Genomic DNA, 140,265 nt, shown 5'->3' with positions numbered 1-140,265 from the left:
CAACTCTGAAGCAATGGCTATGTTATGACTAAGTATTTGTGTTCAGCAAAGTTTGCATACATTCTTTGAAAATATGTTTGCCAAATGTTTTTAGCAGTAATTCTTCTAATGGCATGTTTACATGCATTGGTTTTCCAGCATTGGAAATACTTTGTGGACCTGAAAAAATATGCCCCAAAGTATCTTGTAAACATCAATTGAAAACATTCAGCAACTTGTGGTTTGAGAGCTCAACCAGATAGGAAAAGGATAGTCAAATATATCGAAAAGGCTTGTGCTCGGCTTCCTGAGAAGAGGGGATCTCAACAGTGGCTGAGTGCTTAGTTTTCTTTAGGGATTTGAGCATTTATTTGGTTTACATGGCAAGATTAGCCTAAAAATTAGCCTTGGTGCCTAATTATAAATTGGAGTTGGTCTAGTGGACCAGTAAAGTGAGTAGAACACCAGGTCTATGGCCAGAGTGACTTGATTTGGGACCTCAGTTTTGCAGTAACTACAAAATAAATTGTGAAAATGAAAACATCTTTAAAAGACAGGTGTCAAAGTGGAATTTTCTGTGCTTTCCTTTACTTCTCCCTTTAGTGAAGGCTGGTGAGTTATATAGAAAATGATACTTGGAAGACTCTTTCATACATTTCTTATTTAGATACCCCAGTCTTTTGCTCTGCACTCTCTCACACATGTAAAAGAAGCCATTAACCTTTGCATTCACACTTCCAGTGCTTTCATTACATTCATTACTAATGATTGCACTTTCTGGACATGTTGGTGTTTGTATCTCTATTCTTTAATGTTTTATTACTTCTGTTTTGTGCTTCCCATATGTTTCCGAGGAGAATTCCCTTCTTTCTTTTACTTGTCTTGTTTCTGCTTGCTCTTTCTCTGTATGCCAATTAATAATGAAGGCTATGCCTGTGCTTCCCCTCCCTATGGCACAATGTGGTTTTCTCTAGCTCTCACTTTTTGTGAAAAGTAGGCCATCTACTGTTGTTTTCTAGTATGGATTGCAGATCGCCCAGCAAATGGCCGTGCTATGTGTACGGCTGCAAAGGTGGACTTCACAAGTACCTATTCTCCTCCTTTTAGACACTTGCAGGTATGTTGTGATGCAAAAAGTCTCCATAGCAAACTGAAATCTTATTTCTTTTTTTCCTTCCTTTGAATAGTAACCAATATAATTGGTTCATGTTCATCTGCCATAAACTTAGTAAGCTAAATAGTGTTCAGTGTTCAGGTTTGTTCATCCAAAACTTTTCCCCAAATTAATGTTTTTCATAGTTATATATCAAGCACCTTTCCCCTTTTTCATCCCCACTGAAGTTAGAGGGCAAGAGATGACCAGCTATTGAATTAGGCAATATTAGTGACAGTTTTTGTCAGTTTAGCACATCTTTGTTGTGGGGTGGGTTTTTTTTGGTTTGATTTTTTTTCAGTGTGGTTTTGAACAGAAAAGTGACTTTAAAAATTTTAGTACGTGTTCTCCATATGTCTTCTGAGTCATATCTGGATAGTAAACTTATGAAAGCTCCAGTGCTGTCAGCACTGTAAAACACAAAGAGCCATGAAAGGGGAGCTGGCCCATCATCTGCCTGTTCTATCACCAGGTCAGCAGTTGGGTTCTGATTCCTCAGCTATTTTTGGAGATGGTAGAGAAACTGAGCATTGAGAGTGCTTAACTTCTTATCAGAGTTCAACTTGCTGTGGGGGCAATTGTTTGGACTTCATTTTGATGGGGATATTATTGCTAGACTAGAATCAGATGCAGCCAAAGACAGCTTTTGTGGTCTGTACTTTTAGGTCAGAGTTGGATATTACTTTCCTTCTTGTGGAAACTGGCTCAGGGACTTGTCATGCAACATTATTTTTTGAAAAATTTCCTTTACTTAGTCACGTATTAGTCTTAACTCTGCAATAACATAAATACTACTTGGTTCATTAAGAATAAAGCATGACTATAATAATTTTATTGGGCTCAGTTTATTTTTTATTCCCTTGCAATCCCATACTATTTCTCAGTGCCTTGCCTCTATTTTCACATAGAACTAGCATTAAATTTTTTATTAGTTTTAGGTAAATAGCAATTTTCAGGGATGTCCCCTTTTCTCAATTAGAAATATAAGCAATTACAGTTCCTCTGGGTAGTGATATTTTTTAATATACCTACTTTACATAAGCAAAATTACAGAACAATTTTATCTTCTTGAGTATGTGACTCTTCAAATTGGTCACCAACAGAGAAGCAGTTTCGCACTCTGCAAAAGAAAAGGAAAAACAAAGTAGATAAAGACATTTTAGTAGCTCTGAGAATGAACAAATGAGGATGATCCTTAGTGCTTTGTGGGTAGAAATATAAAACAAATAGAGACAACTCATTTTCTTTAACAAGACAATTAGGGAACCAGCTAAATTGCTTGGGGGTGCATATGAATAAGTAAAGCATCTATCTTTACTGATCTATCACTTGTCAGATGTTGTTTCAAATTGATGATGAGGGCAATATCTGCTTATGCCCCCTCTTAGCCCAAATATAACTGGAGAGCAGGACACAATTCTTAGGGTGAGGCACTGGAAGCCAATAATGACAACACATCAGCTAAGTGCCATTTTGGAGCTCTGACTAATGACATCTTGACAGACATGTAGGAGCTATCCTATTACACCAGAAGGGGCATTAAAATTAACCTCAAATGCCCCAAATTTCAGTGTGGTAAGCTAACACACAGACACAAATTCTCTCTTCTGAGGAGCCAGTGCCTTCTAGAGGTCAAGAATGAAGTTGAAGGCATTTACTCTGTATTTGAAGAAATCTTAGTCTGAAGGAGTTTGGACAGAACTGAGAAACATTTTTAATGTTTCCAATATAAACAATGGAGTAGTCAGCAACAATGTCTAAATGATCCATCTCTAATTTTCAGACTTATTCAAATGAATGTTATAGGCTTATCACAGGAGCTGCTTCTTCAGGCTACTTTAAACACAGACAAAAATCCCATACCAGTTCATACTGTCCAAATTAAACACATTTGACTGAATCAAATATGTATTAAACCTATTTTCACACTACCAGAGGTTGCTTGGGTGGCAAATCATGTGATTTTTCTAACCTCAGCTACTCTTGGCTTTCCAAGTAATAGAGACAATGTTGCTGTTTCTGTCAAATGTCCAGTTTCAGGTACTCATGATAATAACAGATTTCAGCATTTTTGTAGAAAAGTACTCACATGATTTTGCTGTGACAGGTTTTTTTTTTTGCTCCTCACTAAATTCTCATCTAAATGTTTCAGAAACAGCTGGACTATCAATATGGTCTGTACAAACTCTATCTTCTGTAAATAGATAGGTAGGTAGATACATAGCTTCTTCTAGCATTGGTCACTGAGATGGCAAGTGCTTCTCTGTGAAGTCTGCTTTATTTAGATGACATAACAGGAGCCGATCTGTACATAACTGTGCCAAGGGAGGATCATCTTGTCTACACATTTTTTCCAGTCTCTGCCTTTGCTTGAGGATATTGAGGGCTGGTGATAATGTGGTAGAAATTATATCTTGCCAAAAAAGCTTTGAAACCTTGCCCTCTAAACCATGGTCTTTTTTTCTTTTTTTCCTGTAATAGTTCCTCTGGAATTCCCCAGTCAGAAAACATACTCTAAACCTTCACAGTGACTTTTTAGTTGAACTTGACAATCACACAGTTCATAAGTATTTTGGCTAATATTCTAGCCCAGCAGGCTATTTCTCTCCCTCTAGTACATGAAGATTGATATCCACTCTTCTAGTATTCCTCAGACAAAGCTGGTATTATCAGAAAATCACTTTTTTATTTTTTTTTACTACCTTACTAAAGTGTCAGAATTCAGAGATTCTCAGGCTTTTTTTTACATGCTGTAGGCTACTCTAGAAATAGTAAAGTTTTTCAGCAGTTTCTGAAAGCCTCAGGGCCATCCTGTCTTCTATTTTCAGTTTCCTTTCCAGGTTTTAGGGATTACCCTAAACCTACAAAAAATATGCTTTTTTGATTGTAGCTAGCAAATCACTAGTGCTTGAAAAGACAGAAGGTATTTACTCTCCTCTGTAAGGTACTGGTCCGGAAAATGTGGTTTTGTTGGGTTTGACTTTCCCAAAGAGCAACGGCTTGTAGATTTCCCTGATTCTGTGCTTTCTTCCACAGGATAACTATATTGAGATTTTTGTCTCTGTTACTAGATGACAAGTTGGGATCTCCATTGTTATCTAATCAGGAAAAGGCCTGGCTTTGGATTAATTTACCCCAATACTCTATTAACAGTAAGTTTGTGTAAGGGACAAGTCATAAAATGTTCATATGGTTTCATACAAGAAAGAAAGAAAGAAAGAAAGAAAGAAAGAAAGAAAGAAAGAAAGAAAGAAAGAAAGAAAGAAAGAAAGAAAGAAAGAAAGAAAGAAAGAAAGAAGGAAAGAAAGAAAGAAAGAAAGAAAGAAAGAAAGAAAGAAAGAAAGAAAGAAAGAAAGAAAGAAAGAAAGAAAGAAAGAAAGAAAGAAAGAAAGAAAAAGAAAGAAAGAAAGAAAGAAAAGAAAGAAAGAAAGAAAGAAAGAAAGAAAGAAAGAAAGAAAGAAAGAAAGAAAGAAAGAAAGAAAGAAAGAAAGAAAGAAAGAAAGAAAGAAAGAAAGAAAGAAAGAAAGAAAGAAAGAAAGAAAGAAAGAAAGAAAGAAAGAAAGAAAGAAAGAAAGAAAGAAAAGAAAGAAAGAAAGAAAGAAAGAAAGAAAGAAAGAAAGAAAAAGAAAGAAAGAAAGAAAAAGAGGACTGTTTTACGTGGAAAGGACCAATACCAAGAATACTCTTTGTTTTACAAGAAACATTTTCAGGTGATTTGGTACACAATTTTTTTAATGGGTATTGGAAGGGCCCTGTCATTCTGTATTCCTTTCCTTTCTGATACAGATGAGCTAACTGCTGAGAATGACCTCAGGGTTAGTGTAGGCAACAATGAAACTCACAAAAGATTCATTTGTAGAATTAGTGTCTTCCACTGGCCTCATATCACAGAAGAACAGCACAAAGCACACCAGCTACTTCCTTTTCTTGAGGAAAATGCTTTCCACTTGCAGTGATCTCCTTGGTAAGAAATGAGATATGATGCTCTGCATCACTGCTACAAGGGAATTGCCTCATTAGCTTTTCATCCTTCTTTCAAGAGACCCACATTCTTTAGATGCTCCCTTTACGCTTCTGTATCAGCTGCACTGGTATGACACTACAGCTTGCCAGACTGCAGATCTCTACCTGTCCTGTCCACTGGCTCCCAAACAACAACTGTATGTTGTCTCCTCTGTAAACTGCCCCTTCACTTCCACCTGTCCTGCTGAGCTACTGAGGGCAACACTGGTTTATTTTAGCTTGGATTAGCAATGAAGATAATTGTATACTAGCTGACAATAGAAATACAAAGCCTGTTTTAAAGCCTGTATGCTTACCATGAAGTAGGAAATCTACTTTCCAGGATTCATCACACTTAGCAACACAATGGAGCCTGAGAAGAATGGCTCTGCATGCTCCTCCTGGGTGCCTCTTGTTCAGCACACAACTGAAAAATGAGCATTCATTATCATTTCCTACATTTTGCATTTCTAGCACATCTGTGATCAAGATCATTCTTTAATACTGCACATTATTTTGATCGCATGTTTGCTATGCTTTTCTATGTTATTGCAGTAGGTGGAAATACGTCTGTAATGTCTGTCTCAAACAGTATGTTAAATGGCCAACTTCATATTTCTTAGGGTCATCTCAGTGGTGTTCTCTAGAGTTTCAGTGGCATGTTAGTAGAAAGCCATCCACTAATGCTTTTCAGAAATAACTGATAAGTTACTCTAAAATTTAGGGGTGGTCCCGTGGTGTAAAGGAGAGCACTCTGGACTCTGAATCCCAAGAACCTGAGTTCGAGTCTCAGTGGGACCGTCCCCTGGCAGTTCAATACCTCCCTGCCATCCCATCCCATCCCATCAGATCTCAGATGCTCAGTAGGGTCAGCCCCAGTTAGTACCAGGTGCTGTGACAGTCCCAAGGACTTCACTGTCACTGTCCAAGCTCACTCGGCCGTGGCAGATGGACCTCAGGACTCAAACGGTGGGGCCAGTTCTGTGCACTCTGTGCCTCACCTAAAAAATCCACTGCACAGGCTGGAAGGGCACACCCACGTGGGGAGAGCCCTGCCCAAACCTTTGTTTGTGAAGTCTGGCCATACATACATACTCTAAAATTTAATTATTTTCATAGAATTACATCTTAGCAAACACTTTACAGTATCTCTTTGGCTGTATTACCATCTCATAAAGCTTTATTTAGACTTAAAGTTGTAGTTACATTTCTTGAGGCTTTCAAGGCTTTCATATTTTTTATTTTTTTTCCTCCTTCATCAGGGAAGCTGTGATTGGCAAACTAATATTTCCTTATACCTTACTGCAAACTGAGGGATCTCTCTCCTACCTTTAACTGTCCATGTTAAAACTTGGGAGTTGCCTTTGAGAATTCCTTCTATTCTGGCTATTCTGTAATTTCATCAGCATTTTTGTGCTTCAGAGTACTAAGGGCAGACTTAGGTTTTCATCTTTATCAAAGTTAAAGTTGTTTATCTTGAAATAACACTGGAAAGCAAGTGAGTGAAAACAGCGTGAAATGCTACAAATATTTTTTTTTTCAGCCTGACCCATATTAATTTATCTTTAACTATTCATTTGGGATAAAATTGATATGAATGACACATTTCAATTTTTTTTACTTTATCATTTTAACTGAAAATATAATTTTACAACTATACAGCTTTTAATACAGACAAATCTCACCAGGAATATAAAAATAATATCATTTACATTCATTTAAACACCCTAGTTATATAGACTTCTTGATGTACTGAGTTAGTAAAACCTACAATCCAAAGTATGTGGAGAAGTTGCTAGGTAATTATTAGAGATAATACAGGGCTGACCTGAATGTTTATTGAATAGTTGCTTCATTCCTGCCTGTACTGAGGTCTGGGCACACGAACTACAATTTTGGCAAGCTCTCTTGGACTGGAAAAGATGGTGGATAAGAGTAAGTAAGAAATTAGGGAGAGGAGGTGAAAGAGTCAAGTGATGCAAGAAACCAGTTCTTGGATACTAATAGAAAAAGATGTGTACAAATATAAGTTAAGTCAACTTAGACAGAATTCAGACTTACTCAGATGCAACCCTGAATTTAGTTCCTTAACAGGCTCATTGCAGTCATATTCCTTCTTCTATTCATAGCAGAGTCAAAAGGATTTTTTTCTTCATCTAAATGAGAATAGGACAAAGCTCAGAGCATAACAGATGAAGATCAGCCCTAAATGTGATGACTTCAAGAGCAATGGCCAGCAGCAATCCACACAGGTACAACTTCCTCAGGTGCTCAAGTGTAATCCTGGAGTTGCTGAACTCACTTGTCAGAGCTTAAGTGAAGAGGCCAGGATGCTGCAGTTGATGTGCTGCATGACCCAAAGCATATCATCCAGCTTCAGCAGGTCCAGCTTAAGAACTTTTACAAGAGATAATATTTCCATTCTTTAGAGGCCTTTTCAAAAGTTAATCGATTATAATTCATGAGAGTCACTGAAATGATCATGATATAAATCAAATGGAAAATTACTGAAGAAAAAACCCCCAACTCTCTGAGACATATCCTTTTAGAACAGTTTTTTTCTGCTCCCCTTCCTTCTTTTTTTTCACACAGTGGAAGCCAACAGGGGCAAAGACAGACATATTAATTTTTCTGATCTCTACAGATTTTTATTACACAGTAATTAAGCAATTTTCTAAAAGAGAAGCACTATTTATGCCCTTTTTTAAAGTCTTCCACATCTCTATCCTGAGAAAGTTCAGCTTGGGTTGTTATATGAGATATTTAGGCCTATTTCTTCCTGGAACACAATGCAACGTTAAGGATAATGGTATCACTGTCACCCATACAAGTGAGACCTGAATAAATAAGGTGAAACAACTTCTTTAATCTGAATTATTTTGAAGTTGTTTTTTTTCTTTAAAGCTTAATCCGGGCAAATGCTTAAACTATCTGTGAGAAAAACTTCCTTGTTGGCTTTTAATATTCTTATCTTTCTGTTGAGGCTTGAGAGATCTCAAAACACGTGGAGCACCTTTAACAAGGGAACATCTGATATATAAAAGCAGCAAAGAAAACAAAGCTAGCAAAAATTTGCATGACACTAATGTTCTTTTAAAACATCAGAGACAAACATACCATCCCATATTTGTTTCCCATTTTTACAAAGCAGACTGTACAGCAATGCTCAGAGCCTCCGTTGCAAATGATAATGGCAATATTAATGTGGGTCCTTATCTGGGACCTGCTGAAGTCAGTTAAAGGCCTTCCTCTGATTGCAGGGGATATTAGATGAGGCCCTTTCAGAACGTGTTTCGGTCAACCCTTGTCCAACCGTTATTTCATAAAGGAGAAATAGGGTTTATCTCCTTTCTGCACTCTGGGCTTCTATCAGTAGAGTGACATCCAAGTGAGTGATCCAAGCACGAGAAAAGTCCAGGCTGTCCCAGGAGTGAAGTGAGGAGGGTGTGGCAGTTTTTAAAGAGCATCCACACACTGACACATGAGAGAGAAAGGGAGAGTGAGACAAAATAAATCATAAAGCAAGACTGGAAGGCAAAGACATAGAGATGTATAAAAGCAGTCCTTCAGTTTTTCTAAACCAAAAATAGTCCAGTCATGTTAAGACATGAACAGGTGGGAAAGTACAGCTTTGCAGCTTTAAAATAGTATATTGTTTTTCATCTGTAATACAAAAGAGAGTTTGAAAAAAGTGAAAAATGTTCCAGCAGGTTTTGGAGCAGGAAGGAAACTATGCCAAATTATTGCTGATGTTTAGTCTTTACAGGTGTGCTTTCTCCTTCACCTTGATGGGAAATCCCCTCATTTAATCTCATAAAATGGAGCAGAATGATTGTAAGCAACTTCCTACCTGGTGTCCTTTTCTTCTGCTTTTCAAACCACAGCAAGGCAACAGGAATTAAGACCCTTCAGTTTGTGGCATACAGATGAAACTGTGTCAATTTGCGTAGCATCACTGACAGTGATGTTCTGTAGGGATGCTGGCAGGCCTGAATAAGGAAACATTTAGCACAGAGCAGAGGGAAGCTTAAGCTGTTTGTTGTGGTTTGGTCTTTCCCTCAATACTTTCTCCCAAACTTCCCAAGAAAGTTTGCTTTCTAAGTAAGAACCACGTTATATGGTGTTGCACTTAAGCAGGGAATGCTGACTGTAAGTGGGATGTGCATTTGTTTTATATTACTTCAGAATAAAGACAATTCGCAGGGAAAAAACGTATCCTATCATATCTTGTCTCCATTATCCAAACAGAACTAGGTACTAATATCCCCAAGTTTCACATTTTATTGTCCAAAAACCAAAATGACAAAAAATAAAAGGAAAGGTCAAGCACAACTGAGATGAATAATTTCCTTAAGATCTTCATTATCAGATTCCTTCAAAATATTGGAAAATTATCAGAAAACACTATAAAAATATTTTACAAGATTGTGTTTACTTTTTAAATAGTTGACATCCTACTACTGTTACCAGCTTCAATGTGTTATTTCTCTTCTGCTATTTAATTTTTATTTGGTTTGTATTTTAATTTTTTTAAAACTTCTACAGTGCTACTATGACATCTGTATTCTGTATAATGTTAGAAAGAACAATAACTTTCCATTGCTAAAGTGACATCATGAAGCAGAACCATTTCAATGTTTAGGGTTTCGATACTGTTGTTTGATGTTTTCCCATAACCCCTTTGGAATTTGCCTCATAAAGTAAATCTCAATATCTTGACTCTTGGCTCCAAATTTGGAAATGCATTTTCTTCATACCTGGCATTAAGCTGATAATCAGGACCATTCTTTTCTCAGTTTTCATGGAGTGCATACAGGATGAGACACTCTTGTCCCCACCAATTCCTATCCTGAGGGTAGAGCCATCACTAGTCCTGGGACTAGTGCTGACATTTTTCTCCTCCTGTAGGAGCTCAGACTCTGGGATCCTGATTAAAAAAGCCCTAGAGAGTTGGAAAAAACAGGGCCACATCTTATTCCATATCCTTTTCATGAGATGTTATCTTTTTATTTTTTTCCTCTAGTATTTATTAGTATAAAGGACAGAATGAGAAATTAATACATCTTATATTAAGGTTTCAAACTACCACAAGAAAATGTACACATCAGAATATTTGGCAGCAATTCACCTATATATTGCTACTTCTGTATGTGCAATGAAAACAAAATGAATGGCACTGTAATTTAGAAAAATGTGAATTGCTGAAGAGATTATTATAAATAGAGATAAATATTCCATTCATTTTGTTTTATTTTTAATATTTTTTTTCATTATTTTTTTACATCCAATAAATAAAATATTACAAATTAAATACTTGACTGAAGCAAACTAAGAAATGAGTTCGGACAAGCCTTGAGAAAAAAGTCTATTATTTTTGATCAGTTTCCATTTTACTAGATTTTTACTGTGATGAAAAATGTCATTAAAGATTTTTCAACAAAATCCTGATCCAAAACTTGTAAAAGGTAATAGGTGCCATCACAGTTTCATTAAAACTAATTGCCAAGGCTCCTTTATTAGAAGGAGCAAGATTTCGAGCATGGTAACTTGCCTGAGTTTTGAAAATTCAAGCTTTATGTTTTGAGATTAAGACTCCTGCATGTACAGCCTGTAAAAAAGAAAAGAGAGTGGAAATTTTGAAGTACTTGTTCAATTAAGCAAGAAAGAACTCATGTGAATTACTGATTTTTATAATACTTTTGCAAGAAATTACCAACCAAAATGTCACTTCAATTTTTATGCTCTATATACTGATGTACTACATTGATGTTTAGCTTAGATAATAGGAAAATATTTTTTTACTGAAAGAGTGGTCAGGCACTGGAATAAGTTTCCCAGGGAGGTGATGGTGTCGTCATCTCTGGAAGTGTTCAAAAGGTGTCTGGATATGGCACTTGAGGACATGGTTTTGAGGTGATTATGGTGGTGCTTGGTTGATGGTTGGACGAGATGATCTTGAAGGTCTCTTCCAACCTTGATCATTCTGTGCTTCTGTAAAAATAGGCAGGGCATTCTATACCTATTGTACCTTTTTCTGTCATAGCATTAGCCAAAACCTCTAGGCCTAAAATAAATGTTGTCATATATTGAAAACAAATACAGAATATTTCAGTTTGAAAAAAAATAAAATATTTAAATTTTCCTCCTAATTTTTAATGAAACAAAATACTGATATCTGAGAGCCTTACAGGGGGCTGACAGCTGAGTTGAATTCTCATGGCCACTTTCTGCAGTCATGCACATGGCTTGTCAGCCAGTTGTCCACAAGTCAGTGAAAGATTTGCATTGAGTGAAACAGCTAATAATTTTATTTTCTTTTGAATAAGTAACATATGTTTACTTGCATTTCTCTTTACCTCACCACCTCCTTCCCTCTTGCATCCCCACAACTATCTCTCATTTCATACGGCTGCAGAGGTTTCATGTCCGATGGACCACTGTGGGCTCAGTGCAGCTGTTTATGTGCCACATGGATTGTTTGTGATCAAAGTGTCTCCTTTGCAGGAAGAACTGTCTCACTGCAATGCCTCTTATGGCCCTGTCTCTCTGTGACCAAAATGAACAAAATGAACTTCTCTTACATGAATTTAAGCTGATTGTGACCAGCCAGGAGGAAGGAGAAAAGAGGAAGGACGTTGGTGCGGTTATGGTGTTAGCCAGAGCCTCTGGGGATGAAGGTGTATTTCCCTGTTCTGCCACAAATGGCTGTGGTGGCTTCAGGCAAATGACTTGAAGTACCATACAGGTCCCTAAAATGTTGCTTAGACAGCAGAATAATACTTTAAAAGACACAACCCTGAAACCACTGCTGGACATGGCCTGAAATCCACCAGCTTCCTAAGCTTTTGCTTTTCTCTGGCTGTGTAAGAAATGCCTGAGCGAGGACATGACTGAACAGCTTGGGGCATGGTTCATGCCTGAGCTTGCCTGGTCAAAAAGCTTTGGCTCTTCTCCGCCTGCCTCCTCCCACTGGGACAGGGTCTGGATGCCAGGTACCCCTGCTGCCAGCCCGTCTGACTGGGCCCCAGGTGAGGGGAACAGTCAGGGTCTTCACTGCAGATCATGGCTGTGCCTTTGCAGTGAGTCCCCTGCTCAAGCAGCCCCACTTGCCCTGCTCCAGTCTGCATTGTGGAGTGGCTGAGGAATGCACAGGCTGGGTGTTCTCTCAGGTGGAAGTAACCTGGGAATGCCTGGCAGGTGCACACCTTGTGCACTCCTGTTTCCATCAGCTTTCAACACCTAGTGCCAGACTCTAGCTCTACTCGCAACTGAAACCTTGTGAAACATTCAGCAGGAGGACATGGGGTCCTCGACATCAACCATGCCATGCAGTAAATTCGTGCCTGCTGGGCTGCTCTGATTGGTCACATAAACACAGAGTGGCAATTAAGTGCAGAGATGCTCAATGGCATCTCTTTTGTACCTAATCTTCCATGGCTCTACAGCACAGGTCCCCATCTAGGAGGGAGGATTTCACATTCCGATTTTAAGTCAGGTATTATCTTGCTTGAGTAAAGATTTCATTAAGAAAAACAAATAAACTCTCTCTTAGAAAGTAAAATGTTAGGCCAAATCCTGTATTTAGTTAAATACACATAACTCCCAAGATCCTGTGAATTTTCTTTTACTTTTGTAAATAGTCAGAGAACCTGTTAATCTGCCCTGATTTGCTTTACTAAAAGGCAAGAATATACTGTCCACTTTGTTTCCAACAGTATGGCTGGGAAGAAGGGGAGTTGAACAATCTGTTTTCAATGCCTTACAGACTTTTAAGTTTCCCTGTTTTGTCTTCAGTGAACTCTTCACACCTACTTTCTCACAGGTGTGAGAAACTGAGTAGATTTGACCTCTCTGTACTCTGCCACTGTCAGGTGGTTAGTCTAACTTCTCCAAAACAGTCTTTCTGTCTATATTGTTAAAACCTTTTATTTTCATATCTTGACTGTCCTAGTCATAACTTTGAAAAAAATTTAAAAATACAGCCTTTCTTTTATTAAGAAAGCTATGTTAATTAATCTTTGACAAAATCTTGATGAAGATAAGACAGCTGGAGTTTTTAAGCCCTTTTAGGCAGTAAGGAGGGACTAAAGATTTTAACAGAGCTGCAAATACAAAAAAACCCAAAAAAACAAAAGGGGTGGTGGTGCTTTAAGATATTCTGAGTTTTTAAATTTCATGCAATCATTCTTTGAGGGCTATGGAAACTGACAAAGAAATCTGGCATCAGAACACCTCAATGGCTAGTACCTAAGTGACACTGATTTTACAGAAAGTTCAAGAAAACTCAAAAAAGGTAAGTACACTTTTTAAATAGGTTCCTCAGGCACTCCTTGACTGGCTGAGAAAGAATAAGATTGTTTTTTCCCTTGCTTTCAGGATTGTAGCATAGATCATGAATGATCTGGCTCAAAACCAACCCTCACTTTTTTGTTCCCTTCTTCATTTTAGAGAAGACAAGGTCTGTATACTGAGTACATACCAGGTGCATACGAAAGTGATATGCAGTTTCATTATGAAAACTATCACCTCTCTGCCTCAGAATCCTGTAACAAATGCATTATATAACAAAGTCCAGCTTATGTTGTGATTGCCACTACCAGAAGCGTGTTATAAAAGCCAACCATGTCCTTCACTTAATTTTAGATTGGGTCCTCGGTTGTCTTTTCTGAATTGAGCACTGTCTCACTCAAAATCCTTGTACAAGTCACTTGGGGAAATATTTTCTGAAAGTCCCCCACATTTTGTGTTCTTCTTTTTTTTTAGATAGCCTAAATTAGACACCTGCTGGTAAGTCTTTAAAGCCAGACAACCATAAACAGAGGCATGCAAAATCAGTGAATACTTTTGACTCCCTTCAGCCTTACCTCTGTAAGGCTGATTAATTTCTGGTATGATTTGGGAGGCACAGGTGAGTTGCATCAGGGTTAAATTGTGAAATTTACGTTTGTATGTATAAAATTTGTTGAGTTTGTTGGGGGTTTTTGTTTGTTTATTTATTTTTGAGAGGGGGGATGTTTGTTTGGTTTGGTAGGTTTCGTTTGGGGTTTTTTGTTATTTTGTTTAGGTTTTTTTCAGAAAAGCTGATTGAGATCTTCCAACTGGGAAGACTAAAGGTCAGTCCCCAGTCTACTTGTATGTCTGTCAATCCAATATGGCCTACTTGATGAGGTTTTGCATTTCTTGACCAAAGATGAAAAAGATGCATATTTGTTGGATTCCTTCAGTTTAGGCACTTAAGACTGACCTGAACTGCTACCTTCAGAGAGTTATTAGCAACAAGAGGACCTGAATTGCAACTTAATTAAAAATAATAAGGGAGATGAGGAGAAAGCACATGCGGTTGTCACCTTTTTACTGCTGTTCTTACCTCTGTGACAAGGAGTTACCAGGAAAATCAAGAAACAAAACATTGAAAACTAAGAAATCCACAAGAAAAAAAAAGAATATGACTCATGAAAGGTACGCCCTTACTTTCCCTATTGGTAAAAATTAATCACTACTGTGTGTCAGAGCTAAGTGAAATAAAAATCAACTGTAACTACTGCTTTATTTTTCTACCTTTTTATCCTGTTTTTGTAGCTGCAAGCCATGGCTGCTAGGAAAAAGGAATTACATTTTCTGAAGCATTATCCACAGAGACAGAATCCCCACAGCAAGACAGCCAGCTAACCTGGAAGTTAATCTAGGTCCACTTTGTTCAGTTGTCCAGGCTTTCAGCCAGATAGAATGAGACTAATTTTTAAAGTTTAGCACACCTGATCCTGTACTTAAAACCAGTACTTTGCTGTTTGGAAAACTCTTGTACTCAGTTAAGATGAAGAGGTCATGTTTTGCCTGAGCAAGCTTTTGAATCTTTAACTTGGTAACTTTGTGCTTGACATTATAGTTTACTGTGTTTTATGAAACTTTCTTGTGTATTGGTGCCTGTGAATAAGCTTACACTTTCTTTTGTGCAGTATGTGATACAAAATTAAGGAGAAGTAAAGGTGATTTGACTCTGAAGTCATGCAGAAGTGTGAAGCTACTCTCAAAAAACTACTGCCACTAAAGTAAAAACAAATGCAATTGTCAAATTATTGTTCAACCTGTTATTTAAATAATTCAGTCACTCCAACTAGGGAACTCAGTAAAGTCTGTCCAAAAGACTTTATCATCCACCTGCATACCATTATCACTTGTATTAACTAAAGTGGCCTTTGAGTCAGATCCGTAGATCCATTTATTAACTTCACAATACAATATTCTTCAAAACTTCCCAGCACAAGCAATATCCTTCAACCTCCGATTCAACAGAACTAGGATGGATCCCAGGGTTGGCAAGAGGTTTGAAAAGCAGAATACATCTGGTATGCAATGTAAATGTGGCTGGAATACTTCTAGGGACTCACAGTATCAGCACAGGTAGGGAGGGCACCATCAGAAATCTCCCCAGCACAGAATAAACCAGTATTTTCTTTTTCTTCCAAACCATGTGATATTTTGACTCTCTATTGCACTGGGCAATCTCTATTGTATTGTGCAAGTCATTGTGGAAACATTAAATATAACTGGATTCAGAAGACCCAAGGCAGAATTGCATCCACTTGAGATACTTTCTTTGGCAGAGAATCACTGATAAGCACATTTGAAACCAATTCAGTCAACTTTATCTACCTGATAGTGATTATATCAAGATTCTGCTTCATTCCAAGAACATCATGTGGACAGCAGCAAAGCTTTATTGTGGTTGAAATATGGCCTTCTGTTCCTTCCTTTTGTGCTACATCTATTTCCTGTCAAAGAAATAAATTAGTTTGGTGTGAAGTGAGCTGTTCTTGACACACCCTTGTTGCTTGCTTTTATCTCTTTATTATTTTTGAGGCATTTGACATGGATTGTTCAGTAATTTGTTCCACGATTTTTATAGACTGATCAGTTTATGATGCTCGGCATCTTCACATCTTCCTTTCTGTAAAAGGCTTCTGCCTTTTCTCATTTTCTAAAGCTTCTTTGTCCTCCCCAGCTTCCCACATGCAGTCACTAATATTTGGACAAGTGTCATGGTTAGTTCCAAAATTAGGTTTGTTGTCTATTTCCATGTTTTGTTAGCTCTGCTGGCTGGAACCTAACTCATCTAAATAAGTTCTTTAACTTTATGTTTCAGTTTGGTACTCTTCTGTCTGTGTTAAAATATATTTTCTTCCAAGCAGCTGACTGTAATTTATTTTTCGTGTTTTCATGTTTGTGAAGCTATGCTTGCTTTCTTCCTACATTATGTAATGGATCTATACATTGCTTTCCTCCTCTTTTTAATACATTCATAGCTACCTTTTTCTTGCCTTTTATGTCTTGTGATAATTTAAATCTGTTTTCATCTGAGGTTTTCTGACTTTTTTTCCCACTTATTGTGCTTGGAAATAGTGCTTACATAAAGCAATATGCCTTTCAAGAGTGCTTGCTGTAGCAGTGGAAATCCTAACCTAAAGGCCAGGATATACAACTTTAACTACTACTTAGCGTGCAAAGTAAAGTTTCAAAAGAATGAGAATTAAAGTGACTGGGAAACAGACTGAAATATTTGTTGAAAAAGAGACTATTTCACTCAAAGCTGAAAGCTAATAGCTGTATATTATATGGCATTATGAACTAACTCAAATATATTGGCTAAAATACTTGTAATATAAGGAAAATATTAAAAAAATGTGTGATGTTATAAGGAGAACCCCATTTTTTTCCTATGGAAGATTATATTTTAGGTTTGATATAAGGATACTGTAGCTGTATCATGAGGTGGGTTGTGCTTATCACATAACTGGTCTAAAATACTTGAAAAGTATTATATGTACTTATGTACATAGGTACAATAGCTTCTGTGAAGACTTACTGTCCCGTGTACAAATTATGCACCTTTCTCTTCTGTTTAGAAGTCTAGGCTTTTCTAAAGAGTCTGTGTTTTTGTTTAAATCTGCTGTGATATGCCTTTGAGCATGTTTCATTTGCTGTTTTGACTGGCTTGACTTCTCACTTCAGCAATACAGCTGAATTACAAGTCTTGCATTAATTTTAATTCATCCTTTTGATAACATCAGTAGCAAAGAAGTGAGTCTTACCAGAGGTAAGAATCAAGAAGGATTAAGAAGCTAATGCATGTGGTATAGAATAGAGCATAAATCAGGTCTGCCACATGGAAAATGAAAAGATGAAGAGAGAAGAGTAGTGTGAGGCTCATGAAATAGACGAGAAGAGTGAAACTGGGGAGTGCCTTTGGAGTGTCAGGCCTTGTAGGAATACACCAGCTGTCAGACTTGCCTTCAGACATCCCAGCCTTTTCTTGAAGGCACTGTGAGTGAGTATAGGCACTGCAGTTCTGGTAAGGTTTACATGAAGGTGGCTACTGTTGTTCCTGTACAGATGAGGTTGAGAGCTGGTCACATGTGGATGCTGTGGTGAGATCATGCGATATGAGCTTGTGCTGGGGTTTCAGTGGCTAAGTGCTCCAGCATACCCAGAATAAAAGGAGGGGAGGTTCAGATGTGGACTGGCTCCTAACCTAGCTCCACACCCTTTCCCAACACATTCCATGAGGCAATGGTTGGACATCTGAAGGAAAAGAGCCTTTACCTCCCACCTGTCCTCATATCCCCCCTTAGGATACCTCTGCCTGTTCTCTGGAACTACATGCTGAGCTTCTTGCACTTGGCCTCAAGGAGATAATTTTAAGTGTCCTGAAGAAGCAGAAGAATTGGCTGCAGTAGATGGGCATCATACAACCCAGAGCAAAGACTAGCTCTGAATTTCTGGATACTGTTCTGGCTACATTATCTTGAAATAGAGGCTGAGTGATTAGCATGTTACTATTCATAAAGGAATTTTTAAAACACTGAAGGGCAGTGAGTGCCTAGTCCCTGGTGAATGTCAGTGAGGACTAGATGTTTGACTCTCAGCTGCACCTTCCTTCTGCATCACTTACAGGGCTGCCAGAACATTACACTAGGGAAGAGGTAGACTAGGGACTGTTGCAGGGGGGAGTAGGAATAAGAAGAGGAGAACAGGAACAGCAGAATATACCCCTCTCTTCAGCTTAAAGGATTAATACTTTGGCAGGAACTGGCAATCAGCAGTGGGAAGTATGGGAGGCAGGAAAACACTTCTGCTTGCATCTGTGCATAGAAGAATTTTTATTAAACAAAAAAATATTTCACGTAATTGTAGGTTTCATGCGTTGAAATCAGTCATTGCTTCATTAGAGTGTTTGCAGCGTGGCTGATCAATTTGCATATATATCTATATCTATATCTATCTATATATATATATATGTATGTGTGTATATATACACACACATAGAGAGATAGATGTCCTTTTGCGTCCAAGCAGCTTTTCTTTGACTTCTAACATTATGTTTAAAATGTCATGATGGCTGTTACTATAATACAGCTTTATCATGTGCACTATTTAAATCTGCCAAAATAAATGGGGATGTAAAGGAAAGAGAGGGACGGTGGCTGACTGAGTAATGTTCAAACTGTCAAATTTCTCATGAACAAATTAGCTGATTCTAATCTGGTTGACATCGGGAAACCATCCAGGCATTTTTTTTTTTGATGATATAAGATGACTTTTTATTGGAACTGAAACAACTGCTTCCTTGGCTCTGATTACATCCTTCCTCAATACGGAGTACTTTGTATGGCAAGCAGAGAGAAACCTTATTCCTTGTCTTATGTATCCTGTCTGTGCATCAAGACAAAGGGCTTGGGGAACAGGATAAGAAAAACCTCTTTGATGAAGGTAGCTTGGAGGGGAAAGCCTATGGGAGGCTCATGCAGATGTTAGAATGCTAAAGCTTTGCTAGAAAGTTAGGCTACAGCTGGGCTATTCCATCATACAACGGGCATAATTTTGTCATGATCCTCCTAAAATTGGGCTTTTCCTTTCCCACCTACTTGGAATAATTATGTGCTCATATTTTGTCCTCCTTGAACCTCTTGAAATCAAACCTCTGACAACAAATGCACAGAAAATAAGTTCTAATGTAAATGACTTCTGTTATTATGTGGGTGAGCTGTGCCAGTTTTCAATTGTCATGGGAAATCTCTCAGTATGCATACGATGTGCTTAAATGTGGTGTATAGAGAACTCTTCAGAAGTCTGTTCTTCAAGTTTTGTCCCAGTTCCAGCAGACTGGTTCACCAGCTAAGCTTTATGGTTGAAGAATGAACAATTTGTTACTTAAATACCTTTGGGTTATAGATTAAAAGTGAGGTTTGGCTAAGTATCAGTGGATGGTTGCTGGATGTGGGAGAGCTAAAAGGTGACAACCAGAGGGAAGAGAAGGAATCTCATGATTCTGAATCTGTTCAGAAACAAAGACAGAGAAAAAAGAAAACCCTTAAAAGGGGAAAATTAAGAGTTACAGCAAGCACATATTAGAGCTAATTGTCCGGACACTACAAAATTTGATTTCAGTATGGGGGAACTTAATTTGCTCTTGGCAACAGGGTAGAATGCTTAATTCAATTTAACAAAAATACGTTTTTTGAAAGAGGAAACAAGACTGACAGAATTTTGGCATGTCAACAAAAGGCAAGAATACAAAAAGAAAAGGATTAGTGAAAATGAAGATCAAGAAAGGATCAAAAATATACTGGCTAGAATCCAGGAAACATTTGTTACATTTTATAAGCAAAGCTATTCTTCCAAAGTGTGTAAAACAGAGGAACTGGCTGATTTTTACCTAAAGCGATATTGGCCACCCTGTGTGCTAATGAACAGATGTCCCCATAGGAATCAGAAAGCGTTGATCTCCACACTGTAACTGAAATGTCATAAACTGCCAGGTCTACATGCATTAAAAACAAACGGAAAATTCAGTAAAGACTTGCATATATATATTGATTCATAAGTAAATAAAAATGTCTAATGGATTAAATATGATACAATAAACTAATTTTACATTTAGTAGAAGCTTTCTTGTCTTTTACTTCTATTTTTTTTGCTACCTAAGGACTTGAGCCACTCCATAAAATGATCAGACAGCAGGCTGAAGAGAAGGAGAATATTTTTTCCATGTGATACTCAAGCATATTGTGGAAAAACCAGTGCCATAGGATAGCAAGAAATCCAAAATATAGATTAATTAAAGGAATCAGTCAAATCAGCACAGGATGGATCCATCAGAAGATTTCAAACTGAGACACTCCTAAACTGATGATTATTGACTGCTGATACATACAATCATCACTACATACTTGGTCTTGTTACTTATACCTTCCCCTTACCAGTTTTGCTAGTGGCCAGTGCAGATGTTGAATAGTGAGCTAGATCAGACTGAGGTCTCACCCAGAAGGAATATTTTTGCAGTCTACTCTTGCATGCCTAAGACCTGATTTTATTTCTGCCATATTTTTCTAACAAACAACTCAGGGAAAATTTACTCATAGCTGCTATTTCCAGGTGAAACTTGGTAACTAAATATATAAGCATTCCTTTATGAAGTGAAACAGATGAGCTCAAATCAGGCTCAGATTGGTTTAGTTAGTAGTTAGCCTCTTCAATATTGCACTGAAATGGACTAAGAATGTTCACACAGTCAGCAGTGATACTAGCAACAAATAACTTCAAACCAGTTTGATTTTTTTCATGTGGTTGAAATCATTGATATATGCCTTGGAGTAGGATAAAAATTGGTGTTTCCCATCCAAAATTTTCATTTTACTTGTGTGTAATAATATATAGCATTCACAGATTGAAGAAATTCTTTCTGCAGTCTAAACTAGGAAGGGTATAATTTATTTCATTCAAATAATTTATCTGCAAAGCCGATTAAACTTAAATGACCTTCTAAAATTATTCAAAGCTATTCCAAAACTGTATTGTGTCAATTTTCAAAAGTGTTGTTGCAAAGTTTGTCTGGATATCTTGGTACTGCTAGAATATATTTCACTTTGCCTAAATTTAGATCAGTTGGGGAAAAAAACCATTTAGGACAGAAGACTGTGGGAATGGTCAAGAGGACTAGTAATTATAGACCATAATCTTTCACTACTAAATTCTGTCCAGATGAACACTGCTAAATGTGTAAAATTGCTTTGATTTAGCTAAATTCATACGAGCCACAACTGTCTCTTTCTGATATGGAAAAACTTTTTTTTTTTCCAGTTTGTATTACGTCATTTGGAAAGGGATTTATGCTTGACTGGGAGGAACCTTCTCATACCTGACAGAAAGTTCAAGCTACTTTTATCTGAGCAATGATCCTGGTGTGAGTGAGTAAATGTTCCTGCATAAGTAAGGCAGGTGTCACTACACAAAAGCCATTTTAGTGCCAAGAGACAAAATCTGGTGTCATTCCAGTGGTTTGATATCATGAGATCAGTTCCCTTGGTTTGGTTCCTAGGAGATGACCATCACCACCAGAATTCCAAGTAATTTACGGTCTGAGATAGAATAGTCAAGATCTTTATCTTCTGCACTAGAAATGGCCTTCCAAGATAGAAGGAAGAAGAAATGTAAGCACTCTTACCTACTACAGCCCATTAGTATGGCTGTTTACAGGCTTAAAAAAAAGAAAACTAAATCACAGATTTAGATATGAAAAGCTGCCCAAACCATTTATTCTTTAAAAAAATCGAAAAAATTTAAACAACTAGAGATTGTTATTACAGTTTAAAAAAATGTCAGTGAATCATCAGAAGTCACTTGCAGTGACTCATACTGTGGTCAAAGCTTTCATATGTCAAACAAGTATTTTTCTCAAAGAATACTTTCTGATGTTTCTTTGTTCATTTTCAGTTATTTGACATAGTTCTTCATCCTGAGTCTTCAACATGATTCCATACTCTGAACACATACATTTCAGTCTGTCAGCCTAGCTAATTGTGCAACACTGTGTTCTGGACCTCTTTTGGTTCAGCCATTGCAAGCTATGAATAGTCAAAGACAGCTCAACCCACCTTTGGATCACAGTGTTTTGAATGAGAAATCTACGTTCAGGTGCCCAAGAAGAACCCTCTTACTGCGTACTATAGGATGGGATATGTGGGCTTCTCCCCTTCCCAAGCACTCAGAGCAGATTGCCTGCCTCGTGCAATCTGGCCCTAATCCAGCATCCACTGAAGCCCATTCACATTTGACTTCACTGAGCTTTGGACCAGGATACTCTCTCTATATATAGAGTGTAGGAGCCATATTGTTAGTTGACATTGCCCTCTGTAACGTGGCCAGGAAGATTTTAGTTGTCTGCTAGAGCAATGCTAAAACACTTTTAAGAAGGATGTAGTTGTGCTCCAGACTTCCCTCTTAGCTCCTCCTTGCTAACCACCTGTGCAATGGCAGTTCTTAGAGGTTCAACAGCAGCTAGGCGGGTAGGATTTCATTTTCCTGTAATGTACTCTTCAGTATGGTTCCCTGCTCATGCTACTTCCTTCAGGATATATGCCTAAAACCACTTCACCCCATTTTCAATAACACCTGTTAATTATTCAGTAGATTTTTTTATTTTGACTGTACTCAGTCTCTGGGGAAGAGTCTTGCTACTGATGTAAAAGACAACTTTCCATTTGGCTTGGCTTTTAGTATTCCTTTCTGTATTGTACATGGCATGTCTATCTTGGGAATTTTTCCAATATTTTTACTTAATGAAGAAATAGACCTAATAAATGTGACCTATCAATGTTATCCCTTATACCTGCAGTCAAATTTGGAAGGTGTGAACATACATAATTAGAGGGTGAGAGAGTTTCTCTGAATATTTCCTTAGAAATTATTTTTTAAATGAGTTTTTTAAAGTTACTGTAGATACTTTCAAAGAAATTGGTTAATTTTAAGGTAATTTTAGAGTAATTAATTGCTGTTTTGTTGATCTGAGGAGGAATATTCTTTACCAGTACAACAGAGTCTTTGACACAGAGGGGCTGATCCTTTATACAGGTTCAATTTAAAATTAATAAAATTGAAGTTGCAATGCAGTTTTGCCAGTAGTTGCCCCCACACTTCTTGCTTCTGATATTTCTAGAGTGAAATACAGGGTTTGTCATAGTTGGAACAAGCACATCTTCAGAAATAGCTCCTGGGGCACCACAGTGTTTCTGCTGGGCAGAGGGGTGAGAAGCACAAGCTGAACCTCATAGCCCTTGTTAATGCTAATCCCATTTAGAGACAATTATGTCCTTTCTCCAACTCCCCAGAGCTTGCACAGGATAGCACCTGAAGAAATGGCTGGACTTGAGGAAGGAGTAATTTTGAGTCTCTTTTTCTGGCATGTTAAAATAAAGTTGTGGAGACATGTATGAAACAGTGCGGTCTATGGGTGTGTTATCTCTGTTCTGTTGTTTGACAGACTTTTGATCCCCATGATGACTCACAATAAAAGAGTTGGCAGAGAAGCCACGATGGACCATGTGCCCTAGTGATAGCAATGAAAAAACAATGCCTTGAACTGAAAGCTTGTCTCAGCCTTTGTTTCAGAAGATACCTTTGGTTATCAGTCTTTGCTTTGGAACATATTCTTACAATTAATTATGCTCAATTTTGGTCTTGTACTAATTTTGAAAGTCTATGGTAAATATATAGATACACAATATATTCAATATTTCTGGGATAGTTATTCTAATTGGACTTGAGATGTTGTAAGTAGTGGAGAAAATAGATAATGCTAATCAAACTCAAATGATAGTCAAATTTTCTGTGTGCCTATATTGCAAGTGCTGTAATTGCACATTGTTTTTGTTCATGGAAATAAACATTTGAATGTTTAGAATTGATGCATAAACATATCAACATGTTGCTTAGTTATTTTGCACACATATTTAATGGCATTTAAATATGTATTTGGGGTACTTCACGCATATGCTTATCAAATAGCCCATTGCATGCTGAATATTTCTGACTGCAGGAAAGTTTTGTATATGTAATTAATATGTGGTTCTATGAGAAAAGGAGTTGATGGCTTCCTACAGATTTAAAACATTTGTCCCTTAACCATTTTGACCACAATAGCCCCTTTCAACAATAGTTCCTTCAACACCTCCAGTATGAAGGAGATGTTGATATCGTGACCAACCTGCAGAGATTAATGTGCTTTATGGCCAGCCACTATATTCAGCTTCATTGGCCAACAAAGCAAATATTTTTGTAACTGCTGAGTTCATCTTCGTTTTGCTCTCCTGCAGTATTAATGTAGGATTGTTGAGGGAGTTTTGTTCCAAGAAACACTTAGGATTAAAATTATCTTTGTCATATTTGCCACAATTTGAAATTTCTAGAAACTGGCCAATGAAATCAGAAAACATGGGGCAGGAGACATACAAAAGAAGAGAAAGACCTCTGGACATATAGCACTATCAAATGCTCATTTCCTTCTGAATCCAAGTTAAAAAAAGAATAGGTAAATTTATAATGTTTGCCTTACAGTATCTTCTGTAACTTTTCAACAGCTCTAGGACTGAGTTTGCCCTACATCCTACAGTTGCCCTGGAATTTGTGTCCTGAAACTAAGTTCACTGAGAAAGCAAGAACTAAAACAACAAAGACAGTGTTGTATGGCTTTACTGTTGCTAGTAAAACCTTCCAAATAACGAGTGGTAAATCAAAGTTTTTTTCTACTTAGTCCTAGAGAAAGTCTGATGTAAGAGAGCTGGGAAATCTTACAGTCACAACATGGGCTATAAACACATTGTTCTCAAAGTGTTTTCTTTGATCTAGCCAGCATGACCTATAATTCTCTTGACTTGGCTTGGTTTTACCTTGAAAAAAAATTTTCAGAATTTCTGGTGCTTTTATATCTCCTTAGCCTAACTTTAGCCTTTTTAATTTTTTTTTCTTGCTTCTAGTATTCAAGGTCTCTTAGCACCTGTTGACTGTCTCATTTCTCACACTTTGTGTCATCATGTGATAACACCAGCTGAAGGGCTGGTTCTAAAACAACAACCACAAAGGCAGACTGTGGTTTTGAGAAAGGCACATCTTGCAGAGGGTGACATCCAGCACTACCATGATGCCACCTGCATCTATATTTGAAGTAGTCTCAAAAGTAATATGAATCATGTCTGACTTTGTATGTGTCAGAGGTCTTCTCATGTCATTGCTTTCTCCTAGAAGATATGAAAACTTTTGAAAGAAAGGTAATGGCAAAAAGACCTCCAGGCCATGAGAAGTATTGAAAAAAACCCCAACAGTTACTTGGATGACCAATTAAAACATTTAAAATACTTTATATTATCCCTCAGCATGCATGAGAACAATGAATGGTCTCCTGATCACTTGAACCTGTGGAGAAAATTCAATGCCATAAAAATTAACACTATACTGAAATTCATACTGAACAGTCATCTTCTTAATAGGTCTTGTTATCACCCCAGCCCTCACAGTTCAGTAATAAGGTTGATTATAAGACAGCTTTGTAAGACAACTGTATAGAGTTGTGACCAGTTTGTCTCCTTCAGAATAACTCATCTTCCTATAAACCTTCAGGATTTTCAATTCTCAAAAGGCTACTTTGTCATATCTTTACAATTACCATGATCTCACGACCAGTTGCACCAGCTGTGACTGTTTCCTCACACATTGCTTTCATTGTGATGGACAACATCAGTCAATTCCCTCAGCATCCACAGGCAGCCTAGATAGCTGTTAGCCTGCTTTTAAGGATAGCTACCACATCACATATTTACTTGGGAGAATAAACAGGAAACAAAATACGCAAGAACTGGGATGCAGGTTGAAAGTGCAAGAGCACATTTTGGAGATCCTGAGGCCCCCAGACTGTGGCAGGGTGTACAAGATAAGTTATGAGATACACAGTAGTCAAGTAGAGGGGAATATGTAAAGAGGGAGTGTTGCATAAATGACAGAGTAGTACGTTGTAGATGGAGAAACCTAAGGGAATGGCTGCAAGCTTAGATAAAGGTCACTGAGTTTTTCTTACATGTGCAAGTAAAACAGGGTCAGAGCTCATATGCATATGCCCTTCTGCAGTTTCTGATACTTCTACAGTTTTAGCACACTTTCAAGTATAATTTTTCGCCCTCGACAATTAGCATTACTGCCCTTAAAACTGTGTGAGTGTCGCTAAGTGGACAGCATGTTACATGAACCTTTCCCATTAGGAGATGTGGATGAAGAGAATCTGGTTGGAATGGGGTGGCGGGGCTTTTTGTTTATGCATTCACATCATATTACAAGGTTTCTGGGCCAATGCACAGTCTCCAGTCTGGTTTATTAGAGATATAAATGTAGCCCAAAAGACCTTTTATAGAAAGGGAGGTAGAACAGAGTGGTCAGGTTGGATGCAGGCCTCAACCTTATCTTTTTTCTGTCTTTGAAGCATTTACTCAAGAGATCAGGATGAAAAAAAAATACATTTAAAAGCCCTGCATCAATTCAAATAAGAACTGCTTCAAATAGTTCATGTAGGAGGTCAGATTATGTGATAACATTAGACCCTTCTTGATTCATAATCTGTAAAATGATCAGTATCCCTGGACAAAACAGAAAAGAAAGCTTACCAGAAAGGAATAATAAGCTTGCACAAAAAACAGGTAAGGAATTTGTGTGAAGATGACAGCTGTCTCAAGGAAAAAGGTAGTTTCACTATTACTGAATGTGGGAGCTAAGTAGTAAATCCGCAGGAACATGTGTGTGGGTTATAAAAGAACATAAAGTATTGTCTTCCAGCTCTCACTGCTGTTGGAAGGAAAAGCCTCACAGACTTCACTGCAGTGTTTCTAGTTAAACTAATCACATGTATTATTTTTCTTAGATTACTCATTGTCTTTTGCAAACAGACCAGAGGTTTCATTCACCTTTGTGTGGAGATCAATGTTTCATTTTGTAATTTTTTTGAGCGGAAATATTCTGATTTTTCAGAATCAGGTGGGTTTGGAGAGCAGAGATGGAAATACAGAAATCAACTCATTTTTGCTTCTTAGTGGGAGGCCCACAGGAAAGAGTCCTCAGCCCAGACAAGTTTAGCAAGCTAGTGTGAGCTGAGAGCTGAAATATAGTCTCTGATCATCTGCAGGTCATGTATTTGATGAGCACAGAACCCTTATTGTTGATGATGTACAAATCTCCCAAGAATCATCACACTAAAATCGCATAACCAACCACTCAGTGCTCAGTGGAACAAATTTACACTAACGAATGGGGACACACTTTGAGATGTATTGTTATGTGAATTCTCATGTCCATGAATCAAATAATGAAAAAAAAATTGCATATAGTGCTATTTTATTTATTTTATTTTAATTTATTTTAATTTTATTTTATTTTTTGTTTTATTTTATTTTATTGATCACTGGTGGCTTAGCTAAAATCCCATATCAGAAGGGACTGTCATAAGTCACGATTGCACCTCTAAGATGATGGTACTACACAGCCACCTGCAGATCATCACATCTATGTGGATATGTGTGTCCTCGACAGATACCTGAAGGCCACAATTGCTTCTCCTCATGATCCCATCTCTGACTGTCCTGTCATTGAGTCATGACAATGTTGTTGTTCTACCTCCAACCACCTTGACACGTGAAAGGCTTGGGTTGGCTGCACTTCTTGCTTTTCTGGGCTAGGTTCAGGAGAGGCTGTTGAACTACAAATTGGTAACATAGAACTGGAGCTCACTGCACTTGTTAAGGGTGAAGTCAAGGACACTGAAAAATAGCAGGAAGTTGACAGCTAAAGGCACAAACACCAATAATATAAGAGCTTTGCTACATATAGGAATGTACTTGTAGCTCGTTATACTCACAGAAGATGGATGGATGGATGGATGGATGGACGGACGGACGGACGGACGGATGAATGGATGGATGGATGGATGGATGGATGGATGGATGGATGGATGGATGGATAACACAATTCTCAGAGTAAGGACTGCAGTCCAACTTCCATTACCACTCACGCATCCCCAGCTCATACCTTCCCTAATCTTACCAGCAGAAAACCTAATAAAGAGTAATTATAACCTAGTATTTGCACATTCTGATGACTGAGATTTACATTTTTAAGCACAAGCTTTCTTGTCTTCACTCATCTGCTGAGCTGTGGTCATACAACTCCCTCCATACTTTGTTTTTCATTAGACATCTATCCCTCAAGTAAAGAAGGAAAACAGAATAAATAGTAAACAACTATGTTTTTATTGCATAGAACTGGTAGTAATTACTGGTTTTTTTTTTCAAATAATGAATTAGTAAGTTGGTTTTTAAAAGGTTCTTAAGGATTTGGAATTTTTATTATTACATTTGTCCCCTTTCCTTGAAGATTTGCTCATGGGGAAAAGGGGTATAGAAGAATCCATTATTCCCTTCTTGCCTGGGGCTGCAATTATGTTATGCCAGATAGCACCTATTACCTGCCTGCTTCCTGTTATTTTTGGAATGATCTTGAATAACCTGAAAGTGCTTATTCAGAGTATGGGAATAGGAAGGTTTTATTTCACTTCTGCAAATATAAACTCTGGTTTTAGCCAGTATTTTTTATGACAAGCTAAGGACCAAAATCAATTCAATTTTATGTGAATCTTACAATAGTGTCAAATAAATTGGACAAGACCCTGAAATAACAAAAATTACACATCCTGTGGGAATCTGGAAGAGATATGTTGCATTGTCATTCTCAGCAAATGCTGTATACCATGTGACAGTGCCTCTCTTTTCACTCTCTAGCCCTCACAAAGTATTTACTATTCACACAGTTAAAGGTGTTCTGTCTGTAGTAGGCTCAGATTATAAAAAAGTCACATTGCTTATAACTTGAACAGATTGTTTAAGCATTCTCATGAAATAAAACTAATTACAACAAAGCAACACATTCACTCATTCACAGCTAAAACTTTTTCAACACTACTGATGCAGAGATCATATTTAAATTTACTGAAAGTCTATGTTTTGCTTTTTGCTACTGATATAAAGCACTATAAGAGACAAATTTAGCTTCCAGTCAGAGAGACAGGATAGCATAAGGACTAGCAATCTGTGTAAAACTGAATGTAGACCCAGTTTTACAGATTTTACTCTTACTGAAGGAAACATATACAACCATTTTCACTTCCCTCAATTATTATTTTCCTTGTATACACTTTCCTTATAGATATACTTTTGCCCTCCATTCATTCTCAATTGATTGATTTCTCCCTTGTTATTTACAATAGAAAAACATCCCAACAAGATTTCAACAACTCAGTTTATGCTTTGGAAGCTTGGAACCAGCATGACTAATTATGGATTCTTCAACTTCCATTGATAAGCAATACAGTTTTCTACAATTTCACACATTCCTTAGGATTGTTTTAAGAATGAGTGCTGATGTAAAAGACAGGAAAATCAGTTCCTTTGGCTCTATACCCGAACAGAATTTTCTTTAAAAAGATATGGTAGGTACATCCAGGTTACGAAGCAAAAGTTTTAAATCCTGCAAATTTAATATGCAGTCACATTAAGGGTGCCTGCAGATTCAAGAAATGTTGCTCATTTGGACAACATAAATTTATTGCAAGAGCTTACAGAAGTCATGGAAGTACTACATATGCAACTCTGCTGAAAGACTTACAAGTGGACTTCCAATACATTGACAGTCTGTTACTCTTGTGCCAGTCCTGGAGAAGAGTTGTGCTGTACTCAACAGGGTGAAAACACAGAAAAAATACAGATATTTTCCAAAGAGCTTACAACCTGAGACAAGCATTTCTTTTCTGATTGAAGAATAGTTTTCAATGTGTAATAAGTTTTCTTAAAGATTTCAAATCAATGGATCGCAAAATATCTCTTTTTCCACTTCTTTTTGAGAGGTGACAACTTTTCTTAGTATACACTGAAAGATAATGTGTCAAGTCTGCGTTAAAATACTGGAAAGCATCATGTCTTTATTGCAAGGTGAAGGAAGTCTTGTATTAGCACACAGTACTTGCTAAGTCCCCATGTTTCTGTAAATTGGCAGGCTCCTTCTCCAGTCAAGGAAAAAAGCCTGGTACCATGCCAAGCCTCTTTACAGCACTTCCCTCAAGTACAGCTCATTACTTGAAATGCAAACTTCACCAAGTAGCAAAACACAAGGTTATTTCCCCTGACTAAGGCTATCCCCAAAGGTCCCTACAATCAGGAGACAAAGGATCCAATTGAGTTTCTTGGTCCTTAGCAGGACTCAGCTGATGTATTCCCTTCGGCTCAGGACCAGTTGGTTCCAGTGTTCCTCTCCTACTTCCTCAGGCTCAGAGGGACGCTTCATTATTTGCCTCCTCTTCACTATAATTCATTTTTTTTCTATTTCATCTTGTGTTTCCACAGATAACATCCATTGACATTTTCTCACTACCTGAGAACACAGATAACAAATTTGCTATACCTATTATTATCTTTTTGTTGCTCAGCTCATTGTTCCTCTAGTATTAAGATGGTGTCTCTTTGAAACTATTTACTCCGCTGGAATTCTGTGTACAGTTTTGTACTGTTGTACCAAAATCACCTCCTTTATATATTTTGTTTGTCTAGTTACTATCAAATTGATTTATGAAAGCAAATGCAATTATCTCTATAGACTTCCATGAGGTTTGGAGCAGGCCCCGAATGAATTTCTATAAAATGATGATCAGAAGCTTTTAGTTGGACAGTACTAGTAGAATTCTGGTGTAGCTTTTATTGAGAATGAAATGTGAATTTTCTCATGAGCACAGTTGAATTAAAATTAAGTAGAAATATTTTTTGTTTCTATTGCCAACAATGACCTTACTCACACCACTTGTAACATTTCCAATCATTCTAAACTTTCCTTTAACAAGTGACCAATATAGAGTGCTGGCATTGGATCATTATTGTAAATTATGACCTCTAATTTATGAAATCCAGAAAAATATTGATGCACCTATCTATTGATTTGCCAGAAGAAGGTTTGTGAATAGCCACTGGATGTTTTATTATTAAATTTTATTATTAAATGCTATAGGGTTAATTTTTTGATTAAATTTCACAGAACACAGTTTTATGTGCCTTGCCAGATAGATTCTTCTGACTTAATTCACTCACACTAAATCCTTCAGTGTCAATTATTAAACACTGAATAGAAATAATTTCATTAAATCCTGAATATCCTATCATCAACTGAAGCAATGTGTATAGTCTGTAACTATGTCCATTAAGTACTTCAGACTTCAGAAACAGTTTATGTCAAATAAAACAAGCTATTCCATGATCAGTGAAGGGATGAAATATGGGTTCTTCTGCACTGTATCTTTGTCCCCCAGCTACCCTTCACAGCAGTAACCAGTTGTCTCTATGTCTGTATGACACCATTATTGGGACCATATCATGCCTAATGCGAAACTCTGCATATACACAGTTCACTTTTACATGTTTTTTCCCCCTGAAAGAGGACTAATTCAAGTCCTTCCCTTGCATGTTGCTACCGCGTTTTATGAAGATTAAATATATGAACACTCTTCTTTCATAAAATTTGTTTCTATAAAAGTTACCAAAAAAATCAAAAAAATCCCCAACCCCAGATTACTAATGTAGAAGCAAAAGGAAGTGAATTCATTATTTCCATGAGTGCAGAGCAAACAGAGACTTCATTGCTGCAAAAATCTGCTCAATCCAGAGATGGTGTAGTTGTTATTTCAAGGCAGATGCGTTAGCCCCTAAAGAGGTTGTTGGCAGGAATACTTGGTGCAAGGTGCACCTGATTCAGTATGAAGTATTGTGGGAAATTCTTTTATCCATAGCAGAGGGACAGAAAGAACCAGTACTTGCCATTGTGTCCATGCATGATTTGGGAAAAAAAAAAAAAATTAATGCTAACTGTATCTTGCTTACACAGCCATACTCTTTTGTCTTCAATTTTAAACACATTAAGAAAAAATTATGTAGTTAACCTGTCTGCAGAGATCGCTTAGAAAGTGAGACAACAATCTTTTCAGAAATGGATATTTTGGAGGTAGCATGATGTTTAAACAGAAGAGCTACACCTGTTCAGCTTTGGACAGCAGTTTTAAAATATTGATTCATAAGGCCTAAGTTATGTTTGTTTTTATAAAAAGTAGAGATATGAAAATTGGGGAGATGAGTAAGATATTTCCAGTTAAACTAAAATGATGCCATCACCCATGAGGTAGCTGCTGCAGCACCCTAAGATCAAAAGCTTACCTGTTCTTTTTCATAATGTACGGTCTACAAACTTGGGAACTTTGGACTGTTTTTTTTTTTTTTAATTGGTGTTTCTTCTTTACACTTTGTGGCTAATGTTTTCCTATTATCGGGGTCTTGCATATTTTCAGCACCCACCCAACTCTGTGGTATTATATGTATTTTTTAAAGGTCTGAGTGACAAGTACATTGATATAAGTAAATCATCATTTTGCAGGCATAAAATTTTATCAGATTGGTTTTCTCATAGATTTATACATGTAGGACAGTGCATCTGTCATACAAGATTAGCTCATGAAAGATAGGACATTTGTTCTAATAGCAAGTGATAGAATTTTACACTTTAAATAAGTGAAGCAAACTAGATAGTAAATGAGCATCTTGTTAAGTAGCTTCTGGTTATCAGATAAAGAGAAAAAAACTAAACTAAAAGGATATTATTGTGCAAGATTGGGCCAAGTTTCCATTCCCTGACAGTGTCACTGTTTTATGCTGCAGGACAATATTTGACTCTAGGATACACAGAATATAACCAGATCACAAAGCAAGAAAATCAAAATTAAAGAGCATTTGAAGTGCATTATATCCTGTGATTGTGGAATGAATTAGCAATACCTGTTATGGGATTCTTCAATCTGCAGTATATGAGAATTCATTTAGAGATATAGAGGGGCTTGATAATTTAATGAAGAATCACTCCTTTAAAGTGAAATTTTTTTGCAGGGCTAGGAAACAAAGGCTTTAGTCAAAGACTGAAGTATTGTATCCCTCTGAATGAAGCCCTATTTCTTATTCATCTAATGGTGCTCTCTGACACAATAATATCATGAAAAATTTTTCAGCCTTATGTATCCCAGTTTTACAGATTCAGTTCTGAGTCTCACATGCAAAGGAATATGACTCAGGAAACCATGGAGTTAGTGGATTTCCAAGAGAGATGAGTACAAAGGGTTTCCCTGACTCAGTGGCCATGCCATCCCTGTCATTAGGATACCTCTAGTTTGCCCCTTCTGCATCTCATGAAGGTGACTGCCCCTCAGTCTGCCTACCGACTGCAGACAGCTGCCCAGTCTTGAAACATGGGGGCATGGCAATGCTTCATGCTCTATGATATGTGTAGATGGCAGCAGACTGTGCACAAAACCAGTAAGAAGGTTGTACTTGAAGTGAGCCTAATGAACACTGTGTAGGTGAGATTTTTCTTTCAGGATACTCCATGACTTGCCCAGACCCCATGTATGAGTCTGCACTTCAAATAAAGTAGAGATATATTCAGTGAGTTTGCCATAGACTGAATATCAAACGGTAACTCTTCTGGATGTCTTTTGGAAGTTAGAATATATACTAGAAGTTTGTATTGTGTTTTCCATGTGTTTGGCAATTCCCCTCTGCACCCCTCTAGGACAGACTTTTACTCAGGCAAAAAATAAGTCTTTGGAAGACTAGCACATGGAGTTTTCTTGACAGCATATTCAATCTGTTTTGCCCAGCACATATAGTTGGGTTTTCCAAAGGCAAATCTCAAAAATGTAAAAGTGCACAACACAGAAAACAAAATCAGAGTAATTCTAAGATAATTCCTAGAATTTAACAAGCTGCCTTCCCAACAAGCCAAATGTGATTATACCTCCCACAAGCACATATGTGTCAGCATTTATTTTTAATTTAAGGTCTGTATGAAGAGATCAGTAATGGAATGCGCCAGTCAGATTTGTATCATGAATTACTTCATCCAGGAAAGTGAGGGACTTTTCAAACTGTATTCACCCTGCTTTGATTTGCAGCTGTGGATGCTCGTATAATGCTAAGTTCCTTTTTTTTTTTTGTTTTTGTTTTTATTTTTCACCCTACAGAGGCAGTAGAAGCAGGTCTCACTGGTGTTACTGGAAGCTTGATTGCATCCTATGTTCAATAAATATACCTAATCATATTGATGAAGACACAGTTCACGGTAGTAGCCAGGATCCATGACAAAATTTTAAAAGTGCATGATCAATTGATGTGTACAATCACATGCAAATTACATACACAAAAGAATGTTGACACTACATATATATGTGTCATTATAATTTGTTTTAGTGCAGACACATGAATCAAGCCAGTCATAATGACAGCCTTCTGTTTTGCCTCTTCCTTAGGTCTGTAGCTCCCTTAATTTATCCTGTCACAATAAAAGTAGGCTGAATCACTAACATGGAGATTTTATAACTTTTATATAGATTTAAAGTACTGGAATCTTGTGTAAGTATTCTTGTCATCTACACAAGGATCTAAACTGTTTGAATCCTGCTAATTTTTGAGGCATGATAATTTCTTTTGGCTGTGAATTTTATAGTCTGATGCCGAGTGAAAATTGTTAACTTTAACCAGTTTAAAATTTGCCTTCTTTCAGTTTCAAGGAAATTGAGAAGTGCTTTTCCTATGAGAAAAAACCCTAATGGTTATTTCTGAGTCATTTCTAGTACATACTTTTACAGCTTCTCTGTAAGACAAATTTCTTAATCCTTTTAATCTTTCTTCATATAAGAAATTTCCTATGCCCTGATGATTCTCATAATTTATTTCTCTCTGTATCAACAATATACTTCATACACCACCTAGAAGCAAATGCCACTCTGTTGTAATAATATATCATTTGCATCCAGTGTAGAAAGCAATTGTCACAGATTTTCAGTGAGTGCTTCACAGTGGCTATAGCTATCATGCTCTTGGTGACCATGTTTGAATTTGAACCCCTCTGCTAGCTGTGTGGTTCAAGGCAGTTCCCCTCCTTGTAGAGACTGAGCTTCGCTTTCTGGGCTGATATTTGGGACATCACAGATAAGAAGCAGTCTGGGAGCCAGCTAGGAGGCAGCAGGATGACAGGGGAATTCGGGATTGACACCAAAGTGTTTCAGGAAGTAAAGGTACAATTAAAGTCACTGAAATATTTTATTCCTTACTGTAACAGGAAGTTTACATAGTTATGAGGAACACAAATGTAGTGGAATAGGCAGTGTTAGGTTTATGTTTGGACTTGATAATCTTAAAAGCCTTTTTCAATCTAAATGAGTCTATGATTCTATGTTAAACTACCCAAGTAGGCCACTCCACTTTTCCAGATGGAATTGCTATCACATTACCATTTGCCATCAGTTGTTTTCTAACTTTGCTGGATCCTGTTGAAAATGTGTAAGGTCTTAACATAAATCACTAACTCACATGTAAAATTTGTTCTTCTGCATTAATCTATTATCAAATAAATAATACATATATTTAACAAGCTCATCATACTGTGGAGAATTGGAGACACTTGCTGTTTACCATATATACAAAATGATCATTTATTAATACTCTTTTTTTCTGACTTCTAAATCAGCTTCTGACTACATGACATTTTAGAAAAAAACCAGACATGTATTTATTGACTGCAGTCCTTTTGAGCTAGTCAGATCATTTATCAGATGGAAAAGTGTTTGCTGACATTGATAATACCTATATTTTTAGAACTTAACACTTACACCTGGTAGTGTAGTAAGACATCTGGAATTATGCTGATTTTTTTCCCCAGACCAGGCTTGACTTTGGTTTAAAAGGACAAAATATTGAAATAGACTGAACATTTTGTAACTAAGAAAACTACTAAAAAGCTTGCTACCTTCACTTTAAGAAGAAATAACATCATTTGAAAGACTTTTCATCTAGCTAAAGAAATAATTAAATATTTTATTAATGGAGTCTTACTGTTACAGAAAAAAAAATAGTGGTGCTGGGTTTGGGAGTGCCCAGAAGACTGTTGAATAAAAGAGGATTACTAGTAATACTGCCACCTGGATTGAGACTGCTGATCTTAGGTCACTTCTTAATGCACACACCTTAAATTAATATATGATCTCAGTAGGTAGGAAGGAAATGAACGCCCATAGTGTTTACTAGAATTGACCTAGTTAGTCATTCCTCAGTCAGAGCTGCTGGAACCAGACTGAAAAGGTTCTCTGATGATGTTTTAATTACTCCAGAAGGAATAATGTTTACTTACAGATAGCTTTGCTGTCAGATGAATACCTTTCATCAATCTTGCATTCACGTACAAGTAGCACTAACTGAGGTATATCTCAGGCTTGAAGACTAAAGCTTATTATTGCTTGAACACCTTCTCTAAAACACTTACACAGATGTCATAATTAAGCAAAGGCAAGGAATGATCACAGTGTATTTATGACTCTTTGAAGATACTTCTGTAATATGAATTAATAGCGCTTCTGTATGAAATTGTTGTCCTTGGGGTTTCTTTCCATAAGTCTCATATGACATAACCTACTGCACTTGAAATGAATAAAAATAGGAACCTTCCAAGTTCACTGCTTATGCCTATGAAAGACTACATAGTGACCATCTTTATATTTTTACATCTAATATTTATTTTCCTGTTTTGAATACTAATTTTGAAATCTTGAAAACAATGTTACATTTGACAATCAAGCAAATTAAATGAACATCATATCTGCGGAGGCCACAGTCACTGAAAATCAAGAGGGGCAAGACAAAAAGTGTGAACATAAAATTCAAACATGAAAAAGTTATTATTTGATACGTAGCTCACAAATTATGTAAAAAAGCAACAATAAAAATGTCTTTGTAATACAATGGTCCAGTGTGAGAAATGAGAATTGTCCCTATCTAAAAGAAAGAAAGAAAAAGTTAAATTTACATTATTAAGATTTACTGGAGCTTTTAACATTTGAAAAATGGGATCTAAGTAATTTTGGAGGCTGGAAAGAGTGGTTTTTGCAACATAAGGCTGTTGGAGGCAGATTGGCAAGATATTCTATAGTTATAGTGCTACAGTGTCTTAAGTTACTTCACCTAGGCTCAGAAATCACATTCTGAAATCAGATTCTGAATTTAGAAGTGTGTTGCCCTGACTGTGTAATATTAAATCATAATGTATGATAGGAATTCTTCACTTTCATATCTTTAACTCATATCAGCAGATTGGGACTGATAAGGATCAGTACAACTACAGTCAAAACTCGGCTGGTGAGAACCTTTGGGACACTAAAGGTCAAGACAACACCAGAATTAATTAGACATCTTTGTTTCCAATTCTCTGGTAATCTTAGCATTATATGAAAGATATTATATAGAATCTAAGCCTGTGCAGCTGCATGTGCTGCTCTGTACAGCTTAGTAGCATATGCAAATAACATAAGGAAACAATCTGCAGCTTTGCATAAAATTTGTATATGAACACAAACTTTGGCTTATGGTTAATACACCCTGCCTTCAGCGGTGACCACGAAGGATGCGGAGTTGTAGATAGTGACAGTTCTGGCATGTGGGCCAGGACGAGACCATAGTTAGGTGACAGTTACAAAACCAGGGTATGTGTTTTTGTAGGGATACGTGGCTATGTGGTGGGGTAGCAGGGGACACCTGGGGCATGCAGGTGGCTGGAGGAGGCTGGATTTCTAGTGTTGTGTGACTGAATAAAAAGATGGTAAATGAATTATTAAAGGTCTCAAAGATGAAGACATTTATTTGAGAAATATTAATGGGATAGTCTGCCTAACAACTCCTGGGCATGTAGATGAATGCAGGTATCTGGGGAACTGGGCTGGCAGATATAGGAGACTCTGTCAGAGCTGGTGCTCACGTGAACTGGGATCTCCCTTGCAACTCCCTCTCCTGACAAAGCTTAAAGTCCTGTCTGCTTCTTCTTCTCTCTCTGACCCAGCAAGAGTAGCTGTAGGGACATTCCTTGATAATCTAATCCCTTGGCACTGCAACTGAACTTGCAGGATGAAACTTGGCATTAGACAGTAATGTGCCAATGAAGTCAGATCAAGGCCTCCATGGAGCCTGATGCTTTGACATTTTGATTCTTAGCATTGCCAACAGCAATGCTAATTATTACAGCTTGCATTTACGTACAGCAGCTTATTTAATATGAGGCATTAGTCAGTCACTGGATTGTAATGACTTCTTGTCACCAACAAACCAGGTCAATTTGAGATCCTTCAGATCCTGAACTGAAAGAATCTTGTAGTTACTTTCAAACTCTGCTTCTGTAGTGGTGCACAAATACAGACACATTATTTCAAGTGTTTTTAAATGAGCATACCCTTAGTGAACTGAGGCCAACTCCCTTGTCATCAGTGACACAACTGTTTTGAATAAGCTTAAAACACTTCCTTACTTGTGCATACATGCACACATCCTATTTCTGGCTTGAATCAAACCTGTCATTGATAGAAAATGGGTGCCTCATGTCTAGTTTTTCCTTGTAGTTCAGTTAAGTTCTCAAACAGCTACCACAGATAGACTCTATGTTACTAGTTTGTTTGGAGAGGCCAGGGACTGCTGAGTAAACTCAAAATCATCCTTGCTATTAGGGATGAATTTTCAACTTCTTACTTTCAGAATATAGCTTGACACATCTTGCAATGCTGCTTGCTCTTGTGTATTACTTTATTGTTGGTTCCTGGGCATCAGTTCTTGCTGCAGTTATTCAGAGGTGGGGCGAGCCAGCTAAGAAGTAATCATCTTCCTTTACTTGGCATTGGTGAGGCTGCACCTTGAGTACTGCATTCAGTTTCGGACCCCTCACTTTAAAAAGGATATTGAGGTGCTGGACTGTGTCCAGTGAAGGGCAAGAAGGCTCATGAAAGGACTAGAGAACACATCTTATGAGGAATGGCTGAGAGAGCTGTGTTTGTTTAGTCTTGAAATGTGAAGGCTCAGGGGGGCACTCATTGCTCTCTACAGACACCTGAAAGGAAGTTCCAGTGAGGTAGGGACCTGGTCTCTTCTACTGTGCCTGCAATGGGAGGGCAAGAAGAAATGGCCTTAAAGTGAGACAAGGGACATTCAGATATTAAAAATAAATTTTTCACTGTTCAGGTGGTCAGGATTTGGAATAGGTTTCTCAGGGAGGTGGTGAAGTCAACCACCCCCGAAGGTGTTTAAGAGGCATCTGGATCTGGTGGTGGGTGGTGTGACTTAGCGGTTTAGGGGTTACAGTGGCAGTGCTGGGTTAACTGTTGGACTGGATGATCTTAAAGGTCTCTTCCAACCCTGACAGTTTGATGATTCTGTGATTGTCAGAAAGTGATCTATTTCAGTCAGGCCATTTCTCTTGAGTTTGAGGTGTGAATAACAATGTGGTGTTGAGTTGCACCCAACTGTGGGTAGCCTCACACTGCTGGTAGTGGTTTGGGGCTGGATGCCACCAACTGGTGATGGCTGTGGCACCCTGAGGTCTGGTGCTTCCCTGTTGGAGGCAGGTGAGGGGCTCTGGCACTATCCTGGGCACAGCCAGGATCCATGGGCTAAGCAGAGTCCTTTGGCAAGGCAGCTTCATGTGTAAGTGAAGGGCTGGCTGTGAGCAGACATCAGGGCTGGCAGATCTGAGATGACGGTGACTGGAAGCAGGTACTGGAAAGCAGAACGGTCTGGGGAAAAACATGCCTGAAGGGAGATGGGAATAACATGACTCGCTGGAGAAAGGTCATAGCAAAGTACACAAGAGATGTTTTCAGAAAACACAGGGAAGATAAAGAATTTAGCACTGTGCTGATCAACAAGCGGGGTTTTGTGTATCACAGAATCATAGAATGAACTGGGTTGGAAGAGACCTACAAGATCATCAAGTCCAACCCTTGATCCAACACCACTGTGATTACTAGATGATCATGGCACTAAGTTCCACATCCAGTCTCATCTTAAAAACCTGCAGGGATGGAGAATCCACCATCCAACACATCGACCCCAAGCAGAACATACTGGCTGGCTTCCGTGCAGCTGTGCCAGTCAGAGGGGAAGGCGAGTCACACCAGCGGAAGGACAGACCAGCTCGTCACCCTCTCACCAAGCCCAGGGCGAGTGTCTTTGCCTGTCCCTGTACTGTGCCCCTTGAGAGCATTTGCCTTTAGCTCACAGACCTGACGCGTATCCCGACGCACAACGCAACTGGCACCGCCAGGAAGCGCCCGCGCAGAATCACAGCATCATTTATTTAGGTTGGGAATGCCCTCAAAGCCCACGGAGCCCAAACTCTGAGCGATCTTTGCCCTGACAGCCACACCATGGCACAGAACGTTCCCGTCCCGTTCCGTCACGTCCCCACGCGCCCAAGCCCAGCGGGACGGATACGCGCATGCGCGGCAGCGACCGCGGGGCGGAAGGGTGCCCGATGCGCCTGCGCAGTGAATTCCGCCGGGCCCCGACGGACACCAACATGGCGCCCTAGGCCCGGCAGTGTCAGCGCCACCGCGGGCGGGTGAGCGAACGAGGCCGCGGCCGCCGCCGCTGCTGTGGTGATGTCCCGGCACAGGAACGTCCGCGGCTACAACTACGATGAAGGTAGCGGTTATAGCGAGCAAGCGCTGGCGGCAGAGCTGCGGGACTGCCCCAGCTGCGGGTCCCTCCGCGCTCCCCCCGGCCCGCGCCCCTTCCCCCATGCCAGCCCTCCCGGCCGGGTGGCCGCGGGCAGGAGGGTGTGACGGGGCTCGCACGGGGGCAGGGGAGGGCCCGGGGGGCTGTCAGGGGCGGTGGGAGGGGAGAAGCCGCCCCCTCGGCGGGGGTTGGACGCGGCTCCGTGCGAGGCCTCTCCCCGCCCAGTTCCCGGCGCGTTTCCCGCCCGAGAGGAGGGCCGGGCACACGTGGCCGCGTTGCTGCTGACATTCAGGGCCTCCTCCTGCTGCCCGGGCCTCCCGGGAGCTTCCACGCGGGGACGGCGCGGCCAAGCCGCGCCTGAGTCCCACCTGCGTTGCCTTGAGCTGCCCAGGTTGATTCTGCGCTTCAGGAGAGGCAGGGACTTGGATTAAATAAGCCTCAATCCAGTTGAACCCACTCACCTTTAATCTTATAGAATTTAAAAGCTGTGTTCACGGCCTAACTAGCAAATTGTAGCTGATGTTCAGCCATAATAACAGATAAGAAGCAACAGCTGTTATTTGCAGAAAAATGTAGTCCTTAAAGATGAAATTGCTTATTTAAGGACCAACCCCTTTTTCAGATGCCGGGCCAGTTTTACTTTACATGGAATGAACGAGTTCTTCTGTAAGAACTTTTCTCCTGCCTGCACTACTGCAGCTTTCTTTGTGCCCTTGCCCAGTAACTCGGGCAAACAATTTATCTCATTTTTCTCCTCAAACTTTTTGTTTGTGTTCACTTGGGCTCTGGAAAAATGAACACGCTTCCAGTTGATACTGGTATTTTAGAGAATCCTTTGGTAAGAGAGCAGCAATTTTATTGCCTCACTTCATCAGGTTATTAAAAAAAATACCAAAAATGCTTTTGCCTGCCCCTGGTCTTGTGCTGTTGAGTGAACAGATGCACAATGTATATTATAGTAGCACAAATTGGGTTTTCTGCTGTGATCTTGGTATTTTTGCACAAGTCATGTAAATTGTTGTGAGCCGTGGCGTCTGTGCATCCCACCATGCAGGTTTTGTTAGTCTAAGTGTACTTAGTATAGACAAAATCTTGGGCTGCACTGGGAATTTTGCTACTTGATTTTTCATCCTCTAGAGGTTTTTTTTTCATCACAGATTGGTTGAAATGTTCATCTCAGCTGAGTGTGTGGCATCTGTAAAGTTGAGTGCCCAATTCACACATTTCATTTCACTGTTCAGACACTTATTCAGATCTTCTTTAATGAGGTTGCTGAGGTGCACAGTAATTTGCTGTAGCCATTAATTTGCAATTGCTATTATAAACATTACTGCTGGGTTGCATGTCAGGTCTTTATCTTTGCACCATATACTGCTTCTGTAGTCACATACAATCATTTGTGGCCCAAGTGAAGTAAATTTCATGTCTTTTTTGCTTTATTTAATGCTATATGTTCTTTTTATGCCACGATTCTATAAAGCTTTGTCTGGCCCCATTAAGCATTTCATTTCTAAAGTAAATATTTACCTATTTTTGAATTTCCTTTCTTAGGAACACTTCTGAGGCCTTAGGTCTTGTGGCCTTTATTTGACCATGTTCCATTTATTTTCCTCTCCTTTTTGAGATATTGTGATCATAACCAAATGTGATACCTGTGAGTATGTTGGTGATACTGCTGGAATGCCTCAGTGGCTTCTACTCTGTTCTCTGTAATTTCTGTCATTTTTAAATAATTATTTTTATGGTCCGTGCATGCTGTGGTTTCTAAGTTTTTTAAAGCAGTAAACAATACATGTTACTTATGAAACTGCCAAATGTATGCAATAGCATCTTTTACAACAGTCTATTACTTTTCTAATGTATTTTGTTATTACTTAGTGAAAATTACCAATTTATTTTCAAGATTTATATAATACTAGGATTATTTGGAGGGGATATGGGGCATAATTTACTTTCTCTTTGTGCTTCTTGGTACCTTTTTTTTAATGAAGAAGGTATAGGGCTATGTTTAAGTAACTGGATAAGATTCTTGCTTTTTCCTTGAGAGAATTTTGCGTATTCAAAGGCAATTGTGAATTGTGTTTTTTTGCTGAACCTCACTTGAAAGGTGGATGGGCATGAGGATAAAACAGAGAAGAAAGGTGAGAAGTACATAGGAATGGAGTAGAAATGCTGATCCTGAGTTGTTGGAGTAGAGATTGTCATTGAGCTGTCTGTGGTTAAGACTGAGAGGTCAAGCAGAAATATCAGGAGAAGTGCCTTGGGTAAAGATTTGTGGAACTGTAGAAAGTTGGATTTGGTCTGTCAGTGCAGCCTTCCAAAGGGAATTCTGAAGGAGGAGAAGGTGTGAAGCATAGGAGCTCTTGAAAATGTTCAGCTTTTCTAATGAACAGGGTATTAAATGTTAAATTCTATTACTGTAATGAAATTCTGTTATTCTAACTTAGAAATTCTTCCCTAGGTAAATAAGTAGAACTTACCTGCAGTTCTGGAATACAGGGGATGCCTAATTTCATAAAACCTTGTGCAAAAGCTATACTTTGAATTATAATATTATTTAGAACTTGTGCAGATGAATCTTTCTATTTTTACTTTATAGATTTTGAAGATGATGACATGTATGGCCAATCTGTAGAAGACGATTATTGCATTTCTCCTTCAACAGGTTAGTTTGAATAATTACATTTAAGTATTGTCATTGATTCCCACTCCAATATTTCTAGATTAAAACAATGTTTAAAAAGTAGTGACACTTTTGAAAAGTGTATGGTGGTCATAATCCTGCTAAAGTTAGTTATGTAGTGTTAGATACTGTACTTTTGGAAGTCACATTGGACAACTGGCCTTGAGCTCTACATGCATATTATATTATCTTAGATGGTCAGAATGTACTTGGTAATGTAGAAATCTGGTCTATGGGAATGTGTTGATAATCTTGAAACATTTACTCTCCTTTCAAATTGTTGGTACAATCTATGTGGGTTAAACAGCAGATGCTGCACTTGGGACTTGAGGTCTTTCACACAGCTTTGAGTAAATGTGGGGCAGGGAGTTTACTGTGGGATGCTGTGCTGGTCCTCCCTGGCTTCTCCTTCTCCTCTCATGCGAAATCTTGTGGAGTTAACCAGCCATCAAGCATTTATGGTGTTGCAAAGTAGGTTTAAAAATAGTGATGCTCTATGTTCAGGTGAGACATAACTGGAGCAGCTCAGTCCAGAGGAATTTTAACCCTACTGTAGAACCCTTAGGTTGTGTTCTCCAGTCAAGTCTCTGGCAAGATTATCAGTTCAGGGTTTCTCCAGATTGGGTAGCAGCTTTTCTAGAGCTGGGTAGGCCCTGGAAATACACTGTGGGTGTTGATTTGAAGCTGTGCCACTGCAGGTAACTAGTCTGGATCAAACCCCACTGTGACTGTTCTGTAGCCTGTGACGTCTGGCCACAGGAACTGGAGTTCATTAGGTCTTTAAAACTCGGTTCCTCTCTTGTGCTGTGGGTTTTAGATAAAGGAATCTAAGTGTGTAATTTTTGTATTTGTAGTCACATTCCCCAACAGATTGTCTGGCTTTCAATTTCTAGGTTTAATTGCTAGAATTTTTTGGTCATTCTCTAAGAATTAATAATAGCCTTGTTTTTCTGTGATAAAAATGTTCAACCTGTGCACGTTTTGCTCAAGGAGAGTGATAAATTGCAAAACTAATTCCTGCCTGTGTACAGTAATTTTCCTAAGAACTCTGTGTGTGTGTAAGCTTCATTAATAAAATAACCTGATCTAGATTGTCTAACAGTCTTTTAATAGTCGCTTCAGTTATGGTCATTCAGTTTGAAATGGTATGTGTGCATTTGGGAAACAGTTGCTAAGGCTATACTGCTTAGCTCTGGATATATGTGTGCTTTCAGTATGTGTTTCAGAGCTGGGGGGAAAATAAATAACACAAGGCAATTTGTTTACATTATACTTTGCACATTTCTGAGGGCATACAATGACTGGGGCTCTTGTTCAGCAAGAAATTTTATCTGTATATGCCTTAATGTATTGCTAAATCAGAGTGAAACTATGCACTTGGGTGAAGTTTTGTGCAATTATACATTTTAACTCACGGGCTGTATTTCTAGTGAAATTTCAAGAAGGGAAGAATGTTCAACTCCCATTAAAGTCTTATCAGTAGTTTGGCAGTGATATACTGTAAAAGCAGCGTTAATTTCATGCTGACTTTTTTTTAACTTGAAATTGAGGTACAGGAAAATAAATTCTGGAGTAAGGTTCTGAAAACATGAGGCCATGGATGATAATTTGTATAGAAAATACTCTTTTTCAAAGCAGGATTATGTTCTTTTGTTTGAATACTGAACTTTGCAGGATTATTGCATTACATGGATACAAGGATATTGCCCAGCCTGTAGTTTCACTGTGATGATGACTTATTTTTATTTTAGCATGAGCCGTTGTATGGTCTGCAGTTCTCAGGGAGTAGTTATTATACAGTAGTGTCCCACCCTCTTGAAATCACTGCAGCAGTTCAGTGTCCTAACTTATTTTCCCTTTGCATATGTTTTGTTTTTAAAGGAGAAAACCATATTTGACATTTTCTTTTAATAATTCCTTTTTTTCCTAACACAGCAGCTCAATTTATCTACTCCAGACGAGATAAACCAGCCACGTTTGCCGAGCCTTTAGAAGAAGAATATGGCTATGAAGGTACCGACGATACTGCTGATTATTGTACATCCAGTCATCAGTTGACTGAAGTTGATAGAGGTAATTAGAGAACGTAAATAACTATCAGAATAATCTTATATATGAATTAAAGATTTACTAGACTAGTCTTAATGTTCTTACTTGACTGGCACTGCTTGCAATTTTGTAACCTTGTGGTAGAACAGCACCCTTCACGAATGCAGCTTCTGTGGTGATTTTTCAAATTTGTAACTACCTTTTTTATATTACTCGTAACTTGGTTGCATGCATTGAAACGTGTTCTTACTTTCTTACTATAAATAATGAGATTTCCTGTGAAATTCAGACATAAGAACAGCTGTACTGACAGCTCAAGTCTTGACTCTTCAATACTGAGTATTTGTAGAATGATTTTTTGCTTGTTTTGCATTCCAGAGTACAGCAATTAGCAATATTTGAGAGATTTTCAAAGTATCTCATTTCCTTGAAACAGTAGCCAATATTCTCAACAATGTTTTCTTAGTGTGCTTTGATTCATAAGACTTTTGTTTCCATTCAGTCTTGCAGCCATGAATTCCACATTACAAACAGAGCTCTGAGCTAAGTGGTTGGGGAAAAAATACTTGCTTTTGTTTTTTAAACTTGCTGCCTGATTGCTTGATTACTTGCTTTGTGTAAAAGATTTACAAGTATTTTTCCTAAGTATTAATAGTTAATACCATTTTTAATGTTTTGGAAATAATCAGGGCTGTTTTTAAAATGTTGATAAGCTCAGAATAAAGCATGTTGAAATTTGGTACTTCAAAAAAGTTGCAGGAAATTTAGAGTAATAGAACAGAAAGAGCTTTGATTCCATGTGAAGTAAATTGATAGAAGTCACACTGATGGTTAGAGATATAGTTAAATATGATAGATTGAGCCAGTGTAATGGTGCAAGTGATCTAGACAACATGGTCTTCTGGCTTTTGAGAATGCTTTTGGCAAACTCAGTTAAGAACTGGTATTGGAACAGGAAGGAAAGTGACATTCTGGACTGAAGAAAGGATGTAAAGAAACCTTGAAGTAATCATTTGTACTGTGAAAACAGCACTGGTCGCAGAAGACCTGTTATGTTGGATACAGTGGGCAGTGTTGGCCATTAATAAAAAAGTATTGATGCAGTCAGTGTGGCTGCAAAGAGTTTGGCAAGATTGTCCTTGTTGAGTGTTAGAGGGCACGTTGTACAGGGCCCTGTCTATGCTTGTTTTGCATGGCAAATATGTGGGGAACTCTGACTTGCTATTTGAATTACAGACTGAAGGTGCTAATTTAAGTAGCCATGAGGAGGTTGAAAGTCTGTGGTGTTGAATTCCTGTAGCAAAGTTTTTTAAACATCTTACAGGAGGTGTTCAAATAAAAAATAGGTAATTGTCTTCCTAATCTTCAGTTCCTGTTTTCTAAAATCCGAACTATCAGAAGCAGTGATATTCAGGAAGGTTTTCTTTTGTTCTCTTGTGTTTGTATGGCTGATCAGCACCCTACTTCCAGTGAATGGCAGTCTGGTGAATTTTCAGTCTCTTGTGCATCAAGTGTCTTAGTCAAGGTTTACACTAGTTGCAAAAATATACTCCAAAGAAAATTGATTTAACAGCTAAAAATATATTACAGTTTTAGAAAAGGATAAGATTGCAGGTTCAATTGTTCAGGCCTGAGGACCCCGAAAATGCTGTTTTACTTGGGGTGTTAATTGTAGCATCTGTAAACGCTTAAAATGTGCTGTTCAGTGGGATTCCATGTTGACTAACTAAGTTAATTAGAATAATTTTGAGGTGATTGTATTTCTTCTCTGCAGTGGAGATAGTTATTTTATAACATGAAAATATTTCAATATTGAGACTTTCTAGATGAATAAATAGTAGCCAGTGATACATTCCTTATAGCAATGTCTGAAATAGATCAAATATTCTGCAGAGTGTGGAAACAAAGTTTATCAGGGCAGTAAGTGAGATTGAAATTAATTTCTGAAGGTTTTAACTCTTACTATAGTGTTTTTCTCTTCTGTTTACTTATCAGAGGTGTGCATTTAAGACACATTTTTGTCCATCTTATAATGGTAATGTTTCTTTCAGCTCGTCTTAATTCATGCCTTGATCAAATGAGAGAAGTTTTGGCAGAGTCCATACCAGAAAAAGCAATGGTGCAAGCAGTACTGGATAGTAAATTTGATGTACAGAAGGCTTTGGATCTTGTTCTTTCACAAGGCAGTAAGCAAAATGTGAAGACCAAGAATAAGGATGCTGTGAATTTAGCAAAGACTACAAAAGGTATACTTATATTTAATTGTTTACATTCAAGGTGATTCGTTTCTATATACAGTTTAATTTTCGTTTTACAAAGCATCTGTGAAAAAGCTTATTAGTGCAATAGTAATTTCTTAGAAAATTAAGGAAGACCAACTCACTGTATCTGTGTTCTAAAACATTCAAAAGAAACAGCTTTTCTTGAGCTAGAAGTCAAAGTAACACCTTTGTGTCAGTTTAAATGTAAGCTGCAAGCACCTGCAGTTCATGATAGATTTGTGATTTATAACAGATAACAACTGAATTAATACATGTCCCTTAAGTTGGATAACATCTTTAAATTTTAAGTGTTTCCGTTGTTTGTTTGGTGAACTGACATCTCCCATCCCAATACCTCCCTTTTTAGGTAGTGTCTGTACAGTAACTTTCTTATTTTGATTTGCGCTTAAATCTTTGTAACATTTACTGGCATTCTTTGCCGATTCTTAAAGTTTCCTAGGTATTTTGGTAGATACCTGTAATTTAACTGTAGAATATTCCTTACCTTTTGATAACACTTAGTAATTAAATGCCTTTTCATGTTTCTTGATTTTTTTTTTGTTGCTGCTGTCAACTTTTAAAAAATTGGATATTTCATTGTGACTGCACATCCATCTGAAAATTATTGGCTATTGTAAGGTAAGGAGACTTACATTGTTGTCCAGAAATGTGTATTAATACAGACAGTTTCTCTTGTGCAGGAGAAAATTTTGCTGACAAGTTTGGAAACTTGACAGGCGAAAGTGGTTCAGCTCTTTATTCTTTAAAGAATATTAGAAATTGCAAAGTATTCCTTAATGCTGAAAAATCCAATATACCTTCATGTGAAAGGAAGGACTTGAAATCCTCTTCACTTGTTCTGTCATCTTCATTCAGCGATGATTTGTGTAAAGGATCACTTTGTGAACCTCTGAATAAACAGGCAGAGAAGCAACTACTAGAAAGTGCTAATGCAGTAAGTTTGGTTCCTGACAGTGAGGATGTTTATTTTAGCATAGGAAGTAACCCCTTGAAAAGCAAGGAAACACAGGACTTGAAATCATTGCTGATGCAGAATGTGGCTTGTGATTCTCTGAGTCCCGAAGACAGCGTTCCTCTTCTTTCCTCAAATACTTCTGATTGTAAAAGTAATGCAAATTTTTACAGTCCTCCATGTTTAACAAGTGCTTTAGGAAAATTGGCTCTTGATAACGAAGTCAGTCATACTGTAAATAAAAAAAATGAACTTCTTGAAAATTTTTCTACACTTGTGCAAAGTAGAAAACAAGAAAGCCAATCTTCAGACACAGCTGCTTTGCCAGTGTTAAGATCTGGAAGTATGTCACTGGCTGACTTACTTCAGGAGCACCAGGAAAGCAGTGCTAGCCACTGTTACTCTTTGGCTGATCTTTACACCCAGTCAACAGCAAGTCTCACTGATAGGAAACTGGGAACCTTGTCATTATCACAACTAGTAAGTCAACCCCAAACTTCAGGTGCGATGCCGGATCTAACAGGATCTTTGTCTTCTCTAGCCCTCTCTAAAGTTTCTCCAGTACAGGAGGTTGAGAATTTATCACTCTCAGATTTGATAGCAGAGACTATTGAAGTAGATAAAACTCAGCAAAGGACAGACTTGCCCATGAACAATGTAATTCAATTCAGGCCCTCCCAAGGAACCAGCATTGATTTAAGTGTTCTTGTAAAAAGTGCAGATCTATCTACAGAAGAGAATGTGATAGGACAGTCAAGTATCTTAAGTCCCGAAACTAAACTTGTAAAAGAAAAACAAGGAAGATGTTCTGGTTTTGCCAAAACAAACAAAAAGCCCAAAAGAGGGCATGGTCTTAAGAGGCAGGATTTGTCCCTTTCATGGATGAAGGCACTGCATGCAAGACCTTCAGCTTTTGCTTTAACCTTATGCCTCCGTTATCCTCCAAAAGGATATAAGCGGCGCACAGTTGGAATACATAAAACTTTCCTATACAGTAGACAAGTACAAGATGTAAAACCCAAGGAAACTGGTCCTGTAATAGCCATAACACCATTTGATTTCAAATCAGCATCTCCTGATGATATTGTCAAAGCTAACCAAAAGAAGGCTTTTAAAAGAGAGTAATGAGAGAAAAAAAGCATCACTGGTGATACCATGGTATATATACAAAAAATCATATAGGACATATTTATAATCCAGAATAATTTTATTTTTTAAATTGACATATTAAAGTTCTCACTGATTGGTAGCAAATTTGTATGCGACCTTTTAAACTGTTGCACTGAATGTCTTAATTTTTGCCTAATTTTCACTGACAGTTTAACATTTTTAACTTTTGTAAAGTCTAGAACTTCAGTATATAGATATTACATGTACAAAATTCTGTAGATGCTATTAGACTTCTTGAAATATCTGTCTGGGTGTTGAAGATACAGTTCATTGGGAAGAACACTGAACTCTTATTTTGTAATTTACTTTTGCTATATGATGTGTAGTTTGGGGAGCAGGAACATCAGTTTATATGACAACTGCTTTATTAAATGTTCTTAAAGTTAGATTTTCTGATAAAGGGATGTTATTAAACTGCCAGTCTTGTAATTGATGTTTCCAGTCAATGTCAATATTCTTTCTATGTTTATACTGATCATTCTATTACAGCAGAAATACTTTTAGTTTTTAAAAGCCTCAGAGACCTCAGGTTTTGACAGTTTGGTTGTGGTAGGACATGTACAGTTTTTGATAGGACCAAATTTGTAGCGGAGCAAGCAATTAAAGTTGTTGTGCCCCCCTCCAATCAGCTGTCAAAATATGATATTCAGAATTTTAAAACAGCAATTTTATGGGTATATACATGCTGCATGTATTTAATGGAAAGTTTCTCTAGGATTCTATGGTTTATTGTCGAGACTTTCAGAGAAGTATTGGAGCAACAGTTCTTTAGGCTGTAGCATGAGAGTCTTTGCTCAATGGAAAAAAAATCAGGCAAAGCATAAGTGCTATTTGTGTCTGCCTCTTGTCTGTTTTGAACAAAACTTCCTTTAGAAATGGAAATACGTTCTCATCTACTGGTAGCACACATTGCTGTTACTTTGAATCTTTAGATGAAAGCTCAAAATCACAACATTCTGGAGTTATTCTGGTGCCATGTTAGTCAAATTAGTAACAGCATTTATGTTTTACCTTTCCTTTTAGTATACATTATGATTTCTAGTACATTTCCAGTGTCATTTTAGATTCTGAACAGCAATAAGTTCAATAAAGATACTGCTGCAACTAGAAAAATATGTTTATTCCTATACTGCCATACACTTATTCATACTAAACTTGGCAGCTAGTTTGAAACAGTGGATGCTTTCATCTAGTTTTAATCTGATATTTGTTGAGCGTGTTACATAAAAAAACTTCTAAGTTTGTTTCCGTCTTCAGGTTGCACTATGATTTTGTTTCTAAATAAAAATAAAACATGTTCCAGTTCTCTCAGGTACAAATTTAATGGTCTGTATATTTTGCTTGTTTGTCTAGTTGATGCAGTTGCAATTTAGGACTGTGAGCAGTGTGACCTTTGACCTTGTGAATGAAATTAATGTTTCGTACCCTTATTAATAAAACTTTTATATAATGACAGTGCTGCAGTGTTTATGTTCCAGTTGATGTGTTAATCTAGCCATCTGTATCTTAACCTGTTTTGAGTTCCTTAAGGGATTAAATAATACAATCCAATGTACATATTATGATCTGGTAAGTTCATTAGCAGGAGCATAACTGATTTCCTCAGAAGACTTTCTGAAGAAGTCTGGTTGATACTTATTGTAATACTGCAAGTTTTAGTAATTAGTCATAATAGCAAATACTTCTGTGGGAAGAATATGAAATGCTTTTCAGCGATCTGTTTCTATGTAATTAGTCCAAACATTAACTTCCCCCAGCTTAAAAATCTGTCTTTATTTCCTACTGAGGCAAAAGGTCCTGTTTGGAGAGTTTATAATTAAAGTTCAGTTCTTCCAAAATTGTGTCTATTTTTCTAGAAGAGAAATTCTAATCTTGAAACATAGAACAATAGTACAAAGTTTGGCACTGTCATGCCTGGTATGTTTTTAGATGGTTTTGCTTTCTTGTGTTTCAAATACTCTTGAGCCCCTAATTAACGTTGATAGAGATTTCTAATACATGTGAGTTTTAAAAATTTTCATTGCTTTGCTTTTCCATCTAGATGTTTTCTTATTGTCTAGCTTCTTTTCAGCTTTGGTCTGTTTTCTCATTCCCCTGGCTGCCCTTATTTGCATAAAACTTCTTAGCGTTTTAGACCTTGAACAGGACATACAACTAAATGTATGTTATATGGATCTCATTGGAAAGTATGTACAAGTAGTTGTGGGCAATGTGTAGTACTTGGAGCTCAGTTTTCCCATAGTTTTCAGGCAGATTAAAGTTTGAACAAGTGACTGAAGCCAAAGCATTATATGTTTATCATAGATTTTACTGTGGGTTTGCTACCCTAGTAAACAACTTTGGATCTTGTTAGGTAGGTATATTTTCATATTTAATTACTTTTTCATTTGTGTTTGACTGTGGTGTTAGTGGTCATGAAGAAGCAATACATGCTGTTCAGTGTATAGGCAGTAGGGGAGAGATTTTTCTTCAGTTTGCAATCCTGAATCCTGAAGTGAGCCTTGAATTAGTACAAACCTTCAGGCTGAACACTACAGAAGGCGCCTAAGCGGTGGATAAACCTAAATTCAGGTTAATCTTCAGCAGAGATTGTTTCTTTTAATGCTCAGACAGTGTTATGGTTTTGTTTTTCTAAATAAAAGATATTGTGTCACTCTATTTGCTTTTAAAATGAAACATCTAATTTAATATTTCCTTAATTATTCCTTAATTTCTTTACTAAAAACCAGGTTTATGGTATCAGGGACAGGTTTAATTGTCTTAGAATACTGCATGATTTGTATAACAAGTTTATGTTGGGCCTTTGCACTGAAGGGTTTGTGCCTAATGAATGTTAGAATTCTTGTTAACTAAATCTGCCTGATTTATGCTTGACACAGCTTATTTTCTAGATGCATGTATATAATTTTCCTTCCTCATTTTGCAGCTACTGTGTATCTTTGTCTAATATGGGTTAATTGTGTTACTTGTTTTGGAATTCACATATTAACATTGCAAAATATTTATCTGTGTTTGCATATAAACAGAAAAAGATAATATTAAACTGCATAGACATGCTACTTCTGGTATTCAGACTGTGTACTCCTAAGGCATTTTGTACATTAAATTTATTTTGTGCATGCTATTTTAAGTGGCTGCTGAGTATTTTTAATACAAAATTGAATTCTGGATGTTTCTCTGTATGTAAACAAAATGCATATTGCAAAAGGACTGACTTAATGACAGTTTCTTGTTAAGTTACTTGATAGAAATTGAGTTGTGAGTGAATGTTCTGTAATGTCTGTTGTGGAAACAGATTCTAGTTCTAGGTTTGCATGGGCATTCTTCTTTGCATGGAAAATGCCTATGGGAAAAGTAAGGCAAAATCAGTTTGTACAGTTCTCAAGATCTTATTTTCTAGAACTGTTGCACAGTAGTATTTCAAAATCTTATTTCTTATAGACTAGTTGGTGCAGTGAGGCAGTCTTTGCAGTCTTGTGTTTTGCCCTATTTCCTCTTATTATGTCATTCAAATAACGTTTTTCAGTAATAAACTTTCTGAAAATCTGCACTTACACAAAAAGTTAAACAGCGACTACGACTGAAGAGCTGCGCAAAAGATTTGTATGAAGATATGCTATAGCTTGTCTATATGATGTGTGTATAGTTTATTACAGTGTCATACAAGGGCAGTAGTTTAGGGTTATACACGTAATCTTCACATCTTTTTCAATTCTAAAGTACTCAACTTCTAAAATTTTTGGAATGTTCTTTTGCTAAATATTGACTGTGAATCAATATTTCAAGCAAACATTTCATCACATTGTAATTAATGCAGTAAAAGTAAGCTTCCTAAAGTGCTGACAGAAGATGCTTTTCTGTTTTTTGGGGTTTTTTTTCTGGAAATTGAGTTGAATTCTTATGGAGAGCTTACATGGTTTTTTTGTTTCTGTGAAGTGTAGACAGCTGATAAACTCTTAAGTAGATTTGATGTTCAGTTCACTATGTCCAGACTACTAATTAGGTGATAAGGAAATGTAATTATCTATACTTCTGTTTGTGGTTTTAATCCATATTGGTTGTGGATTTTCTTTGGAGAAGTAAGAGAAGCCATTTTTCTTTTTTTGTGAAACTGGTATGTTTATTCTGCACCAGAAAACAATGTGATGAAACAAAAATCAAAGGCAGTGGTGATTTATTTATTGAAGCAATCTCTTTTATTCCCAAATTGCTGTCTCAATGCAGTTTAATATGAATGGGTCTCTATTTTAATATTGCTGTGTTATACAGCCAGCTTCTCCTTTATGTAGACTGTTGAAATATACCATTTTACCAAAAAGTAAAAGCTAATTGCTCTTTGTAATTTTAGGTGATTGTTGAGATGAACAGTCAGTATTAAATGGTTCATGGGTTTCTAGTGTCAGTGTCATTATGTTCTTTATCTGGTTTATGGATTTGCATGCTTACAACATTGCATGCTTAAAAGTGACCCATTAGGGGAACAATTGTCAGTGACTTCTGAGGTGTGTTAGTAGTTTGTTGGTCAAATAATGGATTTGGATGCTTAGTGTTGTTAGGATTCCTTTAGAAAATAACCCATTGGCCTCCAAGTTTCTGGTAATAATATGAGCAGAATTTGACTAGAACCTGTAAAATGGTTGTAGGCTGCAGACATTTAAATACTTTTTGAAAGGGAACCCTTAAACAATCTCTTTAGAAATACGGACTTATGAAAACATAGTGAAAATTATTTTCTTCTTTTTATAATGAGAATATGGAGATTTTAGAGAAGAGTTGCTTGTGAAGTATTTACTCATCATCAGTGAGGTCGCAGCTGACTGGAAGCTGACAAACATTTGTCTGGATTTTCAAGAAGGGCTGGAAACTACAGGCCTATGAGTCTCACTTCAGTACCTGGTAAAGTTATGAAGAAGATTACTCTGGCAAGTATTGAAAACCACCTGAAAGACAACACGGTCATTGGTCACAGCCAGCGCGGCTTCATGAGAGAAAAGTCCTGTTTATCAAACCTGATATCCTTTTATGACAAGGTAACCCACCTAGTTGACCAAGACAAGCCAGTCACCTTTTTGGATTTTAATAAAGCTTTTGATACTGTCTCTTACAGGATCCTTCTGAACAAAGTGTCCAGCACACAGCTGGATAAACACATCATGTAGTAGGTGAACAATTGGCTCATGGATTGAGCACAGGGGGCAATAATGAATGAGGTAACATCAGACTGGTGACCTGTTACTAGTGGGGTTCCACAGGGCTCCATCTTAGGCCCTATGCTCTTCCATGTCTTCATAAATGACTTGGATGCAGGACTGGAAGGGATACTGAGCAAGTTTGCAGATGACACAAAACTCAGAGGAGCTGTTGACTCACTCAAAGGCAGGGAGGCCCTGCAAGGGAGACCATGACAAATTAGAGTACTGGGCAATCACCAGCCCTGTGAAGTTCAGCAAGGAGAGGTGCTGGATTCTGCAGCTGGGATGGGGCAACCCTAGATGTTTGTACAGACTGGGGAATGAGATACTGGAAAGCAGTGCCATGGAAAGCGACCTGAGAGTCCTGGTCGATGGCAAGTTGAATATGAGCCAGCAGTGCCCAGGCAGCCAGGAAGGCCAGCCGTGTCCTGGGGGGCATCAGGCACAGCATCAGCAGCCGGTTGAGGGAGGGGGTTGTCCCCCTCTGGTCTACACTGGAGTGGCCTGAACATTAGTACTGTGTGCACTTTTTGGCACCCCAATATAAGAAAGTTATTAAGCTATTAAGTTAATAAGTTGTTATTAAGTCCACAGGAGTGAAGCAAAGATTGTGAAGGGCCTTGAGGGGAAGTCGTATGAGGAGAGTCTGAGGTTACTTGGTCTGTTCAGCCTGGAGAATAGGAGACAGAGGGGAGACCTCAGTGCAGTTTCAATTTCCTTGTGAGTTGAAGAGGAAAGGCAGGCACTGACCTCTTTGTGGTGACCAGTGACAGGACCTCAGTGAATAACCTGAAGTTGTGTCAGGGGAGGTTAGAAAAAGATTCTTTACCCTCAGGGTGGTTGGACATTGGAACGGGCTCCCCAAGGAAGTGGTCACAGCACCCAAGCCTGAGTTCAAGAAATGTTTGAACAACACTCTCAGGCACGTGGTGTGACTCTTTGGGATGGTTCTGTGCAGGGCCAGGAGTTGGACTCGATGATCCTTGTGGGTCCCTTCTAACTCCCCATGTTCTGTGGTTCTGTGATCTTGTCAATATATGGAGGTAATAGTTGATAAAGGTGGACATTATTTTAATATTTTGATTGGCTATTTTGTATCTTTTTTTCCATAACATGTAAGAATGAATGTTTTAGTTGGTGGCATATCTTCTTAACATGTGGAGCATTTCTTACGTGTCCTTTGCTTTGGTATTGGTGATAGTCAAAGATTGTAATTTGAAACATGATTGTAATAAGTTTGCTCTCACTTTGGTCAAGATAAGCAAAGATTTTTGTTTCATGAAATGTGGCTGATATTTATGGATTCTCTGAGAAACCTTTCTTAAAACTCAGATTTCTAAAAAGCATTTATGTAACAATGGTACTCAGTCAAAAGGATCTGCATTCTCTGCATTTTCGTTTAATTTTTGCCAGTTTTTTTTTTCTGGCTAAATTACATTTTCATTTCTTTTTTGCCTGTGTTAGTGTTGCAGAACATACACTGATACTGGTGAGTGAGCAAGGTTTTACTCCATTCCAGGCACCATCAACGGAATTGTTAACCACTTTATGACACTTAAGATTTTTGATTTTAGTGTTGCTTGAGCAAGAAGGAGGTCAGATATCTGTAAACGTGCAGTTCTTGCAGGAAATAAAAACTACTGTGAACTGAGCATGTTTGGTTTTGTTGTTGTTGGGGTAGCAAGAAAGCTAGAGTTCAACTGTCTTTGTGGTGGATCTGGCAATTTTGTCTTCTAGTAGTTTCTCAGGAATAGCACCAAGAACGGCCTTTAGAGGACTGTTTTTATAAATATTTAATAAGAAACAAGCTTCACAGTAAAGAGTCAGAGTTGAAAGTAAGATACAGGAAGCTGAAAAGCCTTACTCATATGCCAGATAATCTAGGAATAAAGCACAGGTCTCACTGAAGTCTAGTTTTCCAGATATTGGGCTTTACTACATTTTTAATAGAGAAGCAGTTAATAAATATTAATAGCAAAACGTGTTTCTTTGCTGGCATGTATTTTGATTTATATTTTTATTAATACTGCGTGTATTCAGGTTTTAGACATAACTATTAAAACAGCATGGGCAGTTTCAAGAAAAAAGGCACAAAAAAGCTTGCATTTTGTTAATATTCCATTTCATTTTCTGAAATTCTTTTTCTTGCCGCTTCTGTCTAAGTGTCGTCTTTCATTCTTCTTTTACACCAGTAGCAAATGAAAAAATACACAGACATCACCACAATATGGCAGTGTAATTAGCTTTTTACTCAGTTGCATGCATCGAGGTTTGATTTTGGTTCAGAAAAATGTTTCTCTTTCCATGGATGAATACTTGTCTTCTGTCTTTTTATGCTGCAGGAGGACACTGTGATAGCAGTTGCTTCCTAGTGCAAAGTGTCAGAATGCAGATTATTGTGCTTTAACAGAGAGCTTCTATTGCTTCTGCTTCATTGTTAATGGACAAGTGAAGTTGGGAGTCTTAAGTGAAAAAAACAGTAGCAAACATATACTTTTGGATTTTATTTATAGGCAGAATTCCAAAGAAATCCTGGAGGAGCAAATATTCTGAAGTTTAATGGTGACGTACAATATATTTTCATTAAAGTCCCTCAGGTTTTACTTCCATTTTTCATGCTAGGCTCTGTTGCTTTGATTTTGCTAATTTGAAAATTCATTATTTATGCACAGATGTTTCAGAAGAAATTTTTGTACCCAACTTCATTTGGCTATGCTAACTTTTTGTAACATGACAGTTCTCAAATGCCTGTTGTAGTGATAAGGCCCTATTGTACTTAGTTATACTCAGATATGGCATGTATTCAGTCTGACAAAGAAAATGTCTTCTTCTCAATGGAAATGTTTGAAATCGGACATAATATATCTTAAATGATGGAAAGTAAATGAGAATTGAAGACTTCGGTGTTTTGTGTAAGAAAAATATATACACAGACTTTGAGAAGTTACTGAATCTTGACACTGAGGTACTGTGTGGGTTTTAGAAAGGAAGTGGCTTATTTCAGGGAAAAATGTGTCACCAGCAATGAAAAGCTTTTTAAAATCCTTTGAGATGTCTTTTTAAGATTCTCCTCATACACACTGTACACCTACACTGGAAAAAATGACACTCCAGGCTTTTTCTGAGTTATCCTTTGTGATCCTCTAACACTAGTTTGGTTTACTTTTGTTAGGAGCAAGTGTAAACCAATACAAAGTCAATAATTTTCGTAGTTGACTGTATCATATATGAAAATTGGGTGTTTTGCTTGGAAGCTAAGGGAGCTTAGATAAAACTAAAGATGATTGTGTCCTTTTTGGAACTTTGGCGCTCCAGAAGAACGAGAGATCCTGGGGAAACTGTACCTCTACTTGCTCTTACAGTGGCCTTCTATCTCAGTCCCTTCAGATCACGGTCAAAATCAACTACCGGTTGGTTTTCTCAGTGTTTTTAGAAGTTAAAGTGAATTTATGAAGTTCTCAGATGGGACTGCTGGAGTGTCAGGAAGGTGTGGTTGGAGTCACAGGTTTTTTAAATCCTGTTAACTTTTAAGGATGAATGAATCATTGCTGCTGTAGTGCTATTGTATATCAATTTAAACTTTGCAAGTCCTACCTGAAGTTTGCACTTCAGTACTCACACAAGGCTGTTGACACAGGAATATTTCACATTTCAAAACTAATGCATTTCAGCTCTAAAAACTAGTAAGACATCTAGATGTTAAAAATATTGGCACATCATATCCAAAATAGGGGGAGCAAAGGTAACAGTTTAAAATACATTAATTACTAATGAAAATGAGCTTGAATGTAACAGGAAATGTATGAAAATTAAAAGCAAAAGCCAGCAAGGTGTAAAAATTCAAACTTAAAATACAAAATTACTTCACAGTGTCTGTTTATGCTAGGTGTCATTCACTACAAATGCAAGTACTGTTCCCTAGAAAGTTTTTGTTGTCAATACATACTTGTACTGTCTTCTGGATGTGTTTCTGCAGTTTTCTGTATGATTCAATATTGTTATAAAGGACATTAGTTGCGTAGTCTAGTGTATTATGGCACATAAATATCAACAGAAATGCAACCACTTATTACTTGTGTGACTTTAGATATAACTGAACTTTTTTTTCTGGGTCACAAAACATTACCCGTTTTTCATCATCTCACCTTCTCTGTTCTTCCATAGAGAGCATTTCAGTCTTCGGAGTGGACAGTTACAAATGCATGAAGTACCAGGTTCTTCCCTTCTATTATACTTGTGATGATTTGAAATGGCCACTAAAATTAAAACTCAGGAGTCTACTACTGACAAAGTCCCTGTGAGAAAGTAGAAATTCATGCTTAAAATGCCAAAAGCTTGGAAACCCATGGAACTTTGTTATGGATAGTACCTGTGTCTGCAGAAGTTGTAATGCCAAATTGGCAAAGACATGGAAGAGCTTTGACTGGTAGTGTCTTCGGTTCTTTTTCCATATTTTTTACTGCATATAAAAGCTCACCCTAGGTGGAAATTTTATATCTAATTAATTCCAAAAGATAAGTTGATGTTATTTTGGGTACTCCTTGTTGAGTCCTTGTTGCCACTTTTTGTGGTTTTAGAATCACATTTTCCTATTTTTCATGTTTTCCGCTTCCCTATCACTGACCTGTATAAACAGGAAAATGACTAACTTTGCTTGTCCACTAGGCAACATGGTGTAACTGTGTATACACCAAGTGCTATGCTTATGTTGAAAAAAGGAAGAAAAGTGCTACTCAGAGCTGTTTTTCTGATAACATATGCAAACAAAAGCAATCTGTGTGCTTACAGGGGCTATTGTAAATGTGAAGTGTAGGGAAAAACATTAAGCAATGAACTTAAGTCCATGCAGTTCCCTTCTAAAGTCATGACAGAGTGGAATGCACTGCTTCACACTGGCAAAGGAAATTTTTCTGCTGTTCTTCTGCATCTGATAAATTTTGCAAAGCTTATTTAAAACAATACGTTGTATTTTACTATATTCAATTTTGCTTCTAAACTCAGATCTGCAGCTTTTTATAAATCAGTTGTGTCTTTGAATTATTTTGGTAATGAAGAATAGAGCCTCCAGTGTTACACATCACATCTATATAAATATATAGGTTGTTATTTTCCAAAATAGAGCTCCTCCTTACTCATGTTATAGTAATGTTTGGTCTCCATTTTTTTCTAGACTTAATTAAACAAGTTCATCTTCAATCATTCTGGAATTCAGATAAGTTTAGCTGTCACCAGATGAATTCATAGAAAAATGTGGAATAAAAAATGTTTAATAATATATAAATATTTCAAGTGTAGATAAATAATGTAGATAATGTAAAACATCCTGCAATTTAAAAGGGAGAACTTAACTATGTATGTGAATACATTTCTTATACTGAAGGATGGTGCAATTATTATAGACTTTTCCTATTTCTTTTAACGCAGAACATATAATTTTTTAAAATGTATTTTGTGTTTCTTAAATGTGTGCCGCTTTGTACGTCAGGTAGCTTACTTGTACCTTGCTTACTTCAGCTTGGCCAGTATCTGCACTGTTCCCTGCAGTGGTTTCCCTGTTAAATACTGTTACAGCTTAATTCTAGGGGTTTGTATCAATTAGCTACAGAAAGCCCTACTGTCTACTTAATTATCAAATTAATGGTAGATTCATTAAATCCATAGTTAAATGTCCATTGTTGGTGGTAGCATCCCTAATGTGTTCCTTAGGGAATTACGTCCTTCTGGTATATAATCTGTTGTAACTAAGTGTTCATACTGTGTGATGCACTGCAGTGATGCAGGAAAACTCTTTGTGGCTTTTTAGATAACATTTGTCTCTGAAATTATAGTACTAGTTGTGTGAGCTTGTTTTCATGTTGGGGGTTTTTTTGTTGTTGCTTTTTTTTTTCCCCTGTTCATATGTTGTTTTTAATACTGTGAAGGTTCTGGGCTGCAGAGAAACTAAGTATGTTTGATAAGTGCACTGCATTGAGGGAGCTTCAGTTTGTTTTGCAAGTTAAATTCAGAGATCTTTAGCAGTCTCACACTTAACATTCGGATATTGTCTGTAAATGTGTTGCCACTAAGATATTTAAATCAGAAAGAATCCTAAAGCTTTTATTTTTCTTTGCATTTTTAGTAATCATTGCTTCCTCACAATTTTTGCCCTTCCTGAAATGTACTGTATTTATGAACAGGTCAACATGACAGAGTGACAAACTAATTCTGTTTATTTCAGAAATGAGCCATCCATTAGAATTAAAAGAAGCAATAAAAGTAAATGTTGAATGGAGTCTGTTGATATTACAGTGAAGACCAAACAGAAAATTTCACAAGAATGAACTAGAAAAAAAATATGTGACAGTAAAGTATTAGTCTAACAGTTTCCATCTCAAGCTGTGCTTTGAGAATATGGTCATCCTCTCCTATGGATGTATTTAGTTATTGCTTGTCTTTTGTTAAAGATAGCTGCTGTTGAGTAGGTTTTTGTGTCATTTATTCAACTTTCAGCTGTGTTGCACTGAGAACAAAACCGAAATTGCACTCTTTCTTTCCAAATGGCGGTAATTGCTTGAGTTTAGGAGATACATGCAGAAGAAGGTCCTTTGCAGCACAGGAATATCTGGAAAGTCTATCAGCAAGAGCTGCTAGTGGTGATGTAGCTAAGTATATCAGAAAAACTGAACTTTGAATACCAGTAGTAAGGTGGAATAAAATGCTGGTTCACTAGAGTAGTTATAACCACTCAAGGTCTTTTCCAGTAGAGAACAGTCACATGTGGAATAACACATCTTCAGATACCCCACTGTTACGGAGATACTAGTGGATAAGAACATGACTGGATTCGAAGCCTCATTTCCCTTTGTTTCTCTCCTGATGTTTTACTGTGAGTGGAAAATAACATTAAGGACAGGAATAAGACTGGATGATGATTGGAAGATCTTCTGATTTTAAGTGGTATCTAACATGAAAAATAGGGAGAGAATCCTGCTCATGGTAGCACATTGTAAAATGTCATCTTTAGTGTGGAATTGTAGGTTGTGAGTGTATTATAGAAACATTTGATGGTGCACCTACAACCTTTGGTTTCTTGATTTAAGAACACTGAAAACAAAATTCAGCTAGAAGGAGGAAATCTGAAGTGTTTTCTCCTGGTGTTATGTTTTTAAAATTGAATGCCTCCAGAGAGGCTTAAACTGTCCTATCTACAGAGAAATGGTTTATAAATCTAATTTTATTTAAATTATTTTAGATTGAAACTGGCATAAGAAATAGTTTGTATTTCTGAAATGTCTATGAAAGAATTGTGATCCTGCAGTTATTTTTTTAAAACAATATTTTGTTGTTGAGTAATAATGTTAAATTGAACAAATAGCATAAAACATCACCCTTAAATCTGAAATCTTGGAACAGTTAAGGGGAGGAAGAGCAATTTTATCAATATTAGTCTCTAATTTGGAGAAAAACTCAAAGGACAAACAGTGCCTTGTTAATTCTTTTCCTTGGTTCTGTTAAGTGTGTATGTTTTTCTTTATTATTTTACATTTAATCCTAGTAAAACAAGTACTATAAAAGGTGCGTGTTCACGCAGCATATTTCCTTTCAACAGATGGTGTGAAATGTTTAAATTCACCTGATTTTCATGTGCAAAGAACAATGTATTTCTAATACCTTTTCTTTCCAGTTTGTTCTTTCTTAACATTTATTCTTTCTGATTGGTAAAAATCTGAACATTTAACATTTTTATCTTCAAAGCAATTGGTCAGGTAGCTCTTAAATCTATGTATTTAAATGCTAAAGATTCACAGTTTTTTTTTAAAAATAAACTCAGTTAATGTATTATTTAAATTTTTACAAGGTTATATATTTTCAGTAGCTACTTAAGTTTTGTATATTAAGAAACTAGTTGGAATAGTAAAAGAGGTAGGATTTTCCAGTTACAGTACCTTTGAGCTATTCTGTTTTGTAAAACTGTAAATATCATCTCTTCTACTCTATCCTCCATCTTTGATTACAGCTCAGGGGCTTATCATCTCCTAGGTCTGTACTGGGAGTCACCTCTCAGAGGTACCTTTTCCATCTTTCAGCTGTATTAGTAGTTTGTGAGCTTTTTTCTTTACAAGTTTTATTTACAATAGTCATCTACTTATCTTACATAAAATGCTTACATGCTCAGCTACAAATACTAGCTCTGAAAAAAATTCCTATTGTCTTGGAGGTACACAGGCAGACCTGTCCTGCCTAGATTGCCTTAAAAAGTGAGAGCATCTATTATGTCTAACATGCTAGTTCCTATTTCACTTTTTGTTCTTGTTCCTTTTGAAGTTTTTTATTTTCTTTCAGAGTAAAAGGTGTTGCTTATTCACTGAACTGGAGGCCTTGCTTAGAACACAATTGTTTCTGCAAAGCATGAGAGCTTGTTAAAATGTTAGTTTTGTGTTTTAATGATTTCATCTTCATTGGAGCCTGCCTTCCAGCATCAGTATTTCCATTCTGAGATTAGCATCCTCAGCTTTTTCCTTGTCTATTTACTCAATTTATTAAAATTACTCAAGATCAAGAAACACAAACACATTGTTCTGTAGTGGTTTGGAAAATGATTGTGTCTAATTTGATCAAAGTAATATCTTTTAATGATTTTTATTTTGGGATTTAAAATAGCGCACTTGTTTTTGCTGTATTACAGTGGGTTTTTTTGTCAGCCATGGGTGTTTTGTTTGTGTTCTTGTATATAATTGCAGTTTTCTGTATGGAGAGGTGTAATACTCTTCGGTACGTTGCTTTCATATTATGAATATCTACAGTCTTATTTATGTTTCAAAAGAAAAGGTTCTGTAACTTTACTCATCTTTGTACCTTAGTATCTTCAGTAGCAATTTTCTGTCCTAATGAAAGCAGGGTGATATCTTGAATCAACTCTTCTTGACTTCAAATCTCTGCTATGGCTAGGGACTGTGGAATTTAACCAGTGTTTAAGTATTTGTAGCGAAAATGTGAGCCAGACCTGTTTTGAGTTCTGTATTTGAGCAAATACTGGACACACAGATGGTTGGTTTTCAACTGAGGCTCACACTCAAAGCTGATTAGTAGTCTATAGTGAAGTGCTTTTTACTGGAACGTTGTAGCTTGTGAAAATAAAAGAAAGCACTCAAAAAATGTCAAGAATCTGAACATTTACTGTGGTGTGAATTATACGTATATCATCCACAGTTTCTGTCTGTCATAGTAAGGACTTGTACTTAGTTTTGCCAGATGCCAGAGAAGTGCCCTGACTTGGGAAGATGTTTCCATCTCTGTTGAGCGGGAGGTGGTGGGCATGGCAAGGATAATCAAGAAGTAAAAACCCTTGAAATGTGAACTGTTCACATCATGTGTTCCCGTCTTTCCAGTTCTGTTTCTGTTGACAATGCCATATCACCATTCCCACCATCTTCACCTTTAATGAAATTCTAATAAATGCTGTCATTTCCTTTCATCTTCATTATAGGTAAAGCTTTCAAAATGGGAGTATTTGGCTGACTTTTTGTAAAATATGTAAGTAGAGTATGTCTATTTTTTATCTTTTTAAGGAAAAAAACTCCACAAACTAAAAGGGGACATCTCTGAGGATTTTCTATTTCATTACTGTAACCTTGCAAGCAGGAATGCAAAAGTCAGCGTCAGTCAGTGAGTTTCTCCCTTGTACTCATGAGCAACTCCTCATTTTTGTTAATAAAAGCACTTGTGTTTCAGTTGACAGTAAGGGACTCATGTTTGTGTATACACGGTATTATCAGTACTTGCTGTATTGCTGGACCGTGATTTTTTTTCTTTCTTTTAAACCATAATCAATCTGTTTAACACATTTGATTCTTTAAAATCACATCATACATAAACCCGTGAGCTGCTTTTTTCAATAGCTGATAAATTTTTTATACATGATTAGGTTTTTGGTGCTCTGAAGCCACAAATCTTCCACTCTGAAATGTATCTTATGCTGTGACATTGCAATTTGCACTGCCATCCCTGAAATCTTGCAAGGGCATTGGGTAAATCTGTTTGTCTTATACAGGACTAACTTTGCAGAGAAACATAAAAGTGAATGCGTGGACAAGTGAAGACTTTAAAATTTGACTGAGTTTTAAGACAAAAGTGGTTAAACCTCACACAGATATGTCAGCTCTCTAGCCTAATTGGGATCTAGGATGATTGTTATGTTACCAGCAGAGTGGGAAAGTTGAGAATTTAGAGAACCTAAATTAACCTAGAAGTTCTCACTACCCTAAAATTTCGCAAAATATTTTTTTCTGAGATGTAAAAATGCTAAAAATATTTGCAGCTTTAACATTCTTAGTAGTGCAGGACTAGTAAATACCTTTTTTCTTCTGCAGGCCACTTTGTTAAGTTTCTGGAGAAAATTTGCAGAATGGTTATGGAAAAGTTGAACAAATGCAAGATGATTTTACTCTTTAAATACTATCAGTTTGCTGTAATGTTTTTCATGTTCACAGTTCTTATATTTAAACTTCTGTTTCATACTGAAAGAATTTTGGTGTATAAATAGAAGCTGTAGATGAGGAAAGATTTCTTTTGTAAAATGTTTTGCACTCAATACAATCAACAGGAATGTAATTGCATAGATAATATCAACTTGTAAAGGGTATGATTTTGTTTCTGAATTACTTGGATGATTTGCAGGCAAATAGCACCATCCTCTGGCATTATAAAATTAGTTAAGAATTCAACCTGAAATTGCTGTCTGTTATTTTTGGAAATTTGATATAATTGTAACAGAACGTACATATTGTACTTTCAGTTTTACATACTCATTTTGGGCCAAGGTTTTAACAGAAATTCTGGTAATTTGCATGGACTCTCTATTCTGTTCAATTAAGTGGCTGGCTAAAGGGGATATCTTTTTAGGGTTATCCTGCCCATAGTGCTGACTCTGCTCTTTACATGACCATTTATGGTAGGAAGCTGCACTTCAGAAATATCAGACTGAGCTTTTTCTAAATCTCAGTGAAAGAAAATTCACAGTCATTTAAGAAAAATTCGTTGAGTTAGAAAACACCACCAACGACTTATGGTTGTATTTGTGGGGTTGAGTAAAGGTGCTGTTACAGAACAACTGCAAATGTCTAATAAATTATTTTTACAGGAGATCATAGCGTCAGTTACAGATTGAGAAGGGTTATCGTTGACATTGCTAGAGTGCGAAGCAATAAACCTCCCACAGTAAGGTTTCAGTAGTTACAGGATGAGTTGTGTTATGATTGTTTGAAGGACTGGATTTTAGTCTATTTAACTAAAAGAAGTAGCATGAGAAATACCACAGGAGCATTGTTTTGAAAAAACTAGATGGATGAGAAAGTTGCCGCTTTGATTGTTGTGAATTCCTATTGGACCTTTAGGCGTTTACGTGTCAGAAACATCAGAAGGAGACAGCTGATATTTGGGTAATCTCTAGAAGAAAACAGTCACCACCCCCCCAGTGCACCTTTCTGTACAGCAGATCTCCGTTCTTTCACATGGGAGGTTTTGGTTAAGTGAAACTGGAAATCTTGAGAGTTTTACTGTAGTGACAGTGCCTTTCTTTCCTCTAATAGATTACCTGTGAATGTAAACTAGACCAATTATCCATGCTTTTGGAAAGACCCTACCAGTGGTCTACATATAGAACTTGTCTGTGCATTCCTTTGTTGTTATGTATTGCTTAAACATAATTTCATAAAGATTGGAATGTCCTATTAAGCATCCAAATATTGAGACATGCAAGTTTAAGTTGTGAAAACACTGAAAACTCAGTTGTAATAGAGATGTGTAAAATCTTTCATGTAAAAATGTATAGAATATATATACACACACCATTCTCTGAGACATTAGATTTCAGGGGCAGCATTAGATATTCTAAATTAAATGTACATCATTAAATGGAATTATTACAATAAGGAGTCACGGAGGAAAAATAGCTTTGGTAGATAAAATTAATTGGTGCTGCTTGCAGGCTTGACTGTGTGTCATTTGAATAAGTCCTGATGGCCAGAAAATTTCCATAGGAAGGTGTTTGTTTCAGGTAAGAAGAGCAAGAGAACACAGCAGTGATTGACTGCTGTATTCTGTATCATTTGGCTTCAGTTGGGGACACAGTATTGATGGCAAGAGACATGGTGAGACTCCAGAAATTTTGGCTAGGTTTCAGACAGGAATGAAAATTTGTTCTTGCCTTGTTATAACACATTCCACCCTATCCCACTTCTGCCTGATCTAATGTCAGTATCTGTGTCCTTCTTAACTCTAACTTAATAAATCATGTTCAATTTTTTTTTTGTTGAATTCCTGTTTGTGTCCTAAACACAATATTTTGTCATGTCATTCCGAATTTTTTATTGTAGTTCCATTTTTTTATTTTGTAATTTCAAACTCCTTATCCATCTATTCCCAGTTTCCTACCTATTTTCCAATCCTTTGCAATTATTATTTTCCATGTTTGCTCTTTTCCAGACTTAATTTGAATTTGCTTTTGGTCCTGATTCTCTTTTCGCTTCCTTTGTTCATGTTTAACTCTGCATGTAACTTGTCCCTGAGTATGTGGCCTCTTACTTTCTCCCTCTCCTTACATGCAGTTTTTCCCCAAGGTTACTAATTGTTCACTAATATTGTATGTGGGGTTTTTGGTTTGTTTATTTTGGGGTTTTGTGTAAGTTTTTTGTTTGTTTGGGGTTTTTTCCTTTTTTTTTATTTTTTTTTTTGTTTTTTATGGTCATTGTAGGTCTCATTTCATCTTTGTTTTACTGATTTTCATTCCTCTAGTCCTTTCTGACCTCAGTAATGTTATCTTGCTGTTTGCCCATGCTCACTATATCTTCTCTTGCCCCCCCAGTCTTGTTTATGACTTATCCAAGGAAAATTTATTCCTCCGGTTTCTTGATGTGGTAGGAAACTATGGAGACCACAGGAGAGGTTGAATTTTCTTTCAGGCTATGCAGTTGTGTCCAGCATGAACATGTTTTCTAAGGCCAGACTGAGTGGGTTTTCAGAATATGGAAAGATCACTTGAAGAATTAAATTTATGAAAATAATAATTTCTTTAGGTGCCATTTTGAAAATCTTCTGTCTTAGCTTTTTTCTTCTGGTTTCCCTGTTCTTCCTGTCTGGAAGATAAAAAAAATTAAAGGGTCAGCCCTTGGCAGGAGACTCACCTGAACAAATTGAGTTTTGGACTTGAGATGTCAACTTGCTGAAACTTGCAAGCATTGAAAGTAAAGCCAAAGTGCCAGCTGGCTGTAACAGGGGAGGCTGCCAGCCCTTCTCACTGTGCCTACTGCACATCCAGTTGTTGGAGCTGTATGTAGTGAAGCAAACTGTTTCTGCAACTTCAGTCTTGGGGGTAGCAAGTTGTGCTCTTTTTGTGTTGTGAGTCACAGAAAACTGGCCTACGATGGAGATACTCAGGAATATCACCACTCAAGAGGCTGCTGTATCCCTCTTCCCTCCTGCTGTATCAAACCTTAGGAACGAAAGAAAAATTCTTATGGTTAGGTGCAAGTAGACATTTGTATTTTCAGTATTTTTCAGTGAAAATGCCTACTCCCAATTTCATGAAAAAAAAAGTCATCCTCACCATCTGAGACTTTTCAGATAAGGTAATAATTACAACAACAAGACAGAGTTACCTGGAAAACCCCTGACTGTGGTTTCTATTAGGAAATAACCTTTCTTTTAAAAAGAAAAAGTTCAGTGTTCTTGTTTGGAGAATTGTTTTCAGTAGTATCTTTAGAATGGCCATGTCTCATCACTGGGGGGGTGACTTAGCAAGTTGCCTTTTCTGTTGCTGTGGACTGTTGCATTACTTTTGTAAGTGCTGTGGATATTCAGTAGCATCCATTTGTATATTGTGGTTTACAGTAGTATAATGTCATACATTTTCCTAAAAATTGATATTTTTAGCCAGTAAAATTTAAATACTAAACTTTGCATATGGAAGGAATTATGTATGTTGAAGTTCTCACACATTCAGCAGACTTTGTCACCGCTGTTACATCCAAAGAAATTTAGTTGGTGGGCTATAGGTAGGAATGATGCATGGCATGTTACATGCTGACAGAATGTTTTAAAGGTTAGCAAACTCTGTAAATTTAGAAAATCTGTGATTTTCTAAGTTCCCTAGTCTGTTATGTACTGTAGTACATAGTTGAGAGTCTTGGACTTTTGATATTATTTTCAGCACTGCGATGTGATGATAGTACTAATAGGCAGTGCCACTGCCACTGCCAATCCATGTGCTGCATCCCAGTGCAAGCTTAACTAAACTTCTAGTTGCCACTATATCCTACAGCATTTTGTAGAATTCATGAGTGTCAAATAATTCAGCTGAATTATAAAACCAAAATAAATTATTTTCAGTAGCATATCCCTCTAATTTGACAAATTTTAGTATTTCCTTATGTTTTTTTCCTGTGTGCTGTGAAATTTGAAGAGAGAAAACTAAAGTTCTACTGTTTTTAAGGCAAATTAAAGGTTTTAATGAAAGGCTAGAAGCTCATAAATTTTATAACATAAATAGAAGAATGTAAACAGTTTGCAGTTTTTCAAATGAGTTGTGTTACATGATGGATGCATTAGATGTTAATATAAACTCAGATTTATGTGTGCAAACAGGTGATACGTGCTTCTGAGCATGAATTGTGTGTAATCAGGCAGGCATCTACTTCTGGTTGACTCACGTGTAGTCCATATTTGAAATACTTTTGCAGTTGTAGGACCTTTAAATTTGTTTAAAATTGTAGCATAGCATATAGGAAGGGAAGTATCTTGAGAGGGGCCTCTGCTTTTCAGATAGAACTATCTTGTCTGTGCTTCTGTTGTTACACTCAATAGCTGGACTGTCAGTACTGTATGCAAAAATTACTTTTTTTTAAGCATACTTGGCACAAGCTTGTGACATGGTGCACAAAGCCAGTACAAAACCAGTGCGCTGTCTGCTCTCTTCTACGCAGTTGGTGGCTGTTCCTGTATAATCAGTAGACAGAGGTGTAAATGGCTTGCTTGTGGTTATATAGAAAGTCTGTAGCAGAGGAAGGGATGCAAACCATATCTTCTACATTAGAAAGCATGGTATTACTTTTTTTTTTCACAGCAGTGCTAATTTAGACAGCATTAGGAGGACCTACTTAAGTCAGTTAATTCTGTCTATTAAGTGTCAGTAGAATCTAAGATCTTCAGCTGCATTCAAAATTGAAAATCATGCAGCTGCCTTCAGATGCACATAACACTTTTGAGAACAGGGGAACAATATAAAACTGGAAAAACGTCTCAAAAGCATGTAAGTGACTTAAAGCTTTAAAGAGAAACTAACTGCAAGCTGGCCGCATCTAATTAGAACATAATTCCCTTGAAGATGTGATTCTTTACCAGTGCTGATACATCACTAGTAGATGTTTTGTGAGTAGGCATGGATTTATTTAAATGGGAATGCCATTTGATAAAGCATGGACACGAGACGCCTGACTTGTTGACATTTGTCCTTGTGTTTCAAGTTGAATTGAAGCACTTGAAAAATTCTGGTTCATGTTATCAGAAACAGACTTCTCTGTGCAACAATGTAGCTGAGTTTCAGTGCCAATTGGATGAGGGGAAGACAATTGGGAGCAGAAGCCTCTGGGTATAGGAATTGAAAATGGTGGGTTTTTTTTTTTGTTGTGGAAAGGTGTGGTCATCTGAACAAAGCGAGTGTGGGATTAAATACCCAGTGCTTGTATGCATTTCCCAATATATGCCAATATTCTTGTTTCATCTGGTATCAACATGTCTTTCTTGAAATAGTGGCTGTTTAACAGACTCCTATTTTTATTCACCTTTAAACTATCTGGGAACAGACTAGACTGTCAGTCAACTCTTCCATGTACTGAAACCTTCCATACCTCCAAGAGAATTAGAGAAAAGATGAATTTTTATCTTCAAATTACTTTTAATGTTAAGTGTATATATATATGAATAAAAACTGAAAAAAGAGTGTATCAAGCCTGTTATATTTGATAAAGTAGCCAGAGTAATGTATTGATTTGTTTGTATAGATATTACAGCTGATTTTACAAAAGAAATCTGAAGGGAATTGCTTACAGTAACAGAATGTGGTTGACTATATCCATATACTTTTGCTCTTCCAGCATGAACATCCAGGGAGACTGTTAATTTTTAAAGACTCTCCCTATGGTTTATTTCCTTCCTGCATATGTATGTGTGTATGTCCTGTTTGTCAGTGTGCAGATACTTTATTGTGCCATAAGATTTTGAGGTTGTACTTTTAATAATTTTGAAGTTACAGCAAATGTCATTAGTAATACTTTCTGACTAAGTCAAAAGACTGTTAATTCAGAAGACCAACTGGCAGTCACAGGAGAGGTAAAAGCAGAAGAAGAAAAAGAGAGAAGAGCTTTGTCAAAGTGTCACATTGCAGTTGTATTGGAGTAATGGCAAAGCGAGTCTCTCTGTTTCCTTTGGTGTGAGGATCAACCTAATTTAATACTAAGACAAGATTCATCAGTGCATATTTTGTTTTGTAATAGTTTTTGACTTGTGCCTACAGTATGCTTTAGTCTAGGTACTCTGATGTCAGTGCAGTTTAAATACCAAATACCTGTCTGAAAACTGCTTTGCTTAAAATAGGCTATCAATTTGGGGTTTTAAACTCTGAATTGTGAGAACTATCATGCTGACAAGCCTTTAAGTTTTTGCATTTTTATAATTTATAAATATATGCTATGTTTTCGTGGAAGGAAAATTTTTAAATTTTTGTAGTGTTAAGTTAGTGAATTGCCAGAATTTTTATGATGTGTCCTCTTCAGTTATATCTCTTGCTCTGCAATTTGATGCCATTGGTTAATCCATGCATTTACTTGTAGGGGTCCACACATATATTTACTTCTTGCAATACCAAAGTGGTGAAATATAGCAAGGAGGTATTGGGGCTTCTTTTGGAGTTTATGAAAGATGTATCTGTCTTTGTTTTAGTTTTATTTGTACTGATTTAGGCAATGTATTGCCATTGAATTACTTAGGTATGTGTTTGAGAATGTCCAAAAGGCAGAAGGCATGAAGAACTTTATGAAGGCCTTCTTGGCAAAAAAATAACCCTCGTTATCCTTTCACTTCAAAGTTTAATTTTCCCCACAGTTGCTCTTGTCCTGATCAGATTGGGATTACTACTTCTACACTTTTTCTGGGCTTGCAGAGCACTTCAGTTGCCAAAGGATACCCTGCTTGTTGATTAAAAAGTGTTTTAAGAATTATATCAGCTTAGTACATTGACTTCCTTGTAGTTCCAAGGTGCAATTTAAGGATTTGCATGCAATCTTTTAAGTGCTGAATAGCTTTTGCTTTGCCTGCTAAAGCAGATAAGAATTTATCATGCAGTTTTCTCCGGTTCCCTATAGATTAGATAGTAAAGTATACTCCTTTCTCAGCCTCCTGTCCTTTGTAATGAAGCCCGTAATTATTAATCTTTAATGGCGCCTACAGTGCATAAAAGACAGACTTGGTCCTTATCTAAAATGTCCTGCTTGATTTTACTTTACTTGGTTATAAAAACTCTGAAGTCAGAAAATTGTCTTTGAAGCTTCTATCAGTAGTGTTACTAACAATTCTTCCCTTGTCTTTGCATCTATTTGAATGACCATTCTAGAATTATCTTATTATGGTTTGGTTTGTCTTTATATGATCCCAGTCTACTTCCACGCTCCACCTATGATTTTGTATTTATTTATTGATTTAATGGATTATCATTATTATTGTTGCTTACAAAACTAAGTAAATAAAGAAAAAAACCCACCACTTATTCTTTGTAATTTTAGTTTTGTATCTTCTTTCAAATTGTAATGTTTCCTAAATTCTAGTTTTAAGTGTATTTTCTGTGTCAAATACACTATTCATTGAATATTTTTGTCTCCTTGTACAGTTTATCTTTGGGTCAGTGTCAAACACTCTTATTATTTGTACATTATTTGTACAGAGTGAAGCTTAATTTTAAAACTGGTTAGAGAAGATGTATTTTGTAAAACCTTTGATTTTTGGATCAATAGATTACATGTTATTTTCAGATTATATAATATGAATTGTTATCTTGGTTTCTTTCAACTAGTCTCATTTCAATTTAATTGGGTTTTTCTGTAATTATTAGTTCCTTGCAACCAGATTTCAGACATGGTATTTTCTGAGAATTAACTGTAATTCAGCTTTCAAATGAGAAGTAAAGCTTTCATGTTTACCTGTCAGTTGAAAGTGATGTCTGCGTGAAAATTATTAGAATTGAAGCAGAAAAAAATATACCAAGTTGGCAACAAAAGTAATTTTTACTGTAACTGAGGTGTTTAACTACTTATTAAAAATGCTATATACTAAAAATTATATAGGTGATCTATTTAGCAGCTTGAAGATGAAACAAAATATGTGTTTAACTAGTAGTCGCTGTCCAGTGAGAATTTTATATTCAGAATATTTTTATTTGTTTGTCAGTTACATAATTTGTGATTGTTATAAGTCATGCTTTGTGCTATTGCCCTTATTTCTCTTTTGTTCCTTATTTACAGAGTAATTTCTGTGCAGCTATTAGTAGAACACATAGATTACTTCTTCCAGAGATCTGCAGTTGGCATATAAATGAGTATCAGCAGATAAGACAAATGATGGAGATGAAGACCAAGTCATCAAATAAATAAAAGTGTCTCCATGTGTAGTGAGATTGTTTTGTAAAAGTTGCACAACAGCTTTTTTGGTTTTCTGTTGTAGACATGTCTGTGGTATTCTGTTTCCTTACCTGAAATCTTTAGCAGCCTTGACCGCAACTTTTTATGTAACCTGCAAACCAATATCATTTTGTGGTTTAAAGGCATAGCTGTCGTGCTTTAGAATGCAATAAAGGATTAAAGTAAATGAGTAAGACCAAATGACTCTGAGCAGTTCATCCTAATGTAGCATATCTCAAATACTTAAAAGAGTAACAATAATTTTCAGTTGACTCTTGAGTATCTGAATTGCTCTACTACTGGAAGAGTAGTGGCATTTTTCTAGCTTTCAGATACATCTGTCGTTGAAGGTTGTTGAAAACTTGCAGCTTAGTTCTGAGTTCAGGTTATTGTTTTGCTTTCTCATGTGTGTAACATCCTTCAGACAAGGTGCAGCCACTCTCAATCCTGTTGTAAAGCTGAAAGTCTTTTTCCTTGAAGAAGGGATCCTGACATACTAAAGAGGGAATTGTGGAAAGAAAAGAGCTAGTTTACTTCTTTTATATAAACTCCTCTACAGGGTAAATAATTAAGGGTTTTTTTCAGCTTGATAAGAAACTAACAGCACTAAGTGTATTTAGCACAACTAAGTGCTATTAGTTGTGAAACTATAATTTCACAAAATTAAGAATGAACTTTGCTGTAAATGTGTTTTAAGTTATGGTAAAAGTTAATACCTTTGAAGTAATTAAGTTCCTCAATTCTGGTAACTATTTCTAAATAACTTTTAAAGTAGCTAGCTTTAGAGTATTGCTTGGTTTCTTCAATGTAATTCAGTACAAGACAACTCTGTTTCTAGTTTCAGGGAAGGCCTTGTAGCCCACACATAGCTGGTGCTGCTGCTAGCGCTACCTGAGGTAGACATTTTTTTTGCTTTAAAATAGCTTTAAGGTTTAACAAGGTCAAGGCAAAAGAAAAGCTTTAAATTTGGTAAGAATTAACCTAATCATCTAGTGAGCAGCTGCAAAGTATTTTTTCATCCTCATGTTGCATGAAATGCTTCTGGCATCCTGCAGAACTGCTGCAAGTAAAGCTCTTGAATGATGTAGGTGTCGTGTGGGATGCGTGGAGATAGAGATGAGATTTTCACAATGGATATAATTGTAGATTATTTTGAATTATTATGTAATATGTGCAAGTAAGACACTGAAATGTGACAGTTGATCATAAAAGACTGGTATCTTTGGGTTGGAGAGAAGTAATGTGAGTTGCTAACATTTGTATTTATGAACACCTGTTAGTCGCAACCTTAATTTCAAACTTATTTTTGTCTATTACTAGGCAAAACGCGGGATTCCCAGTCAGCCAGAATGGAATCCGAAATTGTGCCAAAAATTACCAAAATGACAGTGTCTGGAAAGAAACAATCTATGGGATTTGAAGTTCCATGGTAAGCCAAGCCCTCATACATCAAGGTACATCAGCAGCTCTTCTTTCTTACTGATGCACCTGTAGCAAGTTTTCTTTTTTTTTTTCTATTTTTCACAGCAGTTTTAGTGTCACTCTCCTGAACTAACCATCTCAGCTTCTTGTTTGACTCAGAATTACTTTCAGAAGATGGTACCTCACGTTTTGAGTTTAACAAATCCTTTCACTATGAATAGTGCAGAGAGATATCAGGTAGTCGGATTGTTTAAACATCCGCTTCATAGAATACTGAACTTTCTTGGGGTTCGTTTATTTTAAATTTAGTTCTCTAAGTGGAATTATGAAATCAATAAATCTTAACTGTAATTGCTTGTTCTTCAAAGGAAGCAATATGTTTAATAATAGTTAATGGAGAAAGCAATCACTTATGGCTAACCTTTGTCTTCCTCTCCAGCTTTTATTAACTTAAACAGGTGTCCAGGGTGCAACTGTTGTAGCCATCAGTCCTACTTTTGCTATAGCTAAATTAGAGTGGTTGAGCAATAGTTCTAATTTTATCCAGAGCTGGAACTGTTGAGGGGGATATCTCATGAGAGCATGAAAACAGACATCTGATTCTACAATAGTAGCTAGCAGTGAGTAATAAAAGAAATATAAAAGGACAGGGCATGTGTGTTGGGAATATTGTTATGTGTAGCATTCTGTGACTCCCCACAATTTTTTTTAATTTAGTCAGTTTCTAAGAATGCTTAATGTATTTTTCTTACTTTGGTGTCATTATTCTCTTTTTGAACCCCGTCTTACAGTAGCCACCTAATCTGTGACAAGAAGTTCCATAGTTCATCCTGAGGTCAAAAAAATTCTCAAAAGTCAGTGTCAACATCCCAACCTCATCCCATTTTTTGTAGTTCTGATCTGGAAAGCATTTTTGAGAGTTAAGGGGGTAATGTGGTCTTTATTTTACAGTGTCTTGTGCATGTTTGATAACTGAGTGGAAAGCAAGCAGCTTCATCTACTTAAGCCCAGTTTAATATCAGGTGTGAAAATGATGTTTCATTGCTAAAAGATCTCACTGTCATTCAGCTCTTTAGAAGCAATAAGCTCCAAAAGAAAAAATTCTGGGACTTTCAAAATCTTTCTGTGCTGTTTGAGATTTGCAGTGTATTAAAGGGAGCATCATTTTTTCCCCCTCTTGCTGTCCACTGTTGAGTATCAGTGGCTCTGGGTTTGACAACTGGACTTAATGAAATTCCCATTAATGTTATGGAAGATTCATCTCCTATGTTCCTACTAAACCTCTTAGAAGTTGGAGTTTTTCATGGGGACTTTTATGTAATAAATCAATTTGGATTGATATTTATAAAGATAAAGGAACATTAAGCCAGTGAAAAAGTTTTGCCAGCTAGTCTTAAGTAGTAGTGATTTATTTTATTTGTTTTTAGCTGTAATAAAGACTATTTAAAATGTTTGTTTATAAAAAAGAGCAAATACAGAATTTTGTATCTTGGATACTTATTAAGCATGTGTGCCTGCTTTATAGGGAAAGAGATAAGAATTCTTCAGCTGTAGACTGAAGTAATTTGTGGATAGGCTGGTGATGTCTTGGTCCCTGAAGAAAGATAGTTGGCTCCAACATGATTCTCAGCCATTCTGTTTCTCTTCAGGGACCCTGAAATAGTTTGTATCATACTTCTTCCAGTTTATTAGCATACTATTTTTTGTGACAGAAAAAATTAAGCCTTCAGGACCTGCGGGTAAAGCTTTTAGATAAATTCTTTATATTGCTCTTGTGAGACCCCACCTGGAGTACTGCATTCAGCTCTGTGGTTTTCAGCACAGGAAAGACATGGAGCTGTTAGAGCAGGCCCAGAGGAAGGCCACCAAGATAATTAGATGGTTGAGGCACCTCTCCTATCATGACAGGCTGAGGGAGATGGGGTTGTTCACCCTGTAGAAGAGAAGACTTTGGTGTGACCTAATTGAAGCCTTCCAGTACACAAAGGGGTCTATAAGAAAGATGGGCTAAACTTAAGGAGGGTCTGTTGCAATAGGATAAGAGGGAATGGTTTTAAACTGAAGAAGGGTTGGTTTAGATTAGATAAAAGGAAGAAGTCTTTTACAGTGAGGGTGTTAAACACTGGAACAGGTTGCCCAAAATGGTGGTAGATGCCCCACTCCTGGAAACATGCAAAGTCAGACTGGACCAGGCTCTGAGCAACCTGATCTAGTTGAAGATGTTCATTGGAGAGGGGTCAGACTAGACAGTCTTTAAAGGCCCCTTCCAAACCAAACTATTCTTTCATTCTATGATGTGAAGATGTTTCTTGAGTCACATCACTTATTTAGTGGAACTACTGAAATACTAATTGAAAACAAATCTTTTTACTGTAGAAATTGGATATACATTAGGCATTTAGCTTTAAGCAGAAGGAATATGTAAGAAGTGGAATGATTTGTAAAAGAGCTTGAGTTTTGGGGCACGTCCAGTCAATGCATTTGGAAGAAGGCACAATTTAAATAGTAAAGTTACCTGCATGTCTAAAGACTCCTTCTTCAAGGAGTCTGTGATGGCCCTCTTTATTTTTAGTCCTAGAGGCCACTGTGGAGGCATTGCCAAGGCACTAGGACCTTGACTTTGTATGCCTCTATTTTTAAACTTGAAAAACAAAGCAAAATATGAGCCCCCACCTCAGTTCTAGGTGAGTATCAGTTTTTTTCTTCAGCAGTTTTCTTCTTGATTATTGGCAGCATAAGAATGACCTGTCAAGGAACACAATGAGTCTCTGTTTATTAACACTTCAGAGAGGCTTGTTCTTTTGGCTTGTCTCACACCTTTTTTATGTTACTGTTTCATTGATAAGTTTACTGGAGAGTGCTTATAATAATGCAGTTTTTTGAGTACATTGCTTATATCACTGATCAAAAGGGCAGGTATAAATTGCTCATAGCAATTTGGATTCTAAAATGTCTCTAACTATGCCTCCTAGTTTCACCCCAAGTATTTTTATGGTGCTGGTGCAGACACCATTAGAAGGTAATTGTATAGTAGCTATAAACTGTTTTTTTTTTCTCACCTTTTATGGGATCTTAAAGGTAATTTATGGACCATGTTTTTAAAACCAATGGCCTTGCATTAGTGGGAATAACCATTCTTTCTATTCAGTCTTTATGATTCAGTCTTGTTATGAGACATGACCTCATAATAATTAATGAATCTAATTTAAAACAAATGGATTATTAAAAGTCATGAATTACTTTGACTGTTGATTACCTTTGTTGCTGGGTGTTCTTAGTGGGAATGTCTTCAAAAAATGGAGTTAGCTGACAACCTGATGCTCTAGCAAAACTGTTTACCAGGCTACATCTTTCTGTTAAGTAACAAAGGAAGCCAGAAGAAGTTGTGACCAAAAACCGGTGACTATTTTAACTAGCCTGACCAATATTTTGTAATTAATAATTTTGAAAGGGGAAATAAATGTAGACATTTCTGTAATGACTGTAAGCACTCCAAAAGAGTGGGTTGTGTAAAAATAGTTAACCAAGCATTCAGACTAAAAGATTGAGAAAATGTTTAAAAACTAAATTCTGAAGAATTAATCTTCAGCAAAAAAGCTTTCCGGTCCTTTTTTGAATGCATAGTAGTGTTGAAGCTTTCAACACTTGTATGAGAGTGAACATTTCTCAGCATGTCTTATAACAACCTAGATTGTACTTACTAATTTTCCCCAGAAAATGTGGTGTACCCATAACATTTTACTCAGTTTACTCTTATGGTCCTTGCATAGGAAGTTTCTGGCGGCCTGCTGGTTTTAATTTTTACTAAATGTTGGCCTTTGCCAGGCTTTTGTATATCTGCTGATTTCCAAAAGAGCTGTGGTAAGCTCTTTTGACATTTATGCCTGAATTGCTGGTCATCAGGCTTTCATCAGTGCATGACCTCAATGCATATCCAAGCTTCATAATTGTTCTGTCCTTTCAAAGAAGTTGAGGTGCGTGATCAGTGACTCCAGAGTATCAGCTGGCAGTGATGTGGTAGGCAGGAACAGATGCTGGCAAACTACTTTTGATAGTTCCATGAAGTTCTCATACAAAGATGCAAGCAATTGGTTAGGAAGTGGTCTTCCTCCAACATAAATTTTTCTTGATATGGTACTTCATTATAACTCAGACCAAGTTGGAACTTTTCTACCAAAGATGTTTTCTAGGTGCAATCAGCTTGTTTTTTCCTTCAGCTGCCTGCACTAGTGACATACTAGATACGGTCTTCTGACAGAAATTGAATAATTTTGAAAAAACTCAGGGGAAAAGGCTTGCTGAAAAGAATTTTCGATGTAATTACTTTCTTGCACTGACTGTCAGAGATAAAGCTCCTTAGCATTTTTCTGAGCCATGATCAAGTTTTCAGTAAACTCTCATCTGGTTGCCATGAGGCATAATTAAATGTCAGAGTCCTTCTGTTGCATTTCTCTTCACGTACTTGCATGAAACTGGAATTGTATGATTCGTCTGCCCACATGCCTGTTTAGGTACCTAGCAGTAAAGTTGTTCTCCTATTTCCTGACACTGGTCACCAAAAAGCTGAATTATCTTATTGGAGATGCTCTGTAAGTAGATAATACACTCTGTCCATTTTGATATTTCTCCTCTGAAAGGGCAAGCCTTGGTTGCCAAGTTGTTTTCAGGTTTCCAAAACATAGTTAATATCTGAAACCTGTAGCACTCTAAATGGAGCAGTGTACTGACCTCAAATAATGTACCCTTGAAAAATTTTAAGGCCTAATGACGGCTTAAGTCAAATTGCACTCAGTATTTCATTTGTATCTCGCACTTTTTCTTTGCACCATCCAAAATAAAAAGCTATTTGACAGCTGTAAGCAGTGGTAGTTGCAGTAAAGGCTTGTAAGAAGTGGGGGAGTACTTACTGTATCTGGCAATAACCATGATTCTTTCAGTTTGAATTCCGCCACTCTAAGTCCATCCTGGTTTTGGGAATCCTTACTGACATAGGCTTTGTCCTGCAAGAAGATCTTAGCATCTGGGATTAGAAAAAGAGTCATTACCTAGTTTAACGAAATAAAATTTAGAAGCTTACAAATCACATGTCTCTGAAAATACATTCTTGGCTTTTATTAGGCTAATGTGACAATCTTTGAATTTATTTTGGAAAGCTGTAGACAAACATGATAGTTATGTTTTTGGGTCACATTACTTGCAGCTTCATCTGAGTAACTGCCTTTTCATTTTTCTTTAACTTTTGAAAATTTGGTTTGGGAAGAAATGCAGACATTGAAAAGGAGAAAAAATTATTGCCAACTGTTAAGGCTGCTTTGATATGACTTCTTATACAAATACGTTTCTCCAGAACTTCAAATATTAGACTTTCAAGGAACAAAACTTGATACCAATGTAAAATACCATATTTGCATTACAGTGTGACCTTTGCATATTGGCACTAGTCCTAGTACTTCAGTGTGAACATGCTATGTTATGCTGAGACTGAATTGAAGTTTGCCTGAAAAAGGGAGAAGATGGAAGAGAGTCTTAATCTTGATGGAAGTTGTCTAATGCAAATTATTTTTAAATATATGAGACTCTCTTAAATGATTCAAATAAAAATGATTTGGTGTGCTTTACATCATTCACATGATTTTAAATACCTTATTAAAATATGTAGAAAGCTTTGTTACCACAATTCTCTGTACAATTACCCTCTATCAACTTGATTGTTTTCAGTCAATTTTTATGAAGTAATATTTCCCCGAAGAGTCATTGGACAAAAAAATTGTTTTGCCATTCCAGAGCAGATTTTCAACTAGAACTTAATGTACTATTTATGGACTTTTTTAAAAAATACAGCTTTCTGTTCAGCCTTATAGAAATGCACTTATCTTTCACCCTAAAAGAAAGCATAAATTATTGGAGCGACTTTTTTCCTGTGGAATAATTCATGTGTAATAAACTTTTTTCTACATCTAAAGCAATGATGACATACAAGTTTTTTGATTAGAGAATCAAGTGTATCTTCTTACAAAGGGTGTTCAGCTTGTCAAGATGCAGTGTTATCTACTGGAACTGTTATGTGCTGGAACTGCATTATTCTTAATGATACAGAACAGCTGGCTTTGTAGTGCAAGTTCTAGAATGTCATGCTTGTATCACCTAAGGCAGTAGTTTGATGCCAACTTGTCCTTCTCCTTTAAGTGGCTTAGAATATTTTGATAGGGTAAGTTCTTTTGAATAGAGTTTATACAGAATTGTCTATCCATTATGCAGAAGAACAGGCACCATCTCTACCCCTGCAACCAGCGTGGCTGGCATAAACCAGGCTGCTTGCTTAGCTAATCTGAGAAGCATGCTTCTGTACGCAGTCTTGAGACAAGACCCTGACCTTGAGTTGTGGAACTGTAGCCAAAAAAAAAATAACTGCTCACATTTCTGCTTTGATATCTCACAATCAAGAGAATAACTTGGCTTTGGGCCTTATGAAAAAGGTGTCAAAATCAATCAGTCTGCTGCAGTACTGATAACATAGACAGGTTCTGAAACTGGAGGGGAAAGGGAGACCCATAAAATGTCCCATGTTACCGGCTGCTTTAATGAGAAGCTAATTTTGCATTCGATCTTAACATCAACAATGTTTAATGTTTTAGATCATACTCTTGAATAGCTTTGTTTAGTAGACGAACATGCTTGGACTGTATTGTTCTCTGAGATATCTGTAATAGAGAGGGACTTATACAATGCAAATACTCCTAACACAGGCAGAAAGTGAGAAGTAATGTCGTATAAAGGCAGAGATGTCACAATCTTGGATTCTAAAGTACCAAAAAACAATGTTTATAGAAGTTGAAAAGATCAAAACTGGACAGTTAATTGTGGTATGTAAACAGAAAGCGGAGAGTGAAAATTTCGCTGTGAATGTAGAAGCACTTGAGTCTGAGAGCCTACATGAACCTCTTCAGAGAAAGCAGCCTGCAAGCATGATGGTACTGAATTGGAAAGGATTTCCAACTTTCCAGGGGAAGAAGCCGCTTCCCCTTGGATAAAGTTTTAAAAACAGTATTTTGTAGGGATTTTCATTATACTGTAATAATCAGTGATTTGTATAATAAAGTTTTCTGTGATATAATGTTGACACACCTGTAATAACTGCTTCTGTTCCTAACTTGTTGCTCATATTAATGCCTCACCATGGAGCTCTGTCATGCAGTAACAAAGCTTTTGCTCTCCTGAAGATGTTACTTAGTGTTTGGTTTTTGTAGTCATCTTTGCCATAACAGGGAAAGAATAATATTATATATTCTCAGAAAGTCTGTGTAAATTAGAAAACATGCTAATTTACAAAATGGAGAGAAAAAAAGTATAAGAAAATAATATATTCAGGATTATTTACTGTTAGCATTAGTATGGTGATCTATGGGAGAACATTGTGTTAGAAAAAGGGAGTTCAAGAATCCAAATCTCCCTAGACCTAGATCCCTTGCTTTATGCATGAAACAAATTTTCTCAGTATTGATAAATCTAAACTCATCAGTTATGGTTCTGTATAAGCGTTGCAACTTAAATTGCAGCTCATATATGCTTAATATCAACTCTTTATTGCTGTTCTCACATAGAACATCACTATGATAACTGCAGTAATTATAGTGTACGTGGAAGCTGTTTTAGTATCTGCTTCAAAGTTGACTTGGGCTCTTAGAACAGAGCACTAGTTGTCTCTGAACTGCACAATTGTCCTTTCCTTTCCTGTTAAAGGAAGAGGCTATGGGAAGCTTTTGTTTATCTGTTTCATGTATTTTACAAGATTACTTCTTATCTTGCTTTTGTCATTAGTGCTTTCGAGACAAGACTTTCAGAGCTGGCATCTGTGCAGTTTGTATCCAGCTGCTTATCACTTCCACTTTAATGGGCTTGTCACATACTCTTTGTCTGGAGCTTACATGATAGCGAAGGGAAAACTCAATTTCTCTCCTATATTTCTATGTCATCTTTGTCACTTGCATTCTTTGTGTTTTCTTTTCTCCCCTAGTGCGATTACTGAAGAAAACGGCCATACTAACACACCTCAGAAAGGACTCTTACCCAGTGACGCCAGTGTAGCTTCTGGGGTACTCGAGACTGTCTCAAAATCTACTCTTTCACCCCAAGTAGTGCAGGTTTCAGAAGAGCAGAATACACTGCCTACTCCAGTAAAGAAGTCAAGCAAGGCAAAACCACAAATAGATGTGAAAGCAGAGTTGGAGAAGAGACAAGGCGGAAAGCAACTACTTAATTTGGTGGTAATAGGTAAATCTGTTAAATTACATTTTTGACAAACATAAAGTTTAAAAATGTGTTGGTTGAATATGGAAGTGATACAGAAGCAGAACTGTCCTCTGTCTAGGAAAGGGAAATCTTAATACTGTTTTCAGTTACGTTTGCTTGATGATTATTCTTTAGAGGGAGTACATTCAGATGTCTTTGACTAGGACAGTGAGGTTGACTTAGCTTCCTTTTGACCATATAGAACATGATTTGGTTTTGTTTCATTGTTGTGTCGTGTTCTTTTTAGTATGAATTTGAACATGCTCTATGGTTGTCATACTAACTGACTTAAAATAAACTGTCTCTCTGTGTCTCTATCTTATAGGATTGTGAAGTTCTGTGGGCTGCACAAGCATTATTAGTGCATGTGATGCTCATATGTTTTAGTGTACTTCTTCTTGTGCTATACTTAAATTGCATAAATGAATAAAATTGATATAATATTTATTTCCCTCCACAGGGCATGTTGATGCAGGTAAAAGTACTTTAATGGGTCATTTGCTCTACCTTTTGGGAAATGTGAACAAAAGAACTATGCACAAATATGAACAGGAATCTAAGAAGGCTGGTAAAGCTTCGTTTGCCTATGCATGGGTCTTGGATGAAACTGGTGAAGAAAGAGAAAGGTAGAAATATATTTTAATGGGAATTACTTTTATCCCTGAAAGAACAATATTTGTTGGAAAATATCAATCTAATAAACTAAGCATTGAAATGTCAGTTCATCATATGGGGCTTGCATTACTTTGAAAATAAAACCTACAAATTAATCAAGTTATATTTATATTCTTTATAAACTGCCTTTAATTTAAAACTTGAAATATGAAATTTTAGATTACATTTTTTCTTAGAAGAAGTGTATAATAGGGAAGCAGTGGAGGAATTTAAAAAAAAAATCAACCTGTAAGTTCTTTTAAGAACGCTGTGTGGGAAACTAGCCAGGATATTCTATGTTCACAAAGTAATAAAAAAGGCATTTTTGTTTGTGTTTTTGCAATCACTTGTCACCTGTGGTTTCAATGCATATAAGCTCTGCTGATTGGAATTATAACATTCATAGTGTAAACTGATGCTGAAGAACATGGAGTGAGGCAGTCCCTATTGAATGTGTAGCTGTTATTTTCAAAGGCAAATAGACTTTTGTAATGTCCCTGTATATAGTTAAACTTGCCTGTGAGAGTCATTTCATTTACAGAGTGCACATATAAACCCAAGAGGGGTGTGGGGGTGTGTGTGTTGGTGCAGGTGCAGATAAGGGGAAGAGGGAAACAATCCCGAAGTGACCAAACACAAAGTTTAAATGTAGCTTTCTCTCAGTACAGGCTGATGATACTGTAGTGGTAGTGTTGTCATGACATTATAGTCTAAGGATGTAAACGAGGAAAGGCTGATGAGAGAAAGGTTTCTTTCTTAATTCTCATAGATGTAGATGGGTGTAAAACAAACTTTCAAGATCAATTCCTTTCACAGATCTATAATAGAATAATTAAACACTCTATTAAATGTTATTTTATTAATACAAACTCCCATTTGTAAGATGTAATTAAAGTCAGAAACCAGAAACAGAGGGAAGTGTTTTTTGCCTGCAAGGAGTAAAATGTTAATACAAAGTAAAGTTGGTGGAATAATTGTCATGAGCCTCAAAATGATATCTCTTGGTCTGTGACTTTTTTTTTAGTGTCTAACAGTTGTGCATTTAGGAAACAGACTTCTTTTCAGAAGATAATTTGTAGATTAAGGGAAAAATTTTCTGAATTGGTGTTTTGATTGATTCTGTTCTCTCTTAGAGTTTTATATTTTTAAAGAAAAACTTTCTGGAGTCATCTGTAAATGTTTCAGGTTTTGGTGGGCTTATTTTGTTGTTGGGGTGTTTTGGTCATTTGAAGTAGCATCCTAAAAATACCTGCTGCTATTGTGAGAAGTTTTCGCCTCTGAAAGTACCTGTCTGTCTTGATCATCCATAAAGAGAGATGTGGATGACTAACCCAGATACAGACTTGTATGATAGGTGTTTGCATTTGATCAGGTGAACCCTATCCTTTGTGCTGTGCAGAACATGTGGTTACTGAGATGTGGAGCTGAGTCAAAGTGTGTTACAATCCCCCCTTGGTAATCAGTAGTTCTGCATGTGGATTTTTGCAAATGTATAACTGTATTTCTGTAGGCCCATACCACCTATTTTTAAAAAAAAACTTGGCTTTCTCTTACTCAGATACCTTTCTCTGAAGAGCTAAGTTTTAAAAGTAGAATTAGTAACGATTTAAATATGCAGTAAAATTTTCATGTTCTTGCTGTGCTTGTTGGAACACAGTGTATGGGTGCATGGAGTAGTTCTTGGAATTCTGGGTGCTTTTATTCACAACTGGAGTTACTGAAAAGCAGCTCTAGTGTTCTGCTCTTCTAACATGCAGGTGTCTCTATTTTGTTGTGCAGGCTAAATCCATGAAAACTATGAAGTGTATAATTTCATGATTGTGTTTTTAGTAGCTTACTTTATGTAACTTTCAAACCAGTTTTAATGGTGCATTGCATGTATGTTTTGTTCAAGGGGAGTGACAATGGATGTGGGTATGACCAAATTTGAGACAAAGACTAAAGTTATTACACTGATGGATGCTCCAGGCCACAAAGACTTCATTCCAAATATGATCACAGGAGCTGCTCAGGTAGAGATGGTCTAAAATGCTTTTTCCAATACCAGTATTATCCATGACTTTTTCTTAAATTGGTTTTGTTCTTTTGAAATCTAAGATGAAATGGAATCATTGATAGTGCTAATATATCCTTGAGATTTTAATGAGTTTTCTAAACTTAAAGAATGTGTTTGTTAAACTTTAAAGGGAGTTGCTTTTTTGGTATGTGTACATTTGTGCAGAGAGTTTTATTATGGAAACAATTTGAATACCAAGTTGCAGCTTCATAAAATCACAGTTGAGCTTTGAAAGCTGTTTAGATGTAGTGTATGTCTACTCAGCAAAGTTCTGTGAAAGTGGTTTTGTAGGTAAAGATTTTAAGTGATTTTGAGCCTAAAGAAAAAAGATTCAGAGAGGCTAAACAAAACATATTCTTCTGTTTAACAGTGTATTTTATATGGGATGAGAAAACACAACATAGATAAAGTTTATGCAGAATGCATCTGTCTTTTCAAGAGGACATTTGCAGAGACTACGTGCCACTTGCTGTAGAAACAGTAGGTGAATTCAAAAATACTGGTTGCTACCCATTGAATTCAGTATGGCACTTACGCTTCTCATATAGGTTAGTTATTAGTGGAAATAGTAAATCAGGGATGGGGAAAAATAACATGGTTACATGACATAAAATGTGTGAGATTTTTTTTCACTTAAAGGCACCCTTTTTAAATAGTAAAATTAATTCTTCAAAGTAGATCTTTAATCAAATACTCTTTTTTTTCCCAAAGCTAAGCTACTGTGGATGGGTTTTTGCTTTGCACATGTCATAACAGTCTGAAATATGAGTTTTATATTAAGATCTTGGTTGAATACTTGGATGAGTGCTGATAGTATGATTTTACAGGTAAAGAAGTACACTGTAGGGAGACTGGTTTACCCCAAATTCTCATTTAAGCAGAGCCTGGGTAAGAATTCAGACCTTGTGACCAAGTGGTTAGGTTGCAGAATAGTCAGAAGTTTGCACATCATGGTGTATTGCTTATGCAGTCATCCATGTGTTGGAATGTATCTTGTAACAGTTTAATGAGTTTTAAAATTCGAAGTGGATCTTTAGTTTCAGAGTGGTGGAAAATATCGACTCAGACATGTTATTTTCTTTATAATTGTAATTTAATTTGGTTTGTCTTTTGGGATAGAAGTAATACCGGCAGAAGTATTAAGAGAAGACTTGCAGATGTTCCAGCAGTTGTCTCAGTTGAACAGATGGGGCTGAACATACCAATCTTGTGTCTCTCTGTTCCCACAGCTCTCAGGATGGGGAGGGGCTGATCTATTCTGAAGCCTGTTTAAGAATTACTGAAACTTTGCTACTTTCCATTGCCTATTAGAGTAGGCTCAGTGCTGAAGCAATGGCTGGAAATGGCTTTAATGTCTTTTTATTGTGGAGAATGCTGTTAGTAGGTGAATCCCCAACTGCTGTTATGCAAAATGCAAGTCAGCCTTATCAGGGCCAGGATCTGGCCTTTGATACACATTCATGTAAGCCCTGAGGTGCTGTTTTTATTTTTTATAATTTAAAAAATACAGGATGTCTTTTTTTTGAGTCAGATGTTTGCTGCAATGCACTTCTAAGGCTGAAAGCTGTGGGGAAATTCATCAGTAATCCTTTTCCCGTTCTCACACTTGTGCTGTCTCTGAATGAGCTGTGGGGATTGCGTGCCTAGGACAAGGCAATAGGAGTTCAGAGCAAGGACTCTGTTCCTTTTCCTGGCATACTGAAGCACAAACATGTAAGGAAAGGGAGAAAGTACCACTTTTTCCTCTCTTTCCATTATGTCCATCCCTTCATTCTCACATAATTGTTTTACACCTGCCTATTGACAGCAGTACCTTTTTTGTTTGTGTCTGTTGCCATCACTTAGTATATGATGATGGTCTAACTGGCAGTTACTTACCAAAGCAGGAAAAGCAGAAGAAATACTAGCAGCATTTGAGGCTAACAGCAAGATCTGTGTTTTTTTCCCAGTGCTTACATGCTGACTTTTGTTCAGTGCTATAGACTATTTGCTCTTCATGCTGTGGCAGAGAGTTTGTCTAGGTGATAAGATAGCCTTCTTGATCTTTTCTGTGTTATGATTTTGGCATGCCTCCAGTGTGTTGAGTGTACTGTGAAGCATGCACATCCAGCATACAGTCAACCAGTTGTCCCACTTATATAGTGAGGTGATTTACCAGTATTATTTGCAGCTTCTCACTGTAAAGGTGTCCAGACTGAGAGAGAGGAACTGGGCACTGTGCCTCTACCTGTTCTAAAGCTTCTGAGCATAGGCTGCTTTTGTTCAGTTGAGATCTGTGCAGCACATCCATAGTAGATAGATTGAAGGGGACAGGTTCCCAAAATCAAGAGTTGGCTTATGTTTAACTAGGAGGTGCTGGTTTATGACATGAGATGACACAATGCCATAGTATCTCACCAAAGTGGGCGTGATACAGCTAGAACTTAGCAGATTCAATTACATTTGGAGCACATCAGGATTACTCCTGTGTAAAGTACAGTTTGCCTGATATGTTGCTAGTTATGTATTTATCCAGATTATTTCCACCTCTTAACCACTTTTGACTGTTTTGGTTGGGGTTTTTTTTAACTTTTAATCTAGGCTGATGTGGCGATTTTGGTTGTGGATGCTAGCAGAGGAGAGTTTGAAGCAGGGTTTGAGACGGGTGGACAAACTCGAGAACATGGATTATTGGTGCGCTCTCTTGGAGTGACACAGCTAGCTGTTGCAGTCAATAAAATGGACCAGGTACGTGGTTAGTTTCTTCATTTAAGTGAGATGCTTCCAACTAATTTTGTGGACACTAAGTTTAAGGATCAATATTGTGAAAGTAATAATAAAGTCTTATTTCTTTGTTTGCTTCTCAGCTCTGTCTCTTCTGTTTAGACCTTACAATACTATTCTTTTTATGGATGGGTGTATTTTCAAAACACGCAGAATCATAGTTTTGGTACTAAAATGAGCAGGGGTCCCTTTTCTACTTGTGGAAATCTCATGTAAGCAGTTAACCCAGTGGCATCTGCAGGAATGTATCTTGGTGGTTATTCAGGTCAAGAACCCAATAGTTTTGCTTAAATCTGTAAGGTATGATAAATATTACTTTTATGTTTTTAGGTTGCTACTGTGTTGAACATATCTTGCTGAATCTGAGTTTTGTGTGTTTTAAGAAAAAAGAAGAAATCGCTGTTCAGACTAAAGGGGCTTGCAGTTTAAGTGGTGTGTTGTTTGCTATCAGTAATTTTTCATGTGTATGCTCTTATATGTTCAACTATAAACACACCTGGAAATCTCCTGTTTATAAATGCTCATCTGTTTCTACTCCAGAATTGATGACATGCAACTCTATGTTCAAGTCATAGTTAAAAATGCATAATTTTATTATTGTATCATAATCTGTGCTTTATTTTAGGTCAATTGGCAACAGGAAAGATTTCAGGAAATTACAAGTAAGCTCGGCCAATTTCTTAAGCAAGCTGGCTTTAAGGTAATGTCAATTTGTGAGGCCTTTGTTGGTTTGTCCAGGTGTTTGGGTGGGATGAGCTTTTCGTACAGTCAGGTTTTGTGTCACTTTTCTGCTACTACTACATGCACGTAGTATAGCAGATTCCATTTCTTAGTGGTAGAGTGTACATTGAGCCCTGGATAAGGTTAGTCAGTTCTTTAATACTCTTTGTTTAGATCTGTTGAGTCTTTCAGGCACTCACCTCATTTGGACTTTCTTGGGATTGTTGTCTGCAAAGCAGAAGAGAGCAAGAAATGTCTGAATGTTCAGGATTATGTGAATGTCAGTGTAGATTATGAACTTGTAAGAACAAGTTTTCTTAGTTCCAACTGTTATCCATTTGGACTGGCTGTGGCCGTCCTGTGATCCTTGTGCATAAAGCAATAATTCAAACTAAGTTCTGCCTGTCAGGTAGGGAATTGGAGTTAGCTACCTGAACTCAGTTTCTAGTTGTTAATGTTGGTATGATCATGTTTAAATATCTCCAACTCTGTCAGAGATGCACCTCTTGCTTCTACTAGAAGGTCTTGTTATTAATGTATGCTTAACATTTATTTGTTTTCTTAATTAGGAATCAGATGTGGCTTATATCCCAACAAGTGGCCTTGGTGGTGAAAATCTAGTCACAAGGGGTCAGTCAAGTGACCTCACACAGTGGTATAAAGGAAAGTGTTTGTTAGAGCAAATTGGTGAGTGCAATTTTCCTCATTTAAAAGCTAATATATCTTAGTCCTGTGTAGGTCAAAGCTTTTATTTTGAGGAAGATAGTGGGACAGAATGATTGGAATGCAATATCGGTGATTTCACTATAACTGAAAAATTGTTGAGATAGTTGTTGAATACAGAAATTCTAAAAGATCTTATCAATTTATTTGCAGATTCTTTCAAGCCACCACAGAGATCAGTGGATAAACCATTTAGGTTGTGTGTTGCTGATGTTTTTAAAGGTTGGTTGTTTCTATAATATTTACACTATCATTTCACCAGTATTTAACACAAGTGTTGAAAAATGCTGTCAAAATAAGACTTAACTAGGAATTTTGTGTGTCAGTAGTCTTGGAACAGAATAGTAAGTTTTCAAGTGTTATTCCTTATTGAATTTTAAATAGTACTGCTGAAAGTGAAACACACTGGAAAAGAAATTGAAGAAGATAATCTGCATGGCCAGTTAATTGTCTGTATAATGAGTTCATGGTGAGATAGAATGTGGCACATTCTTTTTCCCAAACTGATTCTGCCGGCATGAATCATTTTCTCAGATTTTTATGAGTGTGCCTTTGCGCTCTTTTACCTTCCAGTCCTGGATTTTAAACAAATTTGTCTTGTACCTTTCATGTTTGTTGTCACAGCTGTAAACAACGATACATTCCTGAAATTTTGATATGAAAATTTGGGCAGGTGAGGTAGAAGAAAATAGTGGTAGAGGTGAGACTGTTACAGACAGCCAAGGTTTAATAAAAGGTTAGATGTTCCTTGGCTTTAATAGAGATAGGGACAGCAAGTAACTATAATATGTTCTTATTTTGATTGTCTGTAGAAAATAGATTGCCTTGAGCTTGTAGGATTTTCATGGTAAATTTGGTTTTTTTGTTTGTTTGTTTGGGGTTTTTTGTTTGTTTTTGTTTGGTTTTTTTCATTTAGTCATTTACATTTACTGGTAATTTACAAGAAGTAAGGTTTTTAGACACACTACATATAAAACACGCGGTAGGTCCCTCAAGAAATGTTGAAAAATAAATGACAGCATGATTTGAAATATTGTAAATATATATAATCAAATATTATTGAACTTCATATTTTAAGGCATTTTGCTTTATATATAAGGTGTTTTTAGGGAAAGTGCAAAAAAACCAGATCAACATACTGATTGTAATTGGAGATACGAGGTTTGTGCAATTTTCATATCTGCCTTTGAGAAAACACTAGGAATTGTACATGTCCTTAGTTAGCTGATTGAAGGTACTGAAGCCATAATGTTAACTATTGAACAGTTGCATGGGAATTTAGTGTGTTACTACTGGTTTTATCATCTATGCCATCACTATATTTTTTCTTTTTTAATTTTGTGATCTGTGGGAAAGTGTGTTAGGATTATTGAATGAAGTCATTAAAATTATTATCACGACTTTTCTTTTGCAGTAATAATTTTTTGTTGAGCTTAAGTTTCACAAAGTGAGCAATTTTGACTGGATCTGTTTTGCTGAAGTATGTAAAAAAACAATGGCTTTGAAAGAGTCTTAATTTATGTGTACAAGGTTTATTACTAAATGTGGCATTTTAGGTGGTTTTTAGGCTATTTTTTTTTACCACATTATCTCAAAACTTAATTAACTTGGATGTCACCAGAGAATGTAGCTGCAGATACAAGTACATGAAGCAACAGTTGTTCTCAGCTTCATTCCATTTCCTGTGCATGCTCAGAACAAGCTGTCCATAGAGGTTTGTAAAAAGTGAGAGTTGCTGAGCATACTCTTACATAGTTTGGAAAACCCCTTTCTTTATATTTCATGGGGAACTGAAGAAACTTGACGCTTTGCAGGAAGCAGTTGGCATGGGAGAGGGTGAAGCTTCAAAGACTACATTGGTTTGCCAGCCAGAGCTTGTGACGATGTGAACAAAAGATAAATGATTCTTGCGTGTGCTTGGCAGTGGTCAAGAACCTGGAACAACCAGTTCATGTTTCTAGTTGCCTGCGAGTGCCTGCAAAGGCAGCTTCAGGTTCTTTAGTGTACCATATTGAGGTGGTATTTGCACCATGACTTGAGTACTCCTTTCCTAGCAAGTATCTGCTTTGCCAGTTTTCTGTTTGTTTGACATCCGGTGTTATCTGTTAATTGACTGTGTTCATCTCATTTGCTGGAATGAATAGAGGAAAATTAGCATGCAGGTAATATTTTTCCAGCTGGATAGGTGGAAGCATTCATCAATATCAGTGATTAACACAAAAAAGGAAGTTCATAGTAAATGACCTCAAGCTTTGAGGTCAAGTTGCTCTTTTCAATTCAGCTTTAAATTCGGCTTTTAATCCTGTGTGAGACACAAAATACTGAGATGCTTGCTTATCCCTGAATTCTGATGTTCAGCAAAAGGTGTATTTGCTGTTTGTATGGATACTGAAAGTGTCATTGTACAGTCAGTTTAGAGGATTCTTTTCAAACACACCTGCAAACACATACTAAGATGATGAGGCATTTCTTAAGGTGTATGTGCATAAATGTGCATATGTAGCACATCTATGGAAAATAACTGGCATATCATTCAAATGATGAACAGAGTGTTAGGACATTTAAGAAGAAAACCTTTACAGATCTTTTATTCAGAAGTACTTAAGTCATCCCCAGTAATAATAGTTTCTCATATTAAATAGGACTGAATCAATCTTTGACATTTCCAGGAGTAAAAGTGATATGCAGACAGAGCATGTAGGATTCTGACTCAGCTAAAAAATAAATGGCATAGGAATTTGCACCTGTGTGCATGAGAATTTAGAGGTGTCTGTCGTATGCTTTTTATCTGTATTTATAGTGAGAAAGTGCTGAATTAAATAATATTGCTAGAAATTAAGGGTCTCAATCTAATACTGAAAAAACCCTAAAAAATATTTCTTCATGTACCTACATTTCTTTAAAGAAGGATATTTCTTCCTTAGTTCTGAAAAATGCAAGACCTGGAGGTTTTGAATTTAATGTTTCATTTTCATTATGATGCGCAGCTGGCTGCTAACTTGCAAGTACTGAATGCTCTACTAGGGGAGGAAAAGAAAATCTTCACTGCATTGCTGAAGGACTAACTTGTGGTGGGAAATTGACCAAATTATGAAGTTTTTTGACATTGTTGCTGTGTTTGTTACAGACCAAGGGTCAGGATTTTGTGTGACTGGTAAAATAGAAGCAGGCTATATTCAAGTTGGAGAACGACTTCTGGCAATGCCTCCCAATGAAACTTGCACTGCAAAAGGTACAGTCTTCAGAAGCATGTTTACTTTCAGGTCAATACTGGGCTAGAAACAGTTACTGAAATGGTAACAGACTGTCAAACTGATACTAACTGTCAAACAAATTGTGAAAGCATAAAACGAATTTCTTTAGATGTGACTGTGTCTGTATAAATATGTCTATGAAGAGTATGTGAAATCTTGCATGCTTTTTTTTACCTTAGCAGATAATTCAAATGTAATAGCCTTGTAAATTTTGGCATTGCCTTATGAAGAGCCTGTAAAAAACATGAGTTCCAGCAGTGTCTATAAAAATAGACAGTACAAGAATCTTTAGTATTAGCTTTACTGTAGAGTATTACTGCTGTTAGGAAGTGTGAGGATGTTGAACAACCTTTAGAAATTGATGGATGTGAAAAAGCTTGAGAATTAAGTAGTCTTTTCTGTTTAATATTCCTAAGATTTGTCACTGATCCTTTCATAATATCAAACTTTCAGGATATAATTGTTCTGAGCAATTAGAAAAGAGAGGAAAATTAGATTTAAATTTCAATACATTTGTTTTCTGAAAAGACAAATAACTAGACATTAAATGCTTATCTATTTCCTGATTAAGCTTGCTGTCTTTGTGCTGCATAGTTGTTTTTGCTTGATATGCAAACAGGAAGATAAAATTAGGATTTTCCTACATTAATAAAAAAATTGTGTCCTCAAAATAAGTGAATAGGTTTCTTTATCTAAGTATTAATCTGAATTCAGCAAGGTCCTGGTTTGACTGTCCTGTTCGGTTCCAAAACCACTTTGTTCAATGCTAATTTGGGAAGCTCTTCAGTGTGCCAGCTTATATGGTTATATGCACATTGTTCTCAGGCAGAGAAATGTTACAATAATGTGGAGGAATATGGGTATCAGACCACTATAGCACTCCTCTGTTTTGTGGGTCGGGGAAGTAGCATGGAAAAAGATGTATTGTGTCTGAATATCTCCAGTGGTATGATTCTATGGTTTTGCTTTTGCACTAACTCTCATGACTGAAATGCAAGTGAAGGTTGGGGATATTGGTTAATTAAACATTTATTATTTACATTTAATGTCAAGAAGAAATAATTTATCATACAATGTTTACTAAAGGTAGTGTTCATGTTAGGATTCAAGTTCTTCATTTGAAGAGGTTAAATTTCACTCATATATGAAATAATTATCAACACTGCCTAAAAAATGGTACTTAGCTTGCTTATAGTTGAATGATGCTTTCTGACATGTTTTTGCCAAGTGGTTTAGGGAACAGATTTGTAAATCAATAGATACTATCTGCAGCAAAATAAAACTGGATCCTATAAAGACATGCAGTACTTCTAAAAACTAGGTTTTTTCTTTATTTCTTGATGCCTGCCAGAAACCTCAGAATTTTGTATCAGAGCTAATTAGTCTGATCCTCACCCAGCAGCCAGACTGTCTTTTAAAGAAATTAAAATACATCAAAATGAGAAAAAAAAATTATTTTTAAAGATGCTTTCTAATAGATAACAGTGCTGTGAACAAAAGGCTTCGGTTATGCTTTTTCATGAAAGAGTCAGCAAACCTATGTAAGGTAAATGAAAGTTGACATAGTACCATTAAAGTATACGAAAGATGCGGTCTAGGGTGTGCATGTGCCTCAAAGGATGGGTGGGGCAGATACGGAGATATTAGTACTACAGCATTTTCAGGATTGCGTCATCTGTGCTGGTAGCAAGCACCAGGTTTGCTCCTCTGGCTTAAATAAGGCCATGTTATGGTGCAGGGTGGGGTGACAGAGAATAGTGAATCCTCACTGAGAGGAAAAAAGCTTCCTCAGTCTTCTCAGTTAAAAAGCTTTTACTATCAACCCATTCATTCTGAAAATTGATGAGTAATGGTTGATGAAGGACGAAGGGCCCAAACAGAGCTGTTTGTTTGTAGCTCAGAACCTAGGTACTTCACTGTGAGGTTCTGTTCTTACTCATTTCCAGGAATCACACTGCACGATGAACCAGTTGATTGGGCTGCAGCAGGAGATCACGTTAGTCTCACTTTGACCGGCATGGATATCATCAAAATCAAGTGAGCAAAACTGGGTTTCAGTCTAAGTAACGGTTTGTTTTTAATGAAAAGCTATATAACTATTACGCTTGACTATCTGCAGTTTACTTGAAGAATGATGTGGCTACCAGGATATTTAAAACCAAAATGATGCATATCACCTGGCTTGCATGTACAAACGTTGGAAACATCTGCTACATGTGCAACGGCAGCCTCAGAAGAATACTGTTAGTTTGCAGATTTTGCCCCAGTGCTGACACTGGTAACCAACCTTCAAAGCCTTTTTCCTTTAGACTGGTCCTTGGACATTTTAATTGCTAAATTAATTAAACCCATGTTGCTAAATAAAACAAAAGGTTTTGGAAGAACTTACCAAATAATAAATTTTTGTAACAAAAGACATCCAAACAGTTGCCATTTTGTACCAGTAAGTAAACCTGGACAAGTGGAATTGATGGAAAGTGTTTATTCAACACATTAAGGTGCTTTTAAAATTTGTTTTCCTAAATGTTTTGCTGACCCTTTTCCAGGGATGTGATCTGATAATGAGACACAGCAAATCTCTTTGTGTCTATTCCAGTCTATAGGTTTCATGTTAAGGGTTAGCCTCAAGCTTTTAGGTAAGTGCCAGTTGTTGTTCATGCCAGAAAATTGGATCAATAATTGGTTCAGCTTTTTGTACTCCAGTTGGACTTCAGACAGCAAACTTTCAAGGTACTGTTTGAAAGCTTCCTTAGATTGATAGTTTTTCAAATATATGCCCTGTTTTTAAGGGAAAAGTAGAGACTTTTCTGTGTTGCCATTTCATAATGGGGTGTGAATTTCTGTGGTCAAAGGGAGGAGAAAACATCTTGTTCTATATGTTGAATGAAGGCTTGAGTCAATTTGTTACCTTGATGTCCTTTATCTTTTGGAGAAATGTTAGATTTGTCAAGAAAAGTTGTGCATTTTTAAGTCCTCTTGATATTGATGAAATTTGATGACATCTATTGTATATATTTAATCATGCTGTTTGTTCTCTGAAGTTGTGTTTTCCTGTGTGGGATTAATTTTTCTTTCATTTTAGATGACTAAAACTAGCCCCTTTGAAAGAGATCTGTCAAGTCTTTTTATCAACTTATGATAAGCAGCAGCTTTCTTGTGACTCTGTGTAGAATTTTTTGGAAATGAATGCTGCTGAGAGCTCAGGTTTTGAGTCCTGATCATGATATTCCTTTATCCAGAAAATAGTTGAGTTACAGGCAGCAGCACTGCAATTTTCAGCACCCTGTGGTATTTTATGCTATTGATCTGAAACACTGAATCTCTGAATGAAAGTCTAATTCTTAAAAATATCTACTCACAGGAAACAGTGACATTTTTAGAAACTGATTAGCAATGGACGTAATTGTTCACTGAACTAGACAGACCTCTTCATGCATACACACAAAATAAGTTAGACATTGTCGAGGAATTAATTTTGTTATAGGCTTTAATACAGTGTTCCTGGGTATCCGTGCACCCACCCCCTCACTGCCCTGGTTATATTTAAAGTAGTAGTGCCTTGCCTTTGCTTGTCTTAAATAATTTTTTTTCCAGTGCAGTGATTAACGTTTGTATGTCAAGACATATATTTGAGGTTTTTTGTTCTCTCTTGTAGTGTGGGCTGTGTATTTTGTGATCCAAAGGAACCCATTAAAGTTTGCACTCGCTTCAGAGCTCGGGTTCTCATCTTCAATATTGAGGTTCCAATCACTAAAGGATTTCCTGTAAGTTTCTGTGAAAGCTCCTGTGTTCATTACAGGTTGTTCAGGGCTTTTCCTCTTCATATTTGACCCCCTGAATACGAGACACATTTAGAATCCAGAAGTGGTTCTGTCTCTCCAGAGGAAACAGACTCTTCTGTAATTTGAAGTAGATATAAGGGGCTACTGTGTCTGTTCATGCATATTCTTACTGGCTTTTAATACTTAGCTGAGCCATTTCAGACAACATGAGTTTTGCCACTGCTAGGCTGTCCTTTAGAAGCTCTCACTTTTAGAAGCTCACAAATTGTAGAATTATAGTGATGTGCTTAGATGTAAGATATCTTTTACAATAAATAAAGTATCAGTTCACACTGCACTGAGATGGCAAAAGCAAAACACTTAAGAATGAAAAATATATTTATGATAACATAAAACATGGCCTTTGTTTCACATCTGTAGAGATCACAAAGTTTAGAAACTAGAAACAATTAACTGAATGTGAGGCAGACACTCTGCGAGAGAAGTTTTATAAGCATTTGTTGAAAAAAATCAATCTTAAAATAAGCTGATGTTTTCAAGTATTAACACCTAGAATTGCCGATTATCGTAGAATGTTTAATAACTAAAAAATATATTTCTAGGTGCTTTTACACTATCAAACAGTAAGTGAACCTGCTACTATTACAAGACTGTTGAGTGTCCTGCACAAAAGCACTGGTGAAGTGACAAAGAAAAAACCTAAGTAAGTGTTTTGAATAGTTAATAATTACTCAAGAAATGGGTTGACTTTTAATATGCAGTATATCAAGCAGTTTCTATCATGAATCAATAGTATGCTTATAAGAATATGCTTTCATTGTTGTAGTTGGTTTCATGTTTGGATTTCAGTGTGCTTTACAAAGTGCAAAGCCTCCTGGCCACTTGATAAATGTGGAGCACCTGAGAAGTACAGTGATTTGCCTAAGGTCCCTTGCACAACTGGGAATGAATCCTTGATCAGCAGCCCTGCACTTATAGGATATTTTTCCTTTATATTTTTTTATTACAGTATTTCTTCTTGTCCTGTTAGAGTTTGGGATCTCTTTCTGGAGATGGTTTACTGTCTAAAATACACTTGACTAGACAGAGGGTCAAGGTAAAAGAAATTTAGGGAGTCTTCCGATACAACTACAGTAACATCCCTCAGTTACTTAAAGCTGCATTTGACTAAAAATGCTATTTGATACATACACTGTTATCAGAATAATCCTTTTCCAGAAATTGCATATCTGAAACTTTTGAAGACTTCTACAGAGCAATGAATTGGCTCTTTAGTTGAGGGTTTTGAAACAAGACTAGATTTCTACTTCGCATGAAAAAACAGATTACTGAAATAATTAGCTTCAAAACAATTTGCTAAATGTCATGGTGAGTGCCCTTCTCTAGAAGTTTCTGAAGAAAACTCAGATGTCTTTTTGAAATGTAAACTCCAGGTAAATGAGTGTTCAGTCTCATGGTTTGAGTTATATTTGAAATCAAGCTTGATAATTATATTTTTGGCCTTTTAACATATTTTTTTTCATTTATTCAGTGTTCCTTTCTTCATATATACATGCATATATTTCTAATAGAATTTTCTCCTTGTTTATCTTCAGGTTCTTAGCTAAAGGACAGAATGCTCTAATAGAACTACAAACTCAAAGACCTGTTGCTCTAGAGTTGTACAAAGATTTCAAAGAGCTGGGGAGGTTTATGTTACGCTACAGTGGTTCCACTATTGCTGCAGGAGTTGTTACAGAGGTATGGCTTTTTTGTAACAGACTTTCTATACTGAAAAGGAACGATGCTATGGTTAAGACCTGTCTTACACCCTCTAGCCTGAAAAGTGATTTTTTTCTGCTAGAAAGGACAGTGCATCAGCAAGATGTGAGGAAAACTTGCCATGGTTCTGTTCAATTTATTATCAGTAAAAATTGTGTTTATTTATTTAGAATTTAAAATAACCCTTTACTATTTTAACATATATCAGTTTTTATGAAATCTGCCTGTATAAATACACTGGAAATAGTTTGTAAATAAGAAGTGTTGACCATTTTTACTGTGTCTAGGTTGGATCCAAGGTCTTTTTCTGCTAAAGACAGTTCTACATTTAATTCTAGGCAGTTAAATGCCACCCTGATACCTGATCCCATCAGATGTCGGAAACTAAGCAGGCTCAGCCCCAGTCAGTACTTGAATGGAAGACTTCCTGGCAATACCGGGGGCTGTAGGTTCTAGTCCTGAGAACTTCACTGTCACTGTCCAAGCTCGCTCGGCCGTGGCAGATGAACCTCAGGAGTTAAATGGTGGGGCCAGTTCTGTGCACGCTGTGCCTCACCTAAAAAATCCACTGTGCAGGCTCAAAGAACACACCCACGTGGGGAGAGCCTTTCCCAAATCTTTGTTTGCGAAGCTGAGCCATACATATATAATACATTTGGTTCTTATTAATGCTATAAACATTTTCTGATCCTGTGTGAGTGACAGAAGGCAAAAGCTATGGGGCTAAACATAAATGTTTTGCCATCTACTACAAGCCAAAAGTATGAACATCCCTCTATCTGTCCTTTTAAAATCTTGCTGTGATTTTTGGATTAGGATTTAAGTTCTAATTCTGGGTGTGAAGAAGTACACTTTAGTCACAGTAACTAAGTTTTGGTACCGAGACTTAAAGCGGAGTCATTTATTGTGAAAACTTGGAATTAGAGCATGAAAATTTCCGGTTTTTCCATATGAGAATGATGTACTAGGTCTGTCACAGGCTCTGACCTTATGGACCTCTAGTACTCTTAACAATCTATCTGGTCTTAAATAGGATCCAGAATTAGGTCTTTAATCTTGCACCTGTTTTTCATTACATTTAACTTGATATGAGTGGTGTTCTGTTTAGATCTATGATGACCAATGTTTGTAGTATTGGGACTAAGTAACCTCACTGATTGTTATTTGGGAATTGCTCTTTAAGTACGTGTGATCTTGTTCTAGAGAATTTCAGAGCAAAAGGAATTATTTTTTCCAACTAACTACATCATGTTGAAAACTACTGTGATTGTTTTACATTCATTACTTAATGTTTCACCACAAGGTTGTTTCCATTTGCTTATATTTTTAGATTAAAGAATGACAGTGGTGACAGAATTTCCACCATCCAACCAAAACACAATCAGATATCCAAACTTCTGTCTAAAAACTCAATTATTTCAGTGAAGGAACAAGTGCAATTAACTGGGGAGAAGATGACTAAAGCTAAATTGTGTGAGACATCTGGGGATCCCTTCCTCGATCTCTACCACTGCAGACCAAGATGCCAACTGACAAGGAACCGCAAGTGTTGCTTCTCAATCTGAAGAATCTCATGTGGAATTTAGACCTTAGGGAAGTAGATGGAAAAATCTTAGAAAGTTGAATTGGAGAAAAAGATGATGAATTATCATGAAACAAACTCCTTATTTCCAAACATAAATTGTTTACATATTTTCTTTGATGGCTTTTTCTCTGCACATTAATTCAGTAAAGTAACTTTATTGGTCTAATATATTTTTAGGTTTGAGTTGAATGCATATTCAGGGAAGAAAGTAGTATCCTGGGATTGTTTTCCCTGTCCCAAAATTTATTTAAAAAAAAAAAGAAATTGTCTTTTTTTGCTGTGTAGTGGAAGCTGTGCCAACTTCAGCTAATTTTATTTTTTAAGAATAATAATATTCTTAAGAGTAAGAATAATAAAATAAGTCTGTCTAAGCATTTTTGTCTCCTTTATCTTTTATTGCTTAAACACTTCTAAACTGTGTTCAATGGTTCTTTACTGTCCACAACTGAGAAGTTTCAAAGTAAGCTTACGAGTTAAAATACAAAACTGGCATCCAACTTTTCTTTCTGAGGAAGTAATTTCAGATTTTCTCAGGTTACTCAGTGCAGCTATTGCACATACACATCTCTTTCATTCAGATTTTGTACTCTTTTGAACGAGAACTGACAGTTTAATCTTGTGATGTCTGCTAAACCCAGTTGTTGTACTTACTTATGCCTGTAACTCCTTTCTGCTTTTCAGTAATGGGGCAGATGAATCCTCCCAACTGAAAGGGGGGTCCTTCTGCCACCTCCAGCATAAACTCAGGACAGACACATTTGACTACCACTTGGACATCTATTTTTCAATAGGAAGTGTGAAAGGACCTTAGGTATTTCAGGACCTGTACATGATTTCAGAGTGGAGACAACTCAACTGTGCCCATAGTTAGTAGATGGGGGCCAGGAACTACAATACTTGCTCCAGTGCATCGGTTACTGGGGTTAGCTGAAGTAAAGCTGTGTCTGGGGTAGTGAAGAAAGCAAAAAGCCTGTGACTGTTATTTTGTTCAAAGTCATGTACGGTCCATATCTACTCTTTCCATGTGGTTTTTTTGGTAGATAACTTGTTTGCGCTTACATGCTCTAGCCCCAGTTCAGCAGTTGATCATGTATATTAATTGTACCCTTGACTGCATGAATATTTGTAGAAGTATCTGCAATGCTTTATGTGGAAATGACTTCTGTAAAATCTTATGAATCTCAATTACCTGAAAACTTTTATTGCCAAAACTGAAGCTTATGAATTACCACTGTTTGTTAAGTCTTTTTTATAGTCCAGAAATTACACTTAAATTCTTACCAGTTTCACCATGCCAATAGTGAGTGTTTCAGTGCCCTTGTTGGATTCCAGAGATTGATACTGCCTAGCTCCTACATTGAACATATCCTACTTGAACTTGTCTTCAAACCTTGAGAATGTTTAGGTTGCTATTAAGTCAGGGGGCTGCTACAGTCACAAGAATGTGTCTTCAGTTTCAAGACTTGCATAAATTCCTTACTGTTTGTGGACAAGGAAGTGTGATACAGGGTGGACCTCTGATAACACTTCTCACACAGGATTGCATTAAATTTTGAGGCTCACTATTCTGTGATGGCACAAAAGCTACTGCATGCTTTCCCAGTTTGTAGCTTGGGAGAAGGAGACGTATTACTTAATCCAGTTTCAACATGCCTGCACTATCTTTCAGCATAGATTTGAACTCTGCCCAGAGGTGCCAGTTCATTGAAGCTTAAATGATCTGTTGTGCAATAGAAACATATCATCTTTATTCAATCAAAATATGCTTGCATATTGATCCACAAGAAATTTGGTGGCTTAGCAGTGGTCTAGAGTGCAAAACCTTTCTAGACTGCTGATTGAGATATTCACAATCTCCTCGTGACGACATACTGCTCTCTGGGTGTAGTGTTCTGAATTTCTCTGGAGTGCAAGGATGTGACCTGCAGTGTTAGAGCAATTTGATAATGCTAAGCAATCTCTCTCAGAGAAAAATGTCTTTTACACAGCTCTTCCCAGGCAGTTTGGATTCTTGGGAAATTAATGAAAAACCTAATTATATGTGATAGCAAGGTAGCTTCCACTGGAAAGCGTGAAAGTCAGTGTAGTGTCTTGCTTTTTTTCAAAAACAAAAAAATGAATTTCTGACAACATACAACAGAGTGTACCAGGTAGTATTGTGCTTCTCAAGCATTTGAATTGAGGGATTACTCAGCTGTTTGTATTGTTTGATGTTTGGGGGTATTGGTGGAAAAGAGGAGAGTTTCTTAATGCGAGGATACAAAGAAAATGATGACAAAGAGTAAGCATGAGCTGCAAACGTGCTATTCTAAGTGTCTTGTCTTTCTATCTGCTGATACTAAGGAGCAGGTTCCTGGCTAGATGTTTGAGTGTTGAATTATTTTGTTTAGTTGTTGCAAAATATCTTCAACCTGTAGCTTGAAAAACTGGTACAGGGAGAAATTTCTCTGTCAAATCATCCTTTTTCTCTCTTTTTTTTTTTTGATACTTTATTTCCTAAAGAGAGAGAAGAGTTGTTTTCCAGTAACTACGCTGTTCTTGCCTCCTTGCTTTAACTCCTAGAAAAGAACCAAGTGTCACAGGAATTGTAATTTTTCCCCCTTCCCTGCTGTTGCCACCAGGGTTTGTTCCCACTTGTAAGCAAGTGGTGCAGCGAAGAGGGAGAGAGAGGGGGAGGAGTTCGGACTTGCTGTGCAAATACAAACTGACATACTAATCTAAATTGATACCTCATGGGAAAAACAATCACAGATGAAGCAAGCAGCTAATGATGGCTCAGTCAAAGGCTCTCTTAGTGCTGGAAAACTTCATAGGTGGCAGATTTGTTCCTTGTCCCTCCTACATAGACTCCTATAATCCGTCCACCGGAGATGTCTATTGCAAGGTGCCAGACAGTGGCAAAGAAGAGGTGAGTACTATCCAGATGTACAAAGAAGTGAAAAATGTTAAGTGCACATAACAGTAATCTTTTGAGTGAGACTGACTGTGAGAGAACAGAAAAATTAGGAAGACTTCAATGCTTAAATGAGTAAGTTCTTGATTGTTGTAGTAGTGCTGAGTAATCCACTGCTGCAGCAGTAAGTGCTGTTATTTTCTTACATTTTGCTGCTAGAAAGTTACAGTCCGGATCCTAAGCTGGTGTGACTCTACAAAGCTTCAGTAACTTCCATGGGGCTTTGTCAGCTCACATGGGAGATATCGTGTGTTTAACAAATTTAACAATAACACTCAGACTGGCTGTAAGTATAAACAATCTGTAAGTGAGAAAAGGGTTTATTGATCTTTTTTGTAAATATACTTAGAGTCACCATATGTAACTAAATGTGTTCTCCCTTGGTGTCTTGTTGATTTGCGGTTTTCATTTAAAAGGCTTGTGGCTTGCTGTCTCTTCTCTGAAGATGGTAAAAAGCTTCCAGACCTCTCTGGCTTTGTTTTAGCAGTTGGATATTCAGTAGAGGTGATGAAGTGGCTGTGATGAGTGAGTTTCTTTATAACATACCCTGTCCTCTGCATCAATGAGGTTTCCTGATGCTGTGTGGGATGAATGTTTCCTGCTACCTTGTTATGTGTACAGGTGTGGAAGGGTAATGACATTCATCAGGGGAGCTGCAATTTCATTGATGCTATTTTATAAGGGACCTCCAAGTCTGTGTCCAAAATAGTGTTTCAGATTTACTGAAGAGGGAAGCTGCTGGACAAGCTTGGATAACACAAAGGACTTGGAAAATATTGACAAGTAGTAGTGGACAGTATTTTCAAAATGTTTTTTAAAACAAACTACTGCTGTGTGTAGCTGTTCCCTTCACTTGTATTTCAGCCATATTGGCATCTTTTCCCTTTGCTTCTCTCAGCAGAAACCTTTGCACTGTAATTTCAACTGCGTAAATATTTGCTAGATACTGATGTCCAAGGGTTAAAGAGTAACAGGTTGAGTTTGTTAAACCTATGTAAGTTCATTCCAACCCTAAGTATGCCTGAAAAGACTTCTCTTAGATGTGCAGGTGCAAATCTTCCTGTCTATTCATTTGCAAAATCATTAAAACCATAGAGAATTGAGAATCCTAGAACAGCCTAAAAAAGTAGGCTGCTGGAGATAAAATTCAAATATACTAAGAGCAATGACTTTTCTCTTTCAGATTTTTGAGTTAGTGGTTGTGTGTAGCAATGGGAACCCAGTTTAAAGACGTGTAAATTTGGCAGGTCTTTAGTCCTGCTTTTAGACAACTACACAAGAAGGCTGGGCTCTGCAGAGGTGGCAGTCACTGATGACTGACAATGTGCTGAAGAAAATGCAATCATATGCTACTCGAGGTTATCTAGAGATACCAAAATAAGCATCTAGACCTAAGTTCAACAAAGAACTTAGGATATTGGTTTCTAGAAAGGCTCAATGCCCGTTTGGCTATTTTTTTGGTTAATTTTAGTGAGAGATGAGGTGAAATGGAAGGATACAACAAATCTGTTGCTGACCCTGGAGTTTAACACCAGGTCAACTGCAGTAGCCATTTCAGCCTCTTTCTGCCAAAAACATGGAATATATATTTTTCAAGTGTTGTTTTGTTCCCTGGCTAGAAGTCTTAAATTCTAAATAGCAGTACCACAACAAGCTAAGCAGGTGCCCTGTATCTCCAAAGGACAGGCTGGTGAGAACCAATCAGTGCTGGCAAATATCTACTTTAAAAAATCCTCTCTTTAAAGATCCTTCCTCATGTGCATCATCCAGCACCTTCAGGGTGGACAAGGGATTAGACCCAGCCAGCATGGGTTTAGGAGGGGCAGGTCCTGTCTGACCAACCTGATCTCTTTTTACGATCAGGTGACCCACCTGGTGGATGAGGGGAAGGCTGTGGATGTGGTCTATCTGGACTTCAGCAAGGCCTTTGACACTGTCTCCCATAATATACTCCTGAAAAAGCTGGTAGCCCATGGCCTGGACAAGTGTACCCTCTCCTGGATTAAGAGCTGGCTGGAGGGTCGGGCCCAGAGAGTGCTGGTGAATGGAGCTGCATCCAGCTGGCGGCCGGTTACCAGTGGTGTTCCCCAGGGGTCTGTGTTGGGTCCAGTCCTGTTTAACATCTTTATTGATGATTTAGATGAGGGGATTGAGTCCATCATCAGCAAATTTGCTGATGACACCAAGTTGGGAGGGAGTGTCGACCTGCTGGAAGGCAGGAGGGCTCTGCAGAGGGATCTGATAGACTTGAGAGATGGGCTGATTCCAATGGGATTCCAAAGTTCAATAAGGCCAAGTGCCGGGTCCTGCACTTTGGCCACAACAACCCCCTGCAGCGCTATAGGCTGGGCACAGAGTGGCTGGAGAGCAGCCAGGCAGAAAGGGACCTTGGAGTACTAATTGACAGGAAGCTCAACATGAGCCAACAGTGTGCCCAGGTGGCCAAGAAGGCCAATGGGATTCTGTCCTATATCAAAAATAGCGTGGCCAGCAGGACCAGGGAAGTGATCCTTCCCCTGTACTCTGTGTTAGTGAGGCCACACCTTGAGTACTGTGTTCAGTTCTGGACCCCTCAGTTCAGAAAGGATATTGAGGTGCTGGAGCGAGTCCAGAGAAGAGCAACAAGGGTGGTGAAGGGACTGGAGCACAAGCCCTATGAGGAGAGGCTGAGGGAGCTGGGGTTGTTTAGCCTGGAGAAGAGGAGGCTCAGAGGTGACCTCATCACTGTCTAGAACTACCTGAAGGGAAGTTCTAGCCAGGTGGGGGCTGGTCTCTTCTCCCAGGCACTCAGCAATAGGACAAGGGGGCACGGGCTTAAGCTCTGCCAGGGGAAGTTGAAGTTGGATATCAGAAAAAAATTCTTTACAGAGAGAGTAATCAGGCATTGGAATGGGCTGCCCAGAGAGGTGGTGGATTCACCATCCCTAGAGATTTTTAAACGCAGATTGGACGTGGCGCTGAGTGCCATGATCTAGTAAATGGCCTAGAGTTGGACCAAGGGTTGGACTCGATGATCTTGGAGGTCTTTTCCAACCCAATCGATTCTATGATTCTATGATCCCCTGCAAAAGCAAACATCATATGCTGAGGGCAGTTCACTTTGGGGTATTCTGATATTAATCTTTTACAATGGGTCTAGATTGTGTGGTGTTTCTCTGTGTCAGTATTGTGCAGAAGAGGAAAGCAGAAGGAAGTGTTTCAGACACATGAGTTCATAGTTGAATTCCTACGCATTTTCTTTGTGACTTGACTTTCTTTGCTGCATTTTGCTAGTCAACTGTTTAAGTTTTGTGTGCTCTCTTACATCTGTACCAATCTCTCTCCTTTTTTAACTCTTGCTTTTTTAGATGAATCTACTGCCTCTTAATTCCTTCCTTTGCTAGTTTTCTGCTCTCTGTGAAAAAGCAACATTTTTGTTCTTCTTCTAAACCCACTGAAGGGTTAAAGATGCAGATAGTTATCTCTTCTGTGGACAGCACCTGGTGGAACAGGACAGAGGAGCAGCAGCAGCACCACAAGATGGCAGGGTGGAAGAAGCAGCTAATTAGTGAAGGTGGTATCAGTTTCACAGAGGGTTAACCTTTTCAGGGTGGTAGCATGGTGTCTGCACCAGACTCACTCAGGAAGCTGCAGTTCCCCTTTCCCAGGCCTGCTTTGGTCCTGCTTCAGCTGTTCAGTGACTGACAGCCTCCTACCATAAGCACTTGAACAGTAGGGTGTTAAACGACAGTCGAAAAAGTAGACTCTAGGTTTCCAGGCTTGGCCAGTGATCCATGTGACTTTGTGCATATTGGTTTATTTCCCACCTTGGTCTCCATACTGGTATTGTTCTGGCTCTCAAACTCTGGTCCTTGTTTTTACAGGAACCATAAATTCTCATGTACAAGGGATGGGGGAGGAGAAGGGGTAGGTTGATTTGTTGCCTGCTTGAACTTCTGTGCCCTCATTAGTAAAACATAATTAGAGTGTCTGTAAATTATTTTTTTATGGTTGTTATAACACCCATCACAATATGAAGGTATAAATTTGGAACTCAGTTTTGTGGAATTGGTGGAAAGGAGCCTTTGGTGACTGCATGGTAACCAGCAATGTGGCAATGTTTGGAGAGGTCATAATGGTCTGATTAATATAACATCAGCATCCTCCTAGTTACTGATTTTGGCAAATTTCCAGAATCTGAAGAAATTTTACAAGCAAAAGTTTTAAGAAACAAGCTAAGACAGCTTTGACTAAATTCCTTGATTAGACATCAGGAACAATGAAGAAGTGATACACAGGAAGAAAAATTGGGAAATAGGGCAGTTAATTAAAATATGGAAGGATATTGATGACCATCTTTACTTAGTCTGAGACTGGTAAACATGAAGAAGGAACTAATTATGAATCAACAGATGCAGGTAACTTCCATTTAAGGGTCCAGAGGAAGTGATTGATGGGAGAGAAAGCTTCCTGCTGAATTTGAATCCTTTCAAGCTTAGGATGCTTCAGAAAAGTACTGGCAATCTGCCAGTGTTCAGAAGGAACATCAGGCTAAAAGATCATGTATCAGTCATGTACCTCTCAAGCAAAATGCTGATAAGGCTGGTATGCCTATCTATCTATCTATCTATCTATCTATCTATCTATCTATCTACACGCACACATATATATACACACATACATATATACATATATATGTATATGCATATAGTGGTCTTTTTTATCTGTAGGCTTCAGTAGGTGTCTGATGAGAGAACTGACTAAACCCCAAGAGTTTAGAAAAGAACTTTTTTTCCTATGAGGGCATTAATGAGTTTCTAGCTCTAATCAGGTAGGATACATTTTTTCTCAGAGTGTCTGTTCCCTACATATATTCTTAGTACTTGCTTGAACCAAATGGTGAAAAGGGGAGAGGAAATCAAGGGCTGGCAGGGCATATAGTCACTTGCTTCCACAGCCCCTTACTTTCATCATTGCCTGGTATAGCTGAAGTCTTGTATTGCAAGGGTTGTGGATGTTTAGACGGAAACTGCATCTGCTTTTTTATCCATGAGAAACAGGATTCTGCTTTGGTTTGGCCAGTTGCACTTGCTGGTGCATGTTGACCATCTAACATTCCCTCCAGGTGTGGAGGGTTGCCTGCAAGTTGCTGGAATGTGGAGAAATGCAAAAGTTCCTGAGGAAGTTTCTTTTCTCGATACTCTATTTTGGTAACATTTCTTGAGTTATGGGATAGTGTCTTGATGGCAGTGGAGAAGCTCTAAGGAAATGTCATCTTCCCAGCAGTGTTGTCTGGATTATTAGTCTCTGAAATGTGAATTTTTCTGCTGAGTGTTTGATGTTTTCTTACGCCTTTCATAAATGTTCACCATCCCTCTTTTACTTTTTCAGGTGGAAGCTGCTGTCAAAGCTGCCAAAGATGCCTTCCCAGTTTGGTCATCAAAAAGTCCATTGGAAAGATCTCAGATCCTGAACAAATTAGCAGACCTGATTGAACATGACCTGGAAGCATTTGCACAAGCAGAGTCAAAGGATCAGGGTAAAAATTGGAACTGTTGATCTCAAATATGGTGTGTCTTGCTAATTACTGAAAGGGAAGATGTGGATGAAATTTTTGATATGGTGTGAACTATTTGAGCAAACTGGAGTTAATGTGCATGAACTTTGAAGAAGTTTTGGATTTTGCATTCCTGGGGTATTCTTGCTTTTAAGAATTGCTAACTTTGACTTCAATTGTGTTAGATATTTGAAATGCATGACTAAAGGGCGGCTGTTGTCATTGACTAAGTTTACACTGTGCTAGGGATTACTTGGGTACAGGACAAAAGACATTTCCCAAAAAACATGCAAATCAACTTCCAGAGCAGAGTATAAAGCACTGCTTCTGTCTATAAAAGCAATATGCTTGTTTGTGTTTCAGGAAAAACTATTACATTTGCCAGAACAGTGGACATCCCTCGGGCTGCGTACAACTTCCGATTCTTTGCCTCCTCCATCCTTCATCACGTCACAGAGTGCACCGAGATGGCAACCATGGGCTGTGTGCATTACACTTTGAGGGCACCTCTGGGAGTTGGTATGATGATCCTGACATGCTAAAAAGCTTGGCAAAATGTCTTCTTCAGTAGTGGCTCAGCAAAGAAAGGATTTTTTCAAAAGCATTCATTGTCTCTAAGTCATGTGCCAAACATGGCTTGTCTGCTAAAGCATCAGCAAAAATCAGTTATGCTACTTAATGGCAAAAAAAATTATTGCATGCCTTAAAAAGTCAAACCTGCTAGCTCTCACCCTCTAAATCTCTCTTGTGTTTTGTACGTGTGTGACTGTGTAGGTAAGTATTATGCTGTGGATCAGCGAGGCATGCACAGCATTAAGCTGCTGCTCCTGCAGGGAGAGCAGGATCTTCCTCACCTTTGGGAAAGCAGTAATATTGTGCAATGAGTCTGTGACCCGAGTGCAGTGACCTGAGTGCACATGGGTGGATAAACCAGTTCTAGTTGGGGAATCACTGAACTCAGCCACTAGATGCTGCTGGTGCTTCAGAAATAAAGTGTCTGTGCTGAGCTAACAAAGTAATGGTCTTGTGATGATTTCATTATTAAGTTACATATTATATATATAAAAAACATGTAGTATAACACTTGAATTGTTTAAAATATAAAATTGGCTAATAGAGGACCCATTGAAAAATTTTCTTGAGCAAGGGAGAACATGACTACTTCTGGTAAAATTACTCTCATAAGGAAAAGTCCCTCACTGTATCTGTTTCATCAAACAGCAAGAAATCCTGTGACTTTTATGAGAAGTAATGAAAATAATTCTGGTAATTGAGCAATTTTTGGGAAGAAAAGTTTTGTACAGTGGTAAATTTTGGCACTCATGAGTTAGACTAAAATTTGTCTGGAAAATGTGTACTATATGTTATACATACTTTCTTAGTACTTTTGAGAACTAAAAATAACTAAAAAAAACTTTAAAGAGCAAGAGAAAGCAAGGTTAATCTGAGCTAATATATTCAGCCTGGTGAAGAGAAAGCTCTTGGGAGACCTCCAAGAGAGTTGAAGAGGGACTTTTTACAAGGACATGTAGTAATAGAACAAGGGGAATGGCTTAAAATTAAAGAAGGGTAGTTTTAGATTAGATAGTAGGAAAAAGTTCTTTACTGTGAGAGTGGTGAGTCACTGGAACAGGTAACCCAGAGAAGTGGTCAATGCCCCATCCCTGGAAGTGTTCAAGGCCAGGTTGGATGGGACTTTGAGCAACCTGGTTTAGTGAAAAGTGTCCCTGCCTATGGCAAGGTGGTTGGAACTAGATCATCTTAAAGGACCCTCACAACCCAAACCATCCTATAATTACCTTCACTTGCTGTTTGCTAACACAAAATATTACCACAGACCAGTTGATGTAAATGATTGTTATGGCTAACCTTGCATTCATATTCCTAGGAAACACTGGAAGACTTCAGTGAATATAAGATTCTGCCCTGAAGCAGCAGCAAAACTTTGATTCAGGGAGTTCAGCTGATCACTTTGAGAATTATTTGCACAGTTTTTTTAAAAGCTATCTGCCTGTGAGAAGTGCTGCGGATTTATCATAAAATTGTCTGGAAATGAGACTCATAGCCAAATTCCCATCATAAATCTGAATTGGTAAATAACTGCTTGAGGTCAGAAAATTAATTTTGTATCCGAACAGACTGAAATTCTGTTTTTGTGGTTTTGCTTTGTAGCTGGTTTAATCAGTCCTTGGAATTTGCCACTATATTTGTTGACCTGGAAAATAGCTCCTGCCATTGCATGTGGAAATACTGTGGTTGCGAAGCCAAGTGAGATGACATCCGTCACAGCTTGGATGATGTGCAAGCTCTTGGAGAAAGCAGGTAAGTCCTTTAGCATGCTAAGGAGGGGGAATGGAGTGCACCATTTGCTTTTTGTTGTTGCAGAAATCAGAAGGTGCTCAAAGGCTTTGGGAAAGACTGCTGTAGCTGAATGTTGCACTGAAGGAAAAAAAGCTCTCTCTGTCCTCATACTATCCCATCTCCCCAGCCCCAGCTATTGCCCATTTTTTTCCACTGTCTTCTAATGAAAAGTTTTTGTGTGCCTCCTTTGCCCTCCTGCACTTCACTTAAGGATGTCCTAAGTCGGTGGTGCCAGCAGAGGAGCCATGATAGCATAAGAGTGAGAATCAGCTCTTGATATTGGTGTCATGGCTGTATTTGGTGCACAGTTCATTAAAACTGGGAGGACAATTGTCTGTTCCCTGAACAACTGAAAACTGGATCTCTGATTAATACATATCAGACAAGCTTGACTGGTTAGTAGAATTGGGTTTATATTTAACTCACAACCTCCAGAGCTGTTTAACATCATGCATTTCAGTTTATACTTAAGCTAAGGGTCAGTATTTGACACCCTAGAGTTACAGGTATTTTTGTAACTTCAGGGGCAAAACACAGTGAAGTGAAGTGAAACCTTCTGAGCAACAGGAAGGGTACAATGATTGTGTACCTTTCTTTCCCTAAGGGGTACCTCATGGGGTGGTGAATGTAGTGTTCGGAACGGGTGCCAAGGCAGGAGAAGCCCTCGTCTGCCACCCCGATGTGCCTCTGATCTCCTTCACGGGCAGCACGCTGACGGCCCAGCGGATCACCGAGAAAAGTGCTCCCTACTGCAAGCGGCTTTCCCTGGAGCTGGGAGGCAAAAACCCTGCCATCATCTTCAATGATGCCGATTTGAGCCAGTGTATCCCCACCACCGTGAGGTCCAGCTTTGCCAACCAGGTTCCTCCCACCTCTATAGCATATAAACCCTGTTTGCAGCAGGAGGGGCGTGTGCGCCCAAGAGTTTGTGCGCATGCGCATTTACCTTTGGATCCGAATCTTAAATTGTCAAGGGCTGTTTCAAGATTGTGTTGTGAGAAAATCTTAAGTAGAAAAATAAGAAGAAGGGTTCATTATTCCACAAGCAAGGAATGAAATAATGAAGAGCTCTTTTGTGCTCTCCATCAGCAAGTGGGGAGTTTGCTGATTTATTGGAATTAAATTAGGAGACTTCCCCCAAAATGTTAAAAACATTGTTCTTTCCACATCACCACTCTGAGGAGGGATCACCAAAGCCAGGAAACTGTATCAGGCAAATGTTCAGAAAAATAGCTTGGTATCAGAAAGGGCTTATCAGAAAATAAAGAACAAAGATCATTCAGCATTGGAAATCACATTTTCTATGAAAAATATTGAAAACATGTAATTAATGACAAATGAAATTTACTTACAGAAGTGACTACATGGTCCTGATACTGTTTGTGTTTTCCTTCCCTTTTCCTTTGTTATCTGGAAAAAAAATTTGTAATGTAGTTGGCACTTGTGAGGGTGCACAGACACAAGTCTTGTTCTGGTATATGACTCCTAGTACGAGTCAATAATACAATGTAATATGAACCAATATTGCTGATTTCTTGTTTGTTTCTGTCTTTTCGGTAGGGTGAGATCTGTCTCTGTACCTCTAGGATCTTTGTTCAGAGGGGCATATACGCTGACTTTTTGAAGAGGTTTGTAGCGGAGGCCAAGAAGTGGAAGACTGGGAATCCCTCAGATCCTACAGTTGACGTGGGAGCACTGATAAGTAAAGAACATCTAGAAAAGGTGATGTTACATGGAGCTTGTGATTTCATCTCACCTTTTAGAGGGCTACACAAGGTGATTTCAGAGATGTATGGAAAGGATCATGTCCTCTCTAAGATTAGCTCTGAGGGATGATGACTCAAAGCTGTTGTAAGGTATCTTCTTTATGAGGTTTCTGTTGCTTATGGCCTGGGATTATGCAATTGCTGTGGAGAAATCAACTTTCTGGGGAAAATAATTTAAAATCACAAAAACGTATTTCTTCCTGTTTGAATGAAATAATGGTTTCTAAATCCTGAATTTATACCAGCCAATCTTGGAGCTCAGCAACATTTTATGGATTTTAATAGTGCATTTGCTAAGATCACTTATTTGCCTAATAAGTTAGTAGATAAGGTAGAAGTCTTAGTTTTGTATCACTCCAGCAAATTTTGGGGAGTACCAAACACAGTTTCCTGGAACTGCTTGCAGTAATTTGGAATTGCCTTTGTGTGGAGAGCAGCTGAGGTGGCACACAGATGACGTAGTCTGCTTTAGTGACTTATATGAAATGAATATTATGATGTCCAAGAGTGTTCAGGAAAAGCAGATGCTCATATCCCAAAACTGTCTGACACAACCAGCATAAGCAATTAAAACCACAGAGTGAGAGAAAGCCAGACCTTTGTCATGCTTTCTGGTACCTCACCAGGTTCTCCAGGTTCTCCTGTTCTGAAGTAGAGTGGTAGAAACAACCACTGCTAGAGGTCCTCTGTCTGTGGCACCAAAGAGGACTTCAAAGTGTAACCTACCAAGATGCCTAGAAGAAGAAAAAGAGAAAGAAGCCCTGTGGTATCTCCCTGGGCTTTCTATATGGACAGTAACCATGCATCAGTTGCAGAACAGCAGAAGCAGAGGACAGTGTGTCCTGTGTGTTCAAGGTAGCAAGCATATGGTAGCAGCAGCCATGGAAACATCTTTATTTATTGATGAGATTTTCTGTAGCATTCATGACTTCATCATCCAAGTGGCATGTAAACATTTAATAAGCCTGCCTGTGAGGCACCAAAATATTACTGATCCCTTGGAATAAAGGAATGAGCTGTGGTATGGAATACATGTCAAACTGCCCAGGCTCTTAGAAGAAGGGAGGAAAGCTCTGGGTGCACTTCCATTTTCACCAGGGGCCCTACCCTTTTGACAATGCTTAGCCAGAAGGACCAGCAGTGTTGCCTGCTAGGCTAGTAAGTGTTAGGAAAAAGAAAACAATTGTTTTTTCAGCAAGTAATACAGAGCTTTATATTTAAAGAAACATAAGAACAAAAGCTAGGGAATGCTGCCCTCTGTTGTAAAAGGGCAGTATGTTCTGGTTGGAGATACTCTAGGGCTCCTGCTGATATATGGACACTTGGTATTTGGTGTCCTTTAGCAGTGATATTTTCCTGCTGCTTCTCCAGGTAAGGAACTATGTGAAGAAAGCCCAGGCTGAAGGAGCCACAGTCCTGTGCGGAGAGGGAGTGGATTCTTTGGCTCTCCCACCTGGCAACCAGAAAGGCTATTTCATGTTGCCCACAGTTATTGCTGAAGTCAAGGATGAATCTTGTTGCATGCAAGAAGAGATCTTTGGTCCTGTGACATGTGTGGTAGCATTTGATACAGAAGAAGAAGTGATCAAAAGAGCCAATGGTGTGAAATACGGCTTAGCAGCCACTGTGTGGTCCAGCAACGTGGGACGCGTTCACAGAGTGGCACGCAGGCTACAGTCTGGACTGGTGTGGACCAACTGCTGGCTCATGAGAGATCTGAACTTGCCATTTGGTGGGATGAAAGCCTCAGGCATAGGAAGGGAGGGAGCAAAGGATTCCTATGAGTTCTTCACTGAGGTCAAAACCATCACAATAAAGCACTGACATGTAAATAGAAGTATTTTAGAGTACAATAAATGACAGTAATTTGAGTTACCAAAAATTCATTACAGTAATTTCAATTACTAAAATTGGTTCTCTGGAACACAGGCTGCTATTGTGGCCATCTTTTTCTTGAACTTGGGTCAAGTAATAGCAATGACAGCTGAAAACAGTCATCCCAAATGCTAATGTTGAATGCAGCTTTCCTTGTCGAATGAGAAGATCAGTGTGAACTCCACAATTAACCCCTCCCAAGCCAGATGACTTGCCTATCTTACGGATCCTAAAGTTTTTGAGTATTGTTGCTTCAAAAATCTGTCTCTCAGGCAGATTGGAGAAAGAGTGATACATGACTGTACTTCTGGTTGGTGAATTCCCTTGAGGGACAAAGTGAGAAGCACATGGTAAGGCTGATATTATACTGGGAATCAGCCCATTTTCACTCTAAACAGTATGGTCCATGTATCAATCCATATTGCACTTCACTGATAACAAACAAGGACTAATGCTACATAACAATGAAAGCCCGAGAAACTACCTTTAATCTACTACTAAATCCACCATGGGGTCATGACATTATCATGATATTCATGGAAACAATAAATGTTTTAGTTATAACCTACTTTATGGCATGCAACTGAATCATCCTAATACCTGTTCTCTGTTTTGAAATTAAAGCCTTTTTTCACTTCTAGGCCCCAGTGATGATGGGTTTTACATCCCTGCACAAAGGTATGGCTACATCACAGACAAAATCATTCTGCATTAAAAAAACTAGAAATTACTCCTAAGAGAACTGTTGGAAATGTTTGTCACCAAAATGTAAAACCACTTTCAACTTTTCCTCATTTGTTTGCAGAGACTTTTTTTAATTGATTATCACAACCTTGCTTGCAGTCAACAAAACAAGAAATAGAATTTTATACACATTTGCCCATCTGAGAAGCTTGGCTTGCTATTGAATTTTTAAAGCAGTTCTTCATGATTTGTTTTTCAAGTTTTGAGCTGCATTTCACAGTAGACAAAGCTGCATGGAGTTTCATAAATGCATGTATTTTGAGAAAAGCTAATGAGTCATTGGGGTATTTTTTTAGGTCTATTGGGGAAAAAAAAGGCATCTCTAAAATAAAAATAAAAAAACCCTATGAAAACTTATTGCTGATGAGATGTGAAAGAATGTAGTGGCAAATGGCTCTGCTGCTGCTGTGATATGCAGGGCTGTATTACCTTATAAAACTGATGCAGACCATCTAGAGGAGTATGTTTTCCAGAGAGGAAGAATTTTTTCTTTTCAAATTACAGTTGCATAAAGGCAGTGTTTTCTCTCTTTTCTTCAGTACTTTTTGATGAGAGAAGGCACTACAGTAATTGTGATGTCATACTCACTTTCCACAAGTTGGGCCAGGTACTCTAAAGGTTTTAGAGTAGGGAAAGGATCCCACTCCTCTTTCAGGAACATTTTCTCCATGTGTCCTGAATTGAGTGAAAGGCTGATTTTCTTATTCAGAAGACTTTTGGAAAATAACTTTATCACACTGCTGAGGCCCAAGTCTGTGATTAACCATGACATCTCTGGATCCCACCTGGTTGCAGGGCAGATCTACCAGGCAGGCTGGGACTCTGGGCTTCTGACGAATTTGGTACAAGTACCCCCAGCTGAAGATGAGTAAAGGAAAGTAAAAGGAGATCAAAATTATAGGCTTAGTGAATAGATACATTCTGAAGAAGCACATTTTCTTTTAAAACTCTATCTAGGTCTATTCATGACCACATGGTGGCAGCAGAACACCTGCTTTGGTGTTTTTAACCCCCGCAGTCACTCAAAGGGGAATTAACAGCTATATCTGTGCATGTTTCATTCTGCCATTTTTTTTAACAAATCCTGCTTGGAAGAGCAGAAGAACCCAAAAGCTGTGAAACGCTTCATCAGTGGGAGCGGAGGTTGGAGATGTGGAAGGGCAGAAGTTTTTAGCAACAGCAGATGGGATATTGCACAATTAGTAGGTTTGGATGGATTCCTTTCACCACCTGCATCTGGTCTAAGTTCAGTTTTAATGAGGTGAATTTGCTTTCAGGTGTTGATTTTATCTTTGCGTTAGATATGATGGGAAATTTCTATCTATATTTCACATACTGCAAATAAAGGCCTGTGTGTCATCTACATGTTTCTGGCCCAAGACATCAGAGGTATTTTATGGAGAGGTGGAGTAGTAGGTGGGGTGGGGACAGAGCTCTGCAGGACCCTAGGTATGGGGTATGGAGGTGGCAGCTCCATGTCCAGCATGGCTCCAAGGGTTTCTCACAGGTGAACTCCTGGGGTACCCCTGTGGGGTGGTGGCCCTTAATGAGCTGAGGGAAATGCCTCAGCCCCCGGAGGGATGCTGATGTGGTGTTACCAAAGAATGGAATGTTATCAAATTAGCATAGCCTTTCTTTGCTGTACCCTGTGGCACCCAGCAGGCTCAAGGAGCCCACCCCCCTCAGGCATCTGTATCACTCCCAGAAAATAGACTATAGACACGTGAAACCACCTGAAGAAAAAAAAAGTGTAAAAAGAAGTGCAGTTTAACTGCAACTTGGGGAGAAAACTTCCACCTCTGGAAGGGCAACCCATGAACTACGCTTTCTCCCCCCTTCCATCGACATTGCAGGGGTAAGCAACCAAGTTACTACTTTATCTTTCTATGCCTTACTAATTAAAATTTGTTACAGCTCACTGGGTGTATACGTGTTCATGGGAAGCGGCTATATTTTTTTTCCTGTTGCTTTTCTTTTGGGTTACTGGGTGTGTTTACATGTGGTGTTGAACTGTTGTGTTTCTGTTTACTAATCCTCTGTTAGTTAAGTTTGTCATGGGAGTGGTATACTGCTGGGGTGTCCTGTGAAATGTGTGTTGTGCCAGTGTCTTTTGGGGTATTTTGTACAATCCTGCAGCTAAATGTTATCACCAACTAAGTAACCCATATAGTCATTGTCATGTACCTGTATTAATAAATGTTATTTCGGGAGCTATCATGAGGAAAGTTCTTTTTTTTTTGCTATTAAGTGTTGCCTCAATAGCAGAGGTTAGAAGTCCGTCCAACCTGTGTGCTAACCGTGTTTGTTAGGCGGTGTTGGTTTCATAAGGCTCTAATTTTTCTGGAGGCGTTTATTGCTAATAATTTCTCCCTGGCTTAAGTGAGGTCCACATAGGGAGTCAAAAATCTTTCCAGTCTGTGTTCTGTCCTAGTTCAGCAGGCAGTGCTGGTTTCATAAAGTTTTGATTATCCCAAGGGCGCTTATAGCTATTAACTTTATATTAATACAGTTAAGACTAGAAATATTTGCATTTCTGTCCCCCTCCTCCCTTTCACGTGACAACCCCATTCAGTCATCCCTGTGTCCAGCACCTCAGAGAGGTAAGGGGCGTCCACTGCACTAATGATGCTGCTTTCCTTTGGTCAGGAGGGAGATCCCATACAAAATATTCTCCCTTCCTGCGTTTTTCATCCGTAACAGATGGACTCCTTCCTTCTCTGATTACGGTGCAAGTTCAAGTACCTTGCTTATTCTGCTATTTCTTGCCCTTTTAGATGAACAGAGACTCACACAAGTATATTTGCAGATGTGTGGGTGTTACCTAGTGGAGAGACTTCTCCTGTCTGTGGTAATGGGTAATTCTTGTGTTTCCCCATGCCCCTTTCCAGCCTCAGCTCCCAGCCCACAAGAGAGCTGCGGGTGCTTGTGGCAGTGAAGCAGGTGATGAGAGAGGTTACCTGCTTGTGCCAGGGGCTCTCTGTGGGGACACAGGATTCTCCTGTGTACCAAGTGCTATGAACTTCCCCATGTTTTTTATTCAGACTGACTTCAAACATAGCAATGTGCATGGATAATTGTCTCATCTTACAGGTGAAGCATTCCAAGAACTTCTTCCTGCAGATGAGGGAAGGTGTCTGTTGCAACTGCTTTATTTCTGAGTTTTGTGCTCTCACTCTGAGCGCACAGTGAAGAGGATATCCTGGAGGATAAGGCAGGCTGATCCAAGTCATCAGGCTGATGGCCTTTGCAGAGCTCTTTGGTCTATGCGTCCTGGAATTTTCCAGTGCGACAGCAAAGCTTTTTTTGTAGACTGCCCTGGCTTGTGTGTGAAATCATGTGGCCGTTGTGGGGATTTGTTTAATTACTGTTATATAAAGCGCAGAGAGTTGCTCCATCTGTTAATTCTTACTGATGGAGCAAGTACAGTTCTGTTTAACACTAGAAGATTAACTCACTGGGGTGAGATGATTATATAGGGAAGTATTAGTACATTTGCCATACTTTATAGCTCTTGATTAGCATAAGGTTATTTTTGTTCTATTTCAGATCTTTTCTCAGTCTGTTTAGGTCTGTATCCAGTTATTGTATAAGGCTTGAAAGCAGCTTTGCTTAGGGAGACTGTGGACATACTTTGGAGAGGGAACACATCAGCTCTAATGTTTATATTCAAATAAAGCTATGTCCCTGTTCCCACAGTATTTGTAACTTAGGCAAAGCTAGGCTAGTTTTAAAAGCATAGCTTTGAATTTCCAAGCTTCAGCAAGCAATATCTTAAGATTCAGCTTCACAGGTAGAGTCAGATCCTTAGAATTTTTCTCTTAATAACCTTTCCAAGCATTTGGTTTTGCACTTGGAAGGTGATGCTTCTACTTGGGGAGCAATAATGCAAGAGTTTTGTTCTAGAATATATCAAATTCCTATTGGTGACACTTGTGCTTTAGCTGAAGAGTGGAGTATAATAAGAAAAAAAAGGGAATGTCTTCCAATATTATACCTGGGTAACCTGGATGCATTTAAATACAGCTGAAAGCTAAGTATGCATCCAGAAAATATATGTACGATGCTACCTTCTGAAAAGGAGCAGTTGAAAAGGATTTGGAGACTATGAGGGAAAGTGGAATCAGTATGAGAATCCGCGTTCACCCAAACCAAACAGTTTAGAACTCAGCATGAGCTCTGTTAACATTGTTGCAATTAACAGGAGACCCAGCATGATCCCAGAGAGAATAAGCAGTGTGCTGAAACTGAAAATAATCTTTACTTTTGATTGTAATAGTACTGTCATGTTGTGCATCTATTACTGTTCTCTTTTAATGGATGTGGAGGGAGGAAAATTATTCCAAATTCTGAAAAAAGTCCTTCTAGTATGGGATTTGGATGGTATATTGCCTTTTGGCTTTGGAAACACTTTTACCAAGACAAATGGTGTGTGTTTTCATATGCAAGGAAGCAATTACAGGGATCAATGATGAGTTCAGAGGGGCAGATGCACACTACTGGGCTGCTATGTCTCCTAAAACACAGGAGGTGGTGGAGCACTCCAGACAGATGTGTTCTCTGGTGGGTGATGAGTTAACCATGGCACAGCCTGTCTTGTGATGCTTACCTTTGGCATCAAGTGTCCTTAATAATTTCCTAGAAAATGCAGATGCTCCCAGAGAAGGGGGAGTCCTGAATGGGCGGTGGTTTAAGATGGGAAGTGGAAGATGGGAAGTCGTGACCTGTCAGGTGGATTAGGCCAAGATTTTTCACCTGGTTGTAACCACTCAGTCCTTGTCCTGTGCTTTGGAAAGATGTTTTGGGCCTTACAGGTTAGCTCAAGTGAAGGCAGGTAATGCTTGGTCCAAGGAGCCTGCTGGGACATAAGTCGGTGACAGACAGATGCTAAGCTGCACTGTAGGCACGTGGGGTCTTTGCGCAGTTCTGTGCAAGATGAAATAAGGACTTTTCCCTGTGTTTAAGAGCTACTGAGGAGTGAGATATGATTAAGATGGAGTTTATGTAAGTACCCAAAAGCACAAAAGGCTTCTTTCAGAGTGTTACTAATGAGAGCTATCTCCTGGTTTCAGAGAAATGGATGTAATTTATTGTGAAGTGAGGACACACATTCATTCACAAGATGCTGAACTTGTCCAATTAACTCTGAGCTCCTGAAATAATAATGAAAAGATTATGCTATCATTTTGGTAATTGAATTTTCTTCTGCTTTGGGTACAGTGCATATTAAAGTGAGCATTTATCCTTGGTTACAGAGAGATTTCTTGTTTTCCTTCAAGTTTGGCTGACCCAATGAAAAAGTCAGGCAAAAGTCATATTTTCTGCAGATGTAGAATGGCATTTTCAAGGGTTGACTTAAAAAGAAAAAAAAAGGAGAAAAGAAAAGGAACATTTCCTGATCTTGCCTTAATTTTTTAAAATGGATTTGTTAACACTTACTTGGCCTCAATGAATTAACTGTGTTTAACTGAGAAAATACAAGTTTTTGTTCCCAGGGTGAATGCCAGAATGTTTGTTTGTTGCAGACCAGGACCTAGTGAGACTGCACACACCAATGTGATGATCAAGCAAATCTCAAGTTTATTCAAAAACACAGGTATATATGTGACCTCAAGTGACTCCGCCCTAGGTGCGGTGGTCTGACTCCAGTTGGTTGAGGCTGGAAACATGTCCTTTTAAGGTGAAAACGAAACTTGTGAGGTGGTCCTTCAGACCCATTTGAATCAGGGCTGCAACATTTGTTTGTGGAAACAGCAGAATATAAGTCTTGGATTCTGTTTGGGATTCTTGTGCTGAATTATCCATGTTTTCACATGAGTACTTGTTAGCTGAAAATAGGTAATTTCAGTCCTGCTGAATGACTGTATTTCAGCCACCCTTTGCCAAGGAGACACTGGAGCCAATTTTCCAAGTAGAGGACACTGAGTAGGTATGATGAGATAGTCTTAGAAGTTTGATTAGGAAATTACCTCCTTTCTGTGCTGGTTTGCTTCCAGAACTTCACTGAGTTTTTTGAGGATGGAAATGATACTTTTGTAGTGCCTAATTATATTCCTATGCTTAATCAATTTTTTTCAGAGCTGTCATTTTTGCCTATTCAAATGCACAATGTGAAGGGGCTTTTTGGGTCATCAAATGTGTCTCTGGCCTCTTTGGGTTTGAGTCATATGGCACAGCATTAAAACCCAGCATCCTGCAAGAGCCACATGCATAAGAGTTTGTTGGTGATTGGAAATGAAATTTGCTGTTACAGCACTGGGAGATTCTAATCAGTTGCCCCCTGCATGGAGCTTCAGTCTGCTTTCTCTCTTGGTGATACATTTTGAAGCCTTTGCTTTATTTTTAAAAAATAAGTATGTGTATGTGCATGACTATTCAGGTATGTACTTTGCATAGTGTGGTGCTTCAGTAAGAAGGACAAGCTGAGCTATTGATCCACGTGCTTATAAAGAAAATCTCACTCTGGTCTGAGACCTTACTTTCTTGTTTAGTTTCTTTCTGTGAGCAGCCTAAAAGAAAAACATTTTCAGATTCCTGAGCCCTTTATAGCACAGCTTGTATGTATTTGTAGTGCTTAACACCATCTACTTTTCTAATAATAAAACTACCTTTTTATAAGAACAAAGGTTCAGGGGAGCTCACATTCCTCTCAGCTGATACAAATCAATGTCTGTTTTTGATCATCTGTTGATGGTTCTGGTTTTGCTGTCATCCTGCCTAGGACTCATTTTTCTTCCTAAGGTCTGACCAATACCTCTTTTCCCCAGTGGAATTAGAACGTTGTTTACCAAAATGTCTTCTTTGTCTGAGAGATAGAGCTGTTCACCACTGGGAGAGGAAGTCATTTCTCCAATCCTTCTTCCTGAGTTTTGGCTAAGTTATTGCAGTTTATGAAGTTTGGATGTCAAGACCATAACGTTCTGTCCAAGGACAAAACACAGCAAGGGGTACATTTCTGTTTGATTTAAATATGTTTAATTTTCTTTCCTTCCTAATTAATATTTAGAAATGTGCTTTCATGCACTCAGATTCACTCCTTCATACATTTTCTCACTAGTGTTAGTCAGTGATCTGAATTATTTAATGGGCATACTGTGTTGCAGAGACCGCATTTTTAGCTGGGCTGCTATATACTTGGACAGTCACAAAAAAAAAAGACCACTTTTTGAGGAAACTGTCAAAAATCTTCTGCATTTTAAACACAAAAAGTGTGAGCCCTGAATGCCGAAGAAAATGTCATAATGTTACAGTAATACTTACTCTAATGTCCCATTTGCATTACATGTCAAAAACAGGTAGTGAAATCCCAACTCTGAGATACGGCTGGGAAATACCAGTTTCTGAGGAACCCCTGAGGCTCCAACTAATACTTTGATGAATAATCCTACGATTGGGCAATTTTTCTGTCATGCATTTTCTGTGCAACATCAATCTGCTTTTTATGAGGTTAGGGTTTTTTTACCAGAAAAGATGGATTCTGGTTATCTGTTCTTAGCACTTCCTTCAGAGGTCTTTCCATCTTCAAAGTAGTATGTGAACTTTGGCTAATTAACCTTCTTTGCACATCTTATATCTGGCAGTGTGAAGCATTTTTCATTTTGCTGCTGAAGCCAGTTATAACTAATACCTGCAAGATACTTCTTCAAAGTGAGTTGAAGATGCTTTTTACCTTGTGCAGTCATGTTCTGAAAGGTTTCAATAATTCTCATCAGAGAAGAAGGTTGCTTTGGAGAGGAGAGGCAGAACATTCCTGGCTAAAATTTTCTTCCTTCTTCCTTTCTTTGGTTGTAATGTGGGTTATGTTATCTTCAGGCATCGTGGAAAACACTAACTGCTGGAACTTGAGGAAAAAGATGTCAGCTGGTATGTACTCTGGCTGCTGGGTCTCTGGTAGGGATGAGTTAAAGCAGACCTGAGGTAGGAAAAGTAGGAGTGAAAGCTTTCAGTGTCCATCATTGGGACATCAGACTGTTTAATTCAGGAAGTTTGGCAAGATCTTATTTCACTGTAGATGAATATTTTAAATGCATTTATGTACCTCTAAATCACAAACATGCCTTAAAGTAGCAGCAGATGTAAAGAAGCAGAATATAAGTGAGGACTAGACTCTGGTAAAGCTCAGAAAAGGAAACAATGAAATAGGTTTTATAGGTGGTGTTGGCTTTTGCCTTTGAGGTAATTCAGATCACTTACACAGAAAAAAAGCAACTCCTGATAACTCAGCTATGTGCAGGACAGAAAGTCACAGATCTACAGAAATACTTTGAGCAATACTAAATTTTCATCTGGATTTCACTGCCATGAAGTAGTATAGGAACTTGACTTATTTTGGTTTTAGGAAACAGCCATTAAGGACTGGAGTTGTACTTCATGGAGCTGCCACTAGGATGCTGTCAGATAATTTTTATTAATAATTCGCAATGCTATTTCTATGTGCCACTACTTAGCTATCGTCTGAGTTAAATTTAAGAAATGTGAACACTCAAAGCAATGATTGTGCATGGATTAAGCCCTGGATTATCAGAGCTGCAGGTGAATTAGGCATGCTGAATCAGGGTTGTGCTGTCTTAACTGAACTGGATGTTGCCTGGGTTTCACAAACCTCATGAAATCTCTTCTTTTTCCATATTGCCCTAAATGATTTGCCATGCTTTGAATAGGTGTGATATTTGAGCCTGTACATCTCTACGCAGAACACTTGTATCTGAAACATCAGGAACAGTAATAGTAATAGCTCTTATTTTTTTGTAGGGGAGACTGATACATACTTCATCAATGGAAAATGTGGATGGGGAAAGAGCTCACTAGTCTTAGCGAAGACAATGCAGCATTTTGTTCTTCCAACATCAGTGGGTGCCTTTTTACTCTCAGGGACAGCTTTGCTCTGGATAGGTGAGTGTGGTGGTGAGCTCAGACCAGGCCTGAAGAGCTGGGAGGACTCAGCCCATTCTCCTTACTTTGCTTTGGGTCATTGCAATAGGAAGTTTGACCAAACACAGCTCCACCTCTTAACTTTCCCCTTAGAGATACAATTCCCCCCTGGAGTAGGAGGGGGCAAAGGTAAAGATACAGTCATTGGAATGTGTGACTGAAGTGTTGTTTAAAGGTGACCATATATCCCAGATTGGGGCAGCCTCATTTTCCCCCTTCCCTTCCACAAGCCCCCCAGAAGGTCAATATAGTTCATGATTTTAAACAGTGCTCATGCAGAGTGGCACTGCACCTTTTCCTCAGGATGTGTCCCATGCAGCCTAATCTTTTTAGAGACCATATCCTGAACTGAGGGGTAAGGGTCACATTGCCACAGATGGAAATGAGAAACCTTTTCTTACAGTTCTTGTAAACGTCAAGGCTAAGTGATGAGCACTGTGAAACAGTGAGAGGAGTCTCCCTGCCCTATCCACAGACCTTTTAGCACTGCATTGTGATAAAACGAGTGCTGCTATTTCTGCCTTTTGGCACTGCTGACTCTTTGCTGCAGGTGCACAGCGATAAACAGGCTATGAGCTGCTCATACAGAGCAGTTGTGGCAGTGGTTGTGCTTTGTCTAGTGGTGGCAAGGCAGAGCTTGCCGTGTGGGAATGAGGAACGGCTCAGGTTTGTAATAGCTCTTTGTGATACATCCCCACCTATTTGGAGGAGAAATATGGACAGGGTCACACACTCTTTCCTCAACATCCTCCTTACCTTGAAATTACACTTTCCAAAGGGGCATTGTTCTTGCCTTGTGTAATTTAAAATGATGGCTCTGTGCCATTTTTAGGGTGGTGCTTACTTTCCACTGTAAAATGTTTGCATTGGGGTTATTTAGACTTGTTTCCTCCACCACCCTTAATTCTGAGAAAACCATGGGTAAGTTAGAAGAAATGCTGGTAAAATTCACAGCCCAAGAGACCTATATTCGCTCCTCCCCAAATGAAGGCAGACCAAGCGTATCTTCTGCAGTAGTGCCTCACCTCCGCCTTGCTAAGTCTGAAACAAAGAAACTCATTCTGTGTGCCCAGGAACTGCCAAGAAAGGTCCTAGCAGCCATATTAATGCCAAGGGTTGAATCAAACTCATTCACTTTGTGCTGCTTATCAAAGAGGCAGAACAAGATTTCGAGCTGTAGCACTAAGTTGATTCAGGACTGCAGTGATAGCCCAGCTAACAAAAAGAGCCCTGCAGTTTGTAGCTGCTCCAAGGGCCCTGGAAACATTCAAGGCCAGGTTGGGTGGGGTTCCAAGCAACCTGATCTATTTGCAGATGTCTCTACTCATGGCAGGGGTGTTGAACTAGATGACCTTTAAAGATCCCTTCCAACCCAAACTGTTTTATGATTCTTTGATTCTGTGATCTGGGAAAGTGAACAAAAATATTGATGCTGCAAGGAGAAGCAGGTGTGTGTACACACTCACCACCCCCCTCCTTGTGCTGCACAGCAGGTTTGCATCAGAGTCTTTGTAGTCTACCGTCTGATTGGGAATCTGTTTTAACCCTTGAATTGGCAGCATAAATTTTGCTTGCTACAGTGGTTAACTGCTGAGGGATGTATATAAATGTGCACTCTTCCATAAGTGCCATTATATGGCAATTCTCACAGTAGCAGGGACTCATTTCATGCTGCTTTTGCTGTTAATAGAGTTCAGAGAAAGCAACTCAGCATGTAATTTTTTTCCACCACTCTGAGGAGCTCTCTGAGAGCAAAACTTGCCATATAAACACTCTTTTCTTGTAAGCCAGCTGGAAAGCAGTAAACATCCCAGTTTCTTCCCTATAAATGATCATATTGTTTTTGCTCTTCTGTCCCTGTAGACCTCCAGTCACATGTCTGCAAGTACTTGTGAAGTTGAGTAGATTTACAGAGCCAGATTGACCAAAGGCTTTAGATGGGCAAGGCAAGACACCGAGTGCTACTTATAGAGTGACTTCTTACGTTGCAATTTCCCATCACACATTGCAATTAGCCATCACACAAACCTTATATCCTCTCTGCATTTAGCATCTAAATATTCCAGGTTTCTTAATCCTTTCACATATGTATCTAGAAGCATTATGACTTCTGCCTCATGCCAACCTCACTTGCAGCTGGCAGGGAGGGGGCATGAAAGTCCCTGTTAAAGGTCTATTTTCCAAACATTCCCTAAAGGTAAATTATTTCAGGGTGGGTAAGCTAGATACACTAAACTCTTGTTTTCTTGCTTCCAGGACAGCCTGTCCAATTTATCTAATGGAACATTAAAGCTGTTTTTAGTAGAAATGCCTGCAGTTTGTGGAGTAGGAACCCAGAATGGCTCTTCCATGGAGCTGTTGGTCACGTTTACCTTCTCTGGCCGACTTTTTATACCCAGCATTACGGATTTTGTTCTGCATCTAAAAATTTGGAGTTACCATGCCTAGATTTTATGAGGCTGTGGGCTTTCACATGACTTCTCCATGTTTTTGAAAGGTTAAAACTGAGGGAAGAAAATGGTATCGCTATCAAGGGAAAGGAAGGTCACACTTTTTCTATCACTCTGTATCTGATTGCATGCTCTCTCCTTCCTCTGCCCTTTCCAGACTATGAATAGGGAGCTCAGAAGTGTTTCCTGCAGGTCAGCTGTGGTATCATTGCTGGAAGATCTCAGTTACAAGTAAAGAGCATGGGCTGGATGAGAAGTGATGAGTTACTGGTGACTGATCTCAGCTGATGGGGGAAAAAATGACTCCTCGGTGAACTGGGCTAGTTCCCAAAAAAGGAATCCATCCCTTTGGAAAAGAGATTAATGAAGTACGTCTAGTAGCTTTGCTGGCCTCTGGACAGCAGTTAGCACTGAAGCCACCGGATGAGGTGTTTCATTGTGTCATCGTGCGATTATTTATATCTTCCGTTGACTAGCACATTTGTTTCCCCAAACCAAAATGGGTGTATAATTTGCTATTTTTTATTCTTTATTAAGTTCTAAATATAAACCAGCCCTGAAGGGTGTGTAAAGCTGTTCTACTGATTGATTGGGATGGGATGGGAGGAGGCTGAGGAACTCCCTTTGCCTTCAGAGGTCTTCTCTCCTTCTCAGCATTCACAGGCTTCTGAGCCAAGCAAGGAATTTTCCTTTCTGCCTGGCTGTTGTTTATTTGAGGAAGGGTTTGACTTAGTCTGCAGAATTAAAACTGCTTTATATCTCTTATCTCCAGGACCACAAAGAATTTTACCAGTAAAATAATTTACCAGGAGTGGTGGAGGGGGTGGGGTGTTTTCATGGTTTTTGCTAGAGCAAGCCTACATTCTAAGCTTCTGTGGCAATCCATGGCAAGGAGGAGTAAGTTTGAGTGGTGTTTTAGTGGTGATGAACTGCAAATGAAACCTTTGTGAGCTAAAATTTTTGACAGCTATAGAAAACTTACCTGACTGATCATGTATATTAGGAGAGAAAAACACTCTCAGTTCTTTCCCTTCTTCTTTGATAGTTTTTTTCCAGTCTTGTATGAAATTATATTTGAGGTTTGTAGCAATTTAAGTTTTAGAAGTGGAAAATTATTTTTAATGTATTTATTAATCTAATGTTTATATAAATTAAAAAGAGAATGAACAAAACAGTTCTACTACTTCTTCAGAAGCTGATTAATGTTAAAACAAAGAGGAACATCAAGTTCTCATACTGGGTCCCATATAACCATTTAAAACCCTGGAAGCTGTATGGCTGGAGGGGCTCCCTCGTCTTGAGTAGGAGACCCAGGGTTTGTAACAAACATGTTCACAAGGCTTTCCTATGTGCCTGTCAATTTGATTTCCCAGCAAGTAGTTCTCTAGCATTTCTCTGGACAAGAAGATAATGGTTTGCATCTCAGAGCCTGTTGGTTTTTATCACTGGAGTCACTGTCTTGTGTGAGACTTAAAAAATGTTTTAAAATCATACGTAAGAATTTTTCTAAAAATTATTTACTTATGTTCACCATCTTCTTGAAATGAAATTTTGTTCTGATTATTACAAACCCCCCTTTGTTCTCAGCTTTTACCTTGATCGTTTTCTTGTCTTCTTTGCTTTTTCCTCTGCAAGGCAGAAATACAAACCATCAAAAAGAAAAAAACACAGAAGAGCTAGCAGGAAAAAGACCCTTGTGCCTAGGGTTTCATATTGGTGTTAGATCAGATCCAGTTGTGATATACTTTGATACATCAAATCTTTGCATATTTGCCTGAAATTGATGTGAACCTATGTCTGTCAAAATGTTCAGATGCTTCTAGTAACATTATAATTCTGGTTGGTTTTTCTCTGCTTCCACTGGCTATGCTGAGACTTTAACCAATGCCTTTTAAATAAAAGGGTATAGGACATTTATAGTTGTATAAGGCCTGATTCTAACATTATTAATTGGACCACAGACATCAGGCTTTATAGAACAGGGTTTGACTGGATTAGGCAAGCTCAGTTACTGTGCATGAAAAAGTATAGGAGTATGAAATTATGTAGGGAAATGCAACAAGTGTTTTATCAGCTGAAAACAGGAAAAGTCTAGGTGATATGCTTTTGACAAATCCAAAAATAGGTAGCAGAGGCAAAAAAATTTCCACTGGTGTGTTCCCATTTCAGAAACAGCTTAATTAAGTAGAGTTGAAGTGGCTTTTTGGATTCAATGTAAAATAGCCCTCATTAACGCTGTTCATTCTTTTTATTTATTTACTTTTTTTATTTGTGTGTATTATGTATGTATGGCCAAACTTTGCAAATGAAGATTTGGGAAGGTCTCTCCCCACGTGGGTGTGCCCTTCCAGCCTGCACAGTGGATTTTTTAGGTGAGCCGCAGCGTATGCAGAACTGGCCCCACCATTTAAGTCCTAAGGTCCATTTGCCATGGCCGAGAGAGCTTGGACAGTGACAGTGAAGTCCTTGGGACTGTCACAGCACCCAGTACTAACCGGGGTTGAGCCTGCTGAGCATCTGAGATCTGACAGGATGGGGTGGCAGGGAGGCATTTAACTGCCAGGGGACGGTCCCCACTGAGACTCGAACTCAGGTCCTGGGATTCAGAATCCAGAGTGATCTCCTTTACACCACGTGACTGCCCTGCATCTATTCTAGGGTGCCATCTTTGGAGTATTGTAGAGGAAGTCAATGCCTTGTTAATCCTGCAATGCGAAGTGGTCTTTTAGAGAATGCTGTACAATCGTTGTCTTGGTGCTCCTTATCAGAGCTAATAAAAGCTCTCTGCAGTCTGTTGAGCCAACAGGAGAAACATTAGCTTGTAGGAAAACAATTTCATTCTTAAGGTTTGAATCTTCATATAATATAAAAGCATTCTGTCTTTCACAAGTGCTATGCTACTGATTGTTGCCAAAGCAACTATATTTTATTCAGGAAAAAAAGAGTCTGCGTTATGCGTTAACCACAGATTTATTTTTAAACGGAATTCTAACTGACCTCAGAGGAAAACTTGCATGCTTAAATTTAAGTGTATTTTTAAATATCTTACTAGATTTGAGCAACTCTCAGAGATATTATTGTGCCCGAAGGCAAAATCTTAAATTTATATGAGTGAAGGTCCCTCTAATAGTCTGTTGTGGTAATAAACAATGGAAACCATAATCTGGAATTCAAAGTTAATAACCCAAATTTTAGGCTCGCTTATTTCAGAATTATATTTAGAAACATTGGAAAATAAGGAGCTTTGCTAAAGCAAAAATATCTAGGACACAATTGTCAAATAATGTGAGAAATAGAAAAGTTATTGCAGTATTCAAGCGGAAGCACTGCTGTAGTGTTCCATGAAAGTTGTCTTTGTTTGGTATCCTCTCAGCTCTGGGGAAGTGAATAACTTTACCCATGACAAGTCAAGCTGTCCTGAGTCAAAGACATTATCAGTCAAAAGCAATGACACTTTGTCCCAGATACCTTTGGTGAGTTAGTGGCTGTTGCCTCACACTTCTAAATACTTATTCCTAGTACGCAGGCTGCTCATGTGTGGTTAGATATTTTAAGGTGATTTGTTCATGCCTTGAACCTGGGCTTTTGATATCCATAGCTTCAGGTGTGTCTTGCTTTGTCTTTGTGTTGAGCCTGATAAACTTTCCTTTACCATCTGCTAGTATATGAGTGTTTTCTTCCTACTTGGTTTTTCCACATTCAACATTTATCTTCAGAAGTGGATTAGACATGAAAATGCTCTTGGTACTCCTACGAGAAAAGTGTCCACACATGGGCAGTTAATCACAACTACATGGGGTGCTCTGTGGCATTAGTGCAGCCAGGTAGACTGTGCATCCACTTTACTTAGAAGATAACTGATTTTCATCCAGCAGTAGATGATGTTAGGCTGGTTCTTGTCAATAAGTAAATTGTCTTAAGCTAGTGTTGTACTGACTACCTTGTTCTTCACACTAAATAGGAAGGACATTTAAATACTGCCGTATGCAAAGAAAGCTGTCTACCCATGTACGAACAGGCAGCCCAGCTTTACAAGAGGTGATTGCAAGGGAGTTCTGCTGGAAAAGGATGTAAATGCAGAAGCAGAGGTACCTCTTGGAGGGTGCTTGTTGTGTCAATAGGAGTTGGGCATCCTGGAGACAAAGTGAGAAAGTGTGATCTGATCCATCCCCACTGAGACTGCTGGGGGACTTGTTCACTGATCTCAGCAAAGGCAGTCACTTTGGCTGAGTGTATATCTTTGAAGAAAAATTGCAGATCTCCCAGTCATTTTCAGAATGCCATTGAAAGTGTAGTAAAGGAGAATTAATTTCTAATACAGTGGTTGTAATATCTGCTATGATCTAGTTTAATAACTTGGGAATATGCAAAACACCCTACAAATCTTAATGAATCATCCAGCAGATGTCTGGGGTGAGAAAAATATGATCTCTGTGTTACAGATGGGAAACTGGGGCACAGAGAAGATCAAAGATCCTTTGCCCTTTGGTTCCTTTTAATTAATACTTACCATGTACAAAATTAGCCAGTTAAAAAAAGAGAGTTACGTGAAACTGTTACAGAGGGCAGGGAAACTGGTTTACTAAGTGGAGTTTAATATAAAGAATGTACTCAAAAATGGACTCCAAACCTTCCATCAGTGGGTTTCAAACATGGTGCAGGGGTATTAGATCAATTTATTTTTCTTCTGGCTAGTATTTTTTCCACCTGTTACACTGCTTAGATACCAGGGTAATGAGGTGACAATATTGTTATTACTATAAAACCCAGAATAGAAGAGAATAAAGAAGCTGGTATGTGTACAAAAAGTGTCTTGAAATTGCCTTTTGCTACATTAAAATCCACTAGCTTGATGATCTTAAAGGCCATCTTTTTCGGCTTTACAGCAGCATAATTCCACTGCGCTTATATTGGTACCTCCTGATTTACACTACATGTGTATCAGACTGTACTTGTATTTTGACTGTGTTGGAAGTTGGAACGAAACTTACTTTTTTCTCAACTATAATTTTAATATCAGAGGTTTATGGAGACTAGGGCTTGAAGAACCTCATGAACTAGTCTAGGATTTGCTTCAGGCCAGAGTAAACCTGTATGTTTATTAAATTTGTGTATAAGGACTGCTGATAGAAGGGAGTCCACAGCCTCTCAGGGATTTGATTCCCATATCACTGCCTCTACTGCTAAAGTCCTTTTTGCTAGCACCCAACCTGAATTCTCCTAAAAGCAAACAAAAGTCATGACATCTTCCTCTTATCCATTATGGGCAGGAAGATCTTATTTCTTCTCTTTTCCACAGCTTTTCATATACTGTTAGACGATACTACCTCATGTAAGTCTTCCTTGTATGCCTTGTGTTCTGGATCTTTCTTGCTGTTCACTGCTTCCCACTGGATTTCTTCACATGCCATGAAGGTGACACCCAATCCTTGCTGTGGTATCCAAGTGGACGCTTGTCAAGATAGAATAACGCAAAGTACTGTTTCTTGTATGTCACGTAAGTTGAGAATTACATGTTAGTGCTGAACAAAGATCAGCTTTGAACTAGTAAAGCCCTCGAGGGCTTTAATCTGGTCCTCTATTGTTCTAGAAGCCAATTCCCTTTTGTCTTCAATATGCCTTCTCAGACTCTGTAAGACCATGTTGTTTTCATGGACCAATATGTAAACCGTAGTTTTGAGGAAAATATTTCCAGTTGAAGGGGAAAAAAATTAGTTCTGGAAAAAGGTCATTGCTGCATCAGTGCATAAGAACTTCCTCAATCAAAAATGTGAAATGTTTCTATTTAGTTTTGCATTAGGAATTTGATTTTGTTTGGGATATATTGGTCTTTCTCACTGAAAGAATAAGGAAATGAACCAGTTTCTGGTAATGCTTCCGCAAAAATGTTTCTTCTTCACCAGCACTCTTTTTAGAGTGATGAGAGAGAAAATCAGGATCCTGTGGGAAACTCTCATCCCCACTATTGGGTTAGTTCTGAAGTCCTCATGCAGACAGAAAAAATGCCCCAACCCTGCTGGAAAGTTTTGCCCAGATCCTAGCTTTGACTTCATCAGGAGTCCTTCCTCCTTCCTGTATTAACAAGTCCTAGTAATGCTTGAGTTCAGTACTATTGATTTTCCACAGGAAACATGGCTATTGAGGTGATATTGAATGGCACTACTTGTTTTCTTGAATATTCTTAATTGTTTTGAAAGCCAATAGATTGTTCAATGTTTGTCATTTTAGTGTTCTCCCACTAATTTTTTATTCCAAACATAAAATGAATACTTTTATTTGTATGAATCATGATATTCCTGACACAATGTTCCTCTAAACATGTTTTCAGTTTGTCTTTAGTTGTCAGGAAATTTCTGTTACCCATTTTTGTGTTTATACTGCTCTTAGACAAAGTGTGCTAGACGTGGTACTGTTTGGAACAGTGTGTTGAACACAACTTATCAAAAATGAAGGAAACAATCCTGAGCTGATCTTGATTGCTTCCAACTATGTGCAGTCTCTGAACCCAGAAATGGCATGTGTCCCTTCACATGCAGGTTACAAGCTGAACACCTATTCATCGTGGGATGCAGTGACTGGCAGATCTCCTCTGTTGTTTAGAAATATACCATATGAACTGAATCCATAAAGAAAGTCTAGTTTGCTATTTCTTGAATTCTAAGTGTGCAGGAACACTCTGGTTAAAGGTACATACTTTGCCTCATGCTTTTATATATATAAGATATATCTACTCTATCAGGATGTATGTGTGTGTGTGTGTATATATATATATATATATATACACATACATATATATACACACACACACACATATATTTATATAAATCAAATACATATCAGGTAACTACTCTGGATTTGCCACTGGAACCACTCATTTGCCCTGGGAGGCACTGCTGTCTACAAGCCTTTGAAATGGTTTAGGACCTCAGGGTTATTTTATGTTTTGTTTATTTTATTCCCTTAGGTGTCTGACTTTTAATTCTATTCCTTATATTCCTCTTTCATGAAAGAAGAAAATAATACTCACTTCCCGCTTCTTAAAGAGCTTCTATTCATTGCTGTCATCCCTCCTAGATGCTTTGTGCTTTCTTTGTGGGATTAGGGGACCAGGGGAAGAAGCAAATGAAAGAGAAATGAAAGAGAATGGTGTAACTTCTGGGTGTAACTTCTGGGTCATACCTCAGACTAAGGACTGGACATGTCCAGAGCACATGTGCATGTGTGAGCCAGTGAGCACCCCAATGCCTCACATGCCTAGAAAAACACAAGGTCCCCAATGTCTATGGCAAGCAATGAGCTATGTTTGGCACTCATAAATCCCAGGCTTGTTGGCTGGTTTTCCAGTAACTGACATATTCCTGTCAGAATAAAGAAGAAGATAACATAGATAAACATAGATTTGCTGGTGAGGGAAAGGTAGCAATTCCATACCAGCACCTACTAATGCAGTGGACACACATGGTGGTCCACATGCCAAAGGTGAGACCATGCAACTGCACCTCATTCCCCACCTGTATATGCAGTCTCAAGCTGTCTCCTGGCCAAAGGCAGTTACACTTCAGGCCAAATGGAAGCAGAAACAAAATATTTGGGATTTCCCAGTATGCAGCCCAGCACTTAGTTTAGTGTGGCTTCTGGAAGGCACCCACACCTACACCTCAATCTCAACACACAGGACAGGAATAAATCACGTTTTGAGTAACTGCCAGCATCCAGAAATCACTGTATGTTCATAAAGTCTTCTGGCCTGAGAGATTTTGGGTTTACTTTTCTTTAAAAAAAAAGTTTCCTTCATATTTTTGTAGTTTTTCAGACCTGTGAAATAAGTATTTTGGACTTAGATGTCTTTTACTACACATAGTGGAGACATGTAAACTCCAGTGTTGCAAAGCACATGGTGAATATTAGGAGAGCTGGCAATATTTGGTATTTTTCTCCAGGACTTTGGAATCATTGTAGTCACCACTTTTATTATATTAAAAAGAAAAATAAAAACCTAAAAGGAGCAAGCCTGTTCTCCTAACTGGTTGGAGAAACTTGAGAACGTCAACAATTTGCACACTGAAGGACCAGGGAGCCTAGCGGTCGTACTAAGAGTGTGGACACCACTGGCTTAAAAAGTGTTCGTGTTCAGCCCCAACTGACAGCCTGGGGGCAGAGGGCGGAGGGGAGGGCAGAGGTTCCTCGGAACAGCTTTAGGGTGTGTGTGCTGCTCCTGAGTGTGTGAACCTACACTGAGCTGTAGCTTTGTCCAGGCACCAGCTCCGAACAGCACCGACGTGCCACTGCCTCTCGGGAGCTGTCACTTGTCACCGCAGCCGCTGATGACACTCTGGGAAGCCAAGTGCTGGCTAAGGGAACCCCTGCGGCGTCTGTCCAGGCTGTGCTGACTGTCACACGGCCCGGGGGACCCGTAAAACCACGTGTCGCTGTGCTCTAGCTTGCCTGAAGCTGGGGAGCCAGGGCACCGCGGCGGTGCGTCGGGACCCGTCCCCTCGGAGTGTGGCGGAGGTGGCGGTGGCTTTCAGCCCAAACCTGCCCGGCAGCTCTTGTCCGCGAGGAGGAAGCTTGTTCATACGCTGTTACGGGAACTGGCTGCATGCCAGAATCCCTCCCTTACCACGAGGGGTAATTTAGATTTGGTGTTGGTTTTTGCTGATGTGTTGTTTTTTTGGTTTTGTTTTTTTCTAACACGGAGTTGTAATTTAGCGGATCTCTCCTCTCGCTCTCGCTCTCGCTCTCGCTCTCCCTCTCCCTCTCCCTCTGCCTCTGCCTCTGCCTCTCCCTTCTGCCTCTGCCTCTCCCTTCTCCTCTTCTCTTTTTTCCTTGAAGAAAGGAATCACTAGATGGCACTGCATCACCGCGGGACAAAACCACCTACCCCTCTAGGATGGATGAAAGACATTGCCCCTCTAGGATGGATGAAAGACATTGCTTACCTCGGAATTTTTAGCTGGCTGCTTTAATCTTTACCAGGAAAGAAGATGAAGAAACCCCCCCATAACCCCCAACCAATGCCCCATGAAAACCCACCCAATCTGGGTCTATGTTACTCAAATGTGCTTTAGTACAGTTTCCCCTTCTCTAGCTTCAGGATTGCTAGCCCTCAATCATTTCCCTGTGGGACCTTCTGCTTAGAACAACAGAGTTTATATGACTTGATTTGCATATGCTGTTCTTTTAGCCTGTTTCTCTCTTACTGCTATCACCAGTGTAAAATACTCAGAAGGCTCAGTAAAAAAATAGTGGGATTAGATTGTTAGTTTAAGACTAAACTCCCTCAAATGCAGGTGATGTTTGGGAATGCTGGTCCCCAGCTAGGTTTCTAAGTTCATTAAACAAATCAAAATAGAAATGAATGAATGTGCTTAGCTGTATGGACATAAATGGCTAATCAAGGGCCATCCCCTGTCACATGAGTATGGATACCATTGTTCACCAAGCTGTAGTTTCAATAAATTATTGCAATTATGTGCTGCAATTATCCTTAATCAGAAGCTTGACCAAAATTATCTTCAGCTTGCAAAACTGGGCTGTCTCATGACTACAGAGTTGATTGCAATGGTTTAACATTTTTGTATCTAGTTGGGATCCATAAATTCACAGTTTAGCTGAAAAGGGTAATAGTGATGAAAAGATCGTTAGAATGCATAAAATGTTTAGTTTGAACTGAAGCCTAAGTGAAAGGGTTTTGATCATTTCCTATCAACTCAAAGAACCTTAATATACTAGTTTTCCTTTCTTTAAGAAACCTTGCCAAGTAGTAACACTTGGAAGGAGTGGGTGTTTGAGCTCTTCTTTGCAATATCAGAGAATCAGTCTCACTGTGCTGTTCTCTTTAATAGCTGCTATAGCTGCAACACAGTTACAGGGAAGAAATCTAGTTGTTGGGAGGGAGACCAATCCATTTGCAGAATTTGTGAGAAATTGCACTGTGCACAAAAATGTGATTCTTGGCTTAATGCTGTTTTAATCCATTTTTGTGTTGCAGGAACGTTAAGATGAAAAGTATTTGAGTTTTGAATGTGAAAGTCTTAAAAGGAATGTGCACAACTGTGCCCAATTCCGTCTCTTTTCTTATTAGGGGGGTTGGTTAGGCTAGAGCTGGAGCCTGCTGATAACGAAGGATGATAGATTAGCTTTGTTAAATAATACATGTTTTTCAGCAGTCACTGGACACAGATTTACATAATTATTTTATTGTATTTCCCCTTTAAATTCACAAGTAGATATTTATTTCTGTGAGATCTCATTGCAGTTAGGGGAGTGATAATTCTATATGCTTCATTCTCTCCATGGCAACCATAAATGGGTCAAGCAGGGGTGCAGCCTGGCCCACAGCAGCTGTGGAAAGTCAGCTGCAGTAGTCTCCCCTCAGTGCCCAAAGTTATCCTTGCCTGGAGCTCTCATGGATGATACTTCCTAAGGCTGCAGCCAATAGTTATCATGGAAGAGGTTTTCTTTCAGTGGTCTCTAAACCTTCAGCATCCCCTGGATCTGCTACAGGTTGTATTAGAGATCATGTGCTTGCACATCTGATGTTAGACCTGTGCTTCATGTCTGCATGATTGTTGCAGGTACATTATAGTGCTTTCCCATTCCAATCCAGAGCTTGTCTTAAGCTGTGTTTCAGACCCACAACCAAGAGAGCCTGTGCTAAGGCAATCTGAGGGAATTACTTGGGGGAAAGGATGGTGATAAGACTGTCATGTTTCATGCAAGAGAGAAAGGAGAGTTATGAGCACAAGGAATGCAGAATTTGCTCAGTTACAAAATATTCACCACATTGGGATGCAGGGACAACTTATTCAAGATAGACACACAGAGAAGCAGGAGCAAAGAGAGATGTCTCTCTGCTTTCGTGCAGGTTTACCTTGGCATTAGGCAACCCTGTTTGGATCTCACCTAATATGGTTTGTAAGGCTGCTTATCTTTGATGTGGATAAGCAATTACATGTTCTGAAGTTACATGATTCAGTGCTGCAACTAAAATGGACAAGATGAAACAAGAATCAGAAACGACCCGACTTCGCAATATTGCAAGAGTAATTCTAGACAGATTGTTGAGGGAGAAAACCCAGACATGTTTAGCAATAAAATTACAGTGGCGCTAAACAGATGAAATGGAGACATGTATTACAATTTTTTAATATGGACACTGAAGACAGTTCCCTAGGCCAAATGTAATTTACATTTCTGAATATCTGCCTGTGAAAATGGGAATAGAGAACTCAAACCTAATCTCTGGTACCAGCAAGTTTTGCTACAGTATCTTTCAATTCTCACAACAGTCCTGATCATTCAGTGGTGGGAATCTTTCTTCTGTACTGATCTGACATGAGGTGTTGTATTTTGTGAATAGTACCTATCTTGCAGTAGAATCTTAAAATGCAAAGAAATTCTTCTGAACAAGTATTTTAATTGCTGCAGTAAGAAGTAGCCTTGTCATCATGCTCTCTGTTAGTATTGGTGTCTGCTAAAGAAACTGATGTCCAGTCCACAGTCTGCACCATTGAATCTGGGTCAGGTATAAATCTGAAGATTTGAAGAGACTCTGATTATTACTTCATTAATGTACAAGTGAGTTTTTATTAACTATTGGAAAAAGCAAAAGAAAAAAAAACAACAAACCAGTGGCAATCACATGATATGACGATGGTATTTACACACAACCTTTACCTGGAGAGAAAATGTTTTTGTTTCTGTGGACATGTTTACATAAGCAAGTACTTTCACGCAAAAGGAGATAATAAAGTGGTCCCGGTAAATCTGATATAGCAAAATTGTTAATAATTTGGATTTTTTACTCTGGACTAGATTTAATTTAGTCCCCTGATATTCCACCTCACACATGTTTTAAGGCTGTCTGAAGGACAAGTCACTAATTTAGCCACTTCCTCTCTCTGTTACAGACTAGGGTAAGTTTGATGCCTAAGTGGATGGAGAAGAACTTTTGGATGTGTTTCCTCCTCAGAGTATCTAGTTTGAATATGTAAAACCACTCTGAAAAACCAACTGACAGATGGTAAATTGGGACAGTCAGGGTTTCTCTTCAACACTGAACCAACCAACCAACACTGGGCTCAACCTTGTGAACACAGCAATAGTGGGTTGTGGGAGTCAGATCCTTCTGGTGTCTAAATGAAGATGCTTTTGTTCTCAAGTCATTGAAAGCTCAACAGGGCAGTGGTTTCTTTGTCTGCAAATGTCTAAATGATCGCTTAGCTCACCATGGCAGTTAATCTTTTTTCTTTCTAAATACAGAATCGTTAGATCATTTGCTCTTGGGATGTTCTTCGCACTGTTTTTCTAACCTGTTAACACAAAATCCCTTTTTTTTGAGTCTCAAAACACATATATGAACTTATCTAAATCTTGCGTACTCTCTTCTTTTTCAGCATCGTGCAGTGGTTAGAATTACTCATTAATTTAAGGACAGCTAATGACCATTATTTCAAATGTTTACCTTCCCTTCAGGTGCAGAACCTGAGATACATGTAAGCTGATTTTGGAGTGAAGTGGAGCAGTAGCAAGTGGATCTGCACCAATGCACACAGTGTGGGTAACAAACAGGAGGACCTGGAGGCCATTGTGTAAGAGGAAAGCTATCACAGAAGTCGCCATCATAGAAACGTGGTGGGATGACTCGCATGACGGAAGTGCTGCAATGGATGGTTATAAACTCTTCAGAAGGGACAGGCAAGAAAGGAGAAGTAGTGGGGTGTCTCTGTACGTTAGGTAGTGTTTCAGCTGTACAGAGCTCAAGAATAATGGTGAAAAGGTTGAGTGCCTTTGGGTAAGAATCAGGAGGAAGATTAACAAAGCAGACATCCTGGTGAGAGACTGTTATAGACCACCAAATCAGGATGAAGAGGCAGATGGAGTATGCTGTAAGTGGCTGGCTGATGTTTCATGAGTACCAGCTCTTGTTCTTGTAGAAGATTTTAACCTTCCAGTTGTCTGCTGGAAACACAGTGGAGAGGAGGCAGTG

The 140,265-nt window shown here is 38.0% G+C and overlaps 2 protein-coding genes across 4 annotated transcripts; both read left to right on the top strand.

The window, feature by feature from the left end:
• The first annotated feature begins 40,425 nt into the window (after positions 1–40,425).
• On the top strand, positions 40,426–101,035 carry HBS1L (HBS1 like translational GTPase). Of its 3 annotated transcripts, none has more exons than XM_071549124.1 (18): positions 40,427–40,590; positions 43,223–43,288; positions 45,245–45,379; positions 47,407–47,601; positions 74,973–75,081; positions 83,089–83,345; positions 83,824–83,989; positions 85,912–86,029; positions 88,654–88,800; positions 89,462–89,536; positions 90,126–90,243; positions 90,433–90,501; positions 93,407–93,511; positions 95,480–95,570; positions 97,189–97,297; positions 97,918–98,018; positions 98,911–99,055; positions 100,407–101,035. In XM_071549124.1, the coding sequence occupies exons 1-18, from the start codon at positions 40,548–40,550 to the stop codon at positions 100,416–100,418; spliced, it is 2,061 nt and encodes a 686-aa protein (XP_071405225.1). In that variant the 5' UTR covers positions 40,427–40,547; the 3' UTR covers positions 100,419–101,035. The 3 variants fall into 3 exon arrangements, with proteins under 3 accessions (XP_071405226.1, XP_071405225.1, XP_071405224.1); XM_071549123.1 differs by having other exon boundaries at positions 45,242–45,379; XM_071549125.1 differs by lacking the exons at positions 74,973–75,081; positions 83,089–83,345; positions 83,824–83,989; ... (9 more) ...; positions 98,911–99,055; positions 100,407–101,035 and adding an exon at positions 48,261–52,883 and having other exon boundaries at positions 40,426–40,590; positions 45,242–45,379.
• Positions 101,036–103,321: 2,286 nt separating this feature from the next.
• On the top strand, positions 103,322–118,106 carry ALDH8A1 (aldehyde dehydrogenase 8 family member A1). Its single transcript, XM_071549122.1, has 7 exons — positions 103,322–103,569; positions 108,985–109,132; positions 109,514–109,669; positions 111,323–111,472; positions 112,116–112,372; positions 113,072–113,233; positions 114,649–118,106. The coding sequence occupies exons 1-7, from the start codon at positions 103,429–103,431 to the stop codon at positions 115,099–115,101; spliced, it is 1,467 nt and encodes a 488-aa protein (XP_071405223.1). The 5' UTR covers positions 103,322–103,428; the 3' UTR covers positions 115,102–118,106.
• The last annotated feature ends 22,159 nt before the right edge of the window (positions 118,107–140,265 follow it).

This window comes from Pithys albifrons, chromosome 2 (assembly GCF_047495875.1).
Source record: "Pithys albifrons albifrons isolate INPA30051 chromosome 2, PitAlb_v1, whole genome shotgun sequence".
Classification (NCBI taxonomy): Eukaryota; Metazoa; Chordata; class Aves; order Passeriformes; family Thamnophilidae; genus Pithys; species Pithys albifrons.
Note: the sequence above shows the minus strand (reverse complement) of the source record. Positions and strands in the feature narration are given on the sequence as shown.

Coding starts and splice junctions, on each gene's coding strand:
- HBS1L (XM_071549123.1), top strand. CDS start 40,548: ATGTCCCGGCACAGGAACGTCCGCGGCTACAACTACGATGAAG. Junction 40,591..43,222: donor CGGCTACAACTACGATGAAG/GTAGCGGTTATA, acceptor TTTACTTTATAG/ATTTTGAAGATGATGACATG. Junction 88,801..89,461: donor CAGTCAATAAAATGGACCAG/GTACGTGGTTAG, acceptor GCTTTATTTTAG/GTCAATTGGCAACAGGAAAG.
- ALDH8A1 (XM_071549122.1), top strand. CDS start 103,429: ATGATGGCTCAGTCAAAGGCTCTCTTAGTGCTGGAAAACTTCATAGGT. Junction 109,670..111,322: donor GAGGGCACCTCTGGGAGTTG/GTATGATGATCC, acceptor TTTGCTTTGTAG/CTGGTTTAATCAGTCCTTGG. Junction 112,373..113,071: donor GGTCCAGCTTTGCCAACCAG/GTTCCTCCCACC, acceptor TCTTTTCGGTAG/GGTGAGATCTGTCTCTGTAC.